Source organism: Agelaius phoeniceus, chromosome Z, assembly GCF_051311805.1.
Source record: "Agelaius phoeniceus isolate bAgePho1 chromosome Z, bAgePho1.hap1, whole genome shotgun sequence".
Taxonomy (NCBI): domain Eukaryota; kingdom Metazoa; phylum Chordata; class Aves; order Passeriformes; family Icteridae; genus Agelaius; species Agelaius phoeniceus.
This window is the reverse complement of record NC_135303.1, coordinates 92262632-92366413: the sequence shown is the minus strand read 5'-3', so window position 1 is coordinate 92366413 and position 103782 is coordinate 92262632. Positions and strand designations below refer to the sequence as shown.

Below are 103782 nucleotides of genomic sequence, written 5' to 3'. Positions count from 1 at the left end.
TGAGGCTGGGAACATGCCACAATTGTTGGTGGCCTCATAGGAACCCTGATTCTTTAGGGAATTATTCCTGCAGGGTAAGCCAGGACTGGACCCTCTGATGCTCAATGTGGCCTCAGCTGATATTTCCCACTTCCCCTCATGGTACCACTAATAATTTTGCTCAGTTCAGGCAAGCAGGGGTTTCTCATGTAAATCTCACACAATTGTATAAAGCTCATTTCCTTAGGAACTGAGACTAAAAACCATAAATGCAAATGCCAAGGAAGAAGCCAAACAGCAGTGCTGAGCTGCAACCCCCAAAGTTTCATTTTATTTCCTTCTTTCTGCAGGGATGACACTGACTGAGATGTCACAAATCCGATCAGGCTTCCTAATAGTTCATGCAGTGCCTCGAGCCCCAAGGGTCATCTGAAATTCAGGCAGCCAATTTGCAGGCAGGAGATGCAAAGCCAGACCAGGCAGGGGCTGAGGTTTTTAAGGACAGACCCTGTCTGTCAGCTAAAACCTTCCTCTGCTCTTGGGTAACCTCTGGCAAATCCTTGCAGGGGTGGCTGTAAACCTGCCTGTCTTTAAGGGGGAGCTGTTAACTCAGTTTCCATAGTGAACAGGACAGGGCTGTCTCAGTGGGACCAACTTCTGCAATGTTAGCTGGAGTTCTGCATCGTTGGGGAAATATTTAAAGCTTCGCCTCCGAGTTCTCAGAAATGGGCTTCTCATTTAGGCAGCTTTTGTGATGTTTTTCTGGAGGTCTTGATGATATATTCATTGAAAAATCAGTTGGAAATGCAAAGTCCTCACATGCTTTCTGAGACAAGGCCCCTGCATCTGAAGTGAAGGTGAGCAGTGATTTGCTCTGGGTGTTGCTGCAGGGGTGTGAGCCAGTCTGTGGCACCCCGAAATTTAGGATGATTAGGTTTCAAACAGGACCTGGATGAGAAAAATGAAGAGTGAACAGAAGCTCTGTGGGAGGTGGAAGAAAATCTCCCATGGAGAGACAGGCAGGTGACACCTCCAGTGCTGGGGACAGCTCTGGGCCCTCAGGACAAGAGAGACCCTGAGGGGCTGGAGCATGTGCAGGGCAGGGAACGGAGCTGGGAAGGGGCTGGAGCCCCAGGAGAGGCTGAGGGAGCTGGGCAGGGGCTGAGCCTGGAGCAAAGGAGGCTCAGGGGGGCCCTTGTGGCTCTGCACAGCTCCTGACAGGAGGGGACAGCCGGGGGGTCGGGCTGTGCTCCCAGGGAACAAGAGAAACAGCTAAGACAGATTTAGGTTGGATATTGGGAAAATTCCTTCATGAAAGGCTTGTCCAGCCCTGACACAGCTGCCCAGGGCAGTGGTGGAGTGCCCATGCCTGGGATTTAAAGGAGACTTGAAAGATGTCTACAAATGGCACCAGGGGACATGGGTTTGGTGGACTTGGCAGTGCTGGGGGAATGGTTGGATCTGATGAACTCAGTGGCTCTTCCCAGCTAAATAATTCTGTGATTCTGTGAGCTAGGGGCAATCATCACTGCTGCAGCAGCAGTCCCGATGCAGATGAGCTCCTCGTGCAGCTGCCCAGTGCTCTTCATGTTCAATCAGCTCAGCCTATGACAGAGATTTGTAGCTCCAAGCACTTGGGATGCTTTTTCCCTGGAGTGAAAACAGCTAACCTGGATAATACATATATTCACACATATATGTGTGTGTGTGTGTATATATATATTTAGATACAGACTTCCAGGTGGATTCAACAGCCCTAATATATGTATGAACATGCTAATATAATAATATAATAATATAAAATAACCCTATATATGTGTGGATGCATTCACAGACTTGCGCATATCTAATATGCATTTAGCTGTTACCATCACCAGATTTTATATAGAAGACAACAGAATTTCTCCTTTGGGAGGGGAAACTGAGGCACGGGGAGGCACAGAGATTTATTCACAGTGCCCTTGCAGCACTCAGGTATTTGTGTGTGTGCTGCTGGCCTACCCTTTGAACAGGTGCAGACCATCCCTGGGGAGTGCTGGGCCTTGGCAATGGCTTCATCAGCCTGTTCAATTAAATGTTAGGAAGGAGAATTCCCAGAAACCCCCACCTCCTTGTCTCCAGCATCCCCGTCTGATTCAGCAGGCCGCTGCACAAATCGCCATCCGGCTGGTGAGGGTGAAATTTGGAGCAAGAGGGAAGAAGAAAGTAACCAAGAGAGGGCGTTTTTTAACGGAGAGGAGCCCACGCCAGGTGAGCGGGGAGAGCAGCGGGACCCGCACGGCTGCGGGGGCTCAGGACTGTCCTTTATCTGTGATAAAGGCTTGGCTCCGAGGGTGGAGGAGTCTCTGCCAACAGCCCACCCCTGAAAAAGTCCCACCACCACAGGTGAACGCCCACGTCCCTGGTGATGCTCTGAAGCACCCGTGCGACAGTGAGGGAAAATGAAAGGCGAGCATCATTCCAAATGGCAGGGAGGAAGGAAGCTCCTTCCCCGACGTCCCTATAAGCAGCATCCGAGCAAATCCAGCAGCAGGGAGGGGCTGCAGACACTGCCACCCACCCCCCCGATCAGGCAGGGATGTCCAGAGCAGGGGATGTGGCCATGTCACACACGGGGGCTCCTTGTTTGCAGCGAAATCCTGCGCCGGCCTGTGCCAGCTGCTGCATTAACGCCCCATATGCCCGGCCATATGCTCCATCCACGCAGGGGGGTGCTGGGGGGGCCTCCGCGGGAGGAAAAGGGACATCCCTGCACTTGGGAGCAGGTAGGGTCTAGATAGGGACCAGAGGTGTGGGAAGGATGCCCTGCGATTGCGAGATGGAGTGAATGTCTCCGTGCCCAGCAGCAGCACAAGGGGACTGGAGGGTGTTGGGGGGTGTTGAAGGGCACCACAGGCCTTTTGAAATGGGTCCCTGGCATAAAGCAGCTAAAATCTGGGCAGGAGGATGCCAACAGGGTGTAGGAGGGCGCCCCTGACACTTTGCAATGCGTTTCTCTAAAGCAGTTCGGCAGCAGGTTGCAATTGCAAAATTTATTTTGAAGTGGATTTTGAGGACATGAACAAGCTTGGGAAAGTGTCACGGTGGGAACCAGAGGGTGCTGGGTGCTGCTGCACTTTGGGAGCACAGCCTGCCTGGGTGGCATGGAGGAAAGGGTTTCAGCTCATCCAGGTCAGAGACTCGCAGAGGTGTTCACTGGTGTTCCAGCTCCTCCTACAGTCAAGGGCAGAGCAGTCCTAGCAATCCAGCTAAACATCTGGAATGGGTCACATAGATGCACTTTGGAAATGCTGCTTGCTCTCCAGTGGCAGGAGGGGAATGTGTCCCTTCCCATGCCCTGTCCCCTTTGCCTATCCCGGTCCCCTGAACCCAGCATCCAAAGCTTTCCCCAGTCACCACTGAAGATCCCGGCACATTTAAACACCCAGGATGGGACACAGCACGGCACTAAAGGACACATTGTCTGTGTGGAACAGCAGATCAGAGAGGCAGGAGGCTGTGGGTGCCCCCAGAGCTCTCAGGTGCTGGATGAAGGGCTGGTAAGGGACACCACCAGCTGAAGACCCACAGGTGCAGCCCAAGTAGCCTGGGGTTGTTTGGCTGTGCTGTTAATCCCACAGCACAGGGAGAGAGGAGGGTGGGCTCTGCACCATCCTCAAGCCATACTGTGGGGTGAATGTGTTTTTTGCTGCATTCTTGGTAGCTCAGACAGGTACTGGTGAGAGATAGAGAGAGAGCATACCAGCATCATGAAAGAGGCTGGTGAAAATGCTTGAAAAGACACTTTTTGCTCTGAAAATTCAATTTATCTGGGCAAATTAGGGTATTGGCTTCAAACAAAACTGGGTACCTAAGCCTCGTTACATTTAATAAACTATCATGTGTTCTCTCCCATCAGCCTGCACCAGGCTCTCTATGATTTACAGTCCACAGCTGTAACCTGAGCCATCTCCCTGCTTAGAGAGAAACTCATTTAATCTGGGTCCAGGTCTGAGGCTCCTTGAGGGAAGGCAGCTAATCTTTCTGCCTTAGCTCCTCTATTTGTAAAATGGAAATGGTGACTTTATCCATCTTTGTGGATGGCTTATCGCTTAATCTGAGACTCTGCTGTGCCTTGATCAGGGAGCCTGGTGTGAGGGACTGTCTTAGCTGCATTGTTTGGGATGCTGGTTCCTGTTATGGCTCCGAGGATGGGGAAGGATTTGTGAGGGGAGGAGGGGAAGGAGGCATTGGGCAGCTGAGTTCAGTGTCAGGAGAGCAGGTACAGGCTCATGCCTGGGGAGAAGTGAGGAGCTGCTTGCTCAGGAAGAGATGGGGAATATGGAGCATAAGGACAAATGAGTCTTGCTGTGGCCCTAAACCCACTGGGGCCAGTGCAGAGGAGGCCACGGAGCTGCTGCCAGGGCTGGAGCCCCTCTGCTCTGGAGCCAGCCTGGCACAGCTGGGGCTGCTCAGCTGCACAAGAGAAGGCTCCAGGGACACCTCAGAGCCCCTGCCAGGGCCTCCAGGGGCTCCAGCAGAGCTGCCCAGGGACTGGGGACAAGGCCTGCAGGGACAGCAGCCAGGCAATGGCTCCCAGGGCCAGAGGGCAGGCACAGATTTTGGGCTCTTGGCAATTAGGAATTGCTGGCTGGGAGGGTGGGCAGGCCCTGGCCCAGGGTGCCCAGAGCAGCTGTGGCTGCCCCTGGATCCCTGGCAGTGTCCCAGGCCAGTCTGGATGGGACTTGGAGCAACCTGGGATGGTGGAAATTGTCCCTCCCTGCCCACGCAAGCCTTGAGCTCAGTCAAGACAAGAGGACAGAGCTGTTGTTGTCCCTGCCAGTTTTTGTCCATCCAGGACCAAAGGAGGATCTGCATCTGCATGTTGTCTCCCAGTGTCTTTATAATTCATGATGGTCTGTCTGAAAGAAGATTCTGGCAATGTGTTTTTGTTACTGGTCTTAAAATAGGATGCAGAAGAAAGGTTTCTGGGACATAATTCATTTTATTGGCTCTTCTGCGCCAGAATTAATTACAGCCATGTTTATTGCTCCAGCAAGTAGAGATGAGTTAGATAAGGGAGTTACTTTGTTTAGGACAATGAATAATTTATGTCGCAAATTCGCCAGAACCTTGAAATTTGAAGGCCTGGTTTTGCTTCCTTCCATGTCCAGGGAGCAAGATTGAGCCATAATCCTTGTTTGTGACAAACTTTTTATGATTTTTCCATCATTGTAATCATGTCTTCAAACTCCTGTAGCACAAAACATGGAATTTCTCTGTGTAGGGTGCCTTGGCACCCAGGTTACTTCTGTGTGTGGTGGTGAGAGGTTTGCCCAAGGAATAACCCACTCTGTCCTAGGACAAGCATCCAATGCACAACAAAACACACAACTGGCTGCAGAGGGAGTTTTGATGTCTTTGGTGGCTCATCAAACCCTCTGCCAAGACACAGGTCCTGTGTCAAACCCACAACTCCTAGCCGAGCTGGAGGAAAAGGTTCTAGAAAGACACCCTGAGCATCAGGGACTAAAAACCTCCCAAACTTTACTATAAATTTTCAGGTTCTTTCCCAAAGTGACTTTTCCCCAGGCTGTGGGCTTCTGATGAGTATTTGAATCATAGAGTATCCTGAGTTAGAAGAGGCCCACAAGGATGGTCAAGAACTCTTGGAATACTATTAGTATTTGTGCCCCAGGGGAAAAAAAATTTCCCAAAGAGGGTAGAGCTGTTGTTGAGAGTTTTTCTGTCCCTGGAGTGGGCACAGCTGCCTGCCCACCTCCCTGAAAGCCTGCACAGCCGTGGGCTGTGTCCCAGGATGGGATCCGGGTGGGTTTGAAAGCCTTTTCCTTGGAGATGGATGGTGCAGAGGGGTTTATCAGTCTGGTCTGTCTGTGTTCTGGACAGAACTGGAGGGCTCTCAGTCAGGCACACATTGGTGTCCCTTGGATGATCCCTCACTTCAGAATGAGGAGGGTAGGTAGGAGGGAGAGACAGAGAAAATCAGAAACTGTAACTTCAAAGACGAGCTGGGATGGGAGCCCGTCAGCTTCTGAGAGGAAAAACAGGGATGGTTTTCATTAGTGAGAAGGTAAAACACATGGCTAGGCAAATAGCAATGCCCTTGCATAGCTCTCTTCCAGTCCAAGAAAGGACAGTGGTGGGGGACACTGGCACCCTCAGTGGAAACTGTTATGTCTTAGGAGAAAAATCTATTTATTTTAACCAACTGACAAATAGGCTTCAGCCTTGGAGTGGCTCCCTTTTTGTGGCACCAGGGTTGCTGCTTCTGCAGAACAGAGGGCTCTGATATCGAACCAAGGCTAAAAGAAGGGACTGAGTGAAGAGAGAAGGACACTGAGGCCTAATCTGCCTCTGCAGAAGCTAACACTGCTCTAAAGAATGCAAGCTGAAGGCTGGTTATCGAGACCTTACAGTCTGCAGGGAGGTCACCAGCACGTCCCAGATGCCACAGAGTGTCCTCTGTACCATCCAGGATGGGCAGAAATCCTCTCAGAGCACACACAACAGGTGGATGGGCAGTTGCAGGGAATACATGCATTTTTCAGAGTCACTAAAAGCAAAAAGCAGCAGTGGGATCGTGGTGTGGAGTGAGCAGGCCATGGGATGGCAGAAGAAACCCAAGCCAGATAAAGCCCAAGTGCTGAGTGTGGAGGGGGCAGTGGGGAATGGTGGCACTGCCTGACAGATGATGGCAAACACCAACACTGGCTGAAAATTAACACTTGGGGCTTGGATTTTGGATGTGGGTACCCAGAACAGGATTCAGCTGCCTGATTTGGCAGTGCTCTGGTAGCTCTAAGTCTGGCCCCTGTGTTTGTTGCTGTGCGTTGCTTGTGCTCGGCTCAAGCCTGAGCTGTGTCCTGAAGCCCTCAAAGGTCTTTGCTTCTAACACCCATCCTCACATCCAAGACACAGCTGAAGCAAAACACAAATAACTGTGGGGAAAAGGAATCTCACTGTTTCCCAATTTTTTTCTTTTAAAGTACAAGTATGCTGGTGTTGCTCTCCTTCTTTGCAGGTGCAAGGAAGGCACAAGCGTGTTGGACCCCCACCATGCACTTTCTCAGATTTGCAGGTCAGGATTCATCCAGCAGCTGAATTTTTGTCTCCTGCAAAGGCAGAGAGGAGGAAAGAAAAGCATGACAGCTAAAAAGCCACCTGTGGATCAGTCACAAGCAGACAGAGCTGGAGGCTGCTGGGGGAGCACTTTTCACTGGCAGAAGTGAACAAAGTGGGCAGCTCTTTCCCTTGCTTGGTGTTGAGAGCTGTCAGGCAGTTGTGAGATGGTTTCTATGCTGGAAATTTCTGTGACAGGAGAGGTAATTTAGCAGCTGCTGAAGTGTGTTGGCCCTCAGCTTCTCCTGCCCTCCTGGATGTGGCCTTAAAAGCCATCTTCTGTGTGTGGGAAGATTGGAATGCTCCTGGCTCCTCCAGGAGGATTCGCTGGTGTCCTGGTGAAGCAGCTTTGAGGCAAAAGTTTGGCATGTGTCAGGGCTTGAGCACCAAACTTTTAACTGTGCTGTCTCCCAAATCTGCTGACCTCATCCATGCTGTTTGTTCCCCTGCCTCAGTTTTTCCTCCAGTATTTTTAATTCCCATTTACTCTAGCCTTCAAAACTTACCTGGAGGGGTCAGGTTGGAGGGCATGGGGAGAAGTGGATCGTCACAGGGTGATCAGAAGGTGAGCAGGTCTCTTTTATTGTCTGAGCAGGCTGTGGTTTGCACAGAGGCTTCAGGCCGGGGCAAGGGTGAGTGTGCCAGCTTACTGCAGGGTTAGATTTTGGTGCAGGGGCGCTTTTTGCAAAAGTGTGCAGTGACAGGACAAGGGGGAATTGCTTGCCAACTGACAGAGGGCAGGGTAAGATTAGATATTAGGATAAAATTCCTTCCTGTGAGGGTGTGAAGTCCTGGCACAGGGTGCCCAGAGAAGCTGTGGCTGCCCCATTCCTGGAAGGGTTCAAAGCCAGTTTGGATGAGGCCCTGAGTAACCTGGTCTGGTGGAAGGTGTCCCTGCCCATGGCAGGGGCCTGGAACTGGGTCATCTTTAAGGTCCCTTCCAGTCCCAGCCACTCCATGATTCCCCAGCAGCTGTAGGCCATAGGAGGCACCACGCCACAGTCACAGCCCTTGAGGGCCCACTCCTTGGGTTATGGGCTCTTTTTTCTTCCCTAACACTGAAATCACTTCTGAGACAAACCACAGCATAAACCAGAATGCAATGAGTGCAGAGTCAAGCTCTGCCCTCCCTAGCAAGGCTGGGATCAGTGTTCCAATGTATTTGCAAGGGTTAGGCCATAGTGCGCCCCAGCCAACCTGCTTCTAAGTTAGTTATCAAAGCGTCAGGAATTCATCAAAGCTATTAGAACATAAATTGTGCTAAATTAAGAAAGAAGAAGCTAAGAAACTAAATACCAAAATAACAAAAACTAGATAACAGATGATGACTGTGAAACACCTAGACTATAACCAATCACAGGTGCCAAGAAACGGAAGCAGAAAATGAAAGAGCAAAACCAAAGGACCAGTCGAGAAGTGTGTGCTTAGTAGTTTATAGAATCTATAAATATGTGTGTAATGTAAACAATAAGTGGCTTCTACTTGATCATATTAGTCAGTTATTCAAAAGTCCTAAGTTTCCCACCATAGATCAGTATCTTTGTGATCTCTGCCTCTCTCTGCTCAGCCACAGGGAAGCTCCACAAGAGCTTCCACTTGCTCCCATCCATCCAAGGCTCTTCAGGACCATGCAGGGGACAGCAAGAGGGCTGAGCCCATCTGTGCTGAGGGACTGCACTGAGGGAGAGGCAGAGCTGCAGCCCCTGGGCTGACAGGGTGCCTCATTGTGCTGGTGGGCTGCAACAACATCCCATATGAGCCTTGTGCCCCTCTTGACAGGCTTACAGCACGGTTGGCTGGAAGGGACCTTGGAGATCATCTCATTCCATGCTCCTGCCATGGGCAGGGACGTGTTCCACTAGACCAGGTTGCTCCAACCTCTCCAACCTGGCCTGGAACACTTCCAGGGAAGAGGCATCTTCAGATAAGCCCTGATTCCCCTTCTTCTGATGACTCCAGAACTAAGTCTGGAGTGTCCAGGCATAAGCAAGCTCAGCCTCGTGCTTAGCCACTAGCAAAACATCTTCTACTTCCACTGTGCTGTCTTGGTCCTCAGATGGAATTTCCAAGTGCTGCCGTGTTGAAATGGCTCTAACAGCATCTTTGGACTGTGTAAGATCAGACTTCCAGGTGTCCATCAGAAAAGTGGCTGCTGCAGCTTCTCCCACAAGAGATCTGTGTCCTTTCAAAACCCAGTCCCCACCTGGAATTCTCTGAAACAGCCAAGTTGGCAAACTCATAGACAGAGGTCTAGTAAGGGAGCAACTAGGGTTACATTAGCACCAGGCTGTACAATGCAGTTTTTCCAACACAGTAAACCAAAAACAGGGAGAAAGTTTGTTTTCAGTCAACCAAGAGAACAGATTTAAAATTCCATATTTAAAATCACTCCAATGTAAAGTAATGCTCCAATGAAAGCTCATTAAATATATTTATTCTGAATGATACCAAGGAAAAAAAGGGAGTAATTACTTAGCCATGGTATAATTTCATTCATTATTATTAGGTGGATTTAGATTACTTGTTCGCTCAAGATTAGAGATTTGAAATACATGGCTGAAATCCTCTTTCTAATCCAGAATTGCTAAATCCTTGGGTATTTCTCCACGATCATCTTTGATTTGCATCTGTGTTGATGTTCAGGACATAATTTCAGTTCTCTGCCAAATATTTGTTCCTTTCTTGTCCCCTAAACACAGTCCCTGGTTTTCCTGATAACAAACACTGTAGACAAACCAACAGCACCAAGGTTCCACAAGGCTCCCAGCATTTCAGATCTCAGCACACTGTTGTACTTATAAGCTAAAAGCAAAAGAGAACGAACTGTATTGAAACAAAAAGTGCCAGCAATGTGAAACCACTTGAAAATGTAATTTTCTTTTTTAATTTTAACAGCCCTGTATAATCATAGAATGGGTTGAGTTGTAAGGGACCTAAAAGATCATCTAATTCCAAATGGACAGAGACATCTCCCACTGTCCCAGGCTGCTCCAAGCCCCATCCAGCCTGGCCCTGGGCACTGCCAGGGATGCAGGGGCAGCCACAGCTGCTCTGGGCACCCTGGGCCAGGGCCTGCCCACCCTCCCAGCCAGCAATTCCTAATTCCCAAGAGCCCAAAATCCGTGCCTGCCCTCTGGCAGTGGGAGCCATTGCCTGGCTGCTGTCCCTGCAGGCCTTGTCCCCAGTCCCTGTGCAGCTCTGCTGGAGCCCCTGGAGGCCCTGGCAGGGGCTCTGAGGTGTCCCTGGAGCCTTCTCTTGTGCAGCTGAGCAGCCCCAGCTGTGCCAGGCTGGCTCCAGAGCAGAGGGGCTCCAGCCCTGGCAGCAGCTCCGTGGCCTCCTCTGCACTGGCTGCAGCAGCTCCAGCTCCTTGTGCTGTTGCAGTACACAGCACACAGCAAGTACACAAATTTGACAAACTTTCTTTCTTGGGCTGCAGCTGCCAGAGATGAATTCTAACCCCTGTCCCCAGCTGCTGGGTCCCTTTGGCTCTGCCTGCCCACGAGCTGTTGCTGGGTGTGGGGATGTGTCAAAGGAAGGAGAATGCAGACAGAGCTGGTGCTCCAAGAAAGAGGAGCTAAACCGCAGCTGGGTAACTGGGGTGGCTCTCACAGTGCTAACAGGGTTATGCCAATTTACAGTAGGGAAGGTTTTTTTGGTCCTTCACCTTTTCAGAAGAGGGTTTCTAAACCCTACTGGTTCTCACTTAGCCATTTCTCTTGGTGTTAATGTACTCCACAAGGATCTCCAAGGTCCCTTGCAGCCAAACTATGCTGCCTGTTTGCCCTTGTCTCTGTTAGGAGAAGAGGTGATTATTTCTGGGTGCTTGTGTGATGTGAATCCTCAGTAAGGTGGAGTAGATTGTGATTTCAGGTTGCACCATCAAAGGGGAAAGGCATCCAGTCCCATGACTCTGCTCACTGCAGTTTCACCCATGGAAATTTCAGCTACAGAAACTGTCCCAGCTTTTTACTTTGGGGCACCAGGATGTCACTTCATGTTCACTGCCGCATCCTAGCAACTGAACCTCACATCAAGAGAGGGAACAAGGAGTGGTGCTCAGGGACCAGATGAGAAGGACAGTTTTTAGGCAGCTTCTGAATTGTGGCACTCAGCAACCTGCTCATTAGTATGGCTGGAAAAGGTATCCATGTTTTCTTATGTAAAATAAAATAAAACCAATAATTGTATGAGGAGGGGAAAAAAACCCAACCACATTTTGTTAAAAAAAAAAAAATCCCAAAATGAAACCAAACCAAAACAAAACAAGAAAATAAAAACCACCAGAAAACCAGTCTGGTGGAGATGCATCTCCAGCCCGTTTGGTTTTTCATCAGCCTAAACAAATGCTCAGGGCGTGAGTTTGGGTGCTGCCCAGAGCTGTAACCACAGTGGTTGGTGTTTCAGTCACGTCTGGTTTCTAGCTGCTACCTGCTCTCACTCAACTGATTTTTAACTCGCTTGGCATTTTCTGTGCATGCAAGATGTTTGATTAGAGCCCTCGTGTTGCGTGTGTGGAAATAAAAGGCCAGCCAGGAACAGACAACTGATTAGGCATTAGGTGAGGTATAATCCTCCCTAATGACATTTCTAAACGTGGTAGTTGGAGGTGGGATTAGAGTTATTAACATGCGGACAATAAAGCATATAATTTATTTAACAATTACTGGCTCTTTGTGAAGGGGGGGTCTACATGAGGTGTAACCACACAGCAGCTCCTTCATCCTGTGCAGGATGGAGCTGCTGTCAGTGACAAAGCTGGCAGATAGGGATGGATGTCCACTGACATGAAGGGCAGGAAAATATTCAGAAATTCCTCCACAGGACCCCTATAGGAGAACACCTGACATCTAGATATTAAACAGTATAGAAATGGAAAAAAAAAAAGAAACCCAAAAAGTGAAAAAAAATGTACTGAAGTTTTCTAGTCTTCTCTTCCTGAACACAGTGAAATGCAAATGTACAATAATCTAAAAAGCTGTTTAATAACTTGTAGGATGAAGAACAGGAGGCAAAGGCAACAGCTGGCAAGCAGTGATGTTGTGCAAGCTCAGCAAGGAAGGGAATTCCAGAGCTCCCAGACCAATCCCTGTCCTGACCCTGTCATACAGCTATGCTGGGCACTGTGGTGTTACACCAGAGATTTGCATGCCAGGTAGATATTCTGGTAGTCAACAGATTTGTAGTTTAATTCTTGAGTTTATCATGCCTACCTCTGGAGAACTGAGGCTTCATCTTGTGATTGTGCTGAGGATGCTTGGGACAGCAAGGGTTTTTTCCTCAGTACATTAAAAAAATTGAAACAAAACAAAAATCCCAAACCTGACAAGCAGACCAAGGTTAAAACCTTTAGAAACACCAAACCCCCCAACTCTGCACCCCAGCCTGTTGCCTAGGGTAGGTATTACCCTACTGAAGGGTAATTCCAAGTGGCTCCAAGAAGGATGTCAGGTCTGCTGTGCAGCAGGACAGAATGCCAAAGCCTGGGGGCATCTCAGCCTGATCCCAGCACCAAGCAGATGCAGATGAGAAAGCCCAACACACAGAGCTCTGCTGTCCATGCTCTCTGATTGCTGCAGTCCAGGAAAAGGCGGGGCCCTGGGCCAGATGCTCTTTGCAGACAAGTTTTGGGCATGGTTTGGGATGTAGGTCAGGCCAGGGACCATTTGCAGCAACGTTTTCCACATGCCTGCCCTGTTTGGAAAGAGGAAAGTCTGGCTCTGTCTGGGTGTTGCTGGTTCCACGCCGGCTGCGTCCCTGGCTGCGGCACCTGCACCATGCTCTGCTGATCTGCTCACACTGCTGCAGGAGGGGGGAAATGAGACTGCCTCAGACCTGGCTCCAGGTTTAGACCTTGCAGGTTCAGACCCTTCATGCTCTGCTGTGTGTCCGGAGCCAGGCTTGCAGGCTTGAAGCAGCCTGAGGTATCTAAAAGTTAAGAGGCTACATTTATAGTCAGGGCAGAAAAATAGAGGGAATTCCTGTCATTATTCATCTCACCCTAAAACAACCTCTGAAACAGGCCAGATGAACTGTCCTCTAGAAACTTTAGGATGAGTAACTGAGACTTTGATGTCTAACTCCTAACATTTGGTGAAGTGCATCCAACCATCTGTCTGCTAGGATTTGGTGTTGGAGATAGCCTCAAGGCACTCTCAAAAGCCAGCACAGGCCTAGCCTGTAAATCCCACAAATGCCTTTTTTTTGGTATATATTATAGAGCAAAGCCATGTTACAAATATTATTCAATGGGAATGAGGTTGGCCCTGTTCCCCTGATCTTCCTCCTCAAGGCTTTGTTCTTGCCACAGACAGCAGCCATGCACCATGGCTCCTGGCTCAGAGCACGGGGATCTTCCATGTAAAGCATTCTGTGAGAAACCTGGCAGCCTCACCAACAGCTGAGGCTGTAGTTGGGTCATGTCATGGACTTGAGCCATATCAGACGCCAGAAAGTCTTTGTGCTCAGAAAAGGGCAAAAAGACAGGAGAGGAGAATGGCAGGATTCATTCATGGGGACAATCCTATCTATCTGGATCATAAATGGTGCTGGGATAATTCTCTCACTCTGCTCTGCTCCTCACCCTTTTGCTGGGAAGCAAGCTAAGAAGAGATACTGATGTTCTGTTTAAAAAAATATTTTTTTCCAAGCCACTAGCCTTAATTTTTAAATGTACACCGAGTGTAAATTGTCACGGATTTTCTTCTGGCTTTATCTAGCAGCAGGAGACCACTATCTACTGACATTAGCTGTTAAATAAGCGCAAACTACCTGTAACTGTAGCATTGCATGTGCCTGGGGAATTTGTGTAAGCCTGAGCTGATGACAGGGATGGACTTCTGGAAAAAAAAAAACCCAAACCCTGGAACATCTTAAAGAGGCAGAGTTGATTCATTGAATTATGTCTTCATCTGAAAGTGTTGTACTTGCCACTGACACAAATAACCTGTGAGATCATGACTGAAAGAGGATTCATGGGGAAAATATTCTCCCCTATCATTTTGTTAACTTTGTGCATTTGACAGCACATCAGTGTGTCTAGACAGTTCCACGGGTAGGCTGACAATCAGCTGTCTGGCACTGACACGTGGCAGGTGAGACACTGCAGGTGCCTCTCCTCCGGATCAGCCACAGGAGAAACAGCAGGAACATTAGCTGAAGGATGAGAAGATAGCACCCAGGGAAGGATGATGAGAAAGAAGGCCGAGTGACTGGCTGTCACTTCTCTAAGCATTTTCAGGACAGAGCAGTTCTCACACAGAGCATTGTGGCTGTCAGTGCCCGTCAGCAGAGTCATTAGGGCTTGTGCTGGGCACTTTCCTTGGGCAGAGTGACTGCTGGACTCAAACCTGCTCCAGGCATGTCTTCATGGTGTTTCTTAAGAATGGACAGAGTTCAGACTGACATTCCCTGACTCTCTTCCTCCCCAAACAGTGTAATCACCTGCCAAGTTTGGTGCATTGCAAAATCTACCCAGGGCCTGGGTAGCCAGCCAGCCCTGAACTCCACACTGTGCTGGTTACAGCACTCGCAAACCCTGAGATACTGAGCTCCATCGAGAGGTTTTCAGCTCTCATTAAACTATAGATGAATCCTGGAAACAGCTTTCCAGATTATTCTTCTGTTTTCTTTAACTTCTAAGGGACTTTTTTCTCTCTGGTGGGCCAGAGTTCAGCTGAACTTCATACACGAAACTGAACAATTGCACCCAATTCAAGGTCCTCCAAAGCATTGTACTGTGATAAAATCACCCACCGAGTGCTTGGGCCAAAATTCTTAGCCTCTGCCCTGCAAACCACAAACATCTATCCCCTTTCTTATCTAAGGAGAAGTCTGTGGTTACACTGAGCACGGTTAATGTCAAAACTACATACAGAGGACAATGTGGGTCCTTGGTTAATGTCAAAACTACACACAGAGGACAATGTGGGTCCTTGAGTCCAAAATAAAAAACTTGCTTTAAATCTTTACCTAAATCTTAGATTTAGCTTTTAAGTTTGTAAAAGACACTTGCATTCTTTCTGCAAAGAAGACATAATGTCCTTGGAACATTTCTCATATAATGTCTTTATATGTGCTTGAGGTGCAAACTGTTTTTTTGTTTTGGTTTGTTGGTTGGATTTTTTTGCTTTAATCTTCAAGCCAGTGGATGAGAGCAAGATGCTCCTTCTGAAGGTTGTTACTGTTTTTCTTCTGTTGCTGTAGACTCCAAACTGCTGCAGATTGCTCTTTGTGCAGGCTTGGAAAGCAATGTATCTTGGAATGAACACATAAAGCAGGATGTTAGCCTCTTCCTTTGTTTCTTGCCCTTTGCAGACCACTGCCTCTATTTCAGATGCTGCTCCTTTTTACTGTCCGTGGTGTCATCCCCCATGTTTTCCAAGGTTTTCATCTTTTGCAGCTCATTTTTGCCTTGCTCCTTGCCATGACACACATCAACATGCTGATTATTTCTGAATCTGACTTTTGCAGCCTGTGTGTGGTGATTTCCTTATCTCTGCTTCATAAAACTGTATGATCTGTAATCTGCTTGCCTGCAGCCCTGTCAAACTTGCATGAAGGAGCTGACTCTGCCAGACTGCAGTTTCAGGTTTGGTTTGGTCACATCTACCAGAAGACATACCTCTCCATTTCCATTTCCACCAGCAATACCACTCTAAAGCATTTAAGTTCTCATTTTTGTCTGACCTTTCCTCACCTGTAAGCACGGAGATCTGAAAAATCAAAAGCTGTCCTTGCCTGTGGCTGGAGGCTGGGAGTCTTTTCTTACTGCCATGTTTCATAAATATTGACAAATTACCTTTACAGACCAATTTGCACAGTGCAGTAAGTATAGTCACTCAGAATTGGTGTTTTTAAGACAGTTGTCTGAAGGAATCAGGGGTGCGCATCTCAACATGAAGGGCAGGGACTGCGCTCGGGAAAGCAGCAGCTTTAAAATGAATTTTCTGGTCACTGTATCTATTCCTAGTTTTACATAGTAGTCCAGAGTGGAAGGGGGCCTTTGAATTTTTGGGAAAGCAGCGGCTTTAAAAAGAAACTTACTCGTCACTGTATCTATTCCTAGTTTTACATAGTAGCCCAGAGTGGAAAGGGGGCCTTTAAATGTGTAAACAGATGACAACTGAACAAAGGCAGAGAACTGTTGTACCACTGTAAATGAATCAAAGGGCTGTTCACAGTTTCAGTGTTCATACTTTAAAAAGAAAACTGAAGAGGTAAAGAAGGTTTGGGATAAACCTGGAAGTTTGGAAATCCTCCTAGCAGGGAAAGACCAAAGAAACTTGGTTTAGAGTGTTTACTTAAGAAAAAAACCCGCTGAGGTGTCTCACTCCCAGTAACCAAATATTTACATAGGATAAAGATTTGTATGTGAAGACATCAGTGTGACAAAACAAAACCAACAAAAAGGTAAAATGAGATTTGATGGCATGAAGATAAAAGAGAGAGGCCCCTATTTTCACCACACCAACCCACCAGGCAGATAGGGGATCCTTCTCACCCCAGGTTTGTCATCAGATCTGAGCTGCCTTTCCTGCAACAGCTCATAGCTGCAAAGGTTGTGGACCCAAAAAGGGATCCTTTGGGGAAATTATTTGGTCTTTGAAGTGAACAACACACCATAATGGTTGTAATGCTCCATCTTAGTCATAAATTTGTAGACTCTGGTAAAATGTTAATTTTTGACCTTTTGGTCTCTTGCAGGCAGAACACGGCGTGAGGAGAACAACTGCCCACATATTGCTGAGATGTGGTCTGTGTGGCCAGCAAGGGACCTCCTACATATAAAACAGGGCAAAACTTACTGCTACAGAGTGGAGTTTGCTGTGCTGAGAGGGGACAGGTGCCCACCCCCGGCTTGATCCTAAACTGGGGGAGGACACAGCCAGCTGACTCTAACACCACCCAGCAGTGGCAGGGATAGCTCCTCGTGCTCTCCCCAGCTCCTCGCAAACACAGCAGCTGTCACAGCATCGCTCCAGGGCTGTCCAGAGCAAGGAGCTCCTTCTCCCGTCACCCCAGACAAGGAAACCAGGCCCTGGTAATGCAGGATACCAGGGATGGAGGCTCTGACACAGGCTGCCCTGGGGATTACACAGAAAAACTATCAGTTGACTGCAAGCACTGTGAGAAGGGTAGACATTTTTTCTTTTTTTTTTGCATCAGTTATTCATCATGATACATGCCAAGAGCTAAAATAAACAACATGACAGCTTTGTAGTGATAAAGCCCCCACAATATTTTTAAGGCCTAATTTTTTTTATGGCAACAGTTTTATTTTGTGTTATCTTCACCTGCTCAACAGTAAAATATGTTTTATATCTCTAAATGAATCTAAGCAAGAAAGGATTTGTCAAGTCCTTTAAATTCTTGCTTGATTTATTTAGTCCATCAGAATAAATCTTTTAAGATGATAACTTTTAATCAAAACTTTAAAACTGATAATGTAATACATCACTAGTTTTTGAAAACACAAGGAGAATGGCCAAAGTCCATAAATAAATATTTAGAGCAATAAAACAAAAAGAAAACTTCTACCTCAAAGTGTTCTAAACACTTCTTCAACTAGTATAGACAATATATACAGAGATCACTCCCAACTCAGCTACCAATCTTGCACAGATGGCGTAGAAAACTGGGGTAAATCTCATTGAGACTAATCTATACAAACATATGCTTAATTAGCATAGTGCATCTTACACAGTGTAAAACAGAAACAGACTGTATTGCAATAACTGATCACGGCATAAATTGGTTTATTTTGATCCTTCCTACAGAGCCACAAATTATTTGTTCTTGATTATTTTGCAGATTTCAGTGTAATGAATTAATGTTAGTTTCCTGGAAAAAGCAAACTAAAAAAGAAATAAAGATGATTAAAAAAAATTAATCATACCAGGTTTGCGTTTATACTGAATTTTGTTTCTATGACTGGTCCCACTGGCTTATTCACTGCATAGATTTAAACATGTACTCAGATCCTTCCTGGACCAAGGCCTACCATTAATTAAGAAACAAAGCTATTGTCCCCCAGGCCTGCTCAGAAATTACACTTGTTTATTTAAGTCAATAGAGATAAACTTGTGTAAATCTCTTTGTAAACAAGGCTATTTCACTTTAATGATTGCTTATTTGGGGTTACTATAAATGTGTTTCTAATCAACTAATCCAAAATAGAGGATGTAGGCAGATGAATGGTGCAGTATTTGGAAGAATAAAAAAGGACAAAGGAATAATTTGAGGAAAAACAGAAATGCTGGCAACATGAAAAGTTTCTACACAATGAAAAACAGAACTGGGGAAGGAAAAGCCAGTTTCAGTGCATGAAAGTTTCCTGTCAATTTCAGCACAAAATCAATCAGGTAATGCAGCAGAGGAATTAAAAATTTGAGTGTCTGATTGTGCCCAAGTTGTCTGTCAATTCCTTACACTTTTGGTTACTGAGGGCAACTGGGTTTATGTGCACAAAGGCACTAGGAATTAAGGTAAGTTAAGGCAGTTAAATCATTTATTCATCAAAATCATACAGAGTAAATTAAGAACAGATATATAGGTCTTCTCATTGTGCTTTGAATGTCTCAAGGGGGATGTCACTTCTAAGGATTATGTCTAACTCCATTCCATCTGATGAAAGCACAGTGCTTTATACCACAAACACCAACCAGTTTGTGCAATGATGGGTCAAGAAAGGCAGAACTTTGCTTTTAGCTTATTATTTTGAATAGTGGTTATTTCTTAAGTCTGCTTTGCCAAGGGGATAAGACAGACACAGCAGGCTTACATCAAGAGCTGTCAAGTTTTATTTTTTGTCAATATTTTTTTCACTGTGGAACTGATTCCTCTTTTTTTTTTTTTGGCTTTGTTTTGAAATCTTCCAACAGCCCAGTCTGAAATGACAGTGATTTGTGTAATATTGGAAACATACTTCTGCATTTCAGAAGAGGTAGTGAACAGATTTGTGTTTCAAAGTTTCAGAGGTTATTCATTGCATTACTGAAATAATGAATAATTTCAATATTGGAAAGATAAGAATAACAGAAATATGCAATGCCTTTTTCATGTATTTTGCTGTTATTCCCAGCCATAGGTTGTAGCATATTTTATTAAGTTTGAGAAGTTTTGTGAGTATTTAATTTATGCTGGTGTGACTGAGTAAAGTTGCTGTTTATTTTGGAGATTTTTATGCCTCATGCAATGGCTTTATTTAAATTTATGACATTAAATCTCTTCTCTAGTCACTTTAATGCAATGCCCGTTTTGACGTTACGCCAGACATTACTTGTCTTGAAAATCAACTGACATGTTCCTCATGATGTGACAGGGAAAGCAGAGTGTGGTTTTCTCTTTAACCCTCTTTGCGCAGCCAGAAGAACTGGTACAGCGTGAGGCTGTGTGCAAGCTTGACGAGATACAAGGAAAAGGGGCTTAATCCATATTTAACCCTCAGAGGGAGACACAATCTCAGTCCTCCAGGAGGGTTTTCATGCTGGTACCAACAATAGGGGTGGTTTTTGTTGTACTGCTTCCCCCGCGGCAGGCAGTCCTGCAATGCCATGGACAGGCTGTTTCCATGTTTGGCCATGAAGTAATGCAGAGTGAAAGGGGATCTGTGCCTTTCACAGCTTCCAGACTCAGTGCCATTCCCTCTTTCATAATCTTTTGCAGATTTGTGCAAGGGGAAAGTTACTTCCATGTAAGTTTGGAGAGAAAATAATGTGCTCAGATGGCATTAAGAGAAAGCAGGGAAGCAACACTGCAGCCAGTGATGCAAGAGACAAAGCACCTACTGAAGTACAGAATAGTTCTCCAAGAGAATGAGCTAAGAAATCTAGGAACATTTAACAGTGGTTTTCCATGGATTTGTGGTTGTTTTTATACACAGAAGTAAACACTATACCCTGACTTGGATGGGAACCACAAGGACCACAAGTCCAATCTCTGGCCCTGCACAGACACCTCAGCAATCCCACCCTGTCCCTGAGGGTACTGTCCAAATGCTCCTGGAGCTCCGGCAGAGCCCAGCTCCTGCCCTGCCCCAGCAATCCCACCCTGGGCATCCCTGGCAGTGCTGTCCAAAGGCTCCTGGAGCTCTGGCAGCCTCGGGGCTGTGCCCATTCCCTGGGGAGCTTGGGCAGTGCCAGCACCCTCTGGGGGAGAGCCTTTCCCTGATATCCAAACTAAACCCCCCTGGAACAGCTCCAGCTGTGCCCCTGGGTCCTGTCAGTGATCACCAGAGAGAAAAGATCAGTGTCTGACCCTTCAGCTCCCTTCATGAGGAACCTGCAGACCAGGGTGAGGATTTCCCCAGTCATACATTGTCACCTGGTCTTGAACTGATCTTTTTGTATCACACCTCTGCTCATAGCTCTTCCATTTTTTTTCAGTTTAACACATCATTTTGACATGTTGATAATAATGATTTCAACACAAAAACTATCTACTCTGCCTCCAAGACCTGTCCTCCTGGCATTGCACTTTGCACTTGTCTCTACCTCCACACAGGGATACCTGCTAGTGTTGAGTCATTCAGAAATCCTATGTGTCTTTGAAGTTACCTGATATTGCTGTTGTATTTCCTTTGGTCACAGGCTTTGGGAAGTCAACACGTATCCTCTATAGCACACCACAGCCAGCTACTGCTTCATCATATTTTTCTAGGTCTAGGGTTATTTCATACAATCACAGAGTGGTTTGGGTTTGAAGGGACCTTGCAGATCATCTTGTTCCACAGGCAGGACACCTTCCACTAGACCAAGTTGCTCAACCTCTTTTGTTCTTTTTAGCAGACAGATGAGAGATACCACTGAGCTGTTGCTGTCTCTGCACATGACATCCTTTGTGAGGATGTTGAACTGCTCACGCACACTTGGAGACCTTAAGGGAGATGCTCATGTTCTTGCACTGCAGCCTCAAATCCAAATGGGACTGACAGCCATTTGTAGCTAATGTCCAAAATGTGCTGAGCTATGTGGTTTGAGAAACGTGGACCTGGAGTTAGACCAGAGGAGGCCACGGAGCTGCTGCCAGGGCTGGAGCCCCTCTGCTCTGGAGCCAGCCTGGCACAGCTGGGGCTGTTGAGCTGCACAAGAGAAGGCTCCAAGAAGATGCCACTGAGCACTTTCAGTACCTAAGGGGATCCCATAAAAAAGATGGAGAGCAACTGTTACAGAGCAGATAATGAAAGGACAAGGGGAAATAGTTTTAAACTAAAAAAGGAAAACTTAGATTTTATTTTAGGAAGAAATTCTTGCCTTTAGGGTGGTGAGGCTCTGGCCCAGGGTGCCCAGAGCAGCTGTGGCTGCCCCTGGATCCCTGGAAGTGTCCAAGGGCAGGTTGGACAGGGATTGGAGCAACCTGGGGTAGTGGAAGCTGTCCCTGCCCATGGCAGGGGGTGAAATGAGATGAACTTCCAGCCTTCCAACCCAAACTACTCTAGGATTCTGTGACTAATTAAAAGGACATAGCAATATCCAGCTTTGGTGTCAGGGATCAAGTTTTGCAGTTTGCTTTACTAAATCAAGTATTATTTCACAGAATTATAAAATAGTTTGGATTTGAATTTGCATGAGACCTTTAAAGGTCATCCAGTCTTACTCCCCTGCCAAAGGCAGGGATAACTTCAGTGAGATCAGGTGTCTGAAAGCCCTGTCAAACCTGACCTTGAATGTTTCCAGGGATGTGGCATCCACCAGCTCTCTGGCCAGCCTATGCCAGTGCTTCATCACCCTCATCAAAAAAAACTTCTTCCTAATGCCCAATCTAAATCAATGCTCTTTCTGGAGGTACAGGCGTACAGCTGGGAGCTCTTTCTAGAGCAGATGCACATCCTGCCTGCCTGCCTGCCCTTCTCCACAGCCCCCCTGCTTCTGAGGTAACTTCTGGGCTCTGGGATTTGCAGCCATGATGCTGCCTTCCTCCATCAACTTTCTTCCTCCTGCTGCTTGCAATGTCCTTTCCTAGAAAAAGGTTTATGCAAATGTTGGATTTGTGTGCGTGCGTAAGGGTCCCCCAGCATCAGCTGGCCAACCTTTTGACTGATTTCAACCACACCTGAAAGAGAAGTAGAGCTTCTGGAAACACAAAGTCTGTCGAGCTTCATGGCAAGCAGCAGCCATGTCAGAGAAGACACGTGTTGTTAAGTGCTCTGCCGGGGAGAAAGGCAGAGCTCAGCCTTATCAGCACTGCTTGACTTCCTTGGCAGTAGATAAGGGGCAGGCAGCTGGCCAGCCAGAGCACACACATCCCTGAACCAAGCACAGCATGTGCTGCTCCAGACAGAAGGCCACACAAGTAGACTGGGGACATAGAAAGGAGATTTGGCTGTATCAGGAATCAGCCTTGGAGATAGGAGGAGAGGGAGCCATGAATCGGTTGTAGAGGAGAGGTGAAGGGAATGTCTGATGCAAATCCATAGGAGAACTGAGCTTAATTCAACTACTCTTCATAGGAAAAATAATTTCTCTGAATGCAGTGAAACCTCCATAAAGCAAGTGCAGTGTTGCCTGAATAGTCTGTATGTGTTTCCAGGCACAACATGACTGGAACACCTTATCTTTCAAAAACATGATGGCAATCTCTCAGATGCTCTGCTTTGTCTGCAGAGGGGATCTTCTCCATTTCACTTTGCTGTTAATTTCATGACCAGCTTGAATCTCAAACGTTTGGAACTGGCTGAAAATGCTACCAAAAAAATTAAACCACATGTCTGCTTCAAGCTGGGAAAATCCAGGCACAGACGAGGCAAGAGGGGGATTTCTGTGAGTCCACATTCTGTAGAAGGGCTAAATATTGTGAGGTGTCTCACCTTGCTCCTGGGAATACCAGCCCTGTTGAGATGGGAGCTCTGCCCAAGACACTGAATCATAACACCTACATCAGAGAGTGCAGAAACCCTCTCAGTCTAGAAAATGAGCATGACTCTGGAGAGACAACTGCTATGTTAGGGAGAGGTGACCTCAGGTGTGAAGGAAGTGGCTTGAAGTGGAGATATATGATATATACTAAAGTATCGAAAAGGCAAAAGCAAAAAAAAAAAAAAAAAACCAGAGGATCTCCAACAGACCTACAGCAAATCTGGAACTGACCTTCTCACCTCAACAAACCCCATTAAATTCCCACCTTGTGGCTTCCCACCTGTAGAATCATAGAATGTTAAGAGGTTGGAAGTAACCTTAAGAGTTCATCTGACCCCCACTGCCATGTGCAGGGACACCTTCCACAATACAGGTTGCCCCAAGCCCCATCCAAGCTGGCTTTGAGCACTTCCAGGGTTGGGGAATCCACAACCTCCTTGGGCAACCTGTCCCAGTGTCTCTCGACCCTCATAGCAAAGAATTACTTTCTAAGATCTAGCCTAAACATCCCTTCTTTCAATTTCTACCCATTCCCCCTTGTCCTGTCACTGCAGTTCCTGACAGAGAATCCCTCTCTGGCTTCCATGTGGGCCCTTTTGGATACTGGAAGGTGCTGTGAGGTCTCCACAGAAAATTTCTCTTTTCCAGGCTGAATAGCCCCAAAGAACCTGCTGGGTATCCTTGCAAAGGTCTCTACAGACACAACAGCCATGGGTTTCACAGTGGGTCCCCAAATATGCACTGTCACAACAGGCTCTGATTCCCTTATGGTGACCCTGGGCCCCTGCTGGGGCACAGGAATTTGGTTACCTTTCACCATTACCTCAACACAAGTGGTTAAAGCTTTGCAGATACTATTGAGGACAGTAGCTAAAAAAAGACCCAGCATATGGGGGGAACCCCTATGTTAAGAGTTAAGAGTGTGTAAAGAGTTACTGAGTTTGGGGTGCAGGCAGCAGAGGGAGGCTGGGCAGACTCTGGGGCTGCCTTGTGTCCCTGTCACACCTTGGGACCCCTGCCCTGGAACTGTTGTGCCATTGCTGGACATTGAGCTGTGGGCAGTTTGAATCTATTTAGAACAACAAAATCGTTCAGGCTGGAGAAGCTCTCCGAGACCAGTGAGTCCAACTGTGACACCAGCACTGCCAAGGCCACAACTGACCCATGTCCCCAAGTGCCACATCCACATGGCTTTTAAATCCCCACAGGGATGGAGACTCCACCACTGCTCTGGGCAACTTGTACCACGGGTGGGCAACCCTTTCCATGAAGGAATTTTCCCAATGTCCAACCTCAACATCACCTGAGGCCGTTCTCTCTGCTCCTGTCCCTGTTCCCTGGGAGCACAGCCCGATCCCCCCGGCTGTCCCCTCCTGTCAGGAGCTGTGCAGAGCCACAAGGGCCCCCCTGAGCCTCCTTTGCTCCAGGCTTAGCCCCTTCCCAGCTCCCTCAGCCTCTCCTGGGGCTCCAGCCCCTTCCCAGCTCCGTTCCCTGCCCTGCACACGCTCCAGCCCCTCAGGGTCTCTCTTGTCCTGAGGGCCCAGAGCTGTTCCCAGCACTGGAAGTGCCTCAGCAGTGCCGGCACAGGGGGGCGGTCGCTGCCCTGGTCGTAGTGTCACATTATCGCCGGTAGAAGCCAGGTACCACAGCCCACCCGTGCAGGTCCCAGCTGGAGTCCAGCGGCAATTCCCGCCGGTAATCGATGCACTCATTCTCAGCTCCCACCGTGCCCGCCGCGGAGGGATATGGAGCGGGGGCGCCGCACTGCGGCTGCGCTGCAGCAGCTCATCCAAGCCTCCGACGCGCGCCGATCAGCCTCCCGCGGCGGGCGCGCGCGATGTGACTGCCAGCCGAACCAACCAATGAGCGCTGCGACCTCGACCCGCCTCCCTTCGCCTCACGCCTCTTTCTTCCACTCCCCTTCCCTTGTCTTTTTTTTTTTTCACGCTGTGGGCACCCTATTCGCGATTCTGTGTGCCAATTAGACCCATGGACCAATCGCAGTGCGGATCTTTAAAGAAAAGATAAAGGCAGCCAATGGGAGGCCTCCCCGCCCAGCGGCGGGGGCGGGGCGGCTCGGGGGGCGGGCCCTCAGAGGAGGTAACGCTGAGGGAAGAGGCGGCGGCCGCACAGCACTCGGAGGGACGGAGGAGGATAAGGAAGGGGAGAGGAGGAAGAAGGAGGCGAAGGAGCGGTGGCTCTCGGCGGATCCTGGTGGCTCCCGGTAGGTGCTGGTGGGTACTGGCCCCGGGGTCCTGCCCCATGGGCAGGGTCGCTCCGCTGGCGCTGCGCGGGCCGTGAGGAACCGTCCGGGCCTGGTCCCGGCGGGGCCGGGGGCGCCTCCCTACGCCCTCGCCCTTTTTGTTGTGGTGGGACCCGGGCTTGGTTATCCCGCTACCGCCGGCATTACCCCCGGGCTGTGGTGGGAGGGCCGCGCTGTGCTGCCCGTGTGTGTGTGGGTGAGGGGAGGGAGGAATAAAGAAGTTGTGCCGCTCCCTCTCTCCCCCGCTCTCCCTCTCCCCCGCTCCTTCTTTCCCCCGCTCCCTCCCTCCGTGCCCGGTGTGTTTTCCTTGCAGGGGTCCGCAGAATATCCCGAGCTGGAAGGGACCGGCGGGGATCATCGCGTCCAGCGCTTACCGCTGCACAGGACACCCCTATGTGCCTCCTGGACGTGCAGTCAGGGCTGTGTGTGCGAAACTCCGTGGAGTTTTGGAGGAGAAAGTTAGCAGCGGTGTGGGGTGAGGGGTTGTGTTTGGAGCTAAGAGTTTGTGTTTGGGATGGCGAGGCCTCGCCTCACCCTTTTGTCTGTCCCCTCTCCTTGTCTGCAGAGCCGCGGGTGTAAAATACACACAGCCCACGTGAGTAAGGACTCGAGGTTACTGGTTTTATTCACGCCTTTAATGCTGCAGCATCCTGTGTGTTGTCAGTGGGCAGGGGTAGGTGGGATACTGGGGAGAAATTCCTCCCTGCGAGGGTAGTGAGGTGCTGACACAGGCTGCCCAGAGGAACTGTGGCAGCTCCATCCCTGGGTATTGTTTGTAAACAAACACAACCAGGTAATGTCTCATCTGTCCCGATAAGTGCATGGAGGAAGCTCTGTCGTGATAAGGGCAAGTGGTTGGTGTTGTTGCTGCAGAGTTGTGGAGTTCCTGTTTGTAGGGTTTTTTGGTTTGTTTTTTTTTTTATTTTGTGGAGAGTGGAAGGGAAGAGAAGTGCAGTGCAGCGTGGTCTTTTAGTGTTCACTCTGGGGAAATAAAAGAACGGAAAAAAGCGTGTGAATGAGCGAAGAGCTCTTGTGATGATTGTGGAGAGCTGTTGAGCAGCTGGCATTCAGGCTGCAGGCTAGTCTTGTGTCTCTGGTCGTCCGTCACAGTTTCTGACTGAGAAAAACCCAACACGTGTGTTGTGCTCTTTTCAAATGCTTGTGAGTCGGGTAGCATTAGGAAAAAGTTTGTTTACTGGGCTAACCAAAACGAATGTCTCCAAAAACCTGCAGCCTGTGTGTGTATTGTGTGCGGAGCTCATGCTGTCACAGTCCAGGGGTGTAAAGGGGTTAGATTCCATTGGTAGTGAGAGGTTCATAAAACAGCTTGTTAGGAGGCCGCAGGTAACAGCAGGTTTGTCTTTTCTCAAGCGTTCTGTCTTAGCCTGGAGAGCTGTACTTTCAGACTGATTCATGACATTACTGCTGTGGGGGCTGGCCTCTGCAGTGAGGGACTGATTAGCTGTTGCTCTGTTCTCCAGGCTGGGAAAGAAACACCTTCTGGTTGAGGTGAGAGGCCAGCAGAGCGAGGTTGCTTGTTTAGATTTTCTCATGCTTTGTCGAGGTGTTGGTGCGTGAGTGGGTTGTTTGTGTGCTCCTTCTGAGGCACAGCTTTCAAACTTCTAACATTTACAGGCTCCAGTGAATTCGGGGGGGATGAGAGAGTGTGAGTAAAGGAGGTGTCTGTGAAGTCCCTTCCTCCCTTTGCTTAGCACTATCGTGATGAAAGATAATGTTAGTTACAAATGCCTTGAAGAAGTGGAAGGGGAGGGTCTTGTTTAAGGTGTTTTCCACTTGAAGATGAGTCTGAGCATATGTTGGACAGCATCTTGGGGTGTTGAAAAGAGTAACCTGGCACCTGGTTGTTGTTCTGCAGTTGCGTGGGTCAGATACACAGACAGTCAACAAAAGAAGTGTAAGTGTTTGAAGATCCAGTTTTTTTCATTGAAGAGGCTGGATGTGCGTGATAGAACCTTGGAGAAGAATTCATCAGCTTTCCTGAGGTTTTGTTTAACAGTAAAAGAAGCAGGACAATTGAAGCAATTGAAAAAATGAGGTTAAAGATTTGGTCTCTGAATTGTTCTCTTGTTTCCTTCCACCCGGCAGCTAGATTGACCAACAAAATCAAATACCCTGGAGTTGCACAGTGAATCTCCAAATGAAAGGCTCTCCCTGGGTCCTCCTCCATCTTCCTGTTCCACTTGATCTTTCAGAAGTCTTGAGCACCAGTTGATATAATTGAGTTTATTGGAGCTCAAAAAGCCCTCCCTGCTACTGAGGGCAACTTTAAAAAACAAACCTTGTTTCCATCTCTCTAATCCCTTTCCCACTAAAGTACTGGGAGAACAGGCTTTGTAGTATGTTCTGGGTAACAATGAATCTGAGCTCTCCTTGAGACTGAAGCAAATTCCTAAGTTTTGTTTGTATAAAGAACAGTACGCAAAGTTTTAATTATTATAAAAAGTATTCCAGAGTTTTCAAATGTATTCAGTGCTGCCTTAATGGTTGTGCATGTAAATGCCCTGTAATTGAAAGCATCCATTTATGGGCCTGACTTGCTAAGTGAGCTGTAAATTCTGCTTTTCAGATTGGATTTAATGACTTTTATCATAAAGCCATAAACTGGTTGTGAACTGTGCCGAGAGGCAAACAATACCTAAGCTTACTTTGCCAAAATATTTGTAATTGTTGATTTGTTAAACTGAATTGCTGCAGGTCATGCGATGGGATTAGGTTTTTGTAATAGAATGGAGAGTACAGGCAGCCCTGTGCTCAATACTCTCTGGGCTAGAAGAAATTGGCTACTGCAGAAAACCTCTCTAAACATTCCTCTCCACTTCCAGTAACAGAAACTCCATTGCAAACAGTAAGTCTTCATTCCAGATGACTTTTTACTCTGATTGTGTGTTTGACAGCCACAGTGTGAACGAAGACCAAGCAGAGACTGCAAGAGGGAAGCTCCTGAGTCTCCCATCAGTTTAGTCTGGGGCTTGAGCTTGGTTTAAAACCCTGGAGCAATAGGAGATTAACATCAGATAGATATATAACATAATGGAACCTTGCTTATCAAGGGGGTGGGGGGCTGGCTTGTCTGAGGAACACTAGGCCTCCATTGAAAGTGAACTCGCATTAACTAATTGTTAAATGCAATTGTTTGGGCTTTAACAAAGTGGAGGAGCTGCTAAGCTATAAACTGAAACAGGTACCTAGGTAACTGATAGCAGCTCTGTGAATATTCCTGTCAAATTTAGCCCAGGAGTATTTATTTTCTAAAATAACAAAGCTGACACTTGCCTGTTGCACATGGAAAATTTTAGTTAAAATTATTGAGGTGAGAAGGGCTTAAACTGCTGTGTTTTGGAGTGCTTAGTCACTGCTTTTCTGGGGCTGTTAATGTCCTTTGAGTTTTAAGAAGCAGTACTCTGATCTTGTTCATAATACTGAATAAGTGGAAGAATTTTGCATCTTTGTAGAGACAGGTGGATTGGCCAGCTACAGTTGTGGAAGTTTTCCTCTTCTGCAGTTTTGGGAGAGTTGCTAAAATACATTGGGCCCTCCAGTAGTTTAATCAAAGGTCAATAAAATTAGCAACTCTTTCTTCTCATGTCTCCTGTTGCAGCCAATTTTAGCATGCCAGGAGTGCGTGTGTTAGATGGAGTGCTAATTTTTTAATAGCAACACACCTTTTCATTACTGCATTGGCTACAATTTGAGGTAGCCCTTAGTAATTGAAGAAAAATCCAGCTTCCCAAGCTTTTTTAAGATTATGATTATGCTTGTTTAGTTCTGTATATGAGAAATTTGAGTTTTCTCATTTGATTCATAAAAAGACTTCATGGAGTGAGTGAGATCTACAGTCATGATAGGTGAGTAACTATGTTTTCAATGAGTATAGTTATGTAGTGTTTCAAGATGCATTGCAATACTAGAGCGTGGTAAACTTAAAAAGATGTGTAAATTGAGTCTCTGTATAGGCATGTTTCAATTTCTCACTGTAAAGCTGGCCCAGAGGAGGAAATCACTTTGCTCCTCCTTCCCTCCAAGGTCACAAGCATCCTGCCTTGAATTTCATCAGCCTGTGTCAAAACAGAACCAGGACCTTGGTCTTGCTGGCCAGAGCTCCTTGGGATGGGAGCTCTCCAGAGCCACCTTTCCTACTGGGCTGATCAGTTGAAAATCTAAACTGGAGTCTGAGGGCATTACTCAGTGAGGCTGAACACCCCTTCTGAAGGAAAAACCCAAAGAGCCAAACCCCAGTAAGGGAATACTGCCCTACTCTGACCTGAGTATGAATGAATGAGCAGTAAGAATGAGCACCATACCACTTTTTCTGGTGCTGGTTCTTCAGAAAGGTGTCACAAAACCAGATGTCTGTTTGTAGGAAATGAAAGAGTTAGCCCTTCTGGAATCTTGAAAGGCAGTTTTTGGAGGAGTGGTGGGTGCAATAGATGCCCCTTGTCCTTTCCACTGAGTGATTTAAGCTAGAGCAGATTCTATCTCAAATGTAAAATATTGACTTTGATTTCAGTTTGAAGTTCATACTGAATTCAGGTGCACATTGTGAAATTGATAAAGAATCTTTTCCAGATTCCAGGATTAATGAAAAAAACATTATCTTTAAAAAAATCCCAAAAATGGGACTAAAATAGGGAGGAAATGAGCTTGTAGACTTTCTCTCAAATACCACAAATTATTTTCCTCGATCTTCTTTCCTCAGGAGCTTAACTTCTGTCCTCTTTATTTCAGAAGAGCTCTTGCAAATGAAATTCTTCTAAGCCAGAATACTTCTAGTAAAACCAGGAGAGATCAGATTTCTTTATTTCAAGTTTAAGATGAATAAGGAGACTGATATGAAATATGTTGCATAAGGCTTTAGAATAAATTAGCCAGAAATCACTTGATATTTTTGGTAGCACCAATGTGTTTATAGTATGTTCCAGACGCTCAGGAAAGGAAAATTTCCCTTGAAGATTTTAGTCTGCTAGTATGCTGCCCTTAAGGTTTTCTTCATCTTTTGTGCTTAGTTATTGCTGGGATCATGGGCTTAATATTTAATACTTGTTCCAGAGAAGCACAGTAGAATGGAATAATAGTAGACATGACTCAAACTTTGACTTTAGAAGTTGCCAACTATGACACTGTTTGACCAACTATAGAAACATGTGTGCATCAGGGAGGAGAGATATGCTGCGGGGGCAGAGATGAAACAAATACCACCAAAGTTAGGCAATTTGTAGCTCTTCCAGTCTTAATCTGTTGGGAGTAACAGCACATGGCTCTCTGTGTTCCAGCAATCTAAAGAAACTTTTGTACCTTTCTGGGTAACAATGAGTACTCCCTTGAGTATCCATAGCTGCAGTTTGAAGGCACAGTCCAGAGATGAACTTGGGATGGAAAGGGCTGAAATGGAAGTTTTCTGCTGACTTGGTACTACTAGTTCAACTACAGTTGAGCTTGGGAAGGGATCCTGAAAATCTCCTGACAGCTACCCAGAGAGTCCCTGAATCTTGGTGTCTTGCAGTGGATATTGGAGGTAGTGCACAGGAAGGAAATAAGGATCAAATTTGGGCCATGCCATTTGGCCTCAGCAGAAGAGAGCACAGGGGTCATGGTGCAAAGAGTCAGTGATGGTGAAGCACATCTGAGCTCCTTTTAAAGCAAAGGCTGTGAGCGCTCAGTTTTTTGAGGAGGTTGGCTCTAAACTACAAGGGAATCACAAAAAACCAAGTAAGAGGGGATGTTACATATTCAGCATGTAGTTAATCTGATGCCATTTTAGCAATGTGGAAATGTTTCTTGCAGCATTGGTAAAGATTGTGTTCTGTGTGCATTTGGGGGGAGAACATGTTTTATTTTTTTTAGTGGAGGAAGAAGGCATACCAGGCAAAAATCTAGAGGAGTGTTTCTAGCAAGAGGTAAGTGCCAGCAATGTATGCAATTATTGTTGTTTAAGAGAGCAAATCTTCTTCTATTACTGTATCCATTTGAAGCTAAAAGTTATAATTGATGACTAGAAATGGGATTTGCTGGTCAAAAATGAGCTTTAACAGTGACTCCTAAACCCATTGGTGTAAACAAGATGTTTCTGATACCATTTGGGTGGGTACAGGTAGAATGATCAATGCAGGTCTAGGGATCCTTATGTTTGTTTGAGCTCCTGACAGATGTTCTGCAGCAAGCAGACATGTGCACCCTGCCTTCTGTCTCCAGTTCCTCATGAGGTGTAAATTTCTGTCTTTGTGCTTTATATTTAAATTATAATGTTGAGAGCTTTAGGATAATATGACAAAAGGAATAAATGCAAAGACAATGTTAGGCTGATAGAATTTTTTTCCTATGGTCCTTGGATTAGTCCTTATACAGTGTCTTCAAGTACTTGGAATTAATTTAATGGAAGAAGTAAAGCTTTCAGGCTTGGCCTCTGTCCAGGGGAACATCCCAAACTGTGTGAGCTGTGTTCAGATAGTTTCTTTGTGAAGAGAGGCTGAGAGCCCTCTTATTTGAGGGAGGGACGTGATTCAGTTGTACACAGTTGTGAAGCTTGCAAGCCAGATGAATGCAAGTAGTTCTTCATTCTTCAGCAAAATTTTCAGTGGTAGAACAAGAGTGACTTTCTGAAACTAGGAAGGGAATAAATTAAATTACTAGAGGTAGTTCTTTTAACAGTGGGCGCTTAAATACTAGTGCAGTCTGCCACAAGAGGTTGTGAAGGCATGTTCAAAAGGTGGTTAGATGGATTTGTGGACAGCAAGTCCATAAATTGCTTCTGATGGAAGTAAGTAGCAATGTAGCCTTTAATTTTGTAATAGTTAAAATTGCTGAAGGATTATGAGGAGAGTGGACTGCAGAATACAGCCAGGTTCACATGCTCAGAATACAGCCAGATTCGCATGCTTTCCTTGAGTAGCACGTCCTCTTGCCACCTTAGGAGCTGTTGGAGTACTGGGCTGGATGCACCATGGCTGCATTTTCATTGCAAAATCTCCATTTATCCAAATTGCTCATAATTCAGCCCACTCGTGCCTTGCAGTTTGCACTATCTCTCTAGGCTTGGAGCAGAGTGCCTTTTTTTCGTAAATTAAGGTTGAAATTTACTCTCATGCGAGTACTCATCACAATAGGCTGAAGTATTAAGCTGAATGAAGTCCCTGCCCTACTTGTGTCACATTCTCTCTGCTCACCCTTTGAAAGATACAGAGTCACTCCTGGAATAACTTATTGAAATTCTTATTGATAACTCCTGGCAAATCACTGACATGGCAAAACAATAGCTAGAAGGAAGAAGTTAGTTTAAGCCTCCCAGAATCCTAGTCTGCAGCTGTGATGTATGTTGTGTTTTTGTTAAATAGCTGCTAAGCTGCAAAAAATCATTGTTAGAAAGGGCTCTTTAAATGTATCTCTTGGTGTTTTGGGATTTCTTACAGTTTATTTTCATGGAGGTAACATATCAATTTGTGCTTTCTGATATCTTCTGCAGAAGCTGGATGAGCCCACATCTGTAAGGCAACTGTATAAAATTAAGTGTAGTATCTAGAAATTTCTGATTAGTTAGATCTGAGCTTACAGTCATTTGGAAATGTAAAAAGAGATTTTTTAAAAAATTATTTTCCTCTGAGTATGTCAAAATAATATGAGAGTATGAAATGAAGTGTATGGAATTTCTAAATTCTTTTGTGCTCCAGGATTTAAGTTACTCAATGTGCATTTGAAGCAGGAAGGCAAATCTTTAATAAAGAAACACCAAACCACCAGATAATACAGAAAATTTTATTTCATTATTAGGGGAGAGAATACTGCAAAATGGAGCACTTCATCACAGGGAGTATTAAAAGCTGAAAAATTGGATAAAAGCATTGAGACTGTTTGGAGGGCCTGGGAGAATAGGCTCCAAAAGAGGCTATTTACCGCCTTGGTGGTAAATGAGACCTCTCTGAAGTCTGTGTTTTATAAGGCTGACAGTCAAAGGAGTATTCTGTGGCACTGAAAGGTGTCAAATTTGAAGCTAAAGAACAGTAAATATTCAGATAAGGATAAGAATTGGTGTGTGGAGCAGCAGTGATATTGGTACTTGATTGCCTACATCTGTCAGCACTGAATATTTAGGTGTTATACATCAATTGCTGCTCTTTGAAACAAGTCTTAAAAGCCAAAGAGGTTGTCTCCTTTAGTTCAGTCTTTCTGAATTTCTTGTGTGTGCCTCTGAAGCACCCAGTGCTGGCCTTGCTCAAAGGCTGAAGTATTTTTATAAAGCTCCCAGGGACTGCTGCTCCCTGCTTTAGAAACCCAGTGTGGTTCTTCAACCACTGGAGGCTCTGCAAGCCTCCCTGTTTAATCTTTGGAGCTGCTTGGTGTACTCATTAGGGGTCTAATGTGTCTCACTGCCAGGCCCTCAAATGGTTCAGAAGATATCAGGCTACTTAATTTGGCTTTGTCACCAAAATAAATGATTTAAATTAAAGCACATTTCCAGCTACGCAGTCAACACTAGTGCTGCAGTGGTAGTCTGGGGCTGGAGTTCTCTTTCCACACTCCTGTAATTCATCTGACATCACTTGTAGTACATCAGTACCATGTGTGAGCAGCTTTTTAGCTTGAAAGAGAACTATCTTGGCAAAACCCCCAGAAAATTGATGGGTTTTTACCCTTACCTAGCTGAATTTTTATGAAGAGCATTAGCACTGGTGCTGAGGTGATGGTGCCACAGAAAGGAAAGGAAAGAGAACTGGGCTTCCTGTGGCAAAAAGCTGTTCTGTTGGCTTGACTCCTTTTCATACTGGACCTTGAGTGTCTGAGTCAGTGTTTCATTGAAAAATGTTGTCTACTGAGTTTTATTTTTCTTGTTTGCTGTAGCCAGGTCTCCAATGCAATGCTCAGCAAAACCATCAGTTGGAGTAATTGGGGACAATTCAGTAAAAATTTAATGTTGCTAGAAGAAGAAAATTTCTTTATAGTCATGTGTGAAAATGAATGTTTTATCTTTTACCAGGGCCTCTACAGACAAAAAATGTGCAATAGTTTAAAACTCAGAGAGGGTTGTTCTGGGTTGGGTGTAAGGAAGAAATTCTTGCCTCTGGAGGTGGTTAGGTTCTGGCACAGGTTGCCTGGAGAAATTGTGGCTGCCCCATCCCTGGAAGTGTTGCAGGCCAGGTTGGATGGAGCTCTGAGCAGCCTGGGATAGGGGAAGGTGTCCCTGCCCACGACAGAAGGTGCAACAAGATGATTTTTAACAGTCTCTTCCCAAACCACTCAGTGATTCTGTGATTTAGGATGGAGTATTTTCAATGGCTTGCATAAAATTATCAGTGTTGATCTTGGTCCCTGTTAATTAGAACCTCTGTCTCCCTTACCCCAGAAAACTACTTTGCTTGCTTCTGTCATATTTTTTGGGTGCTCTGAGAAGCTGGTTTATGGAGGTGTAATTTATTTGAAACTGAAATGTCATGCCTACTGAATGTTCTGTTTTGTAGAAGTTGCAAAGTTATGACTTAAATTACCTGTAGAATATAATCTAGTGTTTGTTGACTTGGCCCTCACTGAAACTGCAAAAATGTGACAAGGCATAAATTAGCCATGAATGCTGTACCCTGAAGTACCTTGGATCACGCTGTTGTGCAGGTGGGAGACTTCAGTAAGATGAAGTTGGTGTATTTTGGGTAGATGTGAGGAGTGTGCCTGTGCAGGTTGGAGAGGCACGTAAGCTGCCTTCAAAGCTCAAATCAAATAGCCTGAAGGTAGTGTTAGCTTTTAGCTAAAACAAGGTATTTTCAGCTGACTGAACTAACTTACTCAGCTTGGGAATATGGGAACTTTCTGGAGTTCAAATACCCATTTGTTGCCTGGAAATAGGATCGTTTTTTACTTCAAAGCTATGCTTCCATCCATAGGACCATTAATGTCCTTGTGCAATTTCTAACAGCTGTCTGCCTGTTGATTTCAGGTATTTTATTTTAATGCCTAAAACCAGCCTAATGGAAGCTGCAAAAGCAAGATGCTTTTTCCTAAGTGGCTATCATTTCTCTTTTAAATGATTTGAAGTGCATATTGCAGTGAATGCTAAACATAGCTCCAGTTTCAGCATCCTTTTTAATATTTCATTTTATATTAATATCCTGATCAGGTAGTTATACTGAATGAAAGGCTTTTAAAATTGAAAACAGATAGTTCTACTACCCCGATGCCTACAAAGTAAGATTTTAACTGTTCCTTTAGTGAATTTTGAAAGACTTGATTTTAAGGACTGCCATTTGAGAGGGTTTATTATCTGTAGACCACTGAATTTTAGAGGGGACTAGGCTTATTACTAGACTTGGGGGAAATTTGAAATTGGTGTCCCCCCATGTAAAAATAACTGGTAGTTATTTAAAACATGACAAATGAGAAAAGGTTTGTGAAATGGCTGGCTGTTGGAAGGGTTCTGTCAAGCCATAATGACTAAATCACCTTCCAAACACAATTTCATCTGCTAAATTAATTTGGAGATGGGCAGAACATGCATATATATGTATGCAATTTGTCAATCACTTGGGGAAAATATGAATAAATTACTTAAACCAGCTAGCCTAGGTACAAAGCTAGACTCAAGTTAACCTTCTGTATTTGGTGAAGTTTGCTTTAGTCGGGAAAGATTTGAGAAAAAATTAATTTTCTATTCCAGCAGTAATCTTGGTCTGTGTTTGCTGTTGCAGAGTCTGCAGCAAACTTGATCTTTATTGATGAAGTACCTAACTTTGATACAGACTACTTCTGAGCTAATTATCTTTTTTTTTTTTTTTTTGGGATGCAGTGTCCTGTGGCATTTGGCAGTGAAAGGTCCTGAGGCAGACAGGTATTTGTTTCATGTGAAACCTCAGTGCTAACATGTCTCTTGTTTTGGTTTGTGTTTTCAGGGATCAGGCGAGAATCTCCAATTCATTGCTTGCTGAGTGTCCTGTCTGGTGGAAGTCATGTCCATATTGCCATTCACTCCACCAGTTGTGAAGAGACTTCTGGGGTGGAAAAAATCCGCTGGTGGCACTGCAGGGGCTGGTGGTGGTGAGCAGAATGGTCAGGAGGAGAAGTGGTGTGAGAAAGCAGTGAAAAGCTTGGTCAAGAAGCTAAAGAAAACGGGACAGCTGGATGAGCTTGAGAAGGCAATTACCACTCAGAATTGCAATACAAAATGTGTGACAATTCCAAGGTAGGTGCTATTGTATTTGAAGTTACAGCCACTTAGGAAATGATTAAATGGATGCTCAGACCTTCTGTGAACAAATGACTAAAAAATAGTTGCATGCTTTTGATTCTTTAAAATTAATTAAAACCTGTATTGGATTAATATGGTGCTTGCTTATAACGGAATCACATGCTTTGTGAAGTCACACTTTCGTTACATTTCAATTTTCACTGATATGCAGGATCCTGTTTTTGTGTATTCTGATGATATTTAACACTGGTCTTAGTTTGTAGCACTGCTTCATGCTTTTATTTAATAACCCTGTCTATACTTGGGGAGGGGGGAGCATGGTTGAGCCAACACTTGTACTTGAAAAAATACCAAAAGACTAGTTTTTCCTTGGTCAACACTTCAGTAATCTAATTATTTTCAGTTTTATCTGCTAGTTTAAATGGTACAAGCTGCCTCCATTCTCCCTTTTGAAGGGAAATTTTATCCTTGGAGGCAAGTTGTCTGAAGACCAGTTTATTTACTGTAATTATTGTTATTGTTTAATGAAAACACTTTTTGCATAATAACTTGGGGTATTTCTAGAATTGCTCCTCTGATATATATAAAGATTTAGATGAACAACTTGCATTCTACCCCTTTGGCTTTCCCAGCTTAATTCATAGCAACTGCTGTGCGAGAGCAAGGGTTATGTTTGTAAGTATAATGCAGTCTGCTCTTGATTCATGTTGCACTGAAATCCCACTGGGGTGCCTGGGCAAGCTCATTGTGTGTGACAGAAGTATCAAATCACTTCACAGGTGTGTTTTTCCCTGAAAGTTAGAGAATTTCACTTTTCTGGGCACTTAAGTCACTTGATGCTAAAGTTATTTATAGGGGAGAGGAGCTACATCTGGTTGATGAACTTCATTTCTGTATTAGTGCATTTATCCTAGCTACTTTCAAACTTTGTATTAATCATAGCGCAAGCTAGATTTGACTGGTGTCACTAATGATTCCATATATCAAATGTGTTGTAGCTGTTATCTGATAATGGTTTCAGCATTCTGTTTTCGATTTGACACAGCTGTCTGGGAAAGTCATGACACTACCCTGAATAAATGACTATTTTAATTCTTATTTTTCTCTTTTCTCTTCACGTTTTGTTTCTAATGCTGCACTCTGCTTCTATTTTCTTCCCTAGAATATACCCAAAAATTTCTGGTTTTGCCTTCTGCTTTCTTCCTTTTGCCAGATGGAAACAATAGATTATTAGTGCTTTCTTGTCTCAGTGTATTATCACCAGACTAAGATTGGAACCTGTAAGGTTTTAGGTTTCTTGAGATGACTCTGTGTATTTAGCGAGTCTTTACTGAAACTGAGATGAGGTGCTTAATTGGCAGTTGTTTCATATGACACAAGTTAAACACACTTGGTATAAAAATGTGCACCTAGGTTCTAGAGCTCTTGGATTTTATAGAGCCCTCCTTCAGAGAAACTGGAACAGTAGATATTGCTATTTCAGAAAAATAGATGTCTGCAATGAATTTTGTTAGAAGATACAAACAGTATTCTAATACATCATTGTTTTTGAGTAGACTCACAGTAGTCTACTCATAGTAGAGTATGCTTGCGTGACCTTTTGTGCTAAAGTAGACAAAATAAATAATTCTTTAAAATGGAATACAGATATTCTGTTACTAGCAGTTCTTGCTGTTCTCTGTCCTCCACTCAGCTGTAAAAAGAACTGGACCTGGATTTTACTCCTCTTGAGTACCTTAGGAGTTAGTCAGGAAGAATTTTTCTGTTGGTGTTGGCTATTATACAGGGCTTAATTTTAAATTAAAAAATTGTTTTGGCACTAAGGGGCAGGGTGATATCAGGGCTGCCAGCAGTGCCATACAGAATTTTTTAATTTCATAGCTGGGTTTTATATTGTTGATATTACTTCACTTTGACAGCAGTAGTTTGGGTTCCCAAGAAATAATGAATGTCAACTCAGTATTGTAATGACTTCTTGGAGATTCTGTTCTTGGATTTAGTAAGTTAATGAAACCACTGCTTGAGACCCACTTTAATGAATGTCTTAAAGATCTGCAGATCAGCAGGGATAAATAATAAAATGCTGAATTTGAAACTTTTTTCCTTACTAGTCAGCAGGAAGTTTGTGGTGCCAAGCTGCTGAGATGCAGTTCTGATGTGACAGCTGGGCTAGCTTTCCAAATGTTTTTGTGTATGTTGGTTTTTAGCTAGCTTTAGTTTTACTTACTACTGTTTTTAATTTGGTGCAGATATCGACAACTGTCGTGGGATGCTTCTGTTTGTCACTGTTGCATTATTCTTTAAAAAAAGTTTCATTTGCAGTTTCAGAAGTTTCTGGTCCCCTGGGAGATTTCCAGAGGTTTGATACAGTGTTTAACTCTAGTATACTTTTTCATCATTGAAACCTAAAGCTTCCAAACTCCCACAGACTTTTCACGAAACTGAGAAGCAGCTTGAACAAAAGTTGTAATAAATCACCTACTCAGAAATCTGCATTTTTTACTGTGTGTCATTGATAATTGTGCTGAATCAGGTTTATTCTGCTCCTGTGCTGTTTGTCAAGGTGACTGCACACTAAGGGAGGCTGATCCTGTGTGTACTACACAAAAGCTGCTCATGTGGTAATTAACACAACTTCTTACGAGACTAATGGAGGTTCTGAGAAAGCAGAAGCAAACAGATGGAGTGGGTGTTGGCATTGCACAGCAGGACTGCTTAGCTCTTCATAAGTGGGTCAGTAATCTAGAGCAGAGGCTAAATAAGTACAGAAGTCCTTTTGACACTAGCCCTCTAAGTAATTTGTAGTTATCTTGCTGAATCCTCCCAGCAAGCCAGTGGGATTCTAATCACATAATCCTTGTGTATTCTGAAACTAAATGTTGGCACGTGAGTTCACTTTTCGAAAATACAAAATGAATTTGGTGGCATTTAAGAACTTGTCTTTATGCTCTCTCATGCAGTTTTGACATGGCCAGGAGATGCCGTCAGTGTAGAAACACTGTGAGCATCCTTCTTCTAAAGGAGCAGTTTCTTCCTTCCTAGCCTGGATTATTCTTTTGAATCTCAGAATCCTAGATTAGTTTGGGTTGAAGGGAACCTTAAAGATCACCTAGCTCCAACTCCCCTGCCATGGCCATGTGCAGAGGCATCTTCCTCAAAACCCAGTCCAAAAATGCTTTGTAACTAGTGGAGGCTGAAATCCAAGCATCTAACAAACCAAACCATGCCATGTAGTGAATAATCAGCTGGCATATTGTCATATCTTTTGCATGTAGTCTGGCATATAGTCTTATCTTTGTTATTTAAAAAGTTGTTTCAGTGGTAACAGCACAGAGAATTGGAATCCAAAGTATGAAAACACAACTAGTTTCAGCATCTCAGTATTTTGGTGTGATCAGCTGAGTCATTTTTCTGTCTTAAAAAGAGTACAGATATGCTTCATGCCTTATTTCTGCTTCTTTTAAATGGGACCAGAAAACAGTTGCTTTTTTAAAGTGCCTTATAATGTACAACTAGTGAAAAGAGTTTGGTTGGGTCAGGTTTGGGATAATAGTGACCTGGACTGTTGTAGTTCCTTTATTTTCAAAATTGGAAATAAATTTAAAAAAACAAAAACAAACCAAAACCTAAGGGAAGGGAAGCATTGGATTTGAACAATTTTTTGTTGACATTAATAGCAATAGTCATATTTCAGTTATTATATATAGTTGCTTTTGATACTGTATGTGGAACTTGTTGTACTTGTAACTACACTTGTTGAACAAGTGTAGTTAACACTTGAATCTCAGCTTTAATTGGGGGGCTTAGTTCCTGCAGAGGAGGTAAATTTTACTGCTGATTTACATTAAATTGCATCACAAAAGTAGAGCAATGTTGAAAGTTGATGGAGAGCACTCTGGCAGATTTTTGGCTGAGGAAAGGTTTAAAAACCCAGCTTTCTGGGTTTAAAAACCCAGTTCAGAGTCTCTCTTCTGGGGTGCTGGTACCATGCAGGTGCCTCAGAGTCCCAGGTGAAACGCAGCAATTGCTTCCAGAGCAGAGCAAGGGCTAATACTCTTGTCATGCTCTTGCTTTCCAGCCTGCGTTGCCATTGGAGTTTTAGTATTATCTGGTCTTACGTGTGCTTTCTGTCCCTCTTGTTTAACATGAGGAGAGCTTCTCTGTGCCATGGTTTTTAGAAGCTTATTCTTGCTTGTTTTTTTGCAGCTTCCCAATTTTGACTTAAAGAGTGAGAGTAAGAATTTAAGATGATCTATGGAATTTGCAGTCCATAGTTAAATTTCTAAAGCACCTGGCTTCTGCTTCCAATATGAGCTGAATACTGAATTTTTGTACCATTCGGAATCAAAGAGAAAGCCCTACAATGGGTTCCATGGTTTTGGGAATGTGGAAGATACTGAGGGAGTGTTGGGAATGTGAAGCACACAGTTACAAATTAAGTGACTGGTTGGAATTACTGATCAACTTCATTAATGTTGATGGTGCTTTGAGGTTTTTAGGAGGAAGTAGTAATATTTCAAATATTTTAAAGCCATACCTCTATGGCTTTCACTTCATCCAATAATAAAGGCTGGCATTTTTTTTAACTGCTCCCATGGAATTGGTTACACCCTGATTGTTCTGGGGAAATAAGGTGTTGTTATTTAAGCATTGCATTCAGAATACCTTTATGATATTCTTTCCTAAATAAATGTAAAAACACAGTAGTGTGCATTGATTACATCTGAAGGCTGTAGTGTTTTTGGGTTTGGTTGTTGTTTGGTTACAGCTTTTTTAGTGAAATAAATGTCCATGTGACTTCTGAGCCTGAAAGACTGCTCTTGATGCTGAAGTGAATAATGCTATTGACACAACTTCTCTTAGGCTTGCTTAAAGTATCCAGGAAATAAATCCAGTATATCTTAATTTTGCTCTATTTCTGATGTACTCTGAAATGCTTCAATACTTAAAGCTGCAGAATCTGATGAAAATTTGTCAAACACATGAAAACAAGGCCATTTGACTGGATTAAAATCCTTTGAAGAAACTATGTTTCTCTGTTGTATAAATGTTATTCCTTTGGTTGCCCCGCAGCCCTTTCCTCATTCCCTACCGTGAATAAGACAAGGGGCCTAGGCATGGCTCATGGCCCATGTTAAAATTGTTTTCTGCAAGTTGGCTCTCTTTATTAGTTACTCTGAGCCTCTGAGAATGGAGCTTATGGGTGCAGATCACAGTGTCTACACAAGAGTTAACAGCAGGAGTACACTGGGCAAAGAAATACCCTGTTCAAAGATGGGGAAGCTGGCTTGGAACTGCTGTTTGAAAACAAATATTTTAAAATAATGCTTTTTGGATGCCTTTTTCTTCACGTAACTGAGTAAAAAGTAAATTTAGGTGTAAAGAGGCGAAAAAAACAAACCCTCTACCAGTTAGCATGTTGTCTTGAATTTCTTGGGGATATTTGTCAGGAAAGTGATCACATAGCTAAGTGCAGTAACCTAGTTTTAAGAATGCTTTTGATCACTAATAGAGCTGAGTTGTCAAGTTGCAGCTTCTAGAATAGATTGTTTTCAGGCTTTAATATCTTTCCCCAAAATAGGTTACTTCAGAGGAGAGCACTACAGGTACTCCTTTGTTCCTTCTCAGGTTCAAGCCATAGGACACAGGTGATTTCAGCAATTAAACTGGGGAGCAGGGAAAGTTTCTCTGGGAACTGTTCTAGGAGAGTTCCCAACATCTGCTAAGGTATGAGCAAGTTAGTGAAGGGGACAGTGGTAGGCATTTGGGTAGGCATGGTAGAGCCTAAAATAACATTGCAATCCAGACCGAGGTGAAGCCTGTTTTCCCAGAAAGAAAACTTGGCACTTTCTGATAGTTTGTAGCAGAGATGGGAGACTTCACTATTCAAGCTGGGGATGGACACTTATTCTTAATCATAGTTTAATATATAAAAAATGTCCTCAAACCATGTAGTGTTTCTCAGTCTGGATGCATTGAGTTGGATGTAAATGGAAATGCATGGAAACTGTATATCTTAATATCTTGAATATCTTAAGCTTTCAAAAATATGTATAGATATTTAAGATGATGCTTCAAAGTTCACTAAGTACTGTTTTTCTTGCTGAGATTACAGGAATAATATGCTTGTAAATCGTTTGTTGACAAACTGACTCCCTTTTCTCATGACAGGCTTATTGAGGATTAAGCAGACCCCCCTCTGTTTTTCTCTTGTTGGAATTTCAATAAAAGCATTCTTTCAACAAAGCCAAAGAAATCTTTTCTGGAAGTATGGCAAGAAACAGCTGAGATTTTGGGGGATATTAGCCAAGATTAGCTTCATAATCTTGTGCTCCTCCTTATGATATCTGATACTGTGAGTACTTTGGATGTGTTCATAGGAAAGGTGTAGCAGGAGAATCAAACTGCCCTTATTCTGCAGTCTCATAATTATGGTGGAACTTAAATATTGTTCTCTGTAAAAGACTAAAGGATGTGGTTATAGACAAAAGGATACAGCCCTAATTATGTAAAATGACATGTTCAAACTCTAGGCTGCAAAATGCCTTTAGATGCTGCATGGATATACAGTGGGAAATAAATATTCACATGAGGCTTGACTTCAAGGCTCCCTGAAACTTAATGTCTAAACTAGAGTTTAGCAATTAATATGGCAATGTTGTTATCATGTTAAATACTGTTATTCCTTCTTTTATTAACCCTTTCAATGTAATTTCCACATTATAGTCTAAAAGGAAATTTTGTTAGTTTTCTCCTATTTGATTGATGATGTTGCTGTATTTCATGTGTGGAGTAGGATGCAGGATGGATATGAGCACAAGGTAATGCTTTTTTCTTCTCTAATAGCTTTCTTTTCCTCTACTGCCACTGGAATAGTCTCTCTCAGGGATACCTGAGAGCTTCTTCAGGTGGCTTAAATGGACTTCATGAAAGGGGCTTTTGACAGGGGCCTGGAGTGATAGGACACAGGGAATGGCTCCCCACTGCCAGAGGGCAGAGTTTTATGCGATATGGAGAAGGAATTGTTCCCTGTGAGAGTGCTGAGGCCCTGGCACAGGGTGCCCAGAGCAGCTGTGGCTGCCCTTGGATGCCTGGGAGTGTCCAAGGCCAGGTTGGATGGGCTTGGAGCAACCTGGAATAGTGGAAGGTGTCCCTGCCCATGGCACAGGGTTGAATGGGATGAACTTTTTTACTGAAATTAAGGATCGCAGTTGTGTTCAAGTGTAATTGAGTGAGGTTTAATTACAAATACTAAAACATAACTGTTAACTTGTTTTGTGGCCCAGCTGTGGCTGGTGGTGAGGACTGAATTGCTGTAGCTGAGGTTAAGCTTTAGTGTAGGCATAGCTCAGGTTACAGCATCTTACAATGATGTCATCCTGAAAAAGGAAGTCTTAGAGTATTAAACAAAGATACTTAGGGCTGCCAGTTTTAAGCTCGTGCAATTCAGGAAGCCACGTGACTTACCCACATAATTTGTTAGAGTTGGTGTGCCAAGCAGAGAGTGTTGGCATGTCATTTGAGCTAGGTCAATGTGTAAAAATACAAATGTGAAAAATACTTAGCACGTAGGAAAATGCTGTATAGTTCAAAGGAGCTTGTCTCTCGAGTCAGAAGGAAGAAATGTTGAATTTTGAGGATTACATTGTATACTAACTGGAATTCTGGATAAAGCTGGGGGAATGTGGATTCTGGCCTTGGATTTCCTGCCTTTTCCCAGGTAACCTAAGTTTCTAATTTGCTGTTATTTTTCTATAAATGGAGATATATTTTTTTAAGGATTGTAATATTGCCACCTTCACTGCTATAAGGTGTATTAATTGTTTAGAGAGTGAGCTTAAAAGTATTTTGCTGTTGAAGTATCAATGATGGGAAAGCAAATTTGGGGGTGAGAATGTGAGTGGTTAGGATTTGTGAAAGTTCTTTGTTTAAGTTGATGCTGCTCTTCATGAGGATTCCCTTAATGGTAAGAAGCAGGAAAAGTCTGAATCAAAAATAAGTGTTAAAGGAAGTGCTTAGGCTTGCTTGATTTTTTAAATTTTTTTTTTAATTTTTAATTTGCAGTTAATTATCAGGCTAACAACTGATGCTGAGGCTGCTTGTGTTTACTTTAGCAATTTACCTGCACAGTAGGTTCTGGTAGAAAGTTTTGACTAGGAAGAGTAACACCTGCATCTTGACAGTTCATGCTGCCATTAAGAAGATGTATTAGTCACTCAAAAAAATTTTGTTGACTGTGCTTTATTGTCAATACTGAGCCCCAAATTATCTCATAAATAGTTATTTTTTCTCCAATAAAGGACTCAGTCTTTACCCAGCCGCAGTCTGTGCTAAACTATTCCCTATCTTGCTGTGGTAAGTCATGCCTTTATAGCTGGCCAGCTATTTAGTGTGGTGAAGATTCCTCTTCTCATTATATTCTTCTGTAGAAGTCAGCCATTTTAGTTTTCTTGGTACTGTAACAAAACACCTGAGTGCTGTTTTTACTAGTGTGAATGTTTTATGACAACCCAGCCAATTTTACATGAGAAACTTCCCAAATATGTTGCTCACGCTGTTAGGCTAGGAGGAATTTATAGGCTAAACAAGATACTGCAGTTCCTTTACTGCTGCAGCTTTGAACACAAATAGCTGTTTAATAGGCTCCCTACTGATTTAATCCCACTTGTAATGTACACCTGCTAATTTAATAAAAGTAATTTCCCATGTCTTGTTTACTACTTGGGGTTGTTTTGTTTATTTTTTTTTTCCACTTACTCTGACTCAGTTGCACAGCTGATTGGTAGAAAGCTTCTGAAATTTACTGTGTACAATGCCATGGTCTCATCATGAACAGCTTTCTTTGGCTTCTGTCATGTTCAATTGTTTGAAGCCGACTGGCAGGATACAAGAGAACAATCGGGAGCTGGAGTGAGTTCACATCTCGCTGCATATGCTTTAGAATTGGCAGAAGAACAATGAGGTTGGGGAAATCCCCTTGAACAAGTGCTGCACAGTAATCTGACTTCAGCATTTGTGCAGGAAAGATCCTCCAAACTCTGGCTTTTCATTACAAAATATACAAGGAAGTCTTAGAACTAGAGTTGAGAATTTTCACGTAGAATCTTCACTCATAATTGTAGGTAGACAGGCCCCTTTTTCAGTGTTTGGTTTGTTCTTTTCTTGAGTAGTGGATAGAGAAAAGCCTGGTGCAAATGAAGCATACTCAGTTTAGCTTAAAAGCAGAATTTCAAAGTTATTGTTTAGTTCAGTTAGTGAGTTACCTCCCAGAACTGGTCTTTACTTCCCCTTAGTTTTGTGGAAGGCTTCAAGTTGAGTTCCTCTGATGCCTGAAATAATTTCAACTCATGCTGTAGTTTTGAAGGTTTGAACATGAAGAAAGGCTTATACCAACTGATGTTTGAATCTTGCAGCTTTGTGGCACAGAAGTTGTGTTTGAAATGGTTTTTGACTCAGGTGTTTGGCTGAAAAAGCCTTGTCTCTAGTAGACTACTCAAATGTTCATCTCATGGACTCCAACTACATTTTTCAGGAGTGGCTTCTGTACCTTACAGTGTTTGCATAACCTGCAGCAGCACAGCCTCCAGTCACCCAGGCTCATTGATAATTCTTTATTCTCTTTATGTCTTCTCCCACTTCTGCTGCAGTGGGAGGAACTTGAATATGAACTGAACAGCCATACCAGGGAAAGGAATTCACATGTGTCCATAACCATAAATTCCGCAAAACCAATAACAAAAATGCTTTTTCAGTTATTTTGCATTTTAATTTTGAATGTTCTGTTTGTCCCATGTACCTGTCTTGCAGATTGATATCTTGTCTAAACACAGTTAGTACCCAAAAATTTGCTGTCCACTGTATGTCTCAATTAGATGAATATAGGAGGAAAACAGAAGGGCTCTACCTAGTGCAAGCTGCATTAATGGCAGTCATTTAAAAAATTCTGTAATTCTGTTTGCTGATGGGAAGACATTTTACTGGAGTTGAGTGCTGATGTGTTTGTCGATCCTCTGGGAGCTCCTCAATGTTTTGGCAAACAACCACAGACATTCCAAGAAGGATTTAAGCAGCCTTCCTTCCAGCAAAATCCATGTATTTGTTAACTTAAATGTTAGTTTTCCTTGAGCCTTTGAAACACTCATCTTTTTGGCTGCCATAGGACAGAGGGAGAGAGCAGGGCAACTGCCACCTCAGCAGAGGGCAGGTGATGGTAGATCAGGGCTGACTTCTGGTAGGTGGAGTGAGGAAAAGAAACTGCTGGATGTCCTGGGAAAGTGTTTTACCTGTTAAGCAATTGGATGTGAGGCAAGAGCACTTGTGGGCACAGTCTTCAGATGCACGTTGGGGTGTGAATCATGAGCAAGATGTCGAAGACTTCAGGACGTGGCCAAGGTCTTAACACATCCTTTCTGCCTAAGCTCTAGTCAGCAAAGCTCAGGAAGTACCTTTCATTCTTATTCTAGAGGTCTCTCTTGCATATTCCAATTTTCTGATGACAGTATCTGCTGTAGGGTCCCATGTTCTCTTCTGGGCCTGAGGAGAGTACAGGCTTCTAGTCAGGCACCTTGGCTATTACCTTCTTGATTTTGTATTATGAAAAGCATATGAAGTAATATAATATCACAGCAAATATGCAAAGCGCATTTTAGAAATGTTTTATCTATTTATTCTATCTGAACAATGCAACTATTCAAGGCTTTTTATGGCTTCCTTGCTAGTTGTGAGTTTTCTTTATTTTTGTCATGAAGTATGGGCATTGTCAGTGTTGGTGAGGGCATTGTCAGACATAACTGTATCTTTTTGGCAAAAAGCGATGTCACAAGTACCATTCAGTTCTCAGCCTCAGTGTGTTGCTTGGGGAAGCTTTCTATAAGGCTCAAACTTTAACTTCATTTGAAATTCGTTATAGGAAACAATTATAATTTAGCTATATAATAGTTGGTATTTCTTTATGTTTTCATAAAGACAGTCTGTTGTTTGGGATATGGATCAAGGTCAGTGTATTCTCTGCTTCACCAGTTTTCTGCCAGGTGTGCATGGCTTGGGCTGCAGCAGGGATTGTGGTGGCTTCCCTGGATTGAGCATTTCATAGCATATAACCTCTGTTTTTCTTCTTGCCTTTCTGACATGGGTGTGTAATTCATAGGGGCTGTCCAGAGGAAAGTTCAGTTTGAAATGAGGTACTTGAAGATCCTGTAACTGTTGTTCCAAGAGTAATCTTTTTGCCAAGGTAACATCCTTTTTGAGGACTGTGGACAATTAACTTGAAGGGCTAATCTCTCCCCTTCACTGTCCCAAATACACAGTAGTTTGAGAAGATTAATCAAAACATCTCATGTTTTCTCAGCTGTCTATCAGCTGCAAACCAGCCCACGCAGGTGGTAGCATCAGCCACTCACCCACTTGGAGGATGATGGACTCCTCAAGAAAAATTACTTGACTTGGCCCTTGCTTGGTAGCTGTACCTGTTAGCTTGTGGGGAAATCTTTCACCACACCTACTGTGACTAACAGTGGTTAGAGAACTTGAGATAAAGGTCATTTTTTAATGTCTGTTGGGAGCATGATCTTCTGTGAGATTTGTCTGCTATTAACAAAACAATTTGTTGTGGATATATCAGCCAGTATTGGGATGGATAGGTCTTTATATACAGGTACTTTGTCCTTGGATATTTCTGATTTTCAGGTCTGTAAAGAATGATACAACATTAACCTGTGAAAATGCACTGGGTGTCATCATAACCCACTGCCTGATGTTATCACAGAGTAGTTTATGTTTCTAAAGATGTGAAACTGCAGCAGTTAGAAAACCTTTATTGGATATAATAGTGTAAAAAATAAAGCCATGTAGGAATTCCAAGTTACCATTTCAATAATGCATCTTAAAGCATAAACATCTATGTCTTCAGTGTTTGTAGGTTTATTGTTGGTTTTGTTGTGTGGGCTTTTTTCCTTTTTCCTTTTTTTAAAAATTTTTTCATTTGTTGTTGTTGTTGTTGGGTTAGTCTTTAGAGAGCTACCATTGTGAATGCTCTTGTACACTTCTCATCTTCAGTAGATACAGGGCATCTAGGAGTGACTGGTTTTGATGGCTGTTTTGGGACATGTGACTGGGGGCAGTTTTTCCATGCTTAGGTTCCTGTTATCTCCAGTTAGACTGCTTCAGTGTTTGTGAGATGCAGAGCTGCTGAAAGCTGTGTGGTGTTTGGTTGGGAGTGGGGAACTGCAGGGCAAGTTTCCCAGCAAAGCTGTTAGCTCATGATTTCCGTGGGCTGCTTTTGGATGCTCCACATCTTTGGTCTTTGAGCATAAGACTTGTGGCCAGCTCCCTGCTGAGTCTTGAAGGAGGCTGAGCTGCACTGCATGCCTTTTATTTCTCACCTCTATGTTGCTTGACCTTATCATTTAGAAATTTTCAGGCTCTACTCCCCACCTGCCTTTGAGCATAGCGTAGAAACTCCTTGATCAGATCTCTGTCTGAGCAGACCATATGGACAATGAGAAAAGAAAGGAATATTTTACTTCAGCTTGGTTTCCATGGCATCCTGGGAAAATTGCTCTTGAACTCTGAGGTTCTATCCTTCCAGGATCTCCTAGCATTGAGAGAAAAATAAAGGTAGCCCTGATTTTTGTTGACTGCTTTATTCTGTCTGACAGCATTGGGCTAGCATGTCAGGATTTGGGAGAAGGGAGGATAATAAAGTGCTTTGAAGAACCTTGTATCTGTATTTTTGCCTATGTAGGCGGTTTGTTGCACATGTGACCAGGAAGAAGTGTTCCTTTAGAAAAGGCAACAGAAGCATAGGCTGTTCATCAAGATCACTTGTTGGCCTGGCACTCAGCAGAACTAGAGAAAACCAGCTACTGGCCCTGGGCAGCTCAAATGCTGGGCTCTAACAGTATCTTCTGTACATCACGTTCCACTTTCGTGTCCCCTGTGGACATCCTTGAAGTTTTAATCTGAAGTAAATGGGAGTTATTCAGTGACTTTTTTTTCTTTTCCCACAGTGTTAGAGAGGTTAATTGCATCCTGTGCCTCCTGCTTTTCTGGCTATTTTGATGTGTTAATTTTTTTAGCATACATCTATTTATAAGGAAGGTTATTAAGTCATTTTCCTCAGTTCAGATGCTGCATTTTGTATTTGATGTGATGGTTTTGAATATACTTTATAAAGTTCTATGTAAACTTTATTTGTAAAAGCATTCTGAAAGATGAGAGGTTGTGTAATGGTTCCTGATTTATATTCCACTAAATATGCACATACATAAATGTATCTTTCTTGGCTGCGTGTAGTGTGTCTTGAACGTGCCTGTGGGGTGGGGGAAGGGAGGGAGAGAAGGTAGTGTTACAGTTTTCAGCAAGTATCTGTGTCTTCTGCTTGAAGCATAAAGGTCTGCTTTTGGATTCTAGGGAAGGAGGAAAAGTGATTTTTTTTTACATTTTTTTTTAGTAACTATGTAAGGCCAGTTGCTTAAATAAGTAAATCTAAGGGGTTAGAGACACTTGAGGAAGCACTCCTAGCTGTAGATGATCAGTGCCCAGCCCACACTTTTACTCTTGTTTTGCTGAGTTTGTGCTGAGAGAGAAATCTGTAATTTCAGTTGTGCAAGAAGATTAAGTCCAGGGCTTTGTAAGGCATTACTTTGTATCCTTTTCCTAGACTTGCCAGGCTCTATTTCTTCTGTGAAGGATGGGAGATTCTGGTGGCAAACCACCTGTAACTACCTAAACTATCCACCTATGGTTGTGTGTAAATACATGTAGATTTTCATCTACTCTGGTTGCTAGTACAGCCCTTTAACAGAACTTTTCTAGGGGTCTGCTTTTCTACCAGCTTCTATCACAGAATTGTCTCCATAGAAGAACCTTTGTCCAGCTCCTCTAAAGGGCAAGTGCCACCACAGAGTGGCGTAGATAATTTTCGAAAAGAATTCATACCTATGGATTTTATTGTGTGCTTGTTAACTTATTAGGTCATCCCTCTAGCCGGTGATTGGAAGAGAAATCATTATTTTATGCTGAATTACTGAAGCTTTATATTTTCTGTTGCAGGATAATGAGATCAGGACCTCTGTAACTTGATGTCATTGACAAGCAGGAACAAACCGCTGTAGCTCTGAGTCATTCCATTTGATGAATGTGTGTGCCTGGTTCTGTACACTTAAGTGAGCAGATGACATTATGTCACTGGAACATGAGATGCTGGAGATGCAAGACATTGATCAGTTCTGCAGGGATGCAAAATAATTCAAAGGAGGAGTATGGTAGATATGTCATGAAAGGAGCTTAGTGTTCATGTCCTTACTGCAGGTTGTTTTAGTCTTTCCTAAGTCAGCATAGTGCGAGTAACCTTTCCCCTGTCACCCCCAGCATGGGGAAAAGAAGCATAAGCAACATGCAGTAGCTGGGGCATTTAGGTCAACCAGACTGCATTTTAGTGGGTTTGTTCAGGCACTTAGTGATGCAGCTAGCTGAGGTGCTGCTTGGAAAGACTGTTAATATAGTTAGCATTACTCCTCTCTGGTTTGTAGGCATTTCAGGCTGTAATAGGAAAAAGTGCTAATTGTCAGTATACAGAAAGGACTATCAAATCAGAATATAAAAGCATATTTTCATAAAAACATGTTTTCATTTGAAACCCAGAATTAAGGAAACCATGATTGGGCAAGTTTGGTCAGAGCTGTCTGTGCTGAGTATAATACATGTATCTTTGTAAGCCAGTGAACTTTTTAAAATGCTGACTTAGTTTAATCTCTGTTACACTTAAGCGTTTTAATTCAGTTTTTCCTATTACTGGAGACTTTGAGGCCATTTCTGAACTAGCTCCAAAGGCTTGGTATATCTCCTCAGCTGTTCTTGAATCTCAGTTGCATCAGGAAGAAGGTAACTAATATGAGAGGAAGGATTCTCTTCTTCCATACATCAATTCACTGGTCCTTTTCTCAAAGGTAGAAACTGTGGAGTGTAATGGGCAGTGTGTTCACAGGAGTGCAGCTTCAGTGTAGCCACACCAGTGATAAACTGGAGGCCAAGTCGGTGTGGTGGTTACTGCCTTGGCTTCCTGCTCAATACATTGCTCTGAATTCTTGGATCTAAGACATTACATATAGCAAGATTGATTTATTTCTTTAAAAACAAAGGTACAGGTCTTGTATACAAGGTACAGATCTGGAGTTTGCAGACTTCAACCTGTTTTCTCTGGTAAATTTTACAGAGGCAGCCATGAGCAAAGCTAAAGCACTGGCATTGCCCATTCGTTATGAGAAAATGGGATTCCATAAGTCTAATGCCCATTTCTTACTGCTCTAACTCCAATTTGGATAGCTTGGTATAGCTCTTGAAGCAAATTTTCTGCCTCTTTTCTGCCTATTTGGCAAAATAACAAAGTCATAAGCCTAGTAAATGTTAGGCTAGTATAAAGGTGCCTGCATGCTTGTATAAGTAACTTCTCTAATTCAAGTGAAAAATTTGATCATTTTTGTCACTGTTGTATTTTTTTCTTGTTTAGTCTTTGAGTAAAAACAGTGAAAACCAACATCAGTCTTACTTCTGTAGGGAAGACTTTGTCTGAGAATTCTAGAATTGGAAAATAACTTTGATTCTCATCTCCCATTTTAAAAGAGATAAATGGAGTACTGTCAGAGATTGCTGAAATTATTTTTCATTTCGGCCACAGCTCCAGCACTACAAGTGCCTCAGAAAATGTAGGGGCAGACAAATTAGATTCAATGGGAGAAAGGCTCATGATTATAAGAAGCAGGAGAAAGGCAAATGGAGAAGATTGCCTTGAACATGAACTTGGCAGACTTGTTAGTGGCTGCAGATTCTGAAAGATGTGAAAGATTCAGGAAGGATATTAGGGGCTCCGTGTAATACTTCACAAATAAGCAAATTAAATGTCCAAGCCCATTTCTATCATGTTTTCTGTATAATGTGGGCTTTGACTAGCACAGGGCTATTTGCATTTCAGGTTTTCTTTGTCAGAATTCTAGTGTTACCACTTCAGGTAAAGAGGAGGCTGCCAACTGAACTCAGTGCCTTTTAGCTCCTTTAGAGCTGTTCCACCTTGCAAGACTTCGAAGAAAAAATGTGTAACTACAGTTACATATGAAATGTGACAATATTTAACAACTTCTTTATAGAGTTTGTGGTACTTCATATGTAAGTATCTTTGAAGTGGTTCTGTCTGCTTCCATCTGATGTTGTACTTGTTGCAAGCACTTAATTTAGTACAAAAAGTACCTTGAGCACACGGAGTTAGCAACACTGTAAATAGTGGTAGGATAGTTATTTGTTCATTCTGTTTCTCAGTAAAAATTTGTAATAAATTCATGATAGCAACAACTTGTAATATACCTGGATCAGCCCAAGCACTGTGTGTTATAGTTTTGGTGCACACCAAAACTATCACACACTGGGTACTGATTAAAATTCTGCTGGCTTCAGGTTTTTCAGCTATAGCCTCATATAAACCTCTGTAAAAATGAGTATTGTTGACAAGATCTCTCACCTTTATCCCTGTTTGTATCTCCTGCTTTGCAGATGCTCTTGGGGAAGGTGCAGGGATGCCTTGGAGGATGTGCAGTGCTGTGTGTAGACATGAGCTTGTTGATGCTGTGGCCATGAATATCTGGTCAATGCTTGCACATACTTGCTTGGATCTGCAAATCAGTACATCTGGCTTTTAACTGCATTGAGAAACTGATCCTAATTAAGCAGCCAATGTTGAGTACCAGTAGGCTTTAATAGTTGGCATCTGGACATGAGTGAGGGGATTGTGGATTGATCTGTGTATATACATCTCCAACTGCTGATGTTTCTCGTTACAATTACTGCTGCCACAAGCCGAGATGCAGAAGTCTTTTTATAGTCACCGAGATGAGGTTGTGCTGTCACAGGTCATCTTATCCTGTTCAGTGTTCTCCTGCATTGTCCTTTACCGCCTAAACATATCAAAATAGAAGAACTTGTTTTTGGGCAGTGTGTTCCAAGGTATAAGAGGTCCATGTATATTTTTGGACTCATGTAGATCAGTACAGTGCATTTCTTTAAACTATTTCATTAATGTAGGTTTTTTTTATTGGTATGGATTTTGATAGGGACAGTACTCCTATGGTTGAGATACACTGCCTTAAAATAATTTTATTGCTTACTCATGAGTGTAGCACAAACTGTTTTCTATGTTTATTTGTTGTGGGCAGATCAATAATTTATTTGTATTTGTACCAGGACTTGGTAGTGCAGTTTTTATAGTAGACTTACAATTAACTGTTATTTCACTAAGGTAGTGGAATAATGACTGGGAACATCATCTGTAGATAAGGCAATACAAATACTTGCAGATTATCTTCCATAGTTGGGGTTGTCCTGTGTCCACATGTTTCTTGTGTATGTCAGAGTTTTCTGTCTTACTGAATAAAGACAGTCAGATTTGGCATTTCGTGTGTGTAAAGCCTTGCTACAGCTCATTGCTGTGTAGGTAATTTCTTGCCCAGAGTACAGGTTTTTTGGAACTCAGATTTTCCTGTTAAAGGAAATGATGAAATGGAAGAAGTGAAGGCATACTGTGAACTGTTGCACACTGATAGCCACATTAAAGATTCTTCTTGCCAGAATTGCACAGTATCATATGAGATTGTATTCCTTATAAGCAGATAAAAAGTCAGGTTAAAACACCAGCTCTTACAACCCTTTCCATTCAGGGAAAGCTTCTGACAGAAGTAGCTTTGGTTCCACCATGTATAAACTTATCTGATCCTTTCTTTACCATATCAGCTCTAAAGAGTCCCAAACCCCAGTTGTCCCAGGTTTAGTGTGTAGCAGCTTAACCACATACCTGCTAGATTTGGTTTCCCTAAAAGTACTTGATCTGAAAGAGTGCTTCTTATTCCTTGTAAATATTTTTTTCAGCATTTCTTCTATCTCTGGGAAATAGTTTTCTCTTGTTAGACCTTCACATCACCTGGGAATCTGAGCTAGATTGGTGTTTATATCCCTGAAGTCCCTTATAATAAATTCACTTACTTGTGGGAACTGCAAAAGTAACAATCTTCTGTTGAAGCATGGAGTACTAAAGGCCACAGAACATGATGATTTGCTGTTGGGAGCTACTGTTGAAAAGTGTTGAAAAGATAAAAAACTAGCTTTTGTATTGTTGACCAAATGTTCGCTTGTTTCTGTCAACAAATTGTTTTAAGAACAGCAGTGAAAATGCTCTTTGGAATGAAAGTGTCCAGGAGAGAGGAAGTACATTAGCTTTGAACTTGTGTTTTGGAGTATATTTAAACACTGTCTGCACAGGAAACATTTGGGTACAGCGACACAGAAGCCAAATTATATTTTGAAAACAATGATGGCTTACCAGTGATACAGTGTACAGCGAGTTCAAAACCAAGCCCCTTGTTTGGTAAAATACAAAGCCTGAAGTGTCCTTCCAGGCTTCAGCTTGAGTGCTTACTGAAGGTGAAATGGTGATATGTTTTGGCTGCCTCCTTCCTAATAAATTAAACGTGCCTGGGAGCATTCCCAGGCACTGTCCAACTGGCTCAGGACTGCCTTGTCCATTCTCTTCAGCCCTCAGCTAGCAAAGCAGGGGAGCTGCATCTGAATTGTCCACTGTGAATGGGTCCCGATGGTGTGCGACTCACAAACCTGGGAATTGTGTGGGAGAACAATAATTGGCACAGCCTGGTGCTGGGGAATGTCCTAGCTGCTTTCTAGCATACATGATCATGTTCCAGGGCCTGGGAATATTTCCAGACAAGGCTTGACTTATGAGTACAGATGTTAGTACTTGATTCTCCTGAAAACTTTATGGACTAATGCATGGAAAGGACTCTGCATCACACAAGATTTTGGACGCTTCAGAAAGGTAGATTTAGTAGTGAGTGATTCCTGTTTGTTTTGAGGCAGTAATTCTGCACTACTAAAAATCTGTACCTCCTGTCTTACTTTCAGATGGTTTTACGGGTGGTAAAAACATCTTTCAGAATTCAGTCACCTTTCCAGCACCACCTTTCAGGGATGAGTAGACATGCCTGCCCTCTGTCAGGCAATGGCTTGTGTATGAATGAACATACTGTGGCCTTTCATGGAAGTACTGTGTATTGAAGTATGGTTTTTAGGGTTGTGAGGAATTTAGTTTTGATCTGGTGTGCGTGTGTGTGAATTTTAAGAGTCTTGATTTATTGCCTGGGTGATGTGGTGAGGGGACGGTCTTGCACCTTGTAGGCAATGGATCTTTTATGTCAGCAGGAAGTAGAGAAACCTCTTTATTTCTTTAGATGTTTCTTCCAGCAAACAGTAAAATCTTTGTTGAGCTGACTTCATTGATCATATGGAATGATTTCCTGCAGGCTCTTTCTTCTGTGTTTGATTGCGCATTACTGGAGTTTAAGTATAGTCCTGGTGTAGATGAAACTAAAACACTACTGCTAATCCCAACTCTAAGCAGATGTGCATCCCAGAGGATAGCACATCATGTAAACCAATGACTTTGGAGCAGTTTTGCTGCTCTGACTGATCACTTTTCTATGCTTCTTGGCTCGTCCTCCCTCCATGGTATTTTGAGCTTCATTCCAAGCTGTGGCTCTGTCACACAGTCCACTTCAGGATACTGTTTGTCTTTCTGTACGTTGTGGAATATGCTGTCAGCTTTAAATATTAATAGGGAGAAGAGGTTAGCAATATAAAATACTGTTCCTGTTCATCTTGTTTTGTCAAGGGCTATGAAATTTTACTTTTGCATGTGCTTATTAAAAGCCTTGCGAACCAAATGCATGGCAACGTCATGCTTACACCAGTGGTGCACCCCACAGTTTTGGGAATGTGTAATCTGTGTGACAGCTCCACAGTTTTGGAGCACTGCTTTGTATGAAGGATCCATTGCTCAAAGGTAGTGAGCTGTCAGAGCTCACTGTGTCAATTAATATGCAGCAGGCTTTGTGTCTGCTGATTGTTCTCCTAATTGCATGTAAAGATGATCTGTCTTAGCAGCAGTAGTGGTGCATATTTAAGGACACAGTACAGTGCAGAGGTGCTCCCTGGTGTCCGTGTGTCTTCAGGGCAGCTACTTCAATCCTTGCAAAGCTTCTGGCAACCCAGGGTTCTGACTGCATCTTAGGAATGTGGAAAAGAGAGGCTGCAGGCCTTGCTGATGCAGCCATGGGCAGGATCCCTCTTTGCCCACTCCTTTGGGAGAGCTGTGATGCTGCTTGAGATCTGGATGCAGCTTGTTTGGGATGGTTGGCTTTTCTGAAGAGCTGGATCTCTGCCAAAGAATGGGCCTTCATCTCTGGCTCTCTGCTGCTCTCTACAAGGCAAACTCATCTAGTACAGGGTTTTACTTGTACCTATAGTCAGTAATGTATCAAAAGGCCTTATTTTATTTAACATGTTTATTTGTGATAAAAGCAGGCTGTTGCCACCGACAGTTACACTCTCCTTTGTAGTGCTCATATAACTACAGTAAAGAGAAGTGATCTGACTGAAAAGTAACTTAAAACATACATTTTCAGCCATGTTTGTTCTCTGGTCAGATACCCAGTTTATTGATTTGGGTGGCTTCTCACTGGCATGCACGTTTCAGCCTCACTGGGATGGCATTAGAAATGAGGTGTGTGGTAGAGGCAAGAAGGAAACAAGACCCATTCATTGCCTTCACCAGCTGCCAACACTTAGGTTTTATTAAAAGTCACTGTGGAATTGAGGTGGTTGTCAGCCCTGACAGTAGTTTCAAGTCCAATGAAGTGCTGTCTGCTCTTTTGTTTTGTAATACTAATGAATTTTCCCTGTGTAATGAGAAGAAATAAAAACATCAGCTTCACTTTTGTTTTCTTAAGCACTCAATCCAAACTTGAGTGTATCAGCTAAACTTGGTAATTTAAATTTCAGTCACAGCACTTGTATTTAAAATCAGAAGTTTGGTGACCTTGGATTCTTCCTGTTGCAACTTTTCAGAGGCTGTTAATTTTAAAGGTAATACAGCAACCAGCCAACTTCAGGCTGCATAATTAGGAAGGAGAGATTTGCTTGTGAAACAAATTCTCTCCATTTCTGAAGTGAGAGTATATAAGTATGTTACTTATATAAAATAAAGTGTCTATTTTCAGTGGTCACTGAGCAAGTACGTTATAGAACTGAGCTTCATTTATGCTTCTGAAAGTCTGCTGCCTGTTTGCAATCCTATGCTGTTTTCTTGCTTTGTTTAAATTTGCCTCTGCTTTAGTTTGTGTCTATGACTGAATGTTCCTTTGTCTTTTCCATTGTGATCTGCTCCTTGAGCCAGTTTGGTAAAGGCTTAACTGCCTTTCCTTTTCTCCTGATTGATTTAGCAATTAATGATATGTGATAGTTGAATCTTAAGGTACTACACTGTAAAACATTCGGTTTTGTACACTGTGTGAAAGAATATTTAGCTGTTTAATCAAGGAGAGTACAGAAAACAGCTAATATCAGCTATAATGTGTTTTTCTTCAGAGTTTGAATTTGTTTTTCAGAATAGCAACAAATTAGTCTGTGCATGGAAAATGAGATTAATGCTGATGAATCAAGTGGTGATACTTGAACTTTAGATTGTGATATTCAGTTTTGGATACACATGGCCTTTGTTTGAAGTCTTAGGGCAGTTTATGTTTAGAAACAAACAAAAACAAAAAAACCCAAAACCAACCCAACCCAGAAACTGCCTTTTAAATTTGAATTTTGTAAAGAACTAGGCTGAGGAAGTTTTGCCTGTTTTAAGGAACATTGCAACTGTATCAATTACTTGAAACCTGAGAACTTGTTCACCTTTAAAAACATTTGTCATTTACCTTGAATCACTTGTTCCATTTTGATAGCCTCCTTCATATAGAAAATATAGCATGAGATGTCAGTTTAAATGCCAGTCTAACAGTGCTCTATCTTCTATGTGAAAGGAAGTATTCTGTACATTTTTCCATGTTTGACCTCATGGTGTTTTGAATAACCATGTTCCATATTCATATCAATTTTTTGTTTTTGTTTTCAATTTATGCACAGCACTTGCTCTGAAATTTGGGGACTGAGTACACCAAACACGATAGATCAGTGGGATACAGCAGGCCTTTACAGCTTCTCTGAACAAACCAGGTGAATATTCTGCCCTCTCTCGCATCATAAAAATCTTGTGGGAGGGATTGGCTTTGGAGGGTCTGTAATGGGATGCTTTAGCTGTAAAATAGACTAAAATGATTCCTAGGCCTCTCATGGTACAGCATTTTGAAGTATTTCCTTGCCAGTGTAGAAATCAGTATGTTCACAGCTGATGTTTTGACCAATGAAACTCTTAATTCTATTATTACTCCTTTTTCACGCCAGTGCTATTGAAAGAATGGGAAGACTTGTAAAATGCAAGCTCTAATGTGATTTGGTATTTATATTAACAAAATTGGAAAACTTAATTCTTTAGACCTAATCTTACAAAGTGTTTAAACTGCTTTGTATGCCACAAGCTTTCAGTTAAATCTTGCTAATTGGCTCAGATACGAGCTACTAAAGAATTGTTTGTAAATTCTTCAGTACTTAATGGTGGGCAAATTCTAAACAGGGTCTTTATTTTTTCATGTCACATTACTTGATTTGTGTATTGAGGTTTGTCTCCCATCCCATAACAATCATAACATCTGCATTTGTGTAAGCATATGCAGTCTGTCTTAAAACTAGCAAAACATTTTCAGCTGGTAGCAAGGCAGACGAAGTGAAGAAGATAAACTGTACAGCCCTTACAAGATGTGCATTCATGTGTTTTGTATTGCAGTTATACTGCCATGTGGATCACTTGGGCAGCTGACTGCTTATAGGCTTATTTGCAGTCCTGTGGGAGTTCTTATGCTTAAAACCATAAAGCATCCATGCCACAGCAAAGCCTTGAGGTGCCTTTAGCAGTGGAAGGGACCATTAAGTGTGTGATTTTATTTTTAACAACTGTTTTCTGCATTTAAAAAAAAAAAGTATATGAAGCAATCATTCTAAATACTGGGTTGTATGTAAGTGGCTTTTAATGAAGTCTAAATTCACTGGCACTAATTTGAGCAGCTCAAACATGAGTTGACATTGCTTGATACGATCACTTTCATTGCATTTGAAGCCTTTCAATTAGGGTGTAGATGTCAGTAGCAGAGTCAACGCACTGAATTCTGAGAATGAGCTGCCCATGTGTGTACTCTGTTGCTGGAGGGACCGAGGCAGCGCGCAGTCTGTAAATGCTTCTCCACATCTTTCCCTGCAGATCCCTCGATGGCCGCCTGCAGGTGTCTCACCGCAAGGGACTGCCACATGTCATTTACTGCCGCCTGTGGCGCTGGCCAGACCTGCACAGCCACCATGAACTTAAGGCAATTGAAAACTGTGAATATGCTTTTAATCTTAAAAAGGATGAAGTATGTGTAAACCCTTACCACTACCAGAGAGTGGAGACACCAGGTAGGAGGACTGCTTCTGGCTTTCTGTGTCAGCATCTGTTTGTGTTTATTCAGCGTAATGTTTTAAATGAAAAATGAGAGAAAGGTGATGTCCTCTCTTGATAGAAGTAAAAGATTCTTTTTGAGATCATATCCCTGAAAGTTTTTAATAGTAAAGGTACCGAAAAATCTTTACAAATGTGTTTATAAACACTTCCAGGACTGCTAGCAATTTCCAGCTGGCCAGGTGCAATTCAGACTGGATGGGACAGAAAAGTTGATTTACCTTTGCTAATGTGAAATGGTCTTATTTAAGGCACCTCAGGAATCATATCTCTTCCAGTAACTAGCTGTGCAAGTGTAGTATTAGCAGTGCTGAGTTTCAGGAGATTTCAAAACATCTGAAGAAGCTCTTAGATGTTTTAGATTTATTTTTTTAGTTTTAGCTCACAAAATTGTGTGTTTTGATTACCAGTGATTTTTTGAATTTTGCCTTTCCAGTTTTGCCTCCTGTGCTCGTGCCACGGCACACTGAGATCCTGACGGAGCTGCCACCTCTGGATGACTATACCCATTCCATTCCTGAGAACACTAACTTTCCAGCTGGGATTGAGCCACAGAGCAATTACATACCAGGTATTTTCTTAACTCCCACTCTAGACAGCATGTTCTGACACTGTGCCACTGGAACAAAGATGGTCATTTCATCCTTGTAAATGATCAAATTAATTGAAATATGCACCACTAAATCATATTTAGTTGATCTCATGTACTAGTTCCAGTGGAAATACCTAAACAGTGTTGTTTGCAGAACATGATCCTGCATGAAACTCTATTGCTGTCATTTCACAATAGCTGACTTGAGATTCAGAATGCTAATAAGTCCACAGTAGATCTTCACTTTCTGCTTTAAGCCTCTTTCATAAACATGCAAGGGGTTGCCAAATGCTGAGCATTTGAGATTGAGTAATAAACTGATGCTCAATCCCATCCTATGTAATATGTGGAGAAGACTTTTAAGTTGCAAAGCAGTGACTTAAATGTCTTGATCTGTAGTTCACGTCAGTAGTGGTCTGCTTTAGCTTTTTGTTACTGTTGTGTGCATATTGTTTTATCTTTCTGTATGAAAGAGCAACCTAACAATAATGAACTGTTAAAGAGCTTTTCCTCCCTCTCTTTTCCCCCTTTTCCACCCCAAAACAAACAATGCTAATCTGCTGCACCTGAAACCCTGTTACCCTCATTGAAACAAAATCAGTGACCTTTTTTTCCTGCCCCAACTTCCTGTTTCCTATCTCTTCAGGAAGTCGCATGGAATGTAAAACCAAGTGAAGCTGAAGTTTGCTCATAAATGTTTAATGCATTCATGTTACAAGCTGAAAATTCACATCTGGAGTCTCTGAAAGAATGAGATGACTGCCCCAAAACTCAAATATGTGCAATGTACAAGTTGTATTTACAGGTCTTAAGCAGAATGTTTCTTGTGTTTTCTTTAAATATATCCAAGAGTTGAAATGGATCAACAATCAATTAATTTGACCTTTCTGTTTTATTTTGGCCACATCTGTTTCCACCTTTATAGAGCAATTTAAGGCACTAGGAGTTGGTGTTGCTTTCTTAACTTGCTTATACTTTAACTCAAACTGAAGGCTTTTGGTAAGGTTTGCAAACATCTTACTGGAAAGCCACTTTCTGCAAATCAGTACTATGGAAATGAGCTAAAGTAGTTATTTGCAGGAAGTTTGCTCAAGGTGATTGTAGGCATTCACATGATCTTCAAATGTTTATGCAGGTAACCACACCTCCTTCTCTTTGTCACTGACACCCTCCTCCTGTGCTCATATTGTGGTATCTTACTTTATTTGACCTTTCTGACTTAATCTGGAATGCTTGGCTGGGTTCTGATAAGCCTTGTGTGCCTTGATAGCCTTTTTCAGAGAACCGTTTTCTTCAGTGCGAGGGCAGGCTCACATCTGGTAGGTTTGTACCCCAGACCTGTCTCAGTACTTGATCTGCAAGAGAGAAGGAGCAGGGTGGCCTTTGGGAGCTGCATGTTCCAGTTCAGGTTCTGGATGGGCTGAGCTGCATCATCCGCACTTCCGGCAGCACTCAAGCTCTAAATTTTCGGTGCCTCACCTAAGTGTTCATTTCCAGCTGTGTGGTGCTCAACCTCTGACCCTAAACTGCTAACAGTACTAGGTAGAGTAAATCTTCTGTGTTTGGGCAGAGACGAGACATGGAAAGCAATCTGTGCCAAAGAGCCTAGATTAGCAACTGGAAACAGGAGTCATGGGTTGGATTAGAAATGTGTATTGACCTTTTGCCACAGCTGTGGGCTTAGCTGTGGGTTTATGATTAGGAGAAGGGTGGAGTCCCCTTTATCACAATGTAAAAATCTTCAAAATGGATATGATTTTTGTTATCATATTTCTTACTAGTGATGATTTCCTTTAATTGTCCTTTTGAATTGAATTCTGTCATGTCTATACTTAGCACACAGAATGAATCAAAGATAAAATTCTCTTAGTTAATTTTAATTTAATCAACTGACTTAATCTAGTTTCCTCTCACTGGTTTCCTTCTGATCTCACAATATTGCAGTACATCTCAGACATGATGCTTGTTATAACTTTATTTTATTTCTTAAGCAAAACAGCTTTATCTTTAAATTTCTACTGTTTGGTAATAGTGTAATTAAAGGTGTTTAACCTCTGGAAGTTTCAGAGACAATGCTAAGGTGATTGTAGAGATAGTTAGCTTCAAACACTTTCAGTAAAGAAACACAGGTTTTGCCTATAAGATGTAGGAAAAGACATTTGCCCAGTTCAAAGAAATTTATTTCCTGAAAGGCAGTTGGTTAACTCGTTATCTGGATTACAAAGAACATCTCGAGTGGAGAAAAGGAACATGCATACTCTCCTGGGTTTTGAAGATATTTCAGAGGAATTAGACACAGTTTCTGGTATCAGAATGCTTCAAAGTTGGTACTGAATTTGCTTTGGTCTGTAAAATTCTGTCTTTAAAGAAAGCTAGTTAAAACAGTAGATTATAGTTTTAATAGAGCTTAGAAGTATTAGTGGTAACAGTAACAGAACTTGTGCAGTGTTTTAAGTTAATATAGTTATAAATTAGTCAAATCAGCTGTTGTGTATGGAAGAAATATGTATTTGGGGACTGAACTGAAAAACAACCTTTAAATCTAACAACTTCAGTAAGGTGTGGGAGGGTATCTGATCTGATGGTTATCCTACATGAAGACAGCTCACGTTATTTTTTTGTGGAAATCACCAGATGGTTTTTTTCATTTGTGATTCTACTAAATATGAAAGCTGTTGATCACAATTGCAAAATTGTTACTCGTTGTAGTGACAGCATCTTGTCTTAAATGGAACAAACAAGGATTCTGATATTTATATAACAAATTTCAGCAACTGACTGACATACAAAAGAAGAAACATTTTACATACCAATAAGGCAGGTAACATGTTTGAAGTCCTACTGTAAGGAAAAAGGGACAGCAAAATGGCATTCAGATTCAGTGTTCAGGTAGGTGTAACAGAGCTCATGAAGATGCCATGACAAAATGCACAAGACTTAGATCTTCCAGAAGTTTTCCTAGTCATTTTACAAATTGGTGGATTTTTCTTTTTTTTTTTTTTATAAGAAACACCTCCTCCAGGATATATCAGTGAAGATGGAGAAACAAGTGACCAGCAGCTGAACCAAAGCATGGATACAGGTAAAATTTATTTTTCATCACTTTCAAGGCTTTGTATTACTAGCTGGGATCCCTCTGCATGGGAGCATGAATTCAGCCCAAAAGATGATTGCAGTTTTCCTCTGTAAAAACTGGTGGTTTATGCCTAAAATACCACTTTCAGTCTTTAATGAACAAAGCAGTTTTTTGCCAGGGAAATGCTTCTAATACATTCTGTGACTTATTAAGTATATTACATTTGTTCTGTAACAGAAGCATACAAGTCTAATTAAGACTTGACCAGAAACCCTTAAAATAGATTTTAATAGCTAATTGGTTTCAACCATTCCCCAGCAAACAGGTTCATTGAAGCACAGTGTCTGTTGGCCTAAACAAGGTACAGACAGCCTGTGTTCTGAGAACCTGTCTCTAACTCTGACAAACTTACCACTTCTGCCATGTTTCAAATTAGTTCTTGTGTGGAAGGTTCTGTGGCAAAAGTAACGGCATTTGTGCCTTTTTATGTAGGGGTTTCTAGATAATGTGGTTAACCTTAGACTTGGACAAAGCACAGTTAATGTGCTGGGTAAGAACCTCCTGCTGTGTGTTGGCAGACTTGAGTGTGCTTGGTTAGCTAATGTTAGCAACCATTTTCAGTAAGTTGAAATCCGCTGCACCAGTTTCTGTAAGAACTGCAATATTTTCCCACTATGTGACAATAAATACCTTAATTAAAACAGCCTGACATCAGTGGTAACTGTAGGAATGTTTCTGGGAAAGCCTTTCTGTATTTTGCCACCTTGTGTGCAAATTATGTTGGAGAGTTCATGTTTTTATGAGTATTTAAATTCCTCCTTCTGGGAAAGAATTATTTCCTCAAATGAGGAAATCTAGCTTGCTCTTTTCTGGTGATCATAGAATCATAAATTATAGAATGGTTTGGGATAAAAGGGACCTTAGAGACCGTCTCTTTCCACCAGGGACACCTTCCACTACCCCAGGTTGCTCCCAGCCCTGTCCAGTTTGGCCTTGGACACTTCCAGGTATGGGGCAGTCACAGCTTCTCTGGGAAACCTGTGCCAGGGCCTCACCATCCTCAGCATAAAGATTTTTTTTCCCAATATCTAATCTAAATCTCTCCTCTTTCAGTTTGAAGACTTTCCCTCTTTTCCTGTCACTACCTGCTCTTGTAAACAATCCCTTTCCAACTTTCTTGAAGGCTCCCTTCAGATACTGGAAGGTCTTTTCCAAGATAACCCTTTTCCTTTGAGAACAGAGAGGCAATGTCTTGCTTGTCTCATCAACTCTTTCTTACCTGTTTTTTTACTGAATTTGGGAAATCACTACCTTCTCATCGGAGAAGTGCATAAATAACGTTGAGAGTGTGCACAAAGTGGCAGAGTTCTGCCAAATACAATGCTAAGTTAATCTTTATGGGGTCGGGGGGGGGGGGGGGGGAGGGGGGTGGTTACCCAGAGGTCTGGAAGATTGAATGAAATCCTAATTCAGAGTAACTGTGTGATATTCCAGAAAACTGACCTTTCTTACTCTGAAAAACTTCAGTGAAAACCTGATGTAGATAATGGTTATGCCTACTGGTCTGAAATAACAAAAAACATTTGCTCTGAAACCTGTCTGTCTTGCTTCAACAGGATCTCCAGCGGAGCTGTCTCCTAGTACTCTCTCTCCAGTTAATCATAGCCTGGGTAAGCTGGAAATACTTACAATTATTTCTCCATGTGTAGTGATTCTTCATTATATATGTAATTACTTTAAAAGTGAAAATGTGCTGTAAGAAATTAAGAGCTATATTAAGAGGTTACTGTTGTGTTGGCTTCCTGGTGTTAAGCATAATGGGGCTGGGTTAATCACTTGTTAACAATTACTCTATTTCTGTACCTGTTGAATTCATAGCAAAGAGAAGGAGTGGTATCTTTGTGTGTGCAGGAATTGCATTTATAAAATTAATAGTTTAAAAGGATGTTTGCCTCTCCGTGATGCTGCCCAGACTTGCTGTCTCCCTTGTGTGTGTGTTCTGCTGCTCTTCTCATGTACTGTTTCACCTGTAGCCACAGCACAGTAGTTGCTCCCACATTAGTAGCCCACCTGCTTTGATCCAGTGCTATTGCTGTGTGTCAAGTGCCGCAGGAAGATCAGATTGCCATGGGTTTGTTTAAGGAATGGTGACAGGATGTGACAGGAAAATGCAGAACGCTGAGTAAGTAATTAGGGTAGGTAAAAAGGGGAAGCAGTGAAGAAAAAAACCTGAAGATAGAGGGAAGAGTCTCTAATAGGGGACAATAAAGTAGCTTAGAACTACCTTTATCTAAAGGGAGAGTGTAATACAAAAGAACATGATTTTCATATTATTTTTTTTCCTTTGTGTTGTTCAGTGTTTGATAGTTTAATCTTTTCTTTAATGCTGCCAAAATGTTTGCAAGCTACAGAAAAGGCAACAGGAATGTCTCAACGTCTGGCGCTCAGAGCACCATTAGCTTAATCATTTTGCCGAGCAAAATGCAAGTACTGAACTAAATGAGCTGTGGTCAGATTAGATCATCCCTTCTTCCCCTCCTCCTTCCCTTGTGTGGAAGATTGAATTCCATTCTATTTACTGAAGTAGGTAAAAAGGACAGCAAGCAAAATATAGTTTGAATAGTTTGAGGAGACTACTGCTGTCATTTCTGGGAGAGACAAATAGCAGGGTAGATCAATCTACTTTCAGCCTCAAAAATCTGTGTTAAGTTTGGTTTTTAAAATTTTTTTTTAGACTTGCAACCAGTTACTTACTCGGAGCCTGCGTTTTGGTGTTCAATAGCATATTATGAGTTGAATCAAAGAGTGGGAGAAACCTTCCATGCGTCTCAGCCTTCCCTGACTGTAGATGGCTTTACAGATCCATCAAATTCAGAGCGATTTTGTCTAGGTCTGCTTTCCAATGTAAACAGAAATGCTACAGTGGAAATGACAAGGCGACATATAGGTAAAGATCTCTGATCTTTTAACTGTTTAATTTCATTTTGTTGGTTAAATTATCTGGAATGACCCAGGTAGGATGTGTGTTGGGTTCCTTTCACCCTTGTGCAGCCAGCCATCAGCCATATCTCTCAGGGCTTGTCAAGGATAGTTTGGTCTCACTGGCTGAGAACAGAAGTGGAAAGACACAGTCACTGCTTCTGAAGTTAGGAAGAAGCATGGCAGCTTCTGCTGCTGAAGCCAGTTTGAGCTGGGAAGAGATGTAGTGATGGCTGGAGCTGAAAGGAGCTGCCTTTCCTCACTCGGTAGCCCCATAGCTGGTGGCAGCTGCAGTCACACAGCTGTGACCCTCAGGGCAGCACAGGAGGAAGCCACTCTACTGTGTGGCACTCCAGTAGCTCACATTGCTGTTCTTGCCTTCTGGGAAATGATGGTGCACCAAAGCATGCCAGGGGGCAGATTTGTGGCTTCCAGCATCCTCAATGGACCACTCTGCCCTGGGCAGCATTTATATTCAGAATCGCTTGTAATTGAAATTTAAGCTTTAATTACAAAATATTCCCATGTTGCTTAGTTTACTGTAGTTTATAAAATGCAGAATGGACACTGATAGAATGAAATTCTGGATTCTTTTCTGAAATGGGGAAAGCTGCTATTGAGAACCCATTGTTTTGACATGATTAAGGTTTTCTTTGTAATGGTTAGTCAAGAATGCTGTTTTCCACAATGCAGTGTCTTGATTTCAGGTTCTTCAATAAACTACCTTCATTCTTTTTTTTTTTTTCTGGATACTTTCATTAGCAACATTTACAAGATTTTTGTTGGTGTTGTTGTTATTTTTACTTGCAGTAAAATTTCAACCTCTTCAGTAGAACTGACTCCTTTTATGCCAAGTCCAAATGCCAAATCCAGATGCTTGTCTAATAAAATTTTAGATGTGCAGAAACCCAGGCTGTGCTTGTGCTGACTGGTCAAAATGATCAATGAAGAGGAAAAGCAAAAATCTCATGAGCCCTTATTCTTTGATAGAGGGAGCTCACATTTTGTTTGAAAAATTGTTTTAATGAAAAAGGCAAATGGAAACTATGGCCTCTAAAGTATCTGTTAATTATAAATAGTTCTCTCTGGGAGATCATTTGCACATTATTTACTTTCTGCTAGAAATAAACCATGCAGATTTGTTTTCCACTCAGAGACAGAACAAAGTAACAATTGAAAGGTGGAAAATCGAGATTTTTTTTTTTCACAGTTTGTTGGGTTTTTTTTGTAATAGGGCTAAATGAAGTCATATTGTTTTTGTTAAAGCAGCACAGGACTATGCAGTGGGTTGTGAAATAATGTGGGTGTATGTAAGCAGAGAGTGTTGCAGTGGTGATCTTATGTTTTTTCTTTTGACCATAGTGGCCTGTGCTGCTTCACATACAATGCTTTAATATTAGCACAAGTTTTAATTCTGTTTTATGAACACTACTTCTGAACTTGGATTTGGTTACAAGCCATTATATGGCTAAAAAAGGCTCTTTAACTTTTGACCCAAAATTATTCTGCTTTTCCTTCATAAATTTTGCATTCATGGGAGAAAAATGCAATGTAATTGTTTTCTGCTCCTGCTACAGCTGTCAGCACAGCAGTGAGGTCGTGTAGATAATTGATTTCTGTTTGTGTTGTAAAGAAAAACCTTGGCCTTCTCTTAAAAATAAACTTCCTTGTTCCCTAATCTAGTCATACCACAACTGGAGTTCTTTTGAATTTTGCTACAGGCAGGGGAGTGCGTCTGTATTACATTGGCGGAGAGGTTTTTGCCGAGTGCCTGAGTGATAGCGCGATCTTCGTTCAGAGCCCCAACTGCAATCAAAGATACGGCTGGCATCCTGCAACTGTGTGCAAAATTCCTCCAGGTTAGTGGCCTACCAGAGGTCTCGGGTGAAAATACCCAGTGGAGGTGTTCACTGAGTGACATTTGCTTTCCTTTTTTGTAATTTCTTCATAGATTCAGGCTTCTGTGTAGCAAATGCAAGTGTATTCACTGACTCTTTTTGACTCTTTATAGGATGCAATCTAAAAATCTTTAATAACCAAGAATTTGCTGCTCTTCTGGCTCAATCTGTGAATCAGGGCTTTGAAGCAGTTTATCAGCTTACTAGAATGTGTACCATAAGAATGAGCTTTGTTAAAGGATGGGGGGCTGAATACAGGTAAGAAAAGAACCTCCTTTGTACTTAAATTTAGAGTTAATGGTTTTCATTTTTTCACTAGTATAGCATTTCTCTCTGGCTTGAAAGCCATTCATACAGACTTCTTGCTGCTATTGTGGATATGCTGTCTGCAAATTGAACCCATATTTTCCTTTTTTTCCCCCCTCAGCTATGGAACTGCTAAGTTACAAAGTCCATAAACTGATTTTAGTGTTGCATTGAAGCCAACTGTTGAGCAAGGAATGTCGTCAAAGTTCCGTTCCTTGCTCAGCCCTGCTGGCTTGCTGTGGTGAAATCCACGCCATCATCTCAAAGTTCCACAGTTTGTGCTGTGAGATTATTTGCTGTGTGTTAGACTTGCAGTCATTCTGGTCTCTGTCCTGCTCTGCCTGTAGCATGAGCTCCTTAGGCTGTGTTGCAGGATGGGGTTGGTGGTACCCAACGGAGAGACGGGCAGTGCCTCTTGCAGAATGGAACAGCTGGAGAGCATGCATCTAAGGGATGGCAAGTATTTTGGAACTTGCAGTGGAAAAAGCATTGCAGGAGTGAAATGATTGTGTTTATGTAGTAAAACTTCTAAAAACAGTTCTTTGAGTGGAAAGAAATAGCATTCTATCTGCTTTGGAATAGATTCCAATTGTGTTCTCTATTAGCACAAATGAAAAGTGGTAGTTGAGGACAGTGCCTGTTTTTAATGCAGTATGGAAATTCAAGAAGAAAAGGAATTGACTTCTAACTGAGCAGTTCTAAAGATTGCATTATTTTGGAGAGCTAGACCTGTGGTTTTAAACAAATCTCTTAAACCTCTCTAGAAATTGTCCACTGAAAGAATGAAGTTTGACAACTCAATATCCTAATGCAATACATAATGATTTTTTTAAAAGCCATATAATTTCTGAAGTTGAATAATGGTGTGTAGGCTCCACTTGGGTTGATTCCTTTATCTGCTCTTGAAATACATACATGTAAATAGCAGTGTCAGTATGTGGGGGAGGTTTCTCAGCTAAATGAAGCCAATTTTGTAGTAGTCTAATGAGATGAAATGAGAAATTTGAGTAATGGAATAAATTGGTACCTCTTTGTTAGGAAGAAGTAAGAAAAAAATCTGGCTCAGGTTTAAAGAGCTATTGGATTTGGCTCTGAAGGAGTATGTATACACTTAGGCATAATTAAATACAACATTCAAATCTGAGCAGAAGAAAGGCTTAATCAGTCAGATTATATAGAGGCATCTTGAAGTGAGTGTAAGTGCTGGTTTAAAACGGTGGGGAGGCTTTTGTTAAAGTTACTTCTGAGTGGGGAGAATGTTGGTGGTTGGTCTATAAACTGTTTGTAGACCGTAGGATTGAAAAAGCTGCAGTGGTAGCGCTGCCAAAACGGCACAAAAACTGGTTACTGACTCATGATGAACTAATTTCTTTGCACATCTCTTTAAGATGATGTTATTAAATTACAGATACACAAAGCTTGTAAATATGGGATTAGAGCAAGAAGAGGTGGCTCCAATGACACAACCTTGAATTTGAATTAATGTAGCTTGACTTGTTGAAATGGATCAGGAAACACTGTAAACCCCATCACTCTTGTTAAAACATCTGTGCTTCATTATTATGTGAAAAAACCTTTCTCATAGAACGGGCTTAGGTAAAGGCAAAGCATTACTTTCACTTTGAGCATATGTGCATAAATGTGCTGGTACAGCAAGGTGATATGTTTTATAGGCTTGGTAGACACAATACCTAACAAAGCTTTTTGCTTTGTTACATGTTGGCCCAAATTGAGGATGGTAGAAGTTCAGATCACCAGTCAAATGTTTGTGTTAGCACAGGAACTGTCCAGGTCCAGGATCATCTTCTAAAGAAAGTTCAGCAGAGGTAATTAGTGATCTTTGAACTGGAAATCTTTGGGTTGAAGAGGCTAAGGTTTTAGCTTTAAGATGGTTGCTCAGAGACTTTCACTATTTTACCAGTTTTTACCAGCGTGTGCAAAGGGACTATTGTTGAACTGAACCAGTTGTAAAATTTTGAGGAATTGTGTTGTGAAACACATTGTAGGAGAGTTGACAGTGGTGGAATAATGAACTTCCTTCTTTGGGAGAGGATTCAAGAGTAAATGGAACTATATTTCCTGTGGTTTAGATTTGTTTTTCTGTTGTATCACTTCATTTTGGCATAGGCATTTGGGGCTAAGATAACTGTTTTATAGAGGGCTGAAAGAGCACAGACCCAGCTGCTGTCATCTCCTAGAAAATGTGAAACTTTTGAAATCAATCTTCACTGTCCTAATTTTTCTGCCTTTTCAGTTCTTCTGTTTATATAAACTGACTTCCTTAAAGCAAAGGGCTGCAGTGCTGACAGTAAAAATGAAGGAGCTCTGTTTGTGTCTGACTAATCTGCTGCCTTTGAATCTTGGGATAGCTGGAATTACTACGAAAAACTGGCTTAGCAACCATTGTCCTGCCAATCTGGTTAGGGAAAACTCCCATGCCTAGAGTGGGTACACTGAAATAGGATTTCTCAGGCAGAGTTTGTTTTGTCCAATACTGATTTCTTTACTTTGGAGATGAGAAGGAAGATGTTTGAATAACAGATCTGTGAAACAAAGGTATATGGGAAAGAGAATGAAGCTTTTATGGTTGTCAGTCCTTCAGCTTTACTGAAATTTGCTATATGGTATTTAAATTAGGTCTTCTATTGTGGAAAATTATAGGCAAGTTAGTATAGAAGACAAGGGAAACCCAATTTCTCCTTCAGTTGTTTCTGTGAGGATGTTATACTACAAAACGCATGTAGAAGTGTGTAAGATTACGGGAAATCAGAAATAAAGTTTGGTGTTCCTTTGAGATACCATCAGTTAGCACAATGCAACCACACACTGTGTTTTGATACAGCGTTTCTGACTACATCTACCAATTTCCTTGGTACATTCATCATGTAGTTTACCTCAAAAAGCCAGAGCTTATAGCACCATAGCATTGTGCTATTGGCCACGCTGGCAGTGCAGAGCCAAGGGTTTCTATTCCATATTTCTCAGTAGCTGTCTACAAAATTCAAATCCAGTTATCCAGTTATGCATGCAGACCCTTGAAAGGTTGAGATACAGCTGCACCCAGTTGTTTGCAGTGTGAACACTGCATCAGCTGGGCAACCTTCATTTCTGAATTTCTTTTTAGAAGTAAGGCTCTTGGTGTGGCACTTGAAGAAAATACTGGTGTTATTATTCTCCAGGGTGAAATATTCTTCATGTATTATGGACAAGCATGTAACTATTGATTTGTCTTACATATGTGAAATGCTTTGGAGTTCTGGGACTTTTTTTTTCTGGAAAAGGTTTAGTAACAGTTATGGTAATAGTTACAGATTTTTATCTCTGTGTACTAGATATGGATGGAAACATATCTAATCATATGATGCAGAATTTTGTGGCAGCTGAACCTGCCCTCTGGCTGGATTCCAGGCAGCCACCAAAGTAGCTCTCTCACTCCTGTCCACAGCTGTACTGGGGGGAGAAAATAGAGCAAAATGGTCATGAGATAAAGACCAAGAGAGACCCTCACCAAATACCATTTGGGAAAAACAGACTTGAATCAGAACTATTGAATGAATTATTGCTTACACAGCCAGAGCAAGATAATGAGAAGTAAAATAGGACCTAAAGCACCTTCACCCCTTGCCAGCTTTACCTTCTCCCCCAAAGGGAGGTAGGAATGTGTGTCATTGTCAGTTCTTCAGGTGGTGTTCCTGCCGCTGCTCAGGAAGAGGAGTTGGAATCCTTCCCCTGCTCCAGTGTGGGGTCCCTCCCACAGGAGACAGTTCTACATGAACTTCTCCAGTGTGAGTCCATCCCATGGGCAACAATTCTCCGTGAACTGCTGCAACGTGGATCACACTTCCAAGGGGTGTGGTCCTTCAGGGACAGGCTGCTCCAGCATGGGCTCCTCCAGGGGCTGCAGGTGCATCTCTGCAACCCTGGTGCCCTCCATGGGCTGCAGGGGAATCTCAGCTCTGGTGCCTGGAGCAGTTTCTGCCCCTCCTTCTCCACTGCCCTTTGTGTCTGCAGAGTTGTTCCTCTCACTTGTTCTCACCCTGCTCTTCTGTGGTGATTAAAACTGGGTAACAACCTCTTTTTTTTCTTAAATCTGTTATCCCAGAGACGTCACCATTCCTAACTGGCCCAGCCTTGACCAGCAGCATGTCCATCTTCAGAGCTGCCAAAGGATATCTCTGCCAGACAGAAGGGAAGCTTGTGGCAGCTTCTGGCAGAAGCCCCTCCCCTACTACCAAAACCTGGTGCCACCAACCCAGTGGAGTGACTTTTCCCTATTCTTTGTTTTCTAGGCGGCAGACGGTAACAAGCACTCCTTGCTGGATTGAGCTTCACCTGAATGGGCCTCTACAGTGGCTGGACAAAGTATTGACTCAGATGGGCTCCCCTTCAGTTCGCTGCTCCAGCATGTCCTAAAACTCTCCTCTGTCACCAGTGGGCTAAAATCCGAGTCCAGTCAACAGACTTAATATAACAGCTCGTCTGTCGTAGTATTTGTGTGTGGTCCCCATGAACTGTTTACTATCTAAAAAGGTTTTTTAAAAAGGAAAAAAAAAAAAAAGAAAAAGAAAAAAAAGAAAAAGAAAAGAAAAAAGAAAAAACAGCACTTGAGGTCTCATCAGTTAAAGCACCTTGTGGATTCTGTTTCCTATACTCTGATACTAGATGAAAATTTAGTGTATAGAAAAGCCTTCTTCAGAAAGAAGGGACAGTTCTAAAGACTCTTTAATGGTGTTTTTTATTGGGTATATAATTGAGTGTCCTAATGGTTATCAATAACATGAATAGCTAAGTATATATACAGATAATGTATCATGATCTCAAATATCACAGTATTGTGCTGTTCTACATTTTAGTTCCCATAAATAGTAATTTTGGTTTTTTGACTGGGGCAAGTATCTCATGAAATTCCAAGACTTTGCTCCCTTATTCTTTTATATTTTTTAATATAAGCAGGTTTTCAACTTGTCCTAAACATAAAAAGACTTTCCTTATAGAAAAGCTGAATTTTTTGCTGCGTTCTTAAAGAGAAAGTCCCTCCATTGGAAGGGAAAGAAATGTCTTGAGATTCATCTGTGAAATCTTAAGACACTTTATATACTTAATGGGGCCTAAAATGAATTCATATTATAAATTCTGAGTGTCCATCACACTAGCAGTCTACCTTTTGATACCCATTTGAGTTGATGCATCTGTTGCCAGCAGTATTGCTGGCAGTGGTGTAATTTGGGACTTTTTTGTACCTTGGATCATTGAAATGAGTGATTTTTTTCTCATGGACTGAGAATTTACCATGGCTTTGGATACTGGATTAAGTGCACAAGGTTATTGGCTTACCCCTTACATCTATATTTTTTTTTTCATTGAATAAGTCTTACCCCTTATTATCTGTATTTTTTTCATTTTTTCATATGTCACTAAAAATAGTAGGGTTTAGTTTTTGGAGCCGTATACCTTGAAAAATTATTTCCTGGGGTAAGCTAGTCTCTCTGTTTAGGTTTTAAATAGATGCAGCTTCTTAACATATTTCAGTAACAGAATTTAAATTTCTTATCTGAGTCGCTTTTATAGTTTACTTACACACCAGATCATACGCATTCATTATGTCATAATGGGCCTTGTTATTAAAAGTAGTTGCTTCTGCAAAACCTCTAGGATAGTGGTTGCTGAGGTATGACCAGCGAAGGAGAACTTCCAGGTTCTTCATGACAGTGCATGTTATTGTGAACCCTTGGACACTACAGCTGCACCATATTAAAAATATTCTGAAATATATTCTACAAATAAGTCTGGGTTGGGGATGGGTTGGGAAACTGTATAGAAGGGTTATTCTGACTTGAAAAATACACATCTTACTAACAATCTTGTGATCTAGCTGTCTGTCATTCTTTTGTTATTGTGGCAGTAGCAGGATTGCCTTTGTCTGTTTTTTTCCATTGTTTCATCAATTACACTAGTTCTGTACTTTGTAAGTACAGCTAGTGATAACTTAGCTTTGAGAACAAAAATGTGGCCAGTGTTACAGCTTTTAATCACTTGACTGAATTGATGATAGTGATGGATATTTTTATGCCATAATGACTAGGGCATAGAAGCAATACCAAAAATCAAGCCTTGAGAAAATGGGCCAGACACCTTTCAAAAATTGGCAAAGCAGTTACCAGTTTGTGCTAGTTTTACCAGTAGACTAATGTATTGGTAGAACTTGTGGACCTAAGAAATAAGCTTCATGCGTGTTGCATTTGCCTAATATGTGAATACACTAATAAAAGTTTTAATTCTCAAAATGGCCGTTGGTTTTTTTTTTTAATAAATTGCTCTCTATATTTTTTTCATTGAAGGTTAGCAGTTACCCTTATCCACCCAGGAAAATGCTACAAGTGTCCTGCATGTGGTGGGTGGAAAGGTAGAATTTAGATCCTAATACCACTTCCCATGCAGCTGTTGTGGAGGTTCTGGATCTGTGTGTGTTTGGTGGTACAGACTCCTGCTCCTGATGCAGTTTATTAAAGCAGTTATTTTTTCCTTGCCACAATCAAATTGCATCCTGCTATCTCAGGTGTTTACTTTCAGCTGTGAGACAGATAAGATCAACTTGTCCCAGTCAGACTCACATTTTTGAGCAGTTTGCAGCTTGAATCAGTTGGGTGGCCTAATGCTGTGGTCTCCTTGCTGTGTGTTTCTGAATGTGCCTTTCACCTGTGGCAGTGTTAGTTGCTTTGCCTTGAACACTGTAGTAACCTTGACTCTGCCTGTTCTCAGGGTGGGCACTTCCAAGGAGAGTGCCAGGACCCTGCAAACACTGCCTGTGGGGCTGCCTGGTGCAGGACTGTTCTGTCTGTGCTGAAGTCACTGTTTTTGACTACTACTGGTACCACTCAAATGTTCTCCTGCCATTGCTGTTCCAGCCACAGCTTAGAGGCCTTGTGCCTCTAAGCTTAGAGGCACTGCTGTGTTTGTAGTGTTCACTTGTCTGTGTTCCATTTCAGTGCCTTTGGCAGTTCTTGACTAACTTTAACCTACCCCTGTTTCTTAATCCAGTGCCTTTCTGACACTGCTGTTCTGCTCTTCTTCAAATTCATGCAGATGACTGCAGCATCTTAATGCAGAATGCCTGTGGTACATAAGGAATGTGACTTTCCTCCCTCTCCTCTTCTGCCAGTCAAAGTACTGATGTCCAAAATACAAAGTGTTTTTTTCTTTTTTTCAATGAGGCTATTTTGCAAAATAAAACACCCAGCAAATAGGGAGTACTCAAGTGGAGATGCTTTCAGTAAAGTATGGGGAGCCAGCTGCTTACATGTATCACAGAGCTGAAGAAAATCTGTACAAATCTTGTGTAGCATTGACTTTAATTCCATGAGCTGGGGTTCTGATCTCTCTTGTCACTAGCCCTGCCTGAGCCTTGATTTTCATATTGCCAAAGCCAAGTAATCCAACACCAGGTGGTTAATGTAAACATCCAAACCTAAAAATGGTTTTTGAGTTGCCTTTTGGCAGCCTGAAGGTACAGAGTTGACTTTTCAGAACCCTTCCTCCAAAGAAAAACATGATTATTTATAAGTTGTCTCAGGGCTGAGGCTTTGAGAACCATGTCAAATGCCTGGACTTTGGCAGCTTTAAACTGTGAGAATTGATAGTAGAGTGTCATCATCTCTGCATGTTTCCACCTTCTTTTTGCACTTGGCTCCTTATTAGGTGGCAAGGTCCCTGCAATAGGCATTCCCTACTCATATTTCAGCATTTTGTGTGGAGTCCTTTGATTTCAGGTGGTGTTACACAAATCTGGAACACCATGAGAGCTGTGGTGTTCTCTTGTTTTTATTCAGGACATTGTGTTTAACCAGATCTTAACCTCCTTGAGACCAATTGCAGGCAAGGAGAGTAAATAATTTAACTTCAGACTCCATATGAAATTGACAGGGAGAGGTAAAATCTGAATTTGGCTGTCAGGTAGCATAGGCCGTTGGCAAAGGAGCCTTTTTTAAGTGCATAATGTAAATATAAATGTCTGCCTTAAGAGGTTCTCTGGTGCTATCAAGGTAGCAAGCTAAGATATTTAAGAATAAAAGATTTAAACTAATTAACACACAGCTAGAAATCACAACTCCTATACTTCATCAAGCTCTTTGTTTCCATGTGTCCAACATTTTTCACGTTGAAGTGGGAGGGTGTGAAATTTGGGGGTTTGATAATCATCTGCAGCTCTGAATAGCTGGCACAATGAACTGTGTTTTGTTTTGGCCTTGAAACTTGTCACACTTCATTGTGGTTACAGTTTTGGGGTTTTTTTTTTAGCATTGCAAGCTGAAATTTTACTGCAGCTGGGTTTTGAGTTAAAATACTGTGAAATACAGGATTCACTACACTCCGCCCACACAGTGTTTTACTTGAGTATGAAGCATTGTTCTTTTTACCAAAACAAGTTTGGCTAACCTAGTTTTGGGGATGCTGAAGTTCCAGTGCTAGCTCTGAAGCATCAGTGAGGTACTGTCTTTGTTAAAAAAAAATTATAAAAATACTGTCTTTGTTAAAAAAATTATAAAAGTAGTTTTATAACTAAAAATAGTTATAAAAACACACCAGCTGCATTAGCAACCGCTTCTGGAAGGAAGAGAGGAAGTTCCACCAAAGTGAAATCCTGTGATCCCCCTGTCGCGCCAGCAAGAGAAACAGGTTCTGCCCCCACATGTCTCGATGGGATTAACGTACACTGTGCACCAGTGTCGACTAAAACTTTGTATTTTTGTGGTTCTGATGTGCCAGGCCAATGAATCCACACAGTCCAGGAAACATGGTTATCCCTAGCCTCTCCCTGGCCAGAGGCAGGGCCCCTCTAAGTCTGGTTATCTTCCTTTCCTTGGACATATGTCTTGGAGGTTCCTTCAAGGGGATCGGACATGTCATCATCATCATCATCATACCTGGCACTTCAGCCACGGGCAACTGGAGCTGCTTTCCTCTTGGTGGAACTCCCTCTCTGAGCCTTGCCTTCCTTCAATTCACGCAATACCTGTTGTGCCAGAGCAGCAGTAGATTTTCCATCCCATCTCCTCATTTCCCCCAGTCACACAGGAAGAACCACAGCTCAGCTCATGGGCTGTACCTTCTCTCGCCATCTGGGGAACTTCCGTGTCAGATACCAGAACCTCAGATCTGTACTGCTGAGATTTAGAAAAGGTCCTCTTTCATCTCCTCCCTGAGTTACTTATGATTCTCCTCTCTCTTGTCCTCTAATTTCTGGAGACGTGTTTCCACCGCTGTGATTCTGGCATGTGTTGGGCCATGCACAGCATCTGCATATGCTCAGAGCTTCTTTGCCATATCCAGCACAGTCTCATCCCTCTCATCCCTCTTCATTATGGCTAAGGCAGAAGTGTATCCTTGTGGCCCAAGTTGTACAAGTTTTCACCACATCCCAGATACACATGGTACCAAGTCTGGGTTCCTAGTTGTTACGTCATCTGAGAAGATAATCTCTGACACTGCCATTTCCCTCAAGCATTGAATCTCTTGGTCTGTGGTCTTCCACTGTGTTTGCTGCATATAGAGATCATCTGCACACAGGTATCTTTGTGCTACACTTTCCAAGACCCGTGCCCAGAGGCTGTGAGGGTTTGCCCCCCTCATCATTCCTTGGTTGATGACAGGATAATGTGACAGGGATCCCAAATGCCTCGCTTCCGTGCCATCCAGAATTGTAGCCTCGCCTGCAGCATCCCAGAGACGGACTGACCAACTAATTATGGATTCATCAGGTCGCCGAGTGTAATCCTTCCTTAGGCCACGAAGGTCCTCCAGGGAAAAGGACTCAGTAGTGGCTTCTGATCTTGCGCCTCTTGCTGGCCTTGAGGTTCCTTCCCCTGCATCATCATCATCATCATCATCATCATCATGATAATCCACTGGGTGATTGGTTTTGGTTTTGTGTTTCATACCTCTCATGGTAGGAGCAACAGCCACTGGTTTAGGCTCACTGTCTGGTTTAGCTGCTGGCTTAGGCTCACTGTCTGGTTTAGCTGCTGGCTTAGGCTCACTGTCTGGTTTAGCTACAGCCTGAGTAGCTGGGGTGTTGGCTGCAGTCTGAGTGGCTGAGGTAGCTGCTGATTTATCTCCCTGCCCTGCTGCCTCTCTCTGTTGCCCTGCAGTATCTAGCAGCATGCAATAAGCATAGGCCAGGGCCCAGCTTATTGCAATGAGCCTTTTCTCCTTAGAGTCATCATGGCAGTTCTCTTCCAGATATTTCCCCATCTTATCTGGGTTCTGAATTTGTTCACAGGCTGTTGGATCAGAAAATTCCTTCAGGGTTCGACCCACTCTCTGACATTCTCTACTCCACTCAGAATTTTCCATGATGGGGTCCATGCCTGGGTCAGGGGTCTCATCAGCCCCTCTGAACATCTCAGCTCATTCTAGACAAGCTGCAAACTATATAGAGGAAGCCTACCAGATGAAATACCAGAAGGGTGGTATCCTTGGCATCCAGGGGAAACCGAGCATTCTCAAAAGGGAGGTTAACAGATTTCAGGGAAAAGAAGGAAAGGAAAGGCTGGGAAGCCTCACCCCCTGCTCCTCCTCTAATAAACTGGGTGCAATTACTAATAAACCCCAAAACATGCTACTGGAACTAGGACACAGGGTACAGAGAAACCATAAACCACTCATATTTCTAACAAACCCCAGCACCTTTGTTAAGTCCTTTTAAATCATTATCACCACATCCAGTGAAATAGCAATCCTAATCCATGCCCCTCTATGTGCCAGGGACAATACCCGAGCTATCTGTGGATAGGAAAATAAACCTAGGGACCAGAAAGGTATTAACAGCTCAAACAGGCCCAGGGGCCACAGAAACATCAAGGCCTCCATAAACTCAAGCAACATGGTGGGTACTGAGTGCTTAATTCCAAGACAAAGTAAGTGACACCAAAATGCAATCAGTTCAGGTTTTTTCCACTTTCTCGAGCTTCATGTTGGGCACCAAGATATTTGTCCTGGTTTGGGACAGATTTGGGAGAAAACTTCACAAAGAGATCTCCTCTAAAAAAGCTAATTCCAGCAGCCCCTCCACCAATTGATTCGGGAGAAAAGTCTCCTTGGAGAAAAGTGGAAAAAACCTGTTAATTTCACAAGTAAAGTACTCACAAACATGAAAAAAAAAAAAAAAAAAAAAAAAAACCCCAAAAAACCAAACCAACCAAAAAATCCCCAAAAAACCCCAAAACCAAACCAAAACAAAAAACCAGTGAAACCTCTTGTTGCTCTGAAGAGATAGCAAATTCAGAGAGTCCTTCTGTGAGTGTGGCTGAGTCTCTCCAGGGCTCAGCCTGGCATCCAGGCTTGGTGTCCAGCTTCGGGGGGAGGGCCTGGGTGATTGTCCTGGTGGGTTGGACCAGAGGAAAACCTGAACAGTTCCAGAGGGGGAAAAATCCCCACAGTCCTGGGAAAACTTTTCTTGCCTTGGCTAATGAGGAAAACCAGTGAAAAAAGCAAAGAACTCCTGGTCTGTCCCTTGCTCTGCACTGCTGTGAGCTCGGAGAGAGCTGAACTCTTATATCTGTGTTTTGAATACAAGCATAAAAAAATTCCACCACTCCTCCTGCCCCTTATCTCTCTCTGGGCCTAGCTTAAAGCTACAGGACCATTTCTGGGCACACAGCAGATCAGGGGATACACATCCTCATTAAGTAACCCCAGGACACCTGATCAGGGACTTAATTTGCAACTGGTCTGAAGCTTTATCACTACTGAGAAAATATGAATGAAATGTGTTTTTCCTGACCACTTAAGCTTTGTGAGTGAATAACCATCATAAACCATATTAAAGAAAGCCTTTTAAAAACGTCTTCAGTCATGTTGGTCCTCTTTTCCATCTCTCTTGGGTTGAAAGTTCTCTGAGTAAGATTGACATCTCTTCTCTTGGGAAAGCAGTGTGTGGAGCAAGGTTCTGGTCCTGCATTGTCACAGCTACAAGAACTTGAACCAAAGCTTCAAAGCTGAGAGCAGTCTTTGATGTTGCCTTAGCTGTTGTGTCATTAACTGTAATCAGGATGAAATCTGGTTGGCTGGCAGAAGAAAAAATGAATGACAATGGATATGTAGACATGTCAGACCTCAGTGCTCTTGATCCTTCCCCGTGTAGAAGATCTAGTCAGAATGGATTTGATAAAGCCCAGTTGCTTGTCCTGTTTCTTTTGGATTAGGATCCAAAGTGTCTTTGGGCATAGACATTCTGGCCCTACTGTTTTCCCAGCAGGGGAAGGTGAAACACAGCAAGCTTCTGACACTCTTGATTTTTCTGTTAGCAGCCGCATTTTTGCCCTATTTGCTTGCCTAAAACTATAGCAAGGTATCATAAAGAATTTATGCCTCATGAATTAATCGAGCTTATGAGCAATGTGTACCTGAGGCTGCAAATTCAGCTTGATTTTAACACTTTCTCTACTTTAAAGTCCAGTTTTCTTGCCGTTTCATTTTGAAGTAAAATTCCAAGAACAGCTGTTGTGTACTTACTGTGGTGGATTTTTAAACATAGTTGCAGGTGATCTTTGGGTAGAGTTGGATGCTCACTATGAGTTTGTATTTAATCTTGGAGAGGAGTTCTTTAGTAGGTGGTCATCTTTGATCAAGAAGCAACTTCACAGGGAGACCAGAGCCTCAAACATACACCCATTTCTGAGGAAACTGGAGTGGAGGCAGGTCAAGCTGTAGAGCCAAGTCCTGGGCCAGGGAATTGCAGACCCCCCAGTTACCTGCCACACACTCAGAACTCTTCGGAGATGCCAAAGGGTTGGACAGATACACTGGAACTGTCTAGTGCATGAATTGCTTTGAAATTACACCAATGCATAATGAATTTAGAAACACTTCAGAAGACCTGTCTCTTCTGTTTGTGTTGCATGTCCATGGTGGGTGGATCTGCAGAATTCACAAAGTGAAGCTGAGAAAAATGCGCGTGTGTGAGAGCTGGTGAGATTTGTGCGGGGGTTACTCAGCATGGATTCTTCAGGGCTTTCACACCTGTTGGTGTATTTCACCTGTTTCACACCTGTTGGTGTATTTCTTTTTCCCCTGTGGGATCACTGGTGGAGTCTGTGGTTAAAAACAAAACACCTCAGGCAGCAGAGGGGTAGGACTTGATCTCAGTGAAGCTCTGGGAAGAATCGCACTGGTCTTGCTGAGAGGAGATTTGTGAGCTGCAGGAAGAATTACCCTGCTGGGTAACACCATGTAAAGGACAGGGGGTGTTGATTCAGGTACAGGCCCAAGTGAAATTTCTAATGGGCCCTCAGCCAAGGTGTTCACAAGTAGAATTATTTGTGCCTGTGCTGCGCTTCCTCGTGCTTGGTGCCAAAGTTGGCAAAGGCAGAGGGAGCCTGGGCTGGTCTCCCCTGAAGGCATAAATGGATGAAGATCAGCAAGGTCCACTTGAGGGCTGAATGAATAATCACTACCCAGGCTGCTGCCTAATAGTGGAAAAAGAGCCTTTGCCTTACGTTTTTGTAAGTGGTCTGATGAAGAGCAAAGGGCATTAAATTTGATAAAAGAAGTCCTGGAAGAAAAAAATAATTGTAGTGATGAACAAATAAAAATATCATTTGGATAAAGAGCTGCCAGGCACCTGAGGAGCTCAGCAGGCTGGCAGGACTGTCAGGCACTGAGGCAGGCTGTGGGTTGGGATGCACTGTGGTCACTCTGGAGAGTGTCTGCCTCCAGACTGGACATTCCTAACAGGATCCTGGTTTGCACAGGAGATGCATCTTCATCAGGGAAGTGTACGTTCATAACCCAGCATCTCTTTTGGCATACTTAGGCCTGGAAAATGATAACATTAATTTAGAAACAGTAGTCTCCTTCTAGACAAGTACACTTATCTTTTTTTCTACAGCTTCAGAAGACTGAGAGTCCAATGGGAAGAAAAACCACAGCAATTAGCAACGGTGCTGTTAGTACTGATGGGAGGGAAAATGTCTTCATAATGTACGCAGACTTTGAGGTTTGTGCAGCGTATGAAATTAAAATGGGCAAGGAGCCAGGGCTGGGAAATACAAAGGTTTACTAAAGCAGGAAAAGTGGTGGAGCTGAAGAAAAAGAACGAGAGGGTGGCTGGTGCTCAGCTTCAGCAGTGATACGTGGTCACAAAGGCGCCCTAAGCAGTTATCTGAACGCTCGTGATATGCATCTGCTTAAAGTTAAAGATCATAAAACTCATTTTCCTTTTGTTACAGCACTGAAGGAGTTGTTGCAGCACAGAAGCAGGTTTAATGGAAATGGGGCTGAGGAGCACAACTCCAGTTTTGCATCTCTGGTTGCCAAAGCTGAGGCTCAGCATAGTCTCTTTGGTAGTAACTTGAGTTCAAGACTGAAAAACCAACAGGACTTGCCCTGTTGCCTGACCATGAGGATAAGCAGTCTTATAAATAATAGTAATAAATAGCCCACAGCTTCTGTGGGAAGAGGTTTGCTGTAATATCTGCATGAATTTTTATTCTGAAGAAGACATTTTTTGCTTTTTCTTTAGTACTGGGACAGTTCTTAGGAGTGCTCAAGTGCTCCTTGGCAAATAGTACATCTGAAGCATGAACATGTTTTGTGACGGGGCTTTGGGAGGGAAGGCTTTGTTTTTGAGGAATTCAGGAGAGAGTCTGACTTACTGAAAGTCTGCAAAACTTTTTTGTCTCCTGATTCTATTCTTAAAACACTTAAATCCAAAGTTAGTGGAGTTTTGCGTGACAGCAGCTACGCTTGTAAAATGTGGGGAAAACACTATGTTCTTCTGAGGCCTTCAGGAAGAATATTAAAGAGGAAATTTTTCAGAAGACTTATTTGCCAATAGCAGGAAGTCCTATTAAAAAGGGAGAGGAGAAAACGAGCTTCAAAGTTTTCTGCTTTGAAGCAAGGTGGGGGAAGTGGGAATGGAATTAGCGTGCGAGTAACAGTCTAAATATTTTAATTGCGTTTGGATTGCACTGGGTTGAAACTTGCCTGGCTGATGGACCAAAGCCTTGATGAAGTGAAGCTTGAAGAGGCTTAATTTCAAGCATAGGACATTTTGTCATAAATGTGCATTATATTTTTAGCTTGCTGTGTCAACAGACACCCTTGCTCTGGGCAGTTTCACTTGGCTAACAAAAGCAGTGTGACAAAGGTGTTCTCTCTCCACTGGAGACACTTGGAAACAGATCAGCCATTGCTTGAACTATTGATTTGTGTGATGTCAGAAACCAACTTGGTGCCTCTGGGAAGGCAGTTCTGATCTGTGTACCATCCCAAGGACACAAACTCAAGGTTGGTATTCCCATTTCTCATGTGCCTGTTCACACATAACCTTTTGGACTTTACTTCTGATCATCTTGTTGAAATCAAGGGGGTCCAACAGAGGTTTGCTGCAGTAATGCCATAGTTAGATGAAAATGACCATAATTTGGGTGTTCTCTCTGAGCTCCACCCACTCCCCATGAGTTTACACAAGTGGACCCTTGGGAGTCAAAACCCTTGAGCTCACTGAAAAGATGACTGCAGAATTTTGGGATCTGTTTGTACCCAGTGCTTCCCCCCGGCGTGCTCCGAGGGCTGAGACGCTTGTGTGAGCAGAAGGAATGATTCATCCTGACTTTGGGATGATGAGAAGAGCTTTGGGAAGTTGTATCTCAGGCATGGGATAAGGAGAGATTCCCCTAGTCTGCCCCCAGTCCCCGGGTCTCGTGCTGGCAAAAGATCTGGGCAGGTTTAGAATAATTAATGTCCTGTTAATTAGCGCTGCAGCAGGTGGCACTGGTCATACCAATTGCTAATGAAGGGCCTCTTGTGTCTGACTGCATGTCTAACAAAAAATAAAGGCAGATTAACTTCTGGCTGTGGCCTAAGGAGCTCCAGGGCCCTTGCAGAGGGTGCTGCTAGCCTAAATTTGCCATGGCCCTGTCAAAATACAGCTCCATGGGCGAGCCAGCTTTTGGAAAGCATTTATATTTCTTTGATATTAGGCCAAATCATTGAAAGTCATCCAATTGAGGAAAAAGTCATCTAGCTAAGGAAGTGATTAAAAAGCATGGAGGACCAAGGGGGTAATTTGTGGACTTCTTCCCATGGCATGGAGTGTTTTAGTGGCAGATCCAGTTCAACCCAGAATTCGTGTTTAGGCTGCTAACACTGGTGTACCTGCATCCATGGAGCTCTGTTTGCAAGATTTCTCCTCAGGTGTGATTGAGCCAATTCTGAAACTGATGATTTCAAAGATGTGCCTCTTGAGGTTTACAGCAGGTGTTCCCCCCATTTTAGATTCTCTACTGCCCTGTGCTCTGGCTTTAGTGCAACCTTCCCTTTCATTGAGTACTCTGGAATTTTTAAAATTTTGTGTTCCTGTTATCCATGTGGTCAAGAAAATGTCAACTCTGTGACAAACCAGGTCCCTTAGAGCCTCCTCCTTACAGAAAAGAACTGATTGAGTGTGCTGATTAAAAATGAAATACTCATACTGAACACGATCAAGGTAATACCATAACTTCAGAAGTTCAGGAAGAGATCTCTTTTCTCAGCCTCCCTCCCTTAAAAGGTGTTTGTAGGGATTGTTTCACCCAGAAGAGGCATCAGCTTCTCTCCACGGGGGCGTCAAACCTCCACAGCCATGGGGGGAAAGTGATCTGCTGAAAGTTTGTGTGGAGGAATGCCAAGGGAGGCAGTCTGAGAGTGTCTGTGCACAGATGGAAAGCAGATAAGAGCAGTCAGTGGGTAGCGCTTTGTGCCCTTGTTTTGCTGCAGTCCTCGGGTCCTTCTGTGTCAGCCCTGGCTGCTTTCAAACGAGGTTAAACTCCTGGGGAGTTTCTCTGTTGCCACCACCCCAGGATGCATCTGCAGCAGCAGAATTCAAACCCACGTCTTCCTGCCTCCCAGCCTCAGGCTGGTTTCACCGAGCCACAGCATTTTTCTGACAGGGCACCACCGTTGGCAGCCCATGGCTCTGAGTCATGGAAACTCTGAAGTGACTTTTGTAGGGCTAGGGGGTTGTTTTGCCTCGTGTCCCCCTTCCTTTGGCTTGTGGAGCTGGTCTGGTTTGAGCCCAGTGAGACCCAGCAGGGTCTCTCTTGTCCTTGGTTACTGAGGCAGTGGGGGAGATGTTGTGAATGTGACTCAGGAGGGGGGGTTGGCTTTCTGACCAGCTGAAAATGGGAAAGTGTCTTCTTCAAAGAGGCAAAATAATGATGAGCAGGGGTTGGTCTTTATGAAGCTGGTTGTACAGCAGTTGACAGACTGTTTTTGTTCCCAGGTAGTCTTGGAATTTGCAGAGGTGACACCACTACAAGCCACCCTCACTGGGAGGGCAAAGCCTGAGGACCTCATGGGACCTTGGCTCCTGGTGTAGGAGAAGCTCATTTGACCCTGGGCATGAGCCCAACAGGCGCTTCCAAAGAGAGCCAATAAACAATCTGTGCTCTCCCCACCTCTCTGAGAAGGTGGGTGAGGATGGACAGTGACACAGCAGGGTTTTAAATATAACCTGGTGGTTGTAGCAGTGCAGAAGTTTGAGGCAACAAATTCTCACGTTGGCTTTTGTGTTGCGCTGAGAATAACTCACTTCTTCAAAAACTGTTGCTCTTTAAAAAAAAATAATGAGCATACCTTTGTTGATTAAAATGTTTTAAGAAATTCAAAATATATCAAAAAAGCCTTTATTGAAGAGTGCTAGGTGATAGTTTTCAGTTTACACAAGAGAAACAAACAAATTTTGTTATATTTGGATTAAAAATAGGGAGGGGGAAGCACCAAGCACTTTTGACAAGAGTTGAAATATTACATGGGGAAGTGTTGATTATGCGGGAGTGCTAAATAAAAGCAAAGCAGACAATTTGGTCCCTTGGCCATCATTGCAGACAGGCAGCCTCCCTGAGCTGATGTCACCCCATGTGTCTCCAGCTATTTCAAAATTAAATTTTTCTGACAAGCCTTCTGCTGAGCATTTCTCTCTTTGAATCTTCCTTTCCCATATCACATGGAAATTATCTCTTTCCACCTAGGGTGGGCATTCAGATCTGAAATTCCTGCAGCTGTGGTTGTTTGCATCACAGAAACGCATTCCCAAAACTGCTGTATGAATTCAGGCTGCTTCTAAACCCCCTGTCCCTACCTCCTAATAACAGGACTGTCTTGTCATCCAAAAATTGTCTGTGCTATGTTGTTCTTTAGCTCCCCAGCCTCATTATTTTATGACTTGGGGAAGAAATCTTTTGATCTGTGTCATTGACAGGTCTCATCTTCCCCTCTCAAGATGGTCTGTCCAAAACCCCAGGTCTCACAAAGCCTAGGACAGCTAGATTTTGGGGGAAAAAAAAAAAGCCACAAACAGACAATTTTAAGACATCCTACAGTGATTGCATTTAAGTTGGTGCAGCTTCAGGAAGGTGCCAACACTTGGTTGGAATCGTGTATTTCTGTGAGGATGGAGCTCGTTAGAGCAGCTTGTGACTCTCTAGCAGGGCACTTGATGTCAGGATCTCTGCTGCTCAGAGTGACTTTGAGAAATGTTAAAAAGTCTCTTTTCCCAGCCTGGCGCTTCAAGAAGGAGTCAGAGCTCTTCATTTCTCTGTCTCAAGGTTGTTTATTGTTTCTTATCTATAAAATTCTTTCTCCTGTCCTGCCGAGGTCTGCTCAGCAAGTCCGAGGCATTCTGCCTGCCCCCGGGGGAATTGTTATGTCTTTACACTAAAAACTGTGTGTACCATGTTTACAATGACTTTCCAATACCTATCCCCTATGTTAGACAGTGACCTTCTACTCTAAACCAATCCAAAAGTGCCAACATTACAGCAGAAGATGGAGGCCAAGAAGAAGAAGGAGAAAGGCTGGACATGCCCAGATCCCTCCATCTTGCCCCCTGAATCCCCATTCTAAAAACCCCAAAATCTACTTTTTCACCTTGTGATAAATTTACCATCTTTCTATTTAATTCTTCATGGCTTGCAGATCTTCCATCTAAGGTTGGTAACTTGCTCCATGGGTCATAATCAAACCCACAGGGGCATTTTGGGCTCTGTGCCAGGGTCTCTGAGCTCCCTGGCAGGGGTCCTGGCAATCCAGGACAGCCAGAGGGATGTCCTGGGTCCTGATAGCTTGACTTCCTCTTGGACATGGTTTCCCCTCTGCTCACCCTGGTGCTGCAGCTGACGCCTCAGCCAGCCTCGTGGTCTGATGGTGTCTGTCACTCCTGGGCACAAATCCTTTATTCCTCACTCGAGGCTCCCTCTGTGAGCTTTGCTCCAGGTGTTCCCAGCTGTGCTCTCTCTCCTCTCCTGCCAGACTTTCCCACAACACCCTGGCCACTGTTCTTGCTGTGGCAGGAGCAGTTGGGTGGTTTTGATGAAAGCCAGGTTCTCCCTGGGCTGGTGTCAGCAAACACCATCTTCTCTGGTTGAGTAGCTCAGGCAGGAAACTTCAGTAGCCTTGGCATGGTCCTGGCAGGCACAGAAAGTTCACATTCATGCCCTAAAGCTCTGGGTTGTTTTAAAAGTCATTCATGCAAAGCTATCTGGTCTGTCAACCACAGTTTGCTGTATCAAAAATTGTTACCTTTTCCTCTGTCAAGCAGTCCTGATTTCCCTGTGGGTTTGGGGCAAAGACAACAGGATTTCCTTGTCTCAGCAGCTGCCCTCCTGCTTGTCCTTGAGTGCTCTAGGAGATGAGCTGAGTGGAGTTTTGGTTTTTTCCCCACCAGGTAGGGGATTATTTTGAAATTATTTCAAAGGCATCTGATGTGGGGTTAACCCAATGTAAATAAACCCAGTCTGCTCATTTCCCATGTGATCAGCAAAGGTGGATGCCTCTGCTTTTGAGAAGATTCGTGCCCAGGGTCTTTTTGAGGTGCTTTGGATTGCATGGCTGAACTTCCCTGGAATCTCTCAGGGACAGACAGTGATAGGACCTGAGAGAATGGCTGGGGTTTTGTCAGGGGAGGATTAGGTTGGACATCAGGGAAAAGGTCCTTCCCTGGGAATGGGCACGGCCCCGGAGCTGCCAGAGCTCCAGGGGTGTTTGGACACCATTCCAGGGATGCTCAGGGTGGGAGTGTTGGGATATGTGTGCAGGGCCAGCAGCTGGACTGGGTGATCCTGGTGGGTTCCTTCCAGCCCAGGATATTCTGTGATTTCTCAGCTTTGCTATTGATTTGTGCAGCCCTGAAGAAGTCACAAGGATGGCCCAGTGATTCTGGCCAGTGGAGCAGTTTGGAGCCAGACCTCAATGTGTGTCCCTGAGTGCAGGGAGGGTCAGAGCAGGGCCCAGGCTCGGCTCTGGGGACAGCAATGGCACCAGAGGAATGAGCAGGACCTGATGCCCAGGGAGTTCCACTGGACATGAGGAGGAACTCCTGCCCTGGGCAGTGACCAAGCCCTGGACAGGCTGCCCAGAAAGGATGTGGCATTTCCCTGGCTGGGCATGTTCCAGAGCCATCAGGATGCAATCCCATGCCCTGTGCTCTGGGATGGCCCTGCTGGAGAAAGGAGGTGGGACCAGCACCCACTGTGGTCCCTTCCAGTCTGAGCCATTCTGGAGTTCTGTGATTTATATTGCCCTCTTCATGTCTGCTAAAGACTGATGTCCCTGAAATCTCTGTGGGATAATCCCTGACCTCCTGAGCCGGAGATTTGCCCATTTGCTTCATCATGTAGGACATTCACAGCTGGGATGTCCTACAGGTCTCCTTGTTTGCTCACTCCTCTTCCCCTGTAGTACCAGAGGCCTGAGTTAATGACAGGGGGACTCCCAGGAGAAATTTTCCCCCTTCCTCTTACAGCTTCTGAAGATTTTGGGACACCTGTCAGAGCCAGCAGTTTGTGTTTCCCCTCTGGCTCTTTTAGGACCTCCTGTCCTGGCTGTGGCTTGGGAATCTGTGTCCTTCATTTGTTTTCTTGAGCTGTCATGGGGGGATGGAGGAAACCAGACTCCTCATGGCTGACACAGCTCAGCTCTCAGGGAAGGGGTGTTCCTTCAGAGTCTTCTCCCTGAGCCTGTGTCTGGTTCACCCAAGAGATTGATCCTGTCATCTTCCACACCTTCTTCTCAAGCAGAGCCCCCTCACTGAAGCACTGAGGGCACCAGCAGTGCTGGGCTGAGCAGCTCCATGGCTGAGTTTTGGCGTGGAGGGCTGACCGTCTGCCCTTGGAATGAGTGACACGTGGGAATAATGGGATCAGGTGGGGATAGGATCACCCCTTGGTGAAAAGCAGCTGTGAAAAAAACCCTGGTTGGTGGTGCCAGCTGCATGTGTGGAGTCTGCTGGAGCTGGGTTTCTGTGTCTGAAAGGAAAATTAAAGAGGTGTGATGCACCTTCATCCACCTGTGCACTGAGCTGTGAGTGCTGATCCAGGCTCTGCAGGAGACCCCTCACCCTTTCTGTGTCTCCAGAGCTGTGCTGGGGTGGCTCCAGGAGGATACAGAGCAACCCCCCCCTGCTCAGCCCACAGATATATCTGTAAAAATTTCGAAAATATCATAACTTTTACCACTTAATGACATAGAGGGAAGATGGGGCTTTTTTACACTGAGGGTGGGCAGGCCCTGGCACAGCTGTGGCTGCCCCTGGATCCCTGGCAGTGCCCAAGGCCAGGTTGGACAGGGGTTGGAGCAGCCTGGGACAGAGGAAGGTGTCCCTGCCCATGGCAGGGAGTGGGGCTGGAAGAGCTTTGAGGTCCCTTCCAAACCAAATCCTTCTGTGATTTTTGTAAGGTCACTCAGCTAAATGGTAATGGAGGGGAAAAAAAAAAAAGGAAATAGAGAAAATTCTTCTGAATTATGCAGCCGATGATCACTGCATGCACCAGGAACTTATGGAAATGATGCACACCAAAAAAACCTCTAGGAAAGGGATCTGGGTCATGTTTGGTTTTTCTATTCTGATTATAGCCAACTGTTCTTGGAATTTAAATCACATTTTATGGGGAGAAAAATTTGTGGTAGCCCCAAGCCATGAAAATTCAGATTTCATTTTATTTTTTTAAGAAAAGAAAGCACACAGCAAAAGTTGAAATGAAAAAGCTAATGAAACCCATATCCTACTGAGCACTTGCACTGAAACTTTATAAACATGAAAGAAAATATTCTTAAGTAAGCTAATGCTCCTTGAATAAGGAGGACTTTATGTGATCCACTCTGGTAGGGTTTGGACTATGCTGTAGGGAAAATAATGAGATTTTTATGTCAAATAATATTTTTCATATATTTTACTTAAAGCAATTAGTTCCAGATTGATTTCTGTGTTGCCACATCTGTTTTATAATAGGCATCATTTTTATACTAGCTGTAAGAATCCAGATTCCAAAAGTTTTAGGGTTTTGGGTCAGTTTTTTTGTTTGTTTTTTTTTTTTTTTTGCACAGATTAATGTTAATCTAACAGGCAGGGCCTTCATTTCAAGTAGAAGGGTAAATATGTGAAGACTTCCCGGGAAATTTAATACGCTGCTAGCTTAAAAACAAACAAAACAAACAAACAAAAAGAACGAAACATGCCCAAAACGCAGATGGGCACTGCCAACGTAAGGTTATGGATGGGAGAAAGCCATCAAACATTGGAGAAGTGCTGGTTGGGAGAAATGATTTTTAGAATCCCTGTCAGCTGGGACCAAGTGATGTGCCTGAGCTCCCCGTGGCCTTGAGAGGCTGCAGAGAGAGACGAGCGCGTGGCAGAGAGCATCCAAACAGCCCCGCTCCGACGGCGGGGAAAGTCAATTAAAGGAACAGGTTTGATCATAAACCTCCTGGAAAATACGAGGATATTAAAGCCGGCTGGATAATTAGCATAATTACATCACAGCGAATGCAAAGGAGATCATCTTAAGGGATATTGTGCTGTGGGAGCTCGGCTCCGACTGGTAGTGCATGTTGAACGACAGACTAATAGACTGCTCCAGGGAACAGAGCAGTAAAATCTTGTTATGAATTTGTTTATCAAGAACGCAGAGATAGGGCGGAACGGCAGTGGCAGTTAGTTGGCTGAATTATTGCTTTTTTAACCTTGCTTTCTGCTGATAGTCTTTTGTCAACACCTGGGCATCCTATTTACTTCAGGGGCAGAGGGAAAAGCAGGAGCTGGCAGAGAGCCTTGGGGCCACGAGCACTCTGAGCACCTGCAAAGCAGGAGACACTTTTTGTGGCTGTTTCTTTCTCTCTCTCTCTCTCTCTCCTGTTGCCTTTGCCTCACTCTGCTTCTGGCTCTGCTGGTGCTCCAGGAACTGGATCTGGCTCCTGCACCAGTGTTGATTTGTTTTCATAGAATCACAGAGGCATTTGGGTTGTGGGGGGACTTAAAATTTCATCCAGTACCACTCCCTGCCATGGGCAGGGACACCTCCCACTATCCCAGGCTGCTCCAAGCCCTGTCCAACCTGGCCTTGGACACTTCCAGGGATGGAGCAGCCACAGCTGCTCTGGGCAACCTCTGCCAGCTCCTCTTTTCCCCAAGGTGGGAAGAGGAGTTCTTCACAACTTACAGATGATCAAAATCTACGGGGAAAATTTAAGATACTTCCTTCAATGTCCTGTTTTCCTCCTCTGTGGGTTTTCTGAGTAACTTGAAAGTGTCCCCTGTGGGGTTTTCATTAGGCATAATTGTGCCTGTGCTGTTGTCAGTCCAGGCTCTTCCCTCCTGTGGCATCTTGAACCCACTCACCGATTAAGGTCATAATTAACAGAGGATTTATCTTGTCCAACTCTTCTAGGGCCACCTCAAGGAAGATCCATACCTCCCACCCTGCCCCAAGGTGAGCTTGATGTTTCTCTTCTCTTTGGTCTGCCTCTGGTGAGCCAGTAACCTCTGGCCAGCCAGGAACCAGGGGTTCAGCCTGGCATGGGAATGAGATCAGTGGGAAAACTCTCCCTGGTGGCTTCCCCAGCTGTGGAAAGGGCTGAAATGCAATGGAAGATCTGGGAATAAATCCCCAGGGGTGGATGCTAGGGGGATAATAATGCATTAGCCTGGGGGTTATGGGTGACACTTCATATCCCACTGCAGCTAACACCAAGCATCCTGGCAGGGCCCTGGGTCTCAGCAGGATCAGGCTGGTGGGCTCCTCCATCAGACTGCTGAAGTTTTTCTGCACAAGCATGTTCTGCCTGAATTTCAGTGCTGGGATCATACTCTGGGCTTTTGGTGGTGGTGCTGCTGCTGTGGCATGAAAAGTACCTGTTTGCACCTTTTAAATTAGCTACTGCTTTCTACAGGAGTGCAAAACAATTCCAAATTCCTTTGCAAATGCTGAAGTTCCAAGCAATCTTTGCAATTCTGCTCCACTCTGGTGAGGCCCTACCTGGAGTTCTGCATCCAGCTCTGGGGTCCTGGATGGACCAAGTCCAGAGGAGACCATGGAGATGCTGCCAGGGCTGACACCTCTGCTATGGAGACAGGCTGGGAGAAGTGGGGGTGTTCTCCTGGAGAAGGGTCTGGGGACACCTTATTGGAGACGTTCAGTACTTAATGTAGTTTTGGGAGAGTCTTGGACACAGATTTTTTTATCAGGGCTTGATGTGACAGAACAAGGGGCGATGGCTTCAAACTGAAGGAGTGTCAGTTTAGAGTACATGTAAGGAAAAAATATTTTTATGCTGAGAGTGCTGAGGCCCTGGCACAGGGTGCCCAGAGCAGCTGTGGCTGCCCCTGGATCCCTGGAATTGTCCAAGGTGAGGTTGGATGAGGCTTGGAGCAGCCTGGGACAGTGGAAGGTGTCTCTGCCCATGGGAAAGGGTGACACTGGATGAGCCTTAAGGTCCCTTCCAACCCAAGCCACTCTTGAATTCTATTTCATGATTCTAAGTCATGTGGCATGGTGAGAAGAAGATGCATTTGTGATATCAGATAGGAGCAGTTCTTGTCCGGGAAACCTCTTGCTGCTTAGTGGGAAATGAAGATGTCCATTTTTTTCCCTTTCTCTGCCAGCAGCTCCACTTCCAGTGCATTTAGCACCAGAAGATCTTCCAAACACTCTGGCTCCCTGCTGAACATGAGTCCTGACCTGTGTTTTCTTTTGCTTCTTTGCTGGAGACTGCCAGGACCTGGAAAAAACACACGTGCAGGAAACCTTCTGGTGCTGGTGTAATGCCAAGGTGGGTGCTGGATCCTGGCACTGCCCAAAGCCTCCTCTCCCCTGGGGTGGGGAGATGCTGGGTGAGGGGAGCAATAAATGCTGCTGCACTCCCAGGTGGGGTGAGGTCCAGACCACAGATTTAACAGAGCAGAACAAGACCTAATAACTCATTGTTGAGTCTTGGCAGCTTTCTGTGGTGCCCAAAACCAGCTTGTTCCCAGGAGGAGGGGAAAACATCAGGGATCTTTCCATGTCTTCAGGCTCCCATGGTTTTGCCCGTGTGACCAAAGGCCAGGCACTCAGCTGCCCGCGGGCAAGGTGGTTAAACCCAGGGAAAACGCGCTCGGATTTCGCAGCTTTTAGCTGAATAAATTGAAATATCCACCTGATGGCAGCAGAGAACGGGGAATGAGGGAGCCCGGGCTGGGTGCGCGGTCCCCAGCCCCGCTGCAGCTCCCGAACTGCGTCGGGGGATTCCCAAAATGTGGAGTTGCTGTGGTGATTTGGCTTTGCCATGGCGACAGCCGATGTCCCCTGTCCCTGGACGAGCTCAGTCACATAATTTGGAGAGGAAAAGGCCCTGTGGGGTTCAGGTACCACTTTTGGGGGTGTCAGAGCACGATGAGCAGCATGAAGTGCCTGGCGTGGTCGGAGGATGGTTTCTGCCCAGCAGCAGCATCTCCAAAATCCCCGTGCAGAGGGCTCTGGTGGCACAGGAGCAGGCTTGGGTGCTCACGGTGTCCCCTGCCAGGGGTGCTGGCCCTGGACAAGGTCCCTTCAGCCTGGGCATGGTCCTGGTGGCGGCTGTGGTGCCGGGGGGAGCGGGAGAATGGGACGTGGATGGAGCATCAGGGAATTTGGGAGCTTCTCACGAGGTGTTCAAGCAGAAGAGCTCTCAAAGCAAAACTGGGGAGTTGTTTTGGAGGGGACAGAAGAACTGAGAAGCAGGGTGAGGGTTGGTGCTGAAGCATTTATTGGGGAAAGGGGTGAGGTCAGCGACCGCACCGTGGGACAGGCTCCTCACTGCAGAGCACAAACGGCTTTTTCTGGCCATGCCATCAGCATCTCGCCAGGATTTGCTGGAAAAGGCAAGGATGTGGGTCTGCCCATGTGCCACAGAGTCATGGCAGCCATCTGTGGCAAATTGCACTGAAAACAACTTTCTTTATCTCTTAACTGAAACTCTTGTTGAGGAATAATCTTAATCCTGCAGCTTTTAACTTCTGTTCTGACAAACTTTTGGGTCATGGGACGGGGATTTGAGAAAAGTTTTAGGGAATATCTCAAAGGAACACTTTTTAAGCAGAATAACTCTCGTATTTGAAATATTTTCCATTTTGAATTGGATTCTGTTGGGAAAAAAATATTCTTTTAAGTGCTTCCTTTGAAAAAAGATGCAAAGCCTCTCCTGCATCTTCCCTCCCCAAAGGATGTCCCCACCACTACCATCAGCTCAGGTCACCAGCCAGGAGAGAGGATCATCTGCTGCCATAAAAACGTGGTGCTGCTTCACTCCAAAGCTGGTTTTGCTTCCAAAACCAGCCAGGGAGTGGAAGCTTGTTGTCATCCCAAAGGTAAATCCCATGCCTATCCCTAATGCCTAGGCTCTTGTTTTGATGTGTTTCAAGGGACAAAAGGAAAAAAAACAAACCCAAGAAGGAACAAATCCCAGCATAACTGTTTGAAAACTGTTACATTTATTGGAAACTACTAGGATAAATTTCTTCATGGAAAGGGTTGTCCAGGCCTGGCACAGCTGCCCAGGGCAGTGGTGGAGTCCCCATTCCTGTAGGGATTTAAAAGCCGTGTGGATGTGGCACCAGGGGACACGGGGCAGTGTTGGGCTGGGCAGTGCTGGGGGAATGCTTGGACTCAGTGATCCTGGAGGGCTTTTCCAGCCTGAATAATTCTGTGATTCTGTGCTGGCACAGCAACACAGGTGTTGTATGAACCTGAAAAAACAAACGCGGAAGGTCACTGCTGCTGTTGTGGGCTTTGAGGAGCTGGCTGGTCTTTGTGTGATTCCTGGCCCATTGATGAGAATAATTGGAAAATAGTATTTGTATCCACATGACCTTGCAGTGACCAAGTAATCAGAGCAACAGCACGTCATTGATTTGGTGTCAGGTGAAGACCAGTTGGGAGCAGGCGGTGAGGAGAGGGAGGGCAGCCTTGTTTGAGGACCAAGGAAAGCTGAACAAGTTGATTTCAAAGGTCTTCTCATTCTGCATTCAAAGCAGACCTTTAGCTAGTAATATTAAATGCTAACAAAAGAGATTCTGGCCAGTTGTGGGTAATAAACTATTAATTGGAGCTTTGTCAGAAACGACTCTTGACCTTTGAGACAAGACAATGAGCAATTGGGGGTCCTTTGTTTCCATGCTCTTGACTCCAGCAGTGTCAAATGTTGGATACAGGTGAGTTATGTTGTTCTTCCCCTTTGGGAAAGGTGATGCCTGGTAATTTGAGGATATTCAGCAACTTAAAAACTAATTAGTTTAAAATTAAATTTTCCACTCTGCCAGGCCAAGCACAATAAGACAAGGCCTTAAGACACAAGAGAGCACTTTAGAAAGGGGTAAAGGGTGACTGGGCACATGGAAGAGCCCAGCATGCCTTTCAGGCAGATCCAGGCTCCCTAATTAGGTGGAACACAAAGCTGTCCCCTGGCTGCTGCAGACCTGAGCTGCTGCCAGTGCCTGTGGGATCCCAGAGCCCTGAAAGCTGCCAGGGAGGGGGGAGGTCCCCCCTGATGTCCCCAACCCTCCCCATGCACCACTTTGCCATGGGATGGCCTCTGCCCACCTGTACCTGCAGTTTGTTTTCACTCTCCTCCCTTGTGCTGTGCGCAGCAAACTGGGAGGATAAAATAAGCTCAGCTGCCCAACTGAAGACCATTTAATTATTTTTTTTTTTAAATCAGTTAAATTAATTGTGGGCAGAAATGATGGGCTTGCAAGGCACTGCTGTGCCTGTTACATCCCACTGCTGATCTAGCTGAAATCTGAAGGGTGGAGACCCCAAATCCCTTCTCTTCCCTTGCACTTGGATTTCCTTCATTGTGGCTTTGGCCCCCATAGCCCCACTTTGGTTAAAACTAATGCTCCCCATTCCCAAGGTCCTGGTACAGCCCCAGATTTCTGGGGGGGTGTTTGTGGGGTCCTTCCCACCCCATGGTCATCCCAGCTGCTCACCACAGGGACCAGGGCCACATCTTCCCTTCCTGGCCAAACATGTGGTCACTGTGGGGTGTGCCCAGCTGGTCACAAATTTATCTGTGATGGGGACAGTGAGCTTTTCTCATGGGATGTGCTCCACTGTCTGCTGGAACCTGTCCACTGCACCAAAACTCTGCAAGCATTTTTAGGACTGGGCTCTAGTGGAGTAAAGCCTGCTAGGTAGGAATCTCCTCTCCAGTGTCATCAGGTTATAATTAATTTGTGTTTCTATGGAAAGGTGTTTTTTTTTTTTAAACAAAACAAAACAAAACAGAAAAACCCCAACAAAACAAGACCCAACAAAAACCAATCAAAAAGCAAAAAGAACGCCCCCACAAAACCACCACCAAACAAAAAAAACCAAAAAAACAAACCACTGAAAACCAAAACAAAAACCAAAAACCAAACCAACAGAAAATCAACCAAAGCAAGAAGATCTTTCTGAATATCCTCAAACTATTTTTTGAAATACAAACAAACCCCAGGAAGGGTTATGTTAATAGTGCTAAAAGCTGCTCCCCAAGCCCCCAGAAGCCTCAAGGCCCTACTCCAAGCCAGCTCTGCACCATCATCCTCTTATCCTGTGGTTAACATCGCTGAATGCTGGAGAAACTGTAATTGTTCATAAGCAAAGTAGCACTTCCCAAAGTACAGTATTTGTTTAATGGATCGTTAAACCAATATAAATAATGCTGAAGCAAGCATGGAAGCAATGAGGATGTAAAAGTAATTACACAGGGAAACTTGGAGTGTGACTGTCCGCTCTCACAGGCTGTGGTGGCGAAGGGAGGGGATTAAACCAAGCTCAGGAGAGGTTTAGCTCTCCAAAACACCCTTTTAGGTTTTTGCATTTCCTTTCCTCTTAAAGAGAAAGTTCTGGGGACGGGCTCTGACCTTTTTACCTTGTTCCTGGAATGATTTCCTCTCTAATGATTTCATCAAGATCAGTGAAATTAAATTAAAAAGGAAAAAAAAAAAAAGATCATTGCTTCTACAGCTGTGGGAGTTGTTGGCAGTGAAATGAATGAAAAAACCATGCCACTTCTGGAGAAGATTTTGGAGTTGTCCTAGTGTATCTGACATCCACAGATTCAACTTCCAGAGGGGGAACTCAGTGACCATTTTAGCTGACCTGCCAGAGAATTTGCTGCAGTTTTTTTACTTGTTCAGGTGTGTAGTTTGGTAACTTACTGCAGGGCTTCTTGGTCTGCAGATAATTTATCTTTTCTCTTTCCTTCTTTTATTTTCTTTTTTTTTTTTTTTTTTTTTTTTTTTTTTTTTTTTTTTTTTTGAGAAGGAAGATCTCAACATTGCAGCTGGAGGAAACCAGTGTGTTTGGGCTAAAGCCTCATCTGTACACTGGTCATCTCCAATCACTCTGACCTTTGCTGCATGGGGAGATAATTTAGTGCTCTGAAAATGCCAGTTATCAGCCCTAGTGCAGCCTCACTGGCTGGTGCAGATGTACAATCAATGGAAGTTTGTTATTCTGTTCATTATTACTTAAGCTAACATAAACACATTTGCCAATAATCAAAAGCATTGCACAGGAGAGCATCGATGCACCAATAATTTCCATGCTCTGTATACAGCATGGAGGAGCACTTGGGGGCTCCTAATACCTAAAATCAAAGTCTAATCTGAGCAATGGAAAGCACAGCATCTTCAGGCTCCTCATCTCCAGGATCATGACTTTTAAAATGAACTGTTGGTAAACCCTTGCAGGGGAAGGGCTTATTCAGTCATAGAACCCTCACAGAATGGTTTGGCTTGGAAGAAACTTTGATTATCACCTCATTCCAGCCCTTTTGCCATTGTCAGGGTGGTCACCCACCAAATCAGGCTGCTCAGAGCCCCATCCAGCCAGCCCTTACATGCCTGCTGGGTGCACTGTGAGGACATGAGGTCTTCATGGACTTCCTCTGCTCCAGGCACCCCATGCATTGGAGAGGAGTTAAGCTCTCTGCTGTGTCTCGGTATCTAAGAGCTCTGGATTTTATCCCTCCTGTGCTCCTGGATGCCTGTGGGTCAGTGTGATGTGGGGAGAGAGTGATGCCCATGGAGGGATGCAGCTCTTGCTCAAAGCCCTACCATGCTGTAAACAACATCCACAAAACCCTGACCTGCCTTCGTGCCCAGACCACCAAGCTCTATTATTTTTTTGGACATCCAGAGGGATCTACCAACCTCCCCTGCAGGTCCTCCCTCCTCCCCACTCTAATCCCAGCTCTGGAGCTCAGTGCTATGTTTTGTGGAGCCAGCAGCATCCAGGGGATGCAATCAGAGCAGGCTGTGACACCCAAGGGTGCCCAGCGTGTGGGATTTCCCCGTCTTTCCATGGGAAGTGAGAGGTGGCAGCTCTCCCACCTCCCTGGACCTGGAGAGGGCAGCAGAGAAAAGCGGAGCGTCCTTGGCTGCGAGCGCCTGGATGGAGCAGGAGCAGCTGCGTTGCAGTATCCAAACACACTTCTCTGTGAGGAGGGTAATTTAGAGCAATTACACCGATTATTATTGCTTTTCTAATTAGTGCTTTTCCTACAGAATTAGCTGAGTGTTTATTAGGAGCCGCTTGTTGCCAATAGCTTAACTGCTTCAGTACCAGTTTTTATCAAACATTAGAGTGGCTTAATTTTATTATTATTTTTTTTTCCCCCTCCTCTGTGTGTAACTGGTTTTGTTATCTGGTTTCACATAAAAGCCCCAATTAAATATTCATTTTGCTTTGTTACATTTGGCATTAAATTTTCATGAGCTGTATGTTCTCCTTGAATTTTGGGGGGCTGGGTGGGCAGGGAGGAGAGGGGCAAAGTAACCCTCGTTCTCTTAAAGGCAGGGATGCACACGTGTTTTTTTGCTTTAGTGATAGTGAGAGAACTGAGAAAAACAAAAGAAAAAAGAAAAAAAAATATGAACACAAAAAGCTTTTTCTCACGTACAGTAGAGATCCAGCCTTAAACCCACCAGCTTAAAGGAAAAAAATTGTGAGGCAGGTGGAGTTTTGGTGTCCCTCTTTGCACTGCGGCACGAGGTTGCGGCATCAAGGCTGATCCCGGGAAAAAAAAAGGCTCTTTGGGGGCAGAGAAGGTGGTTTTTCACTCTCAGCCCCTTCTCCCCATCTTTTTTTTAGTGTCTTTGAGCAAGTTTTGTGGGTCTGCAGCCCACAAAATCCTTCCTCTGTTCAGTCAGGGTGTGAACTTGTGTTCCTGGGAAGGGGTTACGTCTTAGCCATGCAGAGGGAAATGGTTGGGATCAATGCTGGCTTGATCAGGGGATTAACAAAATTAGCAACAATTAAATCCTTACCCTCCTCTCTGATGAGGGGGGCAAGGATTTAAAGAGCAAAATTCTGACTTTTTTTTTTTTTTTTGAGCCATGAAATTTAAATCATAACAGCAAAGATAAAACTGCATTTGAAGCAAATTCTTTTGATATATCCCATAAAAATCCAATTAAATACTTTCTCCAGAATAATACTTGTTCTTAAGACACCTTAGAGGTTTTTTTTTTTTGTTGTTGTTTATTTTCCTTTTTTTTTTTTTAATTATGTGCTCACTGTCAAGGGTAAAGTGTGGTTTTGTTTAATTTTTTGACCGATTCTCTTTGGTCATTTCTTAAGCAGTGTTGTGACTTTGTATGAAATTTCAGCACCCCTGTCTTTATCCTTAGAAAACAGTAATGCTTTCCCTCTGTAGTTTGAATTGTAAAGGGAAACAAAAATGGGAAAATGAGGAAAAAGTATTATTCTCAATTTTTCTTCCTCTTCTTTTGATTCAGGAGGCAGACAGGGGTGATGGGACTTGGAGAGCCAGGAAAAAGCTGTCACCTTTTTTCCTCCTATTACCTTCAAAATGAGACAAAATAACCAAGTTGTTTTCAAAATCTTGTAGTATGAATATTTTTTATGACTTTCAATGGTAACACAGTGGGTTTTAACACAGGATACAGGGGAATTCCCATGTCCTGCAGAAGGTGCTGGGATCAGCATGTGGGCTTCAGATCTCAATAAAAGGACTGAAATTATTATCCATAATAAAAAAGTTTCTAAGTGGTGACATTTCTGCCAATTCTGGGTGTCACAGTCATGCCTGACTGCTTGTTGTGAGCTTGCAGAGCTGCCTTGAGCAAGGAAACACATTTTTTCCTATTTGAGGGTAAAAGAGGTTCAAAAGTATTTGTCCAGCAAACCAAATGTGTCCTTTGTTGCTTCTGGATGTGATCTATACGAGTGATTTTAAGCATTATAATTTAATAATAAAAGGCAATGTGATTTAAGTAAAATTTTGTGTGTTTGTGTCTGTCTTATATTTTTTATATCTATATATATTTATATTTAAGGACATATTTCTCCGCACAACGCCAGGGCTCGCGGAAATAACTACTCGGCAAAACATTGACCAGAATATCAAATCCTCCGAATTATGTCCTACTTATGGGTTTCCAAAAGCGAGCTTTAGAATAAATTCCAGGGGATAAGTAGGATGGGAAATACACAGGCTAATATGTGTGCACGCATGGCGAGCGGCGCCGCTGCAGCGGCTCGAGCCGGGAAGGCGGGAAGATAAATGAAATTCATAGTCAATACATCATTTCTTATCCCCCTCTTGGGGCAAAGGGTTCAGGTTTTGTTTGGTTTGGATTTCTCTCTTTTTTTTTTTTTTTTTTTGCCTGTGTTCATCTGTGGCTTCTTTGCTGCCATCCCTGAGTGTAAGAGCAGGAGCAGGGAGAGCTCGGGGTACCTGGTGGGACCATCCCAACCTTCCCAGGGTCTTCAGGCAGATCCCTGATACTTGGGGATTTTCCTCTTGTGAGGCATCAGAAATCCTGATTTTGGATAGTGCCATTTTTTTTTTTTTTTTTTTAAATCAGCCTCAATTAACAGTGCCTTTCTTTGCTTTACGTAGCAAATTTTAAACCAAGTTTAGCACCAAAGAACCTATGGAGCATATTAGAGGTGAATGAAAACTGGAGGAGAACACAAGTCATCCCCATGTCAAAAGGTGAACAAACTCACTAAATAGAATTTACTAAATTACATTAAATCAAACAGATTTTTTTTTCCTAGAAACAAAATGCTCAAAAATTTGGAGGCAGAGCATCATTATAAGTAATCTAAATGGCATATTTAAATTTCTAAATAGTGTTTTGGAATGATCCAAAATTACTTGGAAAATGTGAAGCCCCTGTCACCACTGCCATATTTGAAAAAAAATTAAGTGAAACAAGGAGGATCAAACTAAACAACCCTTTAAAATAATTTTTCTCATCTTTAAGAGAAAAAGAAAACCACTTTGCTTACAGGTTTCACATGCTGTTTTTCTCCCAATTTTTTCAGGGGCTAGAAAATAAGGGAGAACCTTTCAATTTGATCTCTAGCACAGTGAATGGTTGGCAGGGAGGACGTGGGGTGCTCTGGGCAGGATGGACATTTGAGTGGCTCATGTCTCCACCAGCATCCAAGGCAAAGAGATTTTTTTGCCCTGACTTTGTCTCCCTGTTAGTTTAAATATGTTTTTTTCATAGGTATCATAGATAGGTTTGGCATTCAAATTCTTGTCTCCTATCACATGCATCCAGCCTGGCCTTGGACACTCCCAGGGATCCAAGGGCAGCCACAGCTGGGCCAGGGCCTGCCCACCCTCCCAGCCAGCAATTCCTAATTGCCAAGAGCCCAAAATCTGTGCCTGCCCTCTGGCAGTGGGAGCCGTTCCCCCTTGTCCCATTGCCACAGGCCCTCATACAAAATTCCCTCTCTTTCTTGTAGGATGAGATGAAGGACTTCAGGAGAACAAAATTTCCTCATATTTGCAACAGCAGGGGAGAGCTGAAGCCGTGTGCATGCTGCCCAGAATTACTTTTCAAATTGTTACTCACCCATTGAGTTGTTGCCCAGACAGGCTGTGTCTTCCCTATCCCTGGAAATATTCAAGGCCAGGTTGGATGGGGCTTGGAACAACCTGGGATAGTGAAAGGTGCCCCATGACAGGGGAGTAGAGTGACACAACTCGAAGGTCCCTTCCAGCCCAACCATTCCAGGAGTCTGTTGTCTTATCTTCTCACAAGTCTGAAGATGGGAAGAAGAAAGGACAAAAGACTACATTCAGCCTGGGAAAAGCAAAAACCCCACAGCTCCATTTCATTCCTGAAAAGTGTGTGTGGGTTAGACTTGAAAAAAAATTAAAATATCATATATCAAAAGAAAAAAAAATTGTTTGGCATCCAGCAAAGTTTGCATAGCTAACCAAAATTTCTCTAAGTTACAAATTCAAGAAAAGGCTTCTTGTTTAGACCAAAGCCCAAAAAGTGTAAGTCTTGACTAGGTCTGTGCTCTGTATTCCCAGTGAGTTTACCTCTTTCCTAAGCATGAAGGTGAGGACACTGCTGCTCTGAATGTGTAGTCTGGGAATGGGATCATATGTAGAGGTCTCCAGAAACCAGATCTTAGAGAGAATTTGGGGAATAAACAGGATTGAGACATACACAGGCTAACACACACAGGGCTGTAAAGCTGTTCTCCTAAGAGTTTAAATAGAGCAGGCAGCCAGGGATGAATTTTGATGGTTGCAAGTTTGATTGCTGCAGGTTATCTCCATCTTGGAGCTGCAGCTGAGATGCTGCCGTGGCTGGTGCTGCTGGAAGGACCAGACCTGGCCCTGCTTTTGGTGGCCACACAGACACTGAGCTGGGGTTTGCTGCTGGGTGGGGAAAATGAGCCCAGTGAGCTGGGGCTGGGGCAGTGCTGGTGCCACAGGGGTCAGCTAAGGAGGGCTGTGCCT

General features: G+C 43.4%; 1 protein-coding gene across 4 annotated transcripts; it reads left to right on the top strand.

The window, feature by feature from the left end:
• Positions 1–25028: 25028 nt before the first annotated feature.
• On the top strand, positions 25029–75014 carry SMAD2 (SMAD family member 2). Of its 4 annotated transcripts, XM_054651839.2 has the most exons (12): positions 25029–25173; positions 36099–36388; positions 58415–58504; positions 59643–59836; positions 60316–60450; positions 63479–63553; positions 64492–64554; positions 65164–65217; positions 66282–66494; positions 68248–68385; positions 68538–68682; positions 73020–75014. In XM_054651839.2, the coding sequence occupies exons 2-12, from the start codon at positions 36156–36158 to the stop codon at positions 73141–73143; spliced, it is 1464 nt and encodes a 487-aa protein (XP_054507814.1). In that variant the 5' UTR covers positions 25029–25173; positions 36099–36155; the 3' UTR covers positions 73144–75014. The 4 variants fall into 4 exon arrangements, with proteins under 4 accessions (XP_054507814.1, XP_077027338.1, XP_077027337.1 ...); XM_077171223.1 differs by lacking the exon at positions 58415–58504; XM_077171222.1 differs by lacking the exon at positions 64492–64554.
• The last annotated feature ends 28768 nt before the right edge of the window (positions 75015–103782 follow it).

Coding starts and splice junctions, on each gene's coding strand:
- SMAD2 (XM_054651839.2), top strand. CDS start 36,156: ATGTCCATATTGCCATTCACTCCACCAGTTGTGAAGAGACTTCTGGGG. Junction 63,554..64,491: donor GAACCAAAGCATGGATACAG/GTAAAATTTATT, acceptor TCTTTCCACCAG/GGACACCTTCCACTACCCCA. Junction 65,218..66,281: donor TCCAGTTAATCATAGCCTGG/GTAAGCTGGAAA, acceptor ATTTTTTTTTAG/ACTTGCAACCAGTTACTTAC.